General features: G+C 38.3%; 2 protein-coding genes across 6 annotated transcripts; both read left to right on the top strand.

The window, feature by feature from the left end:
- The first annotated feature begins 12,845 nt into the window (after positions 1–12,845).
- SEH1L (SEH1 like nucleoporin) lies at positions 12,846–26,296 on the top strand. 5 transcript variants are annotated; one of them, XM_080610301.1, is made up of 9 exons: positions 12,846–13,015; positions 15,030–15,080; positions 16,119–16,265; positions 17,638–17,849; positions 19,082–19,180; positions 20,194–20,334; positions 20,626–20,783; positions 21,335–21,485; positions 25,080–26,296. In XM_080610301.1, the coding sequence occupies exons 1-9, from the start codon at positions 12,905–12,907 to the stop codon at positions 25,267–25,269; spliced, it is 1,260 nt and encodes a 419-aa protein (XP_080466427.1). In that variant the 5' UTR covers positions 12,846–12,904; the 3' UTR covers positions 25,270–26,296. The 5 variants fall into 5 exon arrangements, with proteins under 5 accessions (XP_080466427.1, XP_080466428.1, XP_080466430.1 ...); XM_080610302.1 differs by having other exon boundaries at positions 23,496–25,220; XM_080610304.1 differs by having other exon boundaries at positions 23,429–25,220.
- A 3,014-nt stretch (positions 26,297–29,310) lies between these two features.
- CEP192 (centrosomal protein 192) lies at positions 29,311–93,926 on the top strand (the record flags this gene model as incomplete). The annotated part of the gene is made up of 43 exons (XM_080611058.1): positions 29,311–29,480; positions 30,826–30,948; positions 32,608–32,762; positions 34,223–34,269; positions 35,654–35,786; positions 36,748–36,902; positions 38,997–39,137; positions 39,415–39,751; positions 40,113–40,253; positions 42,617–42,681; positions 42,763–42,954; positions 44,008–44,131; positions 46,183–46,313; positions 46,808–47,828; positions 47,936–48,062; positions 49,474–49,648; positions 51,795–52,680; positions 53,959–54,107; positions 54,806–55,036; positions 56,555–56,680; positions 57,521–57,664; positions 57,971–58,034; positions 58,683–58,822; positions 58,944–59,036; positions 59,739–59,854; positions 61,651–61,827; positions 62,312–62,402; positions 63,167–63,343; positions 63,869–64,129; positions 64,342–64,460; positions 66,512–66,621; positions 69,006–69,147; positions 70,824–70,996; positions 71,365–71,488; positions 74,629–74,734; positions 76,157–76,361; positions 77,586–77,665; positions 78,395–78,490; positions 80,085–80,204; positions 86,241–86,359; positions 87,263–87,386; positions 90,030–90,088; positions 93,746–93,926. The coding sequence occupies 43 exons, from the start codon at positions 29,311–29,313 to the stop codon at positions 93,894–93,896; spliced, it is 7,620 nt and encodes a 2,539-aa protein (XP_080467184.1). The 3' UTR covers positions 93,897–93,926.
- Between the last annotated feature and the right edge of the window lie 17,491 nt (positions 93,927–111,417).

Raw genomic sequence — 111,417 nt, 5'->3', positions numbered from 1 at the left:
GGTGGTGAGCCTTCAACATATATTACAATAATTATTCCTGTCTTCCCTGTGCTAGCAGAGATAGATCTGTGCAAGATTTGTGCTACCTTTGCCTGATTTTAAGCTGACATTAATATATCTGATTTCATACAATTTCCCGTAGAAGCTCGTCCTATTGAGATAATCAGCAGCCCTGTAGAAGCCACATTCTCTGAGTCACTGTTTCAGTGGCAGGGTTCCACAGATGCGTGGGCTGGTTTTGTCTGCTGAGATGTCCTTTGATATGTTAGATAGAGCAAGGTGTTCACACTCGTGTCACTGTGCAAAGGCATTGAATCTTATAAGGACTGTAGAATACTAGATGAGAAATTGCACAGCAGCATTTACTTGGCAAGGCAGGACTGCAACCATCAACACACCTCTTTTTTTACCCTCCAAGTAAATCAGAAAGCAAGGAGGAAAATAGATTTTGCCTGTAGGTGGCAAAAAGCCATGAAGAAATGGAGTTTTTTTTCCAGGCAATTCCTAACAAAAATGTGCATGTGACATGTATCTCTTTTTTTTTTCTTTGATAATGTTTCTTATAAAATTGCATTTGAAACTAACCTACCACAGTAGGAGTCTTAACGAAAATCTGTTTTACATAACAAGTATGTTACAGTTTCTGAAAGTATGCTATGTTTTCTTTGGTCCAGACATTTAAAACCTCTAATTCCTACCCTTATGGCATATGAATTGCTGTAACTGCTAAACCAATTTGTTTGTATTCTCAAAGAAAAGAAAAACTTAGTGTAATGTACTGAAAGAAGGATCCATAACACAAATTTTCCAATTGGAATGCTGTCAAGGTCTCTAACATCTTATTTTAGCCAGTGGAACAGTTCCAGCAGCTCAAGCCATGACACTGCCACTTACTGGAATTAACAACGTGGGGAGAAAAGTGTCCTTGTACAGAATGTGTCCAGTATGGAAATGGGGGTATGAAATTATCTGGATCTTATGAATTTAGGTTTATGAAAAATTTATGAATTTTTTTTCCTAATGTCTCACTGCATGCAAAGAGACATCACTAGCCATCAAAAGAGATTCTTTTATTTTAAAAAACTTTACGGCACCACTTCACAAACAGCTTCAGTGGTAGACAGCAGCACCTTCTAAATACACTGGAAGCAATTTGTCACAAAGAAAATGCTTAAGGTTTGCTAGTACCCCATTGTCTTTGCCACCCTTTTATATCAGAAGTGTCTTGATTGCGTGTTACATCACTCAGAGTCTGATTCTTCTCAAGATTTAAGTATAAAATCAAAGATTTACTAACACAGATTTGCAGCAATGGAACAATGCTACAAAGAGATAAAGAAACAATGTATGTTATTAAGGTTGTATTGGTCAAGAAATAGCCTCCAGGATCACTTGCATCCCAGCTGGCTTCTAGCTCTCATTCATTTTGAAAGCTCCATTGTCCTGGGTTCAGCAGACATCTATTTACTTTAAATTGATTTTGTTTGTCCAAGATGGACAAACATGCCTCATACCTTGGAGAACTCATAGCAGCCTTCCAGTATCTGAATGGGGCCTATAAGGATGCTGGGGAGGGACTCTTCATCAGGGACTGTAGTGACAGGACAAGGGGTAAGGGGTTAAAACTTAAACAGGGGAAGTCTAGATTGGATATAAGGAAGAAATTCTTTACTGTGAGAGTGGTGAAGCACTAGAATGGGTTGCCCAGGGGAGCTGTGAATGCTCCATCCCTGGCAGTGTTCAAGGCCAGGTTGGACAGAGCCTTGGGTGGCATGGTTTAGTGTGAGGTGTCCCTGCCCATGGCTGGGGGGTTGGAACTAAATGTTCTTAAGGTCCTTTCCAACCCTAACTATTCTATGATTCTATGACTCTAAGATGGCTGTTTCCTTTGTACCAGCTCCCCCTTAAGAACTGATCAGGAAAGGTAGGATGCACAGCAAAAAACGAAGGTTTTTTTTCCTGTGTTCAAGCCAGTTCACCTTAGTTTTGCACTTTGTTTCTCTTGATTAAGAAAGAATATTTAGTTGAGTACGTTGGTTGGATTCTTGAAAGTGATTCTATGAGGAGGGGATTAGGATATATGACTGCCATAAGCCCATACCTGCATGGCCCCAAAAAACTGTGACATTAAGGTTTATATTGTAATCAGTACACTCCTGATTTCCCATTGCTTCCCAACACATTGGTAATACCTGATCCATACTAGGGTCAGAAATTATAAATGCACAATGTAACTTCTAGATTCAGAATATATTCAAGGAATAAATACACCAGCAACAATGGTGAAATGAGAAGCGGGATGTGTTATTTGTAACACCTTGCCACATGTACACTCTTGGTTCTAGTGGTTTTCTCTGGGAAACATCAGAAGTCTTGCAATGCCAGTATTTCTTAGTTTCATAAAGTGTGGTAAGGATAATTCTCAATTTCCAGAGTTTCAGCAAGACTGGAAAGCGGGATGAGTCACCTGAAGGAGGTAACTGCATTAGCCGTTACAGCTAAATCTGCCATCAAATAAGCATCAACCATATGCAGTGTTAATATAGAATTTAAACAGTTCTGTCACAACAAATGGAACAAATCCTGAATATTTTGGAAGGGAGGTTCCAATGAAATAATGCAATAATTACATTTTTAAATCATATATGCCTTTCAGGGTGACATTAAAACTTTCTCTTTCTTTTACCTCTCACTTTCCTGAGAGAGGATGTAGTTGGGAATGCTTTGTTCACACAGATCATTAATAGGTTCAGTAATGAACTAAATTAATGAAATCTGTGCTGCAAGTTATTCCCCCCTAGTTGCTCTAACTGGAAACTTACATGCACAGCATTTTATACTATTGTTTGGGAGTTGCATATATGTATACATTTAAATCTACTAAGTGTTAGCACTTGGTAGCTGTGATGGAAATTAAGCTAGCTGGATTACCAAATGCTGAAATATATTTTTCTCAATAATTTAAAGGTATTTCTGTAACAAGTAAGGCAGATACTTCTCATAATCATGCAGATGACTGCATGACTAACTCTTCAAAGTTTACCTCTTTTAACATTAGAATGTAGCATTATTGGGGAAAACCAGAAATAATATTTTTGTTTGGCTAATCTTTGTAACTCAGGAAACAGTGGATAAGTAAAATCCATGGACAGAACACTTCTGTTCAGCATTTCATGCTTGTGTTTATGTTCTGTGCATAATTCTTGTGTATACAAACATCATCTGTTCCCACTGTCCTCCGACAGAGCATGGCAATGCGTGGTGCATTCTCTTTGTAGTTCAGATGCCTCGAGGATGTACGCTCCGAAGTTACACTCAGCACCTGGGGACAGTACATCAGCCACTCACCAAAAATGCACAAATCTGGAGCAATTGTATTTCAGCTTGTTCAACAGGAGATAATTTTTCGTGACATGTTGGATAAGTTGTGTCAGTAGAAATTATGTCTGTGAGGCATTTTGTGTTGTTTCCTCCACCACATGGCATGTGAGTTGCCTTGGGCAGGAAGAAAGTGGTGGCAATTAGTGTCATTTATCTGACCTGTGCTGAAAGGAGTGCTCACTCTTCAGCAGCTGCAAAAAAATTGTAACAGAGCTGTGTGGGAATGTTCAAAGTGCTCTTAATCCTAAGGCAGGATGTGAACATACCTTAAAATACTCGAGTACTCTGGGCAATGTGTTCATATGGTGCATGCTGCCTTAGCTTTGGCCTGTGTTTGTTTTGACATGTGTCTATGGTTTTCAGTTTAATAATCTGTCATAGCACAAACATCTCTTATTCCTGTAAGGCTGACTAACCATCCTAATTAGTACAAGTCTGCAGAAAAGAGACTTAACAATATGCAGACTTGATCCTTGTTTTGCAACAGTGAAGTTTAGAAGTAATTCCATTGAAGATATGCTAACATAAACTATGACCATACAGTTTACACAAGAATAATTTAAAATTATGTAAATACTTCGCTGCATCTAATGATGTGTAATCTTTTCTCATAGTAATTCCAGTTAGAAATTTCTCCTTACTATGATGCTGATCTAACTGGACCTCTGGGTTGAGATGTGATGGATAAAGTGGTTAGTGACCAGTACAGAATCACAGTACAGTTTCTCTTTGAAGAGAGTGAGCCCATATAGCTAACTGTAAGGCAGCAATTTCGTTAGTGAGAATTTCATTGGTGGGGAGAAGCCTTAACTGAGCACAATGAAACATTTCAGGATTTCCAGTGAATAGGAAATCAGCTTTTGTAATCACTTGTCTTCTAGAAGAACATGTCCTTATTATCTGGACATGTCCACAAATTGTTCCTTAGTTAAATTAAATCCATCTTGTTATGTGACAGTGATCTAAAAGGTGTATACAACACATGGCATTTGTAAATAGGTGGTTCCAAACATAGTCTACCCATGTGTCGTGGAAATTTGAAATCTGAGAGAGAGACAGGGTCTATCCTACATCAGAAGAGATGAAAGTATCTTCAAACTGTTTGAAAACCTTGGTTATGCCCTTTCACATTACCCTATCAACAATACTCCTTCAAGTCGGAAGTACAGCCACTTGGCAAAGCTGGGATTACTGTTAGCCCTGGAGCATGTTACAAATCATGATTCCTTAAGTACTTACTTTTAGATACATGATAATGGCCCCAGGGGTGATTCTTTTGCTGGAAGTCAGATGCATAAGGCTGTTTTTAGGGTTGGCCCTGTGTTTTTTCAACTGCTGCCCTTGTAGATGCAGAAGTATGTTAATGTCCTTGTATAGCTGCTTACATTTTTTTTTCCCAAATGAGTAGTCTGTTGGGTTTCGGAAATATGTGGTTTTCCTAAAACATTAATTTCAAAAGCTCTTTAGTAGCCTATTATAGCTAAACAGCATTTTAATGAAGCATGTTTGTTACACTTACCGACAACAAAAGAATTGATCATGTAACAAGAGTAATGAGCAAGTCACTTCCACAGTTAATACTGCAATGATAACATCCTGGTGCTGTGATTTTTCAGACTTCATTGTACTACATCTGCTGCACTGTAAGTTCAGATTTCTACCAGACAAGCGTTTAGATATTATGCCCTAATGTAAGTATTTATTCTTCTCTTTCCAAATGAAACAGTCTTCTCAGCCTGTCTCCACAGTGGATCTCCTGTACTCCCTTTTCTTCACTTTCCACAGCTTCTATGGATTTTTGTGTACAGGCTCTGACTACTCCTGCTGTAAAACTCAGATTTTTCCTGTATGTGGAAAAGCCTTGAGTCAGCTCCAGTGACCAACCACTTAAATTTTTCCAATCTATTAAGCAGATCACATAGAATTATATACTCACTGAAAAAATGTGAGGAAGAAAAACTCCAAATAAAGGAAAAAACAGTCTAAAGATGTACCTGTGGTAAATGAAATGAAGTCACATTCAGTATGGATGGTATCTTGATGTGTATGTGGCATCAACAGCAACCTGTGAGAAAGCACACTGTGTTACGTGGCCCTGCACTGCTTTCTGTGCCCTGCCACAGCTGCACCTCTGCCTTCACTGCCTCCTCAGAGCAGGAGGATTGCCATCTGCAGAGTGTCTCCATCCCATGTGTGAGAGGCTGGAGACGAAAGGCTGTAAGATTTGCTCCTTCCCTCAGCAGCATCGCTCTCCCACCTTGTGAGCAGACTGGTAAAGGAAATGGGAGTTGGCTGATGTGAGGGGTCATTGCAAGATAGGCTCTAAAAGGCAGAAGGGTACTTGCTGAAGGAGATGAACATGTCAGAGGGTCCTCCAGCCAGAGAGGGACAGATGGGATAGTTCAGTGCTGAGCTGCAGCTTTTGCATGCAGCAGAGCAGGCTCCAGGCCTTAGGAAGGGTGAGTTGTATAGGGAGAAGTAGGGGGGTAAGGTCCTTCTTCAAGCACGGTTCACCAAACCCTGCCTGATCCCACTGTCCAAATGAGTAAATATTATTACGGTGTCTGGTGGTGCTGTGAAATCTTTTATTAAGGTAGTGAAGGATTTGTTTTATCACCCACTAGAAAAGGCATTACAGGCTTCCTTAGCTTGTAAACAAGCATAAATACCCAAATAACTGTTGTTCTGTAAGCAACAGCTTTAATATTCGATTTGATATTGGATCATAATTGTAGTCTGCAAAAATGGTTCAGCTATCAATTTTGTCAGCAATGTATATGCCACCTCCTACTTCTGCTGTTTCTTTCCCTGCATACCAAAACACACAGAGGAAAGCCACCACTGCTAAGTTTAGACTTTTCTGTCTGTTCTTACTGTGACAACTCTTTTTCCATTTTTACTCCTACAAGCTCTGTTTCTATTTCCCAACCTGAGTTCACCAGTTTAAAGATAGCTCAGATGTAGTCATACAATCTGAGATCAGCATTCAACTGTGATGAACCAAGTAGTATTCCTCTCCTAGCTGTCAATTATGTTGCTTGTCAATCTGTCATACCAATTTTCCCTTGCATTTCCTTGCACCTTCATATTACTGAGAATAGTTTTCCATCTCTAAGCTACTTACTTCTGCAACACCACTTCTGTTTCCCTTTAACTCATCTTTGATGTGTTGCCAAAGCCATAAATGATTATGGCTAGGTAGCTGTTTTGCTTGAATGGTGTTTCTTGGGCTAATCAGTTATTATTTTGCTTACTTTGTCTTCCTGTACTCTTTTCTAATATGATGTAGTAAAATGTAATTTCATGCATATTTCTAATAGTCCTTTTCTAGGGAAACAGTAAATTTTAATTTCAGTCTGGGACGTTCTATTGCTTTCCTACCAAAACAAATAATAACAGATTCTGAGTGGAAGTCTAATTGCAGCAGCAACAAAGCAGGGTGACATATAAAGGAAGATTTACTTTTCTGCTTTCTTTAAAGACCTGTAGGAGTTTTACTCTCAGTTGACTCATGTAAAGATTTGGGGACTTTAATTACCCTCATTTTTGCCCATGAAACCTAATTTTGCTACCAATTTCTTTCCATGATCTGCCAGTCATGCATGGAAAGTGATCCTCCTAATTTGACTTACCCTTCATAGCAATAACTGCTGGTATTTTCATATCTTTCACACACTATCATGATTATGAGTGCTTCCTCTGAAACATCCGCCTTTAGATTCCTAGTTTGTATGACACAGTATGTTACACATACAAGATCACTCTGCTGGCTGCACACCTAACGCTTTCAAATGCTTTCTCATCGTTAAGCTTCAGATTCTCAAAGCTGAGAAACCTATTTAATGACTGGCTTAACTAGATTTTTTTTCCTGAATCTAAGTGATCAATAATACCACTTTGTATTTCATCATGTATTTAATTTGTGCCTTCATCCAGGAATCTCAAAATAATAGATACCATTTTACTCCCTATGGATTATTATGAATTGTTAGGCAGCCAGTTTTTAAGTTAAGGAAAACATGCTACAAAAAAGTGTATGAATTTCACCAGGTTGGGCAGGGCTTCCCTGTCAACAATAATAACCTTAAATGGTTATGAGGAATGGAACCTTTAACTATGCTGTTTGTTATTAGCACAGTCACCCATGATTACCTCTAATGGATCAGCTTCTGGTGCAGACAGGACAGAAGCATATGACAGAGATACCCATGTAAAACAGGCTTCCTCAGCCTCTGTCCTATGCCAATAGAAACATCCTTACTGCATATAGTTCATGATTTTCTTTTGGGCAGGCTTTTGTCTCTCCTAAAATCTCCCTCTACAGGCAAGGGCATCTTTTACTTGAAGAAGGTAGTCAAAGGGAAAAAAGGAAAGAACTAAACTGTATTTTCTTTAAACCCAAGGCAGTGTCAGTTGTTTTCATATTGAATATCTCTACCCATGCTAGTTAGTTACACTATCTTCCAGCAGAAGTAAATTAACTTATGTGGGTTTATACAGTCAGTTTGAGAACAAAAGTGGCCTACTGTGTCAAAAATTAAAACCTAGTATTACTATAGATACTTCTCTTTCTTCTCCTGTTCTGGTTCAACTTAATTTAATCTAGACAGAATACCAAACCCAAACATTAGAAAATATATATCAAGATTGTAATAATTCTGGTCTAGACCTGGTCTAGCAAAAGTTGTCCCTGCCCATGGCAGGGGGTCGGAACTGGGTGATCTCTAAGGTCTTTTCCAACACAAACCATTCTGTGATTCTATGATTCTAAGATAATTCACTATGATCTTCCTCTGCATATGATCAAGCAAATAGTAAGAGTAAAACAGAACTGTCTTTTCCACCTCATGCACATCATCACCATGAATTGAATGTTTTTCTCTACTGTTCAGTAAGAGGAAATCACCAAGGTTAGCTAATATTTGAATCCTAATTCATGGCTCAATAACTGGAAACTGCAGATTTCCTGGGGTTTCCATGAGTTCTAATATGCTTCCCGTTACCTTGCTGCACAACATGGAATGTTCTGGTTACCGTCAGTAACAAAGAATGCTTACACCCACCACTGCTTGCATCATCCTGTTGTGCACCAGCCCTGCTGCCCTCTGCATGCTCTGGAAGCACAGCAGGGAGCTGCAGCGCTTTCCAGTGCCTATCTTTCTAGGTTTGTTACACCATTCAGAGAGGAATGTATTGCTAGGCAGTAATCTTGAATTCATTCTTAATTTGATCTAGATTAAGGTAAAAAGCAACCGAAGTACTTATCCATTAAGTTAAAAAAGGGAAACAGAATAACAGAGGTTTATATTGAACCCAAGAGAGGACTTAGAAGAAAAATATTTAAATTACGCATACTATTCACATTATTTCCATCTGATTTGCATACTACCCTAGATGTCAGGACCTCTCTGGTCCTATTCTTATGCTCTTGTTGCATCGTTGGGAAATCCCTCTTTTTGATGCAGCATGTTAGCTTTTATAGTCAGTTTCTTTAATAGCATTTGAAACCTTCCTGAAGAGGTCCAGTGAGATTTGATCTTATTCAACAGATGTTATTTACTTTTAATCCCAGAGATAATCTAGCTATTTGAAATAATTTAAATAAGCACAGTTTCATTTCTCAGAAGATATGCATGCCTCTCTGTCAGATCAGATGCTATCCCTTCTACTTGACTGAATATATAATGGATGCTTGCCTTAATAAAGGATGTATGGTGTCCTCTCATCCCTTTGCTAATTTTGATGTTTCACTATGAAGCATTTCCTCCATTGAACCTTAGTTCTGTGTCAGTCTTTCCACTAACAAAAACATCTGACACAAATGCCTACATGAGGCAAATGTTATTTAATATCATTTTATCTCATTCTTGGGTTTTGACTGAAATCCGATGCTGTGGTAAACTAACATTCTGGATGACAACCCCCCACATATTTCCTGGATCTTTTTAAGTAAGTGAAGAATTTGGACCCAGTTTCTAAATAAATCTAGCCTGACATGCCTGCATTGAGTCTAGAGACTGAGGAGAGTGGTAGATTGTATTTAAATGAACAAGTAATTGTATATGTGTATTTGTAGCTTACTGACCTTACCAAAATGTAAGAAAAAAAGTCCAGTCTTGATTTGAAGTGTATGATTTTTGTTTTCTCGTAAAAAAAAAACCCAACATTTTAGGTCAAAACAAAAAAGAAGGGTTTGTGCCGTATACAAATATTCATGTATTATTCAAATGAAACAGATTGATGCCAATTATTTGTGAATCTGACAATTTTGGTTTGCTCCAATTATGCTGATCTCACTGGCTGAAGAATTAAATGAAATTTATGCAGGTGAAAAATATGAATTCTCTATTTGTAACATAGTTGGTGTCTGGACAAAACCATTACAGTACTAAAAATTGCAAAAGAGTGGGTTTTTGACAGCTGAATCACTGACTGGAAACAATTCTTCTGGAAATATAAATATAATCAATGGTTTACTGTAAAAGACATTTCCCAAAAATAGCTAACAAAATGGACTATTCAGAGACACTGCCATGAACTAAAGAACTTAGAAAACAGCTCTAATTTTTTCATTAGGCACTGTCTCTCCAGCTACTTGAATGAAGCAATAACTGAAGTTTCAAAGTAGGAATGTCTGTAATCATGCTGAAAGAAACACGTAATCTCTTTCTAAGTACAGCCCTGGAACTATCAGGAACAATCATGTTTGCTTGCTTCTCCTATTGTATTACTAAAATTTTGCCTATTGTTTAGAAAATACTGAAATTTCATCCTCCAAAGGGTGATGGGGGGGTGGTGGTGATATATTGTAGTACATTGACCATGGCCCTACAGCCCCCAGTGAGGTTCTCTCTAAAAGGGGAATTGTGCAGTACCAGTTCATCATCAGAAACAAGAAAATGTTACCCCCTTCCTTTCATCAGCTCCTCATTTTTAAATACTTTACAAATTTCCTGTGTTACAAACTCCAAACCAAATTCTTTACTAATATAAATAGGTGAAACTTAGATCTCTTAATTTTCTTGACAACAACTTGCAAATTCCCCTCTTCAACTCCATGTCATATTTGCCATAAAGATTTCGCTCTCTAATACTATTTTTAAATTATCATTGGCCACCTTGGATAAGCACATAAAACCAGCTGGTAATTTTTCTCCTAAATCCTTCTGTATTTTCCATTCTCTGCAATTGAAAATATTTTTAGCATGCTCCGTGTATTTGGGTAGCAAAATGTTTTTCAACATGTTAACTTTTCCTTACCAAGTATCATTAAAATAATTAAATCCAGCATCTCAAACTCATAGTGTCCCTTCAAATCCACATTTGTTGTCATTTATCTCAATATAGTATCCTTAATTTATTGTCATTCCTCATCACATTTGGGTACCAGTGTATCTAATCTTAATATGAGGTCTATTGGCGAAACGTGCATTAGTGTGTTAAGTGCTTGTATATTAAGTCTGCTTGCAGGTTATGCAGAAAACAGTGATCTCTCTGGCATGTGATAGCACCAGTTCCAGCAGCTCTTAGGGGATGTAGTTTACAGTCTGTAAACGAATGCATCTCAAACCCAAACTGCCAGGTTTATTCCACAAGCAGGTAATGGTTTGTTTATTATCCCATGAAGTATTCAGACACGTCTGAGCAAATTCTTTGTACCACGTGGACAGAATTTGACTTCTTATTGCCATGACCAAATGTGGAAATATTAAATGAGTTGTGAGAATCAAAAGTCCTTCTGAAAATGGTAAAACTGCTAAAGGTGCAGGTATAAAAAAATGTTCTAAAAAAGGCCTGAATCAGGCTTGAATCAAGAGAATTTGAATATATCTGATTTCAGGAAACTTTACATTCAGTTATCTTCCTTAATCACTTAATGTACTGCATGCAAACTGGATCACGGCTATAAGGCAGTGAAGGTGTCCTAATCACCTGAGTGAGTACTCTTTTGGAACTAAATAAATGACAGTTAAATACAAGTGTGTTTGCTGTTTTTTGTTACCACCATCATAATTTCATTATCATTATTCATTATATCTCTTAAATCTGCTAACTGCATTATGACCATTTGGATTGTAGTGAATGAATTATTCAGTTTTTCTTTGTTAATATTTATCAGTTATCGCAATTAGCTTCAGAATAGTTGGTAAGTAGCATGGCTCACAGATGAAACATTCCCTAAAAACAAGACACTGGACCAGTCTTGTGCTCAGTGATACAATGAATGAATAGTAGCTAAAAACTATTAGCTCTGAGAGCTGCATGATCCGTTCTTTCAGCTGATACTTCAGGATATAAACTGGAACAATGTGCTTGCAAGGGATTCCCTGGAAGGGGGCAGATGAGTGGTGAAAGGATTCAGCTGCTTTGGTTAATTAATTTTGTATGTCCCTCTGAGGATACACAAGGCATAACTGGTCAATAGCTCCTACCCAGACCTGAGCCACTTGTGTTTTGTAAGTTCTGCTTCCTCTGCTTCACAGTCTGTGGTGCTATGCAATACCCATCTTGTCTCAGGGCTTCCAACCTGCCTTTGGATGCCTTCACTGTTTGCATCGTGTATCACAGGCTTCATCCTGCCCATAAAACTTTGCAAACACAGCCCTTGCACACCTCTCCTTGAGAAGTGCTTCTCATGTTCTTTTGCATCATGACATTCTGTGGGCTCACCTCCCAGTATTCATTAGTACAGTAAAGAAGTAAATGAAGTAAATCATCCACTGCCATGTTGAATGTTTTCTCTCTGCTTATTGATTTGCATTATTACAGCAAGCTCCAACATTGTAGGCGAGATAGTGAACAGAGACTTAACAGTACAGTTGCCCAGAGAAGGTGTGGCTGCCCCATCCCTGATAGGGTTCAGGCCAGGTTGGACACGGCTTTGAGCCACCTGCTCTAGTGGAAGGTGTCCCTGCCCATGGCAGGGGTTTGGAACTGGAAGAGCTTTAAGGCCCCTTCCAACCCAAAACCATTCTGTGATTCTGTGGTAGCTGCTAAGAGAGGGAGGTGCCGGTGGCCCTGGCAGGAGGGCGGCAGCAGCAGCACGGGTCAGGGGCAGCGGTGGGCACCCAGCGGACAGGGTTAAAGGTGGAGCCGGTGCCAACAGATCCTGTGGCTTGGCGCCACCTGCTGGACCGCCACCGCCGTCCCGCGGGGCTCAGCAGCGCACGGCAGGAGGCGCGGAGGTGGGCGGGGGCCCCGCCCCTCGCTGGGACCTGTGAGGGAGCCGGGCTGCGGACCCCTCCCGGGGCGGGCAGCGGGGGCACCGCCTCAGCCTCTCGGCGGCAGCGACCGCGGCAACGGCCGGGCGCGAGGCGCCGCCCCTCCCCTGCTCAGGGTGCGCGTGTGCGCGTGTGACCGAGCGCTCGCCCGGGGCTGAGAAGGAGCGCGCACGCGCGGGGCAGCGCGGCAGGCTGTGGCGGCTGCGCACGAGGCGGCGGTGGCAGTTGCCCCGCCCCCGCCTCGCCGCGTGAGCCGGTAGTGTACGCGCGCGCCTGGGCCGGCGGGTGCGTGCTGTGGTGAGATGTTCGTGGCGCGCAGCATTGCTGCGGATCACCGCGACCTCATCCACGATGTCTCCTTCGACTTCCACGGGCGGCGCATGGCCACTTGTTCCAGCGACCAGAGCGTCAAAGTGAGCGGCGGCCGCCGCCGTGCGCGGCCTACTGGGCTGCCGGGGGCGGGGAGCGCGGGGATGGGGCTGCTTGGCCTGGGCGCAGCCTTTCCCTCGCGGCAGGCGCGGGCCTGCGGGCGGGAGGGGCCCGTACCGCCCCGCTCTCCAGACCCGGGGGCAAAGGGCCGCGCTGTGCAGCCGCGTCCCGCCGTGTGCGCGGGCGGTCTCGCTGCGGTGTCATAGGGTGTCGGGGGGGCTGTGGGGCTGGGGCCACTCCGCCACAGTGCACGTTGTTTGTATGTGCGCGTATGGACAACAGCGTGTAAACATACACCTTCCGTTCCGACTCATTGCTACAAGGCGGGGAAACGCTCTTGAACTGTTGCGGCTGCAGCAGCGCGGCTTGTCTTGTCCATTCAGCTGAAAGTCTGTGTTTATTTAAGGGCACTAAGGGAAGAAGCTGCAGTTTCATAATAAAGCGCTAGTAAGCCTTCTGACCGTGCCCTGGCAAATTAGGGGGACTGTAAAATAGTAAATGAGAGGTCAGTTGCTTTTTCAAATTTTTTTGCACGTAGTGAAGAGATGGACAAACGCTCAGGAGTTACACAGTTAGATTTGATCAATGTAATTTGCAGAAAGCAGTCATGTTTTCTGTTAGAGTCGGTGAGTGGCTGAGAAAATCACTTTTACAGAGAAAGAGGAGAGATTCAGATTAGACATTAGGAAGAAATTCTTCACAGCATGAGGGTGGTGAGGCGCTGGCACAGGTTGCCCAGAGAAGCTGTGTCTGCCTCATCCCTGGCAGTGTTCAAGGCCAGGCTGGTGGGGCTTTGAGCAACCTGCTCTAGTGGAAAGTGTTCCTGCCTATGGCAGGGGGGTTGGAACTGGATGATCTTTAAGGTCCCTTCCAACCCAAACACGCAAAATTTGTCAAATGTGTATCAGCCTTAAAAAAAAGTTAGCAGCCCCTTCTTCCTGACCACATACTAAAAAGCAGACAACAAACCACCACCAACACAACAACTGTCCCCCAGAAAGTAAGTCAAAACCTTGGAAGTCTTTGGTCTGGGCTGTGTGAAACTTGTGGCCTAAAAAGAATGTTCTTAGAGGTGCCAAGAGGTAGGTAGAACACAAAAATTAAGCTCTTTAGCAATGTAAGGTTACTTCCCAACAGTATCCTTCATGAGACTGTGTTAAGAAGTTTTACTCTAACCAGAGTTTTACAACACGTGTAAGCGGCAGTGATATGTCTGGTGTAGGCCCCATGCTCACTAGGTGAGCCCTGCAGAAGAGCAGTCTGGGAGAAGTTATGAAGTTAGGCTGTAATGGCAACAACCAAGGTTGTACTTCAGAGCCAGACTGGCAGAAGTGAGGTCACTTTTGGTAATGTTATGTAGTGAGTGAGCAACACAAAGCAGTGAATGCTGGGCTTCCAGAGGTGCCTTTCATCTGGTTACAGTCATGATTGCTTTCACAACTTCTCAGAAAAAAAATCATGAAGATAAAAGATGTATGGGAAATCAAGAGAAAGGGAGGTTAACTTGCCTGTGTGTGCTTACAAGTCAAGGCAGAAGTATTAGAAACAGACACATGAGCTGTTCCCCAGAGTTTTCTTTTTGCTCTCCTGCTCTGCCTTTGGGATGTTTGCCTGGAGCCACATCAGGGTTTCTGTGACCAGGTCTCAGTATGTGCTGAGATGAGGACTGTTGGGCTCTAAAGAGAAACCAAGTAGTGTGCTCATGGAGCAGAGGGAAAGAAGCGTTGAGAATTGTCATAGTTTGTCTTCTGTGACTAATGTATTTAAAAAAGACAGACGACGTACAGGAGTGCATTTGGCAGGTGTGTGCCTCTTCTCCCTACCTGCAGTAGGGATATTTTCAGGGTTGAGTGCGCTTGTGTATGAGCCAGATAGAAATGTTCAGTGGTGTGTGTATATACGTACGTGTATGCGTGTGTATTTAATGGCTGTGTTTTGTGGTACTACTTAGTAAGCTTTATATGCAGATTGTATGATTGTATTTTGATTTCTCAATAGGTCTGGGACAAAAGTGAAAATGGGGATTGGCACTGCACGGCCAGCTGGAAGGTTTGTATTTATACAACTTACACAGTTATAACCATAATCTCTCCTTGTTTTTTAAAGAAACAGGCTTAGTTTTTGCTGACTTGGAGAGTATAAATATTTTTGTTGTAGATCTTGTATTTCTCATGATAAAATACTTTTTCTCTGCTTTTATAAAATATCCCTAATGCCTCTCACTTGAAGCAGAGGCTAGCACATGGTCTTATATTATTAGTACTTTGTTATGTTGGCAGATATCAGCAAACATAGGAGTAACTGGTGTTTAAGGAGCTGGAAAACAGTACTTTGGGTTTTAATTGCATATTTGCTTTTTGCGTATTGTAAGACTTAAAAAAAATTTAAAAAGGACAGAAAAAGAATAAAAAGGAAGAGGTCTGGCTATTGAATGTTACAACATCAGACCTTCCCCCCAAAAAACCCCCCAACTTTCTGGGAGCTGTGTCATATAGAGACTCTGCTTCATCAGGATAATTAGTGCATTCAGCTTCTGAACTGTCCTTAGCCTTGTATTTAATAGGATCACAATACAGTAATCCCTGTAAATGGAAATGCCAGTGAAGCATTTGAATTCCCCTTCTCTAAAAACAGGCATTAGGTTGGTGGTGTGAAAGAGGAGTTTCACGTAAATAAAGGAGGAGATTAGTGATGTTCTGTGTATGCTTTGGAGAAATGCAGGCAAGCTAGAAGTGAGCATGGTAAAGGCTGAAAATTGGAAAGCTGTACTACTTGTATCACGAGAGAATCTTAGTTTGGAACTTAAGAGTTCGAAGGAGTAATAAGTAATGCCTTGAAATACACTTGTAATAATCCCATTCTAACCATTAACTAATAGCAACAAAACTTGGCAGTGCTTGTAGGAATAAACAAATGCCACAGCTGCTGTGTTAGCTTTGAGCTTTATAAAAGAATGTGGGTATCAAAGGAATAGTCTTACTGCTTCCTAGGATTTACTTCCGCTTCTGCAGAAAGTCATAAAAATACACGATCACTTGCACTAATACACGAAGTGTTTCCCTGTAATGTTTTGGTGTTATCTTGCAGACACATAGTGGATCTGTGTGGCGTGTGACATGGGCCCATCCTGAATTTGGGCAGGTCCTGGCTTCCTGCTCTTTTGATAGAACAGCAGCTGTATGGGAAGAAATAGTGGGAGAGTCAAATGATAAACTCCGAGGCCAGAGTCACTGGGTGAGACTTTAACGCATTAATGACAGTTTCTGTATGTTCTCATATAAACAGATTTATTATGCCTCATTGATTTATTTGCTTATTGTAACAGCTGAAGCTTTACACTGTTTAAATTCCAGAATTAAACAGGAGAGTGAACATGAAAGTTGTTCTAAATACCAAGTTACTTTCTGTTCCTGAAACAGGGAAAGCACACAGCTCCTGTCTCTTTATGTAAAGCCTTGATGTTGCCAATATTTTGTTACTTTGTGGCAATATTCCAATAGAGAGTAACTATTTTTAAAGCATTTGGGGAAGACGGTTAAATGGCTGCATTAAAGCTAGTTAGTGACACTACTATTGGCCTTCCTTCATAAGATGTTCCCTGGTGAATAACATGCAGACATGAGTTTCCATCTACAGTAGCATTAAAACTGTGGGGTGTTTCTGCTGTGAGAAAAGCTCATTTGAAACTGTCTCACACTGTTGTTTTTCATCTTTCAAATGATAGGTCAGGCCTTGGGAGGAAATAGTTTGCTGGGAAGTGGATTTTCTGGGTAGCATTCCATCCAAGGAATTGTAGATCTGAACAGGTTATTTTGCAGCTATTCTTTGTGCATAATCTTGTATAACTCAGCACACTATTCCTGCCTCTGATGTTTTGGTTTAGGTTGCTAAAATATCTGCAGCTTTCTACCTTCTTCTAAAGTTTTCTAACATTAAAACACATAGTTGTGAAGTATTGGGTTGTCGGGACCTTTGGCACCCAGTGGGGTATGAAGGTTGACTACCATGTGTACAAAGCAGCTGTGATACATAGTTTTCAGCTCAAACTCATGTTTGCTTGGCAGGATAGGAGACAGCTGGAAAAACACATTTACAATTTTTTTCCTCTTCAACCTTGGCTAACCTTGCTGTCAACTATCTGCTGTATTCACCCATGCCCTTATCAGAAATACTTGTTTTGATGCTTCTGTTGGACAGTGCTTCATGGTAAACTTCAGCAGCACTGATGAAATCAGAAAGTGGCGTTCCTGCAGTTAATATAGTCACCAGTAAGAATGAACAGGACAGTTTCAAACTGCCTGTGGCCAATACTCTTAGATTGCTTTTTTTCTTTCCTGAAGAACATAATCTGAACAACTTTCTGGTACCAGAACTTTGACACCGTCACAAGTATACCTCTTGATGCTTGAAACTGCATCAGTGCAATGATGTCATATCTCCAGTTCATTGGTGTATAAAAATTGGGTTTTTTTGTTTAGTTCTTGATGGAAGAAATAAGTGATCCTATGAAATGGTGTTGTCAGACTTTCATTAGCCTTCCTTAGGGAATAAATATTTGATGGGAATTTCTAGCATTTCCTTCAAGACTGTCTGCCTTTCTTTGCAGGTAAAGAGGACCACTCTAGTAGACAGCAGGACATCTGTTACAGATGTGAAGTTTGCTCCCAAGCATATGGGTCTTATGTTAGCAACCTGTTCCGCAGATGGCGTTGTAAGGATTTATGAAGCTCCAGATGTGATGAATCTCAGTCAGTGGTCACTGCAGCATGAAATCTCATGTAAGCTAAGCTGCAGTTGTATTTCTTGGAATCCCTCAAGGTACGTCATTAAAACTGTAGGTTTTGCTTTGTGACTGTTTAAGTGGAAGATCCAAAGAGCTAGTCTTGAAATTTTGTAGAATTAATCATAAAACACGCATGGAGAGGACTGAGCTTACATTACTTGGATCTGAAAGAAAGCTGCTAATGTTTATTTTAATGAAGCAAGTTGGGCAGAGCCAGAGAAGTGTTACAAGAAATCCCCTGTGATCTGTGAGGAAATATTCCTAGCTTAATTATTTTTAGTAAGTAATAAGCTAGCATTCTTTATTTATCCTGCAAAACTTAAGTGGGATTTTCATAAGAGCAAGTGTTTATAATGGGACAATTCCTATCTCTTCCTTCCTTAATCAAAGCATTGCAATAGGTAATAATTTTGACAGCTCTAGTAAGGACATGCACCTTTGCCAGTGCGAGAGTACTAGGAACCACAAGAGTCTTGCTGGCACACATATAAAGCCTAAGAGTTGTTCTTTTAGTTCTATCCCCAGGGGCTCAATGATACACTTAATGTTCTTGAACAGGAAGGAATCACAGAGGAGTTTGGTTGGATAGTCCCCATCCAGAAGAACAGGAATATGCAAAAGTTCTCCTTTGATTTCCATCTTGCATTCTCCCCCAGCAGTAACAGGAAGGGAATAACCATTCAGGGCTGAACTGCTTTGGATTGTGTTTGTCCAAAGGCACTTAATGGCCTTCCCTGTAGACACAGTGGACGTGTCCTGCTGATCCAGTTATTCTTCTGTTCATTAATAGTCATCTGTGCTGAGGGTTCGGAGTACAGGGTATCACTTTCGTGCATGGGAGGGACCTAAAAGTTGGCTTAAAAACTAGAGCTCATCTGTATTTAGCTTTTATAATCTTCCAAAACTGTAATGAAATCCCACAAAATCAGTCATTAAAAGTAGTGCAGAGAATGCAGTCTCTGCCACGAAACTTGTGGCAAATACTTGGCTGCAGATGCATATATAAAATCAGTCCTACCCTGTGAGCATCGTTTTGAATTGCCAAATAATGTTCCTTAATGATTTTACCCTAGTGGGTATATAAAATGGAACTGAATAGCACCTACTCATGTTCCTTGTGATTCCCCTGTGTTGTGATTTATTTTTTTGTTGTTGTAACTGTTTTGTTTTCTTTATAGATAATATGTCTGAAATATAAGAAAACTGTCTTGGGGTACTTTCTGTGGAATCATTTGTAAATATAACATTATTTATTTTCACTTTTTAGCTCTCGAGCACACTCTCCAATGATAGCTGTAGGAAGTGATGACAACAGTCCAAATATATTGGCTAAGGTTCAAATTTATGAATATAACGAAAACACCAGGTATGCTAAATCTCAATGTATAACATTTGTGGAATCTTGAAGTAGTTTGTAATATATGGCCTTCTATTCTTGTCACTAGATGTGGAGTAGTAAATAATAGTACCTTGATTCTATCTCTGAGCCATTGGATGGGAAAGGAGAGGGAGACCTCAGAGTGGTAACTGGTGTTAACAGATGCTGATAATTTTGTCTTGTCTCAGTATTCTTTCCACCATTTTAAAGGGAGAGTTGTTTCTGCTTCTGCTAATTTATATGCTTAATTTTTCACAAGGAATTAATAGGACAAAGTTGACATTTGCATTGTGTTGCTCAAGGCCCTGTTTTGTTCAAGGCAACCTTAAAATGCATATTTATACTGACAGACTGTCTTGTGGATTTACTAATGTTCTGTCACAGTTCAGTTTGTGCAGTTAGGAATTCAGAACCAGGAAGGGTCAGGAAGTGTGTTCACAACCACTTTTGATTAAATGATGACAGAGAACGTGTGTTTCACTCAGGGTGATTGGTGTGGGAAAGGAGCCAAGGTGTTTTGTGGATTTGTGCCTGGCTTTAGACAATGTTCTGTGTGCATTAACAGTAAAAAAGAGTTCTTGTAATTTACCTGGTGGTAAATAAGAAAATGGAATACATGTTTACCCAACAGCGCAGGAGGCCAATAGTGGTCCGCTTACAAGCACAGAAAATACAGTAAGTTGAGATACAAATTCCCCTTAGATTTGTGAATGGAAGAATCTTTATTTCCCTTTTCCAGCTCTAGACAAAGAAGTTCTTTCTACTGGAATCCTTGTTTTGTTATATGATTTAGCATACTGTTTGTAGTTATTGTGTCTGATGTCTTCAATTTCTGAAGAAATCAGCTTGTAATTATTACTTAAATTTATTTTAAGAAAATGCTAGTTTTGCAAGTCTCGTCATGTATACTAAACCTTTTTTCCTTGTTTCACTCTGGTTTATATAATTTGCATTACTGGCAATTTTCATGGCATTAAAGGTTCATTTCTTATGCTGTACAGGAAATACGCCAAAGCAGAGGCTCTGATGACAGTCACAGATCCTGTACATGATATTGCCTTTGCTCCAAATCTTGGAAGATCCTTCCACATCTTAGCTGTGGCAACCAAAGATGTCCGAATTTTCACACTAAAACCTCTAAGGTGAGTTCAAAAGGAAGATGGTTTGGTATGATGTGGTGCATACTATATAGTCTTCTTTTAACAGTGTCTGTGAAGCAAAAGTAGTAATCTGTGCAGGACTGTGTTTTAGCAGCCTGATTTTTAAGATGACAAGATTGTGAGCAAGTCTATAATCCTGTCTGAATACCTCCTAACACTCCTAATTTAGTAACGATTATAATATAAATCCCCTTGAAAGATCTTTTTGCCATCATGTTCAAGCCCCCATCTTTGAACAGTTGTGTGCAGAACTGTCACTTTTCTCTTAAACAGGAAAGAACTGACTTCATCTGGAGGATTAACAAAATTTGAAATTCATATTGTGGCCCAGTTTGATAATCACAACTCCCAGGTGTGGCGAGTGAGCTGGAATATTACAGGCACAGTGCTTGCTTCCTCTGGTGACGATGGCTGTGTCAGGCTCTGGAAGGGTAAGATAACTACCTGAAATACATGAGCTTTATAGTATGCTGAATAGACTTGAAAAATTTTACTCCAAAATAATATTGTAGTAAAAGTTCATTTTAGATTTGTGAATGATAGCTTTTTATATTTCTAAATAACTTTATGTGCTGGAACATCTGCATGATTTAGGCTGCTGTGAATTGTTGTTATTGCACATATTGTTTCACCAGATTAGAGCTATGTAAAGTTGTAATTTCTAAAGTTACTGTATGTACTGCATTGTTATCTTTGCTTGCTGCCAAACCCAGAAAACCTACATTCAGTCATGGTGTTCAGTCAAACTGACTTTTTTCTGTTTAAATTTCCAAAAGCAACAACAAACAACAGTGGCAGTTTCCTCATCAGTTCTCTTTTGTTTCTCAGTATTTTAAAAAGGAAATTCATTCTTGCTACTGAACAAAACTGAGCTTGAAATCATGGGTAGGCAGAGAATGTCAGACAGCTGAAACATCATAGTTGTATCAAAAGCTGAGCTTCAGAAGAGAAACTAACGGTGTTTATATATCTGTATTTGCAGCTAATTACATGGACAACTGGAAGTGTACTGGTATACTGAAAGGTAACGGGAGTCCAGTGAATGGTAGTTCTCAGCAGGGAATTTTTAATGCCTCTCTAGGTTCTGCCAATACAAGTCTACAGAATTCATTAAATGGATCATCTGCCAGCAGGTAGGATCATTAGTAGGGAGACTGAATTTCCACAAGTAGTTTCTGAATCTTCCTAATTTCATTTAGCTTTCATGTTTGTTTTACAATAGTTTGTTTTTTTTTTTTTCAAGTGCAATGTCATTTATATGAATACTTCTACAAGCTTTGCTGGTTTTGCTCTGTGGTGGTGTCTGTTATGCCAGTGTTAAGAGGAAAATGAACAAAAGTATAAGCCATACTGAATCAAGGAGAAACTTCATCATACCACTGTGTGACTGCCCTGTTGGTTCTGATACATGTTTAAAAGTGAAGCAAAACCACCAGCAACAAATTCTGCTTTTCACTGGGATAATGTAGGCAGAAAGGAAGGAGGAAAACATGGTTCTTCATGTAGGGTTTCAACAATCATATGCTAGTGTTGGTGTACTTGCATTTTTGCAGGTGTAACATCATAAAATCATTGAATAGTTAGGGTGGGAAAGGACCTTAAGATCATCTAGTTCCAACTCCCCTGCCATGGGCCGTGACACCTCCCACTAAACCATGTCAGTTGATAAAAGTTTGGGTTTTTAGTGGTTTTTTTTTCTTCCTCATGGCATTCTTATTGCAGATTAATTTGCTTTCTCGTTTTTATTCTGTAATAATTGCTGTTTAGTAGGTAAATTGAACTGCCTCTTCTGAACACCATTTTAATTTGTTCACATCACAATCTAGAAATACACTGAGCCCCACATTTGTGTGGCGGAGTGTGTACATCAACTTTACAGGATGTGTCTTTATGTAAGGATTAGATCTGGCCAAATTCCATAGCAGCAGCTTCCAAGTCTTGTGGCCAACTTTATTTACTTATATTTTTTCCCAAAGCCTTGCAATAACCTGCATTACCATCCATATGCAGCTACTAATAGGGCTTTTACAGTTTAAATTGCTGACCTGTTAGGTACTATGACAGTTTGCTTTTGGAAAGTCTTTGCCCCGCCTCTTTCAGAAGTCAATCCTGAATGGCATTCTGGCTTCCAGATCCCTGGCTGCACTGAGCAGGGAGGGGCTTTCACATTTTTCCCACAAGATAAATGGGAGAGCAAGAGGTGGTAATGGGCTAAGTCTCTACCAAGAAGGGAGGCCAAAAAATGCTGAAATGCAGTCCTGTCTTGGCAATGTGTCATCCAAAGCTATGTAACTATTTCCTTGAGCTCCTATAGGGAGATACCGAGTATTTTACACCTCTTTAACAGAGGGTGTGGTTTCACTGTCTCCTTACTATGGTGCTGCCAGTAATGCTACCCTACCCTACCTACCCCACTGGCTGGTCTTCTCCTCTACCTGGAGTTGGTAGTAAGCCTTTGTGAAACTGAAACTTCCAGTATTATTTTAGACTTCTTCTATTGCTCTTTATTTTGAAAGTGTTTTTCTTTTTTTTTAATTTTGTTTTGCTTTGCTTTTTAATAGTTAGTTCTTGGCTCCAATTTGGAATTAATATTTTATTACAGAATTCAGTCTGTGGCTGCGGAATTTCAAAACATATGGTGTCTTGTCCTAGGATTGAGCCTTACTGTAAAAATTACAGTTATACATTTTCTTTTTCAATCGCTTTGGCTTGAATTGCGTAAGCACAGTTGCTAACTCGTGGTTTAGTGTGTTAACACCTGTAGTAAAGATTTCTGTGCTGACATTTGACTAAATTGATATGCTACACAGAATTTATTTTGTCTGTGAGTGTAAATACTATGTTTCAGTGTCTATAATTAAACATTTAAATGAGGTAAGGAAAAGCATAGGCAGAGCTGGAAAACTGTAGAAGTACAATCACCAAACTGGAGTTGTAATCAGAACAGTTTCATAACAAATGATGTAGACTGTTGGAAAACAGCTCAGAAGGGCTGTATTGTTATGTTGATGTAATTGTGTGTCTAGATTTATGATACAATTTCCATTCTCCATTTGTATTATGTCCTTTTTAACAGAAAGCAGAGCTGATACCAAGCTAACTGGAGTAACTTTGGTGTTTTGCTGCTTGTTGCATGCACACAGGAATGGAAACCGAACTCCTTTTTCCCCTCCCCAACGCCGTTTGACCTCTCCCAAGACACCAGCACCTGCTAACTACTAAATGCTATTCAGAAAGCCTTTTTAAAACATCTCGTGTACGTTTTTTGTACTAGGCTGTACAGTTTGATACTGTTGGAACTCCTGATAGAAAAATACATGGAGAGGCTTCTTGTTTGGAAAAAAACCCCACAACCACGCAACCCAAACCCAAAACTTCCATCTAAACTCTTTTTTTGAAGCTTGTCAAATTAAAAGGCTAGTTCATAACTAAAAAAATAGAATTTTTGTCCTTGATTGGGATGGGAGGAGGGAAGTAACTATTAAAGTAATTTTTGTTAAAATTGTTTTGAGAAATAATCTGTTTTGCATTTCATAGTGTTCAGCATTCGATTAAGATTCCTAAAATGACAAGTTTGTAACTGCTATGTAATATATGCAACTGTTAGTTTGAAAGGATTAAGAAAATTGTGTTTTGACAACTGTACAGATGGTAGCTTTTAATAGTTTGGTATTGCTTCATTTGTACATTAGTATGACTTCAAATAAATGTTTTGTAAGTACTGTCATACTTTCTTTATCCTAAGAAAAGTACTCTTTCTGATATGTATTTGTACATTCCTATGGTAGTAATTCCATGGAGTAACTGCAGTTCTCTAAACATAGCATCCTAAAAAATGCAAACACTTGAGCCATACAAAGACCAAAACCAAAATGCAGCTTTTTGTGAATTGCCCCATAATTTCATTAATCATACAGCTGTTCCTTTATGTAAGTCTGCAGAACTGTAAACAAGACAGAAAACATCTGTAGGTATGTGATGTAGTTATACTAAAATGCACAAGTATTACGGGTAAGTTCTAATAAAAACAGCAGAAAAATGACATGAAATGGTAGAATTCCAAGTCTTGCATTCACCAAGAATCTGAAATTTCCTCTGAGGATTTTGCAGAATATGTAAATACATGCAAAGACTGTATTTCACTGAAAGTAGTTATTCTCTGTAAATGTATATTATGAAATTTAAAGTATTGTAAAAATAACATTTTTACGTCTATCCGGAAGTGCTGTGAAGTTAAGCTGAATTAGATGCATATGCAGAAAATGTACCTGGACAATATTTAATGTATACTTTGTGTTGCAAATGAAGCGTTACTAAAAGCTCTGTTACGAAATCACAAGAATTATGGGAGAATGAAAGCCTGTTTATAGCTGTGCTACACCATTCTTTCAATTTCCAAAGCAATCTGTTCTGTATAAATGTATACTAGGGTTATTATTACAGATTTTTTTTCTATGAATTTCAGAGGGAAAAGACTGTATTATTTTCCTTTAAAGAACAGTTTCCAGATTTGTCTTGTTTTGAATTACAAGCCTTGATTTCTGCTATTATGTTCTATTGGTTTTGGCATGGATATATACTAAAGCCTTTTGGTTTGGTTTTATTTTTTCCAGCATGTGTTCTCCCCTTTGGTTCTCCTTGTATTTACTACCTTTCTCTTTTTCTTGTTTTGTTTTTGTTTGTTTTGTTTTTGTTTTGGTGTTTTGTTCCTTTCTTAATTGTTTCAGGTATTTCTTTCCCCCTCTGGATTCCCCACGGGCTGGATCGAGATGGTCCAGTCATGCCCAGCTCCTTCCTCCTCCTCCTCTGATAGAGCACTCTTGCGATGCTGACACTGCCAACCTCCAGTATCCTCACCCTCGCAGACGATGTGTATCTCGGCCTCTTAATCTATTACCTGAGAATGAAGGGGTTTAACATATTACTTTAAACTCTGAAGGGCCTTGTTCTGGTGTTTGTGAATGCTTCCATTTCTAGCTGCCTTCGTATGTCTTCTCATGTACAGAAGATTTAAAAAAACTTGGGGACTTTGTGCATGTTTTGCAAACCGAACTACAATGTTTGGACCATGTTAGTTATGTATCAAAGGAACATTTTGATCTGTACCCTTTGAACTATGGCAACACATACAAACAGTATTAGCCATGAGCTATTTACGGAGCAGTTGACTTCATGTGCCTGTCTTTTTTTTTTTTTCTTTTTTTTTTTTTGAATCAGCTCAGTATGGGTTGATGTTTTCTTTTTTTCCTTTTTGTATATTGCATCAACAAATGTGAAATGTATTCATAGATTCTCAAAATTAAACATGCCTTCATGCCTTCAAGAAATTGTTGAGGACTAAAGGATGATAACTGGATCACCTCGCAAAAGCAAAATTGTTCCTGTGTATACTGCAGCAAAATAATTTGGAGTGTTTGGTTACTTAAAAATTTTCCATCTTGCTGTGTAAATATTTAAATTTTATAATTGTGATTGATTAATAAAGTTATTCTAAAAGGTCTTTATTAGCATGCTTTTTCTTGCAATAGGTTTTTTTTGTTGTTGTTTTGTTTTCTTTTAACAGGCTTCTGATCAAGGAGATTTTTTGATTCAGGTGCTTGTTCTCATAGCTCTGCTGTCAGGAAGTCATCTGCCATTCTGTATATGCAGTTGCATATAACATTTTTTCGGCCACAGGGTGTGCTCTGAATTTTCTCATGAGTGTGTTGAAGATGTGCAGGTACTACAACACGAGTTGGATTTCAAATTATCTCATAATTCTTTTTTAGCGATTGAATAATTTACTTCGGACATTGTGAAGAAATAGTACTGACTTAAAAGATGCCTTTTTTTGATGTGTCAGCACAGGAGCTGTGAGTCAGTGTGATGGCATTGCCTAAAGGTTTGGCTGCCACAAGACAAATGGGAAGATGAAACTGGACAGCAATTACATGGTATGGCTGGGGAGTAGCATTACTGTGCAGGCTGAAATTGCTGAGCTTGTTCAGCAGATCGTAGCAGAAGGAGGCATAAAGGTGGGCTCTCTGTAGCAGAAATCCAAAGTATAATAATGTGTTTCAATGTGCTTCAACACAGATTGGAAGAGGTTGCCCAGAGAAGTTGTGGCTGCCCCATCCAAGGCCAGGTTTTGTCTTAAACCTTTAAAAGGTCATTTCTTCCCTTCAATACAGAAATTGATCTTCTTCTTACTGCACTCATCCAGTAAAAAAAAGGTGTTCCTTCATAAGCAACCACCAAGAAAAGCAAGGTGGCTGTGACTATATATGCTGCTGTTTCACAATGCTAAAAGTTTGGGCTGTGAGACACTACAGTGTCTGTTGGGTGTACCTCCGTTACTGCAGTGTAACAAAAAATAGGAAAATCTATTCAAAGACAAGTTTTTAAATATTCTTGATGTATATGTCAGATCAAAAAAGGGAAAGATTGGTGCTTGCCTTTCTTCCCTCTCCTTTAAATTTGCTTCTGTTACTCCTTTGGAGCCCAGAATAACACGTTATGATGATAATAAAAAGCTGCAAAAAGTTAGATTTACTGCATTTGTTTATAGTTAGTTCAGCATGGTCACATTATTTTCCTCTGTGCTGAACATGTATTATTATTATTAGGTATCCTGACAAGTTCCAGTCACACTTACTAATAATGGAAACATTCTGTTACAGTTCCAGTGAAAACAAGTCCCATTTCCAACAGACTGGCCAAGTAGCTTAACTTCAACGATTGAACTTAGGCTGGTTTTGTGGCTGATGCTTGCCATTCCCCTGCCTGCCATTTTTCAGTGATGTCTCTCCAAACTAGGACCTGTCACTCCATGCTCATCTCTGCTTCCTCAAACTCATACTTTCCTCTTGCTCCCATGACTCCAGATTGTGAACTGTACTTCTGTGTAGGATCTGGGCCCTCAAATGTAAACAGCAGAACCATTAGAAGGGAGGGAGACTGTAGAAGGGCTTAGAAAGGGATGATTACAGCAGGTACTTGCAGTACTTTAAATTCATCTAGCACTCCATAAGGCTGCTGTTCCTCTTCTGAAAGAAGATATGCATTATGCTGTATGTGTTAGGTGTTTGGAGCACATCTCAGCTTGAAATTCCAGGACTACAAGTTTTGGGTCTTGTAGTAGCCAGGAGGTGGCTTTTCTTTTTTGGTGGGTTTTTTTTTTAATATTTTTGTTTTGTTTTGTTTTTTTTGTTTTTAACATATTTGAACAAGTATGAAGTTCTGGTGGCATTGAATGTGTGACTTTTCACTTTCATTCGAGCTTTCTGCAATCTCCATACCAGGAATACAGCTGTAGAAGTGAACTGTAAAAACGTCCTGGAGTAACTGAATTTGATTTACGTCTTTTGAAGTCATCATACGCACATACGCGTATGTTTGGAAGGCATCTTCTCATACTCTAAACACCACATTTATGCTTCAAAACCGAAATAATTTTTTCCATGTACCGTATATAAATGTATATTGCTCAACCTCATCTAAGTGACTCGTATTGCAACAGTAGGGTAGAAAATAGTAATATAAACAGCACCATTCATATATATAATAAAAATCAGCTTTAGTCAGATTTAATTCTGCTTTACACGGCTACGCCCTGACCAGGGTCGGCCGGTTAGGCACCACCGGCAGCACACCTCAGCAGCCGCAGCTCCCTTGGAAGACCCTGAGTTACCGCCACAAGGATTCAAACCTCGCCGCTTTGTAAGCAAATACCTGAAATGACCGTTCCTTTCAGACAGCCCGCCCTGCCAGACGCTGCCACAACACTACCGGTATCCGCGGCAACCTCCCCGTCTCCCCTCAGCCTCTCGCCTAACGGACTGCCGGGGGGGGCGGTGCTGGGCGGAGCCGCGCGCCCGTCGCCCAATCAGCATCCCTCTCTCTCGTCTGTCCCGTTCCCTCTCCAACGGCCAATCGCCGCCTGTGGTTGGGCCTCGCCCATTGGCTGGGGGCGGGGAGGGCGGGAAGACAGGGGAGTGGGCGGGGCTCGCGCGCGCGGGCCCGGGAAAGTTTCGGAGAGGCGAGCGGCGGCGCTGCGCACGCGCCGAGCGCCAACGATTGGTCCGAGGCACGCGGGGGTGGGGGGGGGGAAGTCTGTGTGTGCTGTTGTTTCTGCCGCGAGCCAGGTGAGCGCGGGTGGTGGGGCCTGCCCGCCGCTGGGGGGCGCTGTGCGGGGCAGGGCAGGAGGAGAGGGCGGGAGCGGGACGGCGCTTGCGGGAAAGGGGGCGCGGCCGTTTGAAGTTGTGGCGGTTGGGCCGCGGTGCCGTTTTCTCAAGCGAGTAGCGGCGGGACGCGGGTAGGGGAACGGGGCGTGGCGGGAAAGGGGTCGTTGGCTTCGAGCCGCTCTTCTTCCCTGCTTGCGCGGCGGAGACTGTCGATGGTGGCACCCCCTCTCAGGTGGAGCTGTTGTGGCGCTTCGGGCCGCGGCGGGTGGTGATAGAGGTGGTCGTGGTGTCTGAAGGGACCGCTGAGGCGGGAGGAGGGGGCCCGGGCCTTCCGTGTTGAGATCTGTAGCGTTGCGCTGGCGCCTACCAAGTGGCGGCCGCAGGTGATCGCGTCACGGAGCGTGTAGTTGCCCGGGTGGTCCCTGCTGTGGAAATGGAGGAAGGGTGTCTCGGTCTGAGCAGCTTTACAACCTAAGTATAGATTGACACGTCTTGGAGCGTCGGTACTCTTAACTTGCAGGAGTACTGCTCCTTTTAGAAAGCCCAAGGAAGTCATAAAACTTTGCCCCCTAAACGGCTTGATAGGAGAGGATTGGAAGTGATTTTTAGGCGCGCTTGTGGATAAAGTGAGGTGATTGCCAAAGACCGTTGGCTGTGATGTATAACTAATGCAATTTTGACAGCACTGCTGTGGCTTGTGTAACTGTACAGTTGTTTTGTTGCTTCTTTCAGATGCTGCTGGACCAGGGCTGATCATGTTGCCGGGCAGAGTGCTATTTTAAGCAGCTTGTGCAGGATGATGGAAAACTTTAGAAATATTGCCGATGAGACATTTCCAAGCTTCTTGGGCCATTCACTGAATAGCAGTGCAAGTGTCATTCTTGAAAATGTTACTATTTCCTCAAACCCTGGCTTACCTGTTGCAGCTTCAACTGTTGCCAGGAGTAAAACAGGCTGTGACAACAGGTGAGACAATCAGTTAATACTGATTTGATAATATAAAAAACCCCAGTTGACTGGTTTGAAACATAAAGTTGCGGCTGCCTCATCCCTATCAGTGTTCAAGGCCAGGCTGGATGGGGCTTGGAGCAACCGGGTTTAGTGGAAGGTGTCCCTGCCTGTGGCAGGGGGTTGGAACTGGATGATCCCTAAGGTCTCTTCCAACCCAAACTGTTCTGTGATTTAACTCTGGAAAAGAAAAATTCTGTGGACAGATTATTTGGTAAATGATAAAACTATTTACTAATCAGTAGCATACTAATCAGCAAACACAGGATTGACTGTATTAGCAGTGAAGAATCTGCATTAAATTCATAACTCATAAAATACTTTTATTGACTTGCCCTTTAAAAGAGTAACTTAGGTTCTGGACTAATGAGATAATAATCAGGTTTCTTTTTACTGGTCTCTTCAGCTTAGTATATTCAAGTTTGAAGTTATGTAAAGAGTAATATATTTTTTACATATGTGCTCTCTTAACTCTATTAACTCTTCATTTAGCTTACCTGAATCTGACTGATTTTAGATGGGGTAATGTGAGAACTAGTGTTATGGATAGGAATTGAAGTTTAACACAATTTATAATGATTTGTTCAGCAAGGAGTAGAGCAAAGAGTAACAATTAGAAGCCTTTGCTCATTTAAGTGCTGTTCTATGACTTAACAAGAACTAAAATCAGACTTTTATACCTTGACTTTCCAGAAGTGTGTGTTCCAAATGGGATAGCATTAGCCACTAAAAATGATAATGTATTTCTCTAAAGAAAGAAGACTGGGCTGGGGAGGGGCTATTCATCAGGGACTGTAGTGACAGGACAAGGGGTAATGGGTTAAAACTTAAACAGGTGAAGTTTAGATTGGATATAAGGAAGAAATTCTTTACTGAGAGGGTGGTGAGGCACTGGAATGGGTTGCCCAGGGAGGTTGTGAATGCTCCATCCTTGGCGGTGTTCAAGGCCAGGCTGGATGAGGCCTTGGGTGACATGGTTTAGTGTGGGGTGTCCCTGCCCATGGGAGGGGGGTTGGAACTAGATGATCTTAAGGTCCTTTCCAACCCTAACTATTCTATGATTCTATGACTGAAGAGAGGATCCTTCTCCTTTTTACAGGAGACTGGAGAGGGTCATTCTGGATACCTATTTGTACCTGTAAATACAGATTGTCTAGAAAATGCTAAAATATCAAAATAATAGAACTTATAGGAGATGGGTGGCCATCGATATGTTTGTTTGTTTTTTCTCCGGTTCTTTGAAAACAGGAGCAGTGCATATTAAAGTGATTCTGTTGTGTATTTTTCCTCCCCACCTTTACAGGCTTTCTGATATCTCTGCATCCTATTTAGAAGGGAAACCATCACCTCCATTAGGAGCTCCTCACAGTAGTCAGTCAGATCCTGAGCCAGTGGGGAGATTTGCCCTCAGCTTTTGTGATGACATGTAAGTGAGATAGTTAAAATCTAATTCTGTTCTGAAATGCACATACTAGTATGTGATTTATATGTGCTATAAGCTAGTTATGGAATACTTCAAAATTTAATTGCCCCCTTCAGCAGCAGCTTCTGTTGGCCTTTTGATGCAGTAAGTGGAGAACTCAGCTGTGTATTAGCCTGTTAGCTTACAGTGTTTGTCAGCTTGGGCAGCTTTTTCTACTAAACCAGCTCCTCCATGACTTCTGAAGCGGGATAGTGGCACGCTGTGTGGAAGCACTACCCCTTAACCTTACATTGTGCTGCTGTTTAATTGACTAATTTGGCTTCATGTATATGACAGGAATGAATCTTTAGAAGTGATTTTTTATTTTTTTTTTTTTTAAACTATGATGATTTGTTTTTTTATCACACTAATTAAAAATTGACTACTTGAATCTGGCTTGTCTTTGCCTAGTTTACATTACATAATGTAGAATTAAGCTGATGGTTTTGGTTCATGTCATGTGTGTGAATAATAGTTTGCACTGATTTAAATCTGTTCCAGCTAAGTGTAATGTAGTTTGCATACAGAAAGGAGCATCAATTCCTATTAAATTTACCTTCCTTGTAGCTTTGGTGATTGCTATTTCTTAGCAAATAACTAATGTTAGTGAAATAGTTTAGAGAGCATTGCTAAATGGTGGAAGTGTTGGAAGCTGTTGTGTAGGTTATTCTAACCAAGGTCAAATTTGTTCTTGTTGTAGTAGAAAATGCAATGTGTGTTTTTCTCACTGATAAAATTGTACTGTAGGCAGTATGTTCCTGTAAAAACAAAGAAAGTGAGATTTTGGAGAAGGAGTCAATGTCTTGATTGTACTCAAGAAAAAAAAACCAAAACATGGAATAACTGCACTTTAGACTTTCAAATGTTAGCAGTGTTCAAGGTCAGGTTGGACAGAGCCTTGGGTGACATGGTTTAGTGTGACGTGTCCCTACCCATTGCAGGGGGGTTGGAACTAGATGATCTTAAGGTCCTTTCCAACCCAGACCATTCTGTGATCTAAAATATTAAATCAAAAGTGTGGTTTCCTCAGAATAGAAATTTTTACATCTTGCATGATAAGCTTATCTGCCTGTGTGGAAGTCCTATGAAACCAGAAGTGAAAAAACTTTCCCACAGAATTATAAAAGCTGTTATTTAACAGACCTATATGTAATTTCAGTAAATCATGTTCTTTATGATTTATTCCCTCAGTTAATGTTACAAAAGGTGTGCTGGTATTGTGGAATTATGAAAATCTTGTCCAGGGTCTGACTTGCTCTCAGATGGATTATGGAACTTGCCCAGAATAGACCCTTTTTTCCTTTACACTTTTCCCTCTTTTTGCAGAAATGAAAAAGAAAGGAAGAAACAGAAAAAGTAGAGAGGCATATGTCTCTAAATTTCCTCATTTGTTTCACACTTTATACTGTGAAAGTGAAGCCCTTGTAATCTTGATGTTTATTCCTTTATTGTAAAATGATAGGTAATATGTCTGTAGAATCTTTACTAATGGGAACAGCTGACTTCCTAGATACAAAGCCAATTAAATTGGAGAATTTATCAAGTCTTTATATCTAGAGATGCCGTATGCTAATGTTGATCCATGTATCTCGCTGAGTGACTTTGACATAATTCTATTTCTAGGGAAGTTGCTACACAAGTTAAAGAACTTCAGCCAACTTCTGCTAATTTGAAAAAGTCCGACTCAATACACAGAGGGCAAGATCAGAATGTCATTGAGCATTTGAATCACAGTCAAGGTACTTCACTTGAGGTGTTGCCACTTGAACAATCGAAAGGTATTAAAATTGGAGAAAAATTATGTCATTTGCTTTTTATGCTATAGGTGTCTTCTCTTGACCTGTTCACTATTTCATGGAATACTTTGAAAAAGAATCTCTTGGAGTTGAGCAAACTGAAAACAGAGAAAGCTTGTGGGTGACCTTGTGTTCCTAGATTTCTTCCCAAGCTTTGTACCTAAAGTACAAAGCTGGACAGGAAGCTGGTGAAAATAGTGTTTGCTATAAAATACTAGAATGCTAGTAGGAATCTGAATTAATTTCAGCAACTTTACTTGTGCAAAAAGTGCAAGTTGTTTTCTGCCCCTTTCAGCAGGCGTAAGTCTATGAGATTGTATTTTAACTGTGTCTTTTCTTGCCCTGTTCCAACCTGTAGTAGATTTTTAACTGCAGCTGTAGAAGCTGGAAACATATTTTCCTAGCGACATGATGCATGAAAAGGTAGTTTAGAATACTTGCTGTGAAAACTGTTTTTTGAAGTAGAGAGTATTGGAAGCAATATAATATTCTGTAACTTACTTTAAAAGTGTAGCTATTGATATTAAACTTGTTTGGGTTTTTTTGCTAATGCCAGTCCTGTGATTAAATACTGCATGTTTCTTAAAATTCAGTAAATATACTTAGTAAATACATACTTTTAGTCATTAACCTTTTCTAAGCTTAACCTGAATATTTGTGTAGGTTTTCATGAGATGAGTATATTAATAATTTAATAGGGAATGTGTTCAGTTAGAAAGTACTATGGCTTATAATATAAATGGGCCCCTATAAAATAAAGTGGTGTGTGGCTTCAGTCACTTGTTATGATAGTCTTGAAGAAGTGGTAGTAACTTTGGCAACAAAAATCATGATGCTCTGGAAAACAGTTTGCCCAGTTTTGATAGTGCCCGATTTTATTTAGTTAATTGGTTTTAACTTGTTGTTTATTCAATGTTTTGAGTTCGAGTTTTGAAATTGCTTTTTATTCCCATCTATTACTTAAAAATTATAAGCCTTTTTTGCTAAAATCTCTATGTGCATACTTGTTCACAATTGGCTTATGGGTGGTTATAACACAAAGATGAGTGGAAGCTGCTTACAAGTTATCCAAAAAAAAGAACTGGCCCAGTAAGTGAAATGCAGCAGTGGAACAGAACACTTGTTCCTACCTATGCTAGTTCAATCTGGAACCACTTCCTTTTTGGCACTGTGTTATAGAAATCCCTAAGCAGTTATTGTCTTTCATAATTTTTACAGTTCCAGTGCTGATGAAGCCCTGCCTTGTTAATTACTCCCAGATACTTTAGATCACTATTACATGTAAACTTTCGCATTATGCTAATGTGTATGTTTTTGGGCTATTTTTATGGTATATGCCAAGACCTTTTAAGATATTTGGTCTGCTGTTGTCTAGAATAGTTAGCATCTAGTAGTATAAGAACATAATAAAATACTGCTTACACCACATTCTTTTGTTTCAGATCTGTCAACTGGAATATGCTTCCTTCCAGACAATAAGAATAACAAGGTGAAAGCTTTTCTAAATACAGTGAAATTAAAGGTTTTGTAATGTTAGTCATGTAATCGACTTAAGTCTGTGAGAGGAGGAGGGAGTGAATTGAAGTGTGTTTACTGTCTTATGTCATGTATCCCTTAAATATGTAACAGTGCTGAATGTGTCATGCCTCCCTTTGCCTCATTTTGCAGATCACTCAACATAATTAGTACCATGGGAGTATGACTCCACCTAATCTTTCTCAGTTGTGAGAACTGTTGTTTGCTTCTAGCCTCTGTTGTCTTGTAATCCTTTATCAGGACCTTACATTTCATCCCCATTATAGTTTAGCCTAGTGAAAAGCCTTTTGGAATGCTTTTGGAAACTGAAGTAGACAGTATCAACCTGATTTGACTTGCCCCTGTACTTGTTAATTAGTTTGAGGTGTATTAGTTCAGGTGGCTTCAGTGTCCTCATCATTAAAAACTACGCTATTTGTAGTAGAAGAACACAGTCTTCCTTCTGCTCTGTGTATGGTGTGTGTGTTTATCCCACAGCTAGCAAATAGCTACAGGTATCAGCAGGTAGGGCTATACTTTGAATGTTTTTGTGTGCTGTGTGTAGAGAAGCTGACAATTACGGGCACAGATACAAGGCAGACAGGAATGGGAGATCTCATGGCGCTTATAGAAAATATGCCTCAAGCTGTAGCCAGATGCTGTCCAATATGTACTCCTTAATTTGTCAGCTGGTATTTGCTAAATTGATTTAGTTCTCTTCCATTTGATTTTTCTAGGGGCCACAGTGGTCAGTGAGTTGCAGTTGAATGCTCACAGGCTGTCATCTGAAAACCCTAATTCAAGTTCCTCTCAAATTCTTTACTTTCTGAACTTTGACATTTTTGATGTCTGTCAAAGATGAGGTGTTAATTACAAAGAATGTGAAACTAAATCCAAAGCAGATATTATGTTGTGCTGTTTTTAAAATCATTCAGGTATATAAAAGATACAGTATTTACAGTTAGCTCAATTCAGCTGAAACTCTACTTTTTAAGTAATTTAGTCTGCTCATTTGAAGAAGCAGTGTTTTAACAGCACAGGAAAGTATTGAGAGTTGTCTGTACTTTTAAGTTGGGATTGCAGCTTAATAAAGGGGGGAGCAATTTTTTCAAGAGTAAACTCTTTAATGCAATGGTTTAGTACTTTTTTTAGGTCTTTGAAGTTTGGTGTCATTGGGATGCTTTTTCCCTCTTTCTCCTTTATGATCCCTTTATTTCTTGCTGTTCCCATTCTGGAAGGTAGCAGGCAAAAGTCCATTGAAACTAGAATGTTTGCTGGGATGAGTTAATTGTTATTAACTGAATTTATACAGTAGCTAGTAACTCATAGAAACATTTCTGTATGGCTGCTTTTCACAGGTTGATCCATCTGAACCATCTGAAGAACTGGTAGAAGGTGGAATTTCAAGTGATCACCTTAGCAATAGCCTTTCCAGTTTCTTGGAAAATGAGAAACTCACCTCTTTTGGAAGCTCAGAAGAAGATTCCACTGGTAAGTGTGTTTATAGCTCTGGGTAGCTGAGTCTAGAGTTTTGGCTTAATGTTATTGCATACTGGAGAAGAAAGGTATTGTTTTACTGAAATATTTAATACAGGATTACGCTTGATCAGAAACTAGTATTAGGAATAGTAAAACTGTTCACTGGGAAACTAGCTGTTTTAATATTGTAATAGGAGTAGGTGAGCATGGGATTTGTCAGAGAAGATCACATTTGGAAGTTCAATCTAAAATAAACATCCATCCTGTTACTGTGAATCAAAAATACAGGTAAAAATGTGGGCGTTTGTTTAATAAAGTGGTAACCCTGGCTACAGTTTCAGTTTAGATTAATCTAAACTAATCTAGATTTCACTGTGGTGAAAAACATGTACATGCAGTTAGAATTAACTTTTACGTGAGCTTCAGTTCAGCTCTCTAGATGCCAAACATGCAGGTGACACCCAAGCTGAAAGTCTAGTTTATGCTCAGGGACAAAAGTGAGAGCTTGATTTTTGTGTACTAAACAAGAGTTTTGAAGTTTCTCTGCCCTTCCAGTGGCTGCTGCTGAAGGACAAACATTCTGCTCTTTATTAATGCACTTGACTTTGCACATAACCTGAGGGATGACAGGTTATGTCCTCAGATGCACCAAGAATGAGGAAGGCAGAGTGATAAATAGGTTTACTGCTCTCTTGAGATCAAGCAGCCCTGCATTCAAGTAGAGTTAATGGGAGTTAAAATGCTAGCATATAGTCGTCTTGTTTTGCTGTATATCACTAGTCATGGAGTAAGACAATTACATGCTTCTGTGACCTGATTATTTTTACCTGAAAACCATGATAATTCTACTCTGAGTGTGTGAGTGTGTTGTGAGACTCGGTGTATTAAACATCATGGAGTTGCTATGAAAGTATGTCAGGTGATATTAAATGTTTGTGAAAGGTGAACAGGATATTTTCTTCTCTTCCCACAGATGATGATATTGATGATGAAGAGTTCTTTGATAACCAACTAGAAGCCTACTTCGAGCAGCTGATGCAACCAGAAGTGGCAAGAGGAGACACTGGCATACAGAAACTGTCAGAATGCTGTACAGCGCTGAAGCTTTCTGAAAATGGCTTACTTCAAGTAGGTTTAAAGTAAAGTTCAAAGCTCAGCATGTGCAATGGCAATTGACAAACCCAAATATTGCCCAACAGGTAACATGTACAGCAAAGGATTATTTTTAATTTTGAAGTTAGCAAATACAGCTCTTAACCATAAACGGAGCTGTTTGAGTGGGCTTCTGACTTTTTCTGCTCGCTCTGCAAGGTTTTCCCTGGGGAGGGGGGGAAAAAAAAAAAAAAGGAAAGGAAAGAAGCTAGGGAGCTATTTTTGTGTTTTCCTCTTCCTTGTAGTGCAGAGCTAGCAGCTGATTCACTGCTTGTTACAGAAGGTCTTGCTGTTTATGAGATAAGGTGGAATTAGGCAAAGAGCTGGCTGTCCTAAGAGCATTAGTCAAAAATGTTTGCAGCAAAGCTGAAGTTTCCTATTATGGAGTCTTCTTTATTCAAAGGTTTCCCACCCCTGTCTAACCTTGCTCCTCACACTTCTCTTTGTCCTGTGCATAGCTTTCTTCCTTCTCCTGTTAAGCAGTTCTAGAGATCCATGTGCAGTCAATTCTGTTATTTGATCTTGCAAAGAGGGGAAAAAAATCCTAAACCCACAGAGAGGATTTCTGTCCCTTCTCTGGGATGATGGAGACTTGCCCTCAGAGAAATCCTGTAATTCACATAGCATTAGGAGTATTTCCTTAAGATGGACTTTTTCTGCTGGACTATGTAATACTTCATTTCTTGATCCTTATTATAAAAGTAAAAATTGCTTTTGGAGTTTTGGATTGTTCAAGTTTAGTGTACCTCTGAGGTGTTCTCTTGAATGCTTTAAAGTATAAGTGTTTCTTGCACACCTTGCTTTTCCTCTAAGCTTCCTCTAAGTAGTGTTTTTTAATGTGAGAGGTGGTAAAATGTAGATAAGCATTTGGGATCCTTTCAAGTCCATTAAGGGAAATTATATAATTGGTAACTAATCAGAAGTCTCTACGGCTACCATTGGTTTGTGATGGTATGATTTTATTTCTGGTTACCAGCTTCTGAGTGCAAAGAATTTTTGGTGAAAGATGAATCTCCACAAAAAAAGCTAATACCCATAAAATGCTTGCTTTATCGTGTCCTGTCCAGCCCTAGTAAGCTGGTCAGCTAAACTGAAACTAAGGCTGTCTTATTTGTAACTTGTAATATCCAGGAGATAGGTCTATTGTCTGTGTAGGAATTGCTTAATTTTAGTCTGATGGTTCTGTGACAAAACTAGTTTAACTTGTTGCTATTTGTTATTATTGGTATAGTTTTAACTGTAACTGATTCTGTTTCATTTTTTGTTTCTATAACTGTTAATGTTACATGCTGGCTCTTCTTTTCTGTCATACAACTAGTTTATACAATCCTTTTAATTACTGGTTTATTACCTTCAATAACAAGGTCCAAGGTTTTACTGAGCGTATAGCATCACAGAGACTCCTTTTTCCAAGAGAGTAAATAATTTGCTCAAATCATTTGTCAGTGTGTGAGCTTGACCAGAATGGGGAAGTGTGGTTGACTTATATGGTTAAATCAACTGTAGCTTTTGAAATTTCCAAAATTTCCCTACTGATATCAGAGTTTCCAAGCTGTGGGAAGTGATATGTTAACCCTGTAGAAGTAGTTTGATTGCTGATCTGTGGCTGTATGTGAAGAAATGGATAGGTGGTTGTTGAAGAGTGAGAATAACACAGTTCTGCTCTCTGATCTCAGGTCTTCTCTATTTGTGTAAGATGTTCCTGCTTCATGGCCATTTGTCTATGGCAGTGGGGTAGGTACAACAGGTTGCGTGTAGGATTTGGAGTTATCAGCCAGAAGAGGAGGAGGAGTAGCATGGTGCTCTTGTTAAAGGGAATGAAAGGATGTGATATGAGTAAGAAGAGATCTTCATCTTCTTGCTGTGTATGCTCTTGGAGGCAGATGCATGCATGGATTGGCATAGCCAGGAACTATTGTCCTTGGTGGTGCTAGCGGCTAGAGATGCCTCTGACAGTGGCACATGAGCAAACAAATAATGATAATCTCTTTACTAGAGATTTTTTTTAACATTGTAAAAAAAACTGTAGTGTCATTTTTTTCCATATATTTGTTCTTGTGTAACTTAAAGGAGAACTTTCAGGTTCCTCACACTTACCAGCCTGTGACAGGAGTAGACTCTGGAAATGCTAGTGATGAAGATTCACAAAATCAAAGGATAACTGGATGTCCTGTGCAAAGAGAAATGCTGCCCAGAGCAGTACAGCAACTGGTATGTGATGGAAATTGTCATTTTAATTTCTGTTTGTCACAGAGAGTAAGACTATAGAAGATGGCATTGTGTTTGAGAACTCATTAGAGGTTGAACTAATAACCCAACGTTTCTTAAAAAAAAAAAAAAGTAAAAATACCACTATGGTTTTATATATATTTTTTAGGTGTGTTTTTCAAACATAATTAATTTGGATTAATTTGTACCTACAACTGTTAGCACAAACAGTTAATAAACTGCACTTCTGACACTTTTCAAATTATCATTGTTTTCTAAGAATTCCGTGACTCCTGGACATGTGCTAGAATCCTGTGCTGCTGCTGAGCTGCAATTAGATTCACTTTATCTTCAGTGCAAGGACAGTCATAAAGCTGATGTCTCAGATGTTCTTCCAAAGCAAGAAATACAGTCCTCTCAGTGTCAGGCTGCTGCTTCTGATGCCGAAGTACTACACACATCAGGAGGATTTTTGGGGCACCACACCACTCCTGAAGTTCCTAGTGCAAAAGCATCTCAGATAAATGCAACTGAATGTGAAGTCAGTCTTCTTGATACTTACCTATCTCCAACTGCAGACAGCTGTGAGAACATAGGTTTAGCTACAGCAGACAAAGGTTGGTTGGTTTAGATATCTGTATGATTGTGACCAGACTCCATTGCATAGAAAAAGAAATAAAATCGTAAGTTAGGCATTTTGCTTTCGTTGTGCAAGATGGTAGTAAAAACCAATGCAGCATGAAAAATGCTGACTTGTTTTTATTTAAAAAATACTGACTGTTGTATATTGCACTTAACTGTTATTTATTTGATGATGAAACTAGTTTAAGTTTGTAGTTGCAGCAACTTTAGCTGTGTTGGTTTGGTTTTTTTTTAACTTGTTGCTGACTTCCAGCAAGTGAATGCCTTAAAAACTTAAAGACTTTGCATATTCCTTTTAATTTTAATTAACAGTGTGGCATTTGCTATATCTTTCAGATGATGTACCACACAGCATTGTCTATCAAAATGAAGAAGGCAAATGGGTGACTGATCTTGCATATTACACTTCATTTGATGAAGAACAAGATTTAAATCTGTCTGAAGATGATAAAGTAGATGAGGAGTTCATTACTGGATGTATGTAATCGTTTTCCTCTTTAGTTAGCTGTTGTTACCTGTAATAGCGTTAAGCAAACTATTTTTTCTTTTTTCATTTCTACAAATCAGTATTTGGTGTTGCAAAGCCTCCAGGCTTTAGATACAACAAAGTATTTGAAAGCTGATGTTGATAGTTGATAATGATATCATCATTATTAGAAGTTATAGCTTCTTTAAAAGTTTCCTACTCTTCCCATGTTCCTGTGTTTTGTTTTGTTTCAGAAAGCATTCTAGCATGTGTCACTGGTCCCTATTGTATGAGCAAAAGTAAATCCTGTAGTTGTCATTTCCACAATTTTTCCTTTGGTCTTTAATCATTGTTATCCTTTCAAGAAGAGAAAACAGCAGTCATATTCTGTCTTCCATGATGGTTACAAGACAGGAAATAACTGTAAACAAGAAATTACTACAAAATCAACTAGAATGTGCAAAACGCTGCTGAATTCACTAGCTGGTGATTTTTTGAGAAGCCCTTGGGAATGTTTTGATGCTGAAAAAATGGTACTGAAAAATGTCGGAGCTTATTAGAAGGCTTTAGGGGACACAGCTTTTAACAAATTCCAGGTCTTTTTGAACCTCTGTTTACTTAAAAGTTGTGCATTTTCCTTAAGCTATCTCAGACTGATCTTCATGAGTCTGTATGTTTGTCATAAAGGCTTGGATAATATGTGTGTAGGGCTGTAGACAAATCAATTCCTTACCAGCAAAATATCAGATTCAAGCAAAAGTATTTCTCTTAGACTCTTAATAGTTTCTGAAGCTTACATAGATATGAATGGGCTAATGTATTCTAAAGACATCCACAATCCACTCAAGGTTTTTCTTTCTTTCAAAGAGAATGCTGTATATGTTGCTGTGTAGAGTTGTTTATTTTGAATGAGTAATCAACCAGGGCTGATTGGTTGAAATGTCTTTCAACACTGTAGTGGTTTTCTGCTGGAACAAGCAAATGTGATCCAGTTTGGTAGAAACTTCCCTATCTGCCATGCCAGTAAAGCAGAGTTCCTCCATTATTTTTCAAAAGCCAGGATATTTCAGATGCTTTTCAGCATCTCAGGATTAACCCGAGGGTTGTTAAGTAATTAGAATATTTGACTGTTGTAAATTTTTTTAAGGCTTCTTGGCTTGTTCCACCATGATGGATTTTAAAAGCAATTCTGCTTTTGAGCTGTTTGACTTACCCCTTTATACGGTAGAAGACGTGCTTTCAGACTCAGTATGGTTAGCATTTTTCTGGCTGCTAGTTTGCCTGTCTGTCTGCAATGCTCAAGTGCGATGCTTGACAGCTGAGAGATTTTATTTGTAGGGACAGAAAGGAAATGTTACATCTGGTGCTTCTGAGTCTCGTTTATGACATATCTATCTCTGTCAGCAAACTGTGCGCACAGTGTATTCTTTTATAGAATAGTGCAGGATTGCTCACTTGACAGTTTGGTGCTTCAGGAAGTCTTCAGAGAGCTGTATGGCTTACACAGAAGTTTAAGTAAGAACTGATATTGACTTTAGAGTTCAACTGTATTTAGTTGATAGTGCTAGGTTTACTTTAGGAAATGCAGTTGGATTGCTCGTTAAAGTTGTATTCCACTTTGTGTCTTTCCTCAGAGTATGCATTGCTACTTCCTATACATAGTTTTATGGACAACAGCCATGTTATTGTCCATTCTTGACTTATTCCTCCATTTGTCCTATGCCCTCTGTGACTGGGGATGCTGTGTGTATAAGGCCACATATTTTGTGAGTTTTGGTGGGCTTAATGAGACATTAACATTGAAATAAGGTGGTAGAGCAGTATCTCTTATTTTAAAATGTTAATTGTTCTGTAAATGATAATTGTGAAAATAATACAAACACTTGAATTTAAAAGTAGTATTGATTTATTTGGCCTGTTAATTTGCACAAATATTTCATGAACTGGTACAAACCAGTCTGTTTCTTTTGCTGCAATTCACCATCTTGATTAAAATTTCAAAATCAAATGTATTTAAAGTTTCTTTGGAAGTAACCGTATGATGCTCAATTGTAGCTTCTATAGGTAGCATAATTTATGAAAAGTTGTAGTTTGGTTTGGAGTTAAGGCTGTGGGATACTTTCTTTATTTACCACTAAATTAGTAAACTAAATGATTTTGGCTCCTAAAGATCCAGAGAGTACTTTTTTAAGCCTAATTTAATATGAACATTTTTAATCATAACCAAATGGAATAACTCCTTCTGTGTCCTAAATGGTCTCAGACATAGAATTAGATATTGCAATATCTGTCCCTCAAAGTATAATGATGCAAAATAATAATGACAGCACATAACTTATGCCTTATTTTAATACATGTTCTCTTTGGCTTTAAGCTGAAGCAGCTGCTATGATTGCACAAGATCAAGAAGAATTTGAGAAAGCACACAAACTTGTGCAGGTAAGTTATGATTTCAGTGTAAACAGAGTAGTTCTCTAATTTATTTGTAAGTTACAACTTCTGAAATCTCTTTGTTTGCAGGGAGGAAAAGTAGACATTCTAAATGCATCTGAATTAGCAGATACTTCATGGAAATCAGCCAATAGCTATATTCTACTGAGAAACTCTGATCTTGATAAAGACGCCAGTTATTTACGGTTGTCTTTGGGGGAGTTCTTTGGTCAGAGATCTGAAGCTCTTGGTTGTCTTGGTGGAGGCAGTGATGTAAAACGGGTACGTATCTTGATATTAAGGCACAATGCAAGGACAAACAATGCAACAACTACAAAAACAACAACAAAGCACTACTTTGGTTTTGTTTTGGTTGTGTGTGTTGTTTTTTTTTTTTATAGATTGTAATTAATTCTTTCCGAGAAATACTTTTCTAAGTTCACTTGCAAGGGAAATTCTCCATGTGTGACACATCCGGGTTGGCTTTTCTTCCCCACTTGGAATTTCTGATGTAAAGGCTGGCTGGTGTTATCAATGAATCTTGATCTTTACCAATTGGTCAGGGTTAGAGAGAAAGTACGTCATATACAGGGTGCACACTGGAGGTCCAGGCAAATGATCCACATAATAGTTGAATGAAAAGCTGCTCAGACAGGGATATTTAAACAGTGAGGGTATCTTTGAATGACTATCAATAGTTGATGTGCTATTTAGACAAACACCCAACTTCAGTAAAAATATAATTATCTCAACTCTTAACTTACCAACATACTTCTGTATGCTTCTTGCATCTGTCTGATACCTGTCTCTTGTCTGCTGTTGGTAAACAGTATCTCATCCATGTTGTAGACCCACAAAAAAAGTGGGGAAATGTGTACAATGGGAGGAAGAAGGCAAATGTCCCTGCCCATGGAAGGGGGGGTGGAACTAGATGATCTTAAGGTCCTTTCCAACCCTGACTATTCTATGATTCTATGATTCAATGCATGTGTAATTCAGTCGTGTCCTGGTGAATTGGTAGAGTTGGCATGTTCTATCCTGGCACATTCAGAGGCTGAGTGGCAGAGCATGCCTCCAGGCAGACACAATGAGAGCATATCTACTTTCTTTTATCTAACTGATATAAATAAGTTAATGTATATATTGGAAGTATATGTATTTGGATTAGGCATTGGCAATGCTAAGAGGCACTTGTTATTTCTCAGTGGTATGATAGCCAAACTCCAACTGCTGAGGCACTGTGGCTAAAACTGCTTTGCAAGCCCAGTGAGCCTATTTATTAGTGATTAAATTTACTCATGTTGTATTCCTGGATTTTTTTTTTTTTTTCCATAGCCATCTTTTGGTTACTACATTACATCCCCGAAGAAAAGGCAGCCTGTTGCTTTGCTAAGGCAGTCTGATTCATCAGGAGATGACTTTGGCCAAGAGATTTCACAATTATCTGAGGTGTTTCAAGGTAACTGACGAACAGAACAGTCAGCCCTAGACTTTGGTCATAACAATAGTTAAGAATTACCTGTATATAGCTATGAAAGACTATAAAGACTAATCTGTGATAGAAAGACTCTAGTTTTCATTTGCCAAATATCTTTTTTTACTGTGAGTACCTCCCCCACCTCTTCCCCCTGAAAAACACAGGACCTAAACAAGTATCAAGTACTACCCTGAATTATCTTGGATATTTCAACATTTCTAGACACTGGATAACTACCAGTATGTCTTGTAATAATTTAAAGTCTGTTCGGAGTTGTTCTGTTGAAAAAGCTGTATTGATGTGGTACCAAAACCCAACCACCACCACCACCAAAAAAAAAAAAACCAACCCCAAAACCCAAACAAACCAACCACCCAGAAAATTGGTTTGTTTGTTTATATAGATATAGAGGGTATAGAGAAAGAAGAAAAACAATTCGGGTTGTTGAGCTGACAGTGTGTGCATAAGCATGGTTTACTTTTTATTCTGCCATCTTTAAAGAACAATAAAAAGTTACTCTATCATGATGTCTGCTTATTGTAAAGTAATGATTTAGAAGATTGCTCCAAAATTATATATGCAAAGATCACAACATGTAAATACATGTTTATATATATATATATATATATAAATACATGGTGTATATATATCCCTATCAACTTAGGATGTTATGTTTGGGTTATGTTTAGAAAGGGTGGGTGCATTTTAAAGCATCTCTACTGCTTTTGGTAGAACTGTGGCAATACCAATCTTTGTGAACTTGCTTGTACAGACAGTCCGGTGGCTTAATTAAGTTTTTGTGTTAGTGAAAAATACCCATCAGGCTTTCATAGAGCCCACTTTGAAACAGCTTTGCAGCTATAATCTTCCTAATGCTGAGACCTTGCAAGTACTATAAAGGATTTCTTAATTATTATTATTTAAATAAAATGTTAGTGTACTTAAATTCACTCTACAGCAACCTAGACTTTTGTCAAAGAATACCAGGAGTTCATTGAGTTCATGACCTCTGTTTGGTTAAATCATAGTTATAATTGTTTTTTTGAATAATAGAAAAATATCCTAATATGCTCTTCAGTATTTTGTGTAAATGCTAGAGAAGGTAGGTATTTGGGTCACATTGTGGCTAAAATATTAATAGTTACTGCCATCTGATTTTAAGTAGTACTGGCAATAATATTCTTTATCAGGAATACCAGTATAGAATTCCTGCTTACGGAGCAGTAGGTGGGGAGGTAGCTGAGAGGTCAGCAACTTGAGAAGGGTGTTACTTCAAATACAAAATACGTCCAAACCCCAAATATCTGCCATAAGAACAGAAGGGGGGGGGGGGGTGTGGGAAGAAAGAAAGGAAGAAACAAACCCAAACAACTTCTTCCCACTCTCCTAAACCAAATCCAAACTAAAAATATTTGTTGTTTCATACTTACTTCTTAGCCATCAGAGGATCTTTAAAAGTTGGTTTTAGTGTTCTAGGGAGTCTGGATGTTTTCTTTCAAGCAGGAACTCATTTGTCAAAATGGTAGCCTCTAGATCTCATATAAGTAATACCTCCTAGTTGGAGTTTGATCTCCTGATCAGGAAGATTATTTATGGTTTGCTGTTTGTCCTAAACATAATCCTTCAAAGTCTACAGTCCATTGCTATCTCAGTCAAACACTGTCTCTAGCATAAGGATATTGGCTTTACTCAGATTCAACTGTTGTAGTTAACTACTGGAGTTTGGTCTATGTTTATATTATGTTGTAAACAGCGTTTTATGAAAGTGTTTAGCTTATGCTAATTTGATAAACTGCCTGAAAATAAAATTTGAAGAGTGTGAGTATGGTATTCATAATGCTGTTAATTTTGTGACTTGAATGTAAACTTTGAGTACTGTACAGGAAACAGTTGATGCGTTTTGATTTGTGCCTTTACAGCAACTCTTTTTTTTCTATAAAAAAAAGAAAGGGAGTGTGTGTATCCCAAGAATGCTGATGTTTAGACAATTTCCTCACTGTAAATTAATTTCCTGTCTTTTTCTTTGTTCTTAGGTGACTTAGAAGCACAAACAAAAGAACATGAGAAGTCTACCAGCTGTGAGAGTGCATGCGATAGAATGGATACTGCAGCTGAAATATGTGAAAGTATCAATACAGAAGCTGCTACCAAAAACAGAGCAAAGGTATTTCTAGTATTTTTCTATTAAGTGCAACTATGAGCTTGAACAAAATCCTAATAACTTCAGTTGTTATTGTTTCTTTGAATGTAGATAAATTTGGACTTTCTTATCAGCTCACTGCTTTTTATATTGATCAGGTTCTCTGGGAAGATACTGTGTATTTGGTCACGGTAAATTGTCTACTGTTTGTTCTGATGGGATTTTACTACACTTTAGGATTTTAAAAGTTTTACAGGAACTAAGGCTTCTGAGCACTCAGTCTTTGATCTTTAAAAGAAACCAAATAAATTTGTGGTGTAGACTTAAAAAATCACAACAATGAGAAATATGCCTATTGCAGTGTTTCTTTTTAACAGGCAATTAAAAATGTGGCAACTAGAAATGTTACTACAGTACCATATACCAAATTGCAAAATAATTAAAATAAACAAAGTGCAGAAGACAAAACACTAAAAAATTATCTTAATTTGATGCTTAACTCATTTGGTTTGTTATAGGATGGAATTCAGAAAGACAAGTTTGAAGACAGCCAATCTAATCATTCTGACTCCGTTCTAAGTATTAGCACAATTGCATCTGCTATTGCTAATGCTTCCTCCAGTGCTGATCCTTCCCAGTTAGCTGCTATGATGATGGCACTCTCCAATAAAAGTAAAAGAACATGTTTCGTTACTGGAATTGTTAAAGAGAAAGTACCTCCTGCTAATCAGACATTATCCAGCGATGTGGACAATAGTGCATTTGATATGGAAAAGTACCTCAAAAAAACAGATGAAATTGGACATGAAAGTGAGTGTGAGAGTGTTGTAAAACATGAAGCATCTGATACGTTTTTACTGGGTAAAGATAAAAATAAGGATATTCTTTCAGAAGACTTCATAAATAATCATAGCAAGCAGCAAGAAATAGAGAAGCGATTTCTGGATTATTTTAATGAAGAAAATGATACTCAGAATTTCTCTAGTCTGTCTGGTGTTCCCAACCATGAAGATGTGATTGCAAATAGGGCTAAGTATTCAGACAAATCGTCAGATTTAGCAAACAGTAAACACTTACAGTCACTGAATATTGATCTTGGATCAGATAGGCTCAATACCCAAACCTCACCTACTGGAAATGAAGTACAGATATGTGGAATTCCTTCAGCAGCAGAAATGGAAGTGGCACAGAGAAGTCCACTTCCTTACCAGACCGACAATCTCAGTAGTAGATGTATCAGGGAAGACACAGAAACAGTAGATCAAGCAACAAATGCTGTTCCTGAGTCATGTAATGATTTGGAGGAGAGAAGTGCAGGAAATACTTTGTCACTCAGCAACTTAAAACATGCCAAGCCATCTAGAAAATATGTCTCGGTAAGTCCTACAAAAGCAATGCCTACACAGAGATTGAACAGCGATGAAAAGAAGCAAAATGCAAAAATAGAGAAGAGAAACAAACACGCCAGTATTGCTTGCAATGGGAATGCTAAACATGTAACTTTTGAGAAGCTATCCCCAACTTCTCAGAATAGTACTGGTAAGTAAACCTATGTAAATGTAACCAGATGTTAAGGCTTTTCTTGACAGTAGACTTGTTCCCTGTGCTTAAATAGACACCATTATTAAATTCTGTTTATTTACCAGAACATAAACCTGTTGTACCTGAATGTGACCTGCAGTCTCTGGAGGATGAGCAGTATACCTTCAGACCTTCTACTTCACCACTCATTCACTCTTCTCCTAGTGAGACTTCGGGAACAGGATTTTCAGGGTAAATTCCTTGGTCCAGGTTATGAGAATTATTAATGCTTCATAAGGATTTTTGAGGGATCAAGTTTTAGTTTGAATGTTGTCCTTGATCTCAGTTTATAGAAGATCTTTATTAGGCTAAGACTTCATTCTTCAGACTAAGCTTTGTGTTTGCTTCTATTATGTTTATGGGGAAGCAGTCTTAAGCAATTGTTAATTTTTTGTTTTCCTCACTGGCCTGATGAGGCACAGGTGCTGTATGTGTATGTATGTATGTAAGCACATTGATGCTTCTGCTCAAGATTATCCAGTATTGCAAGAATACAAAATACTCAGCCTCTTAGGTACATTGGATACTTAAACCTTTGTGATGATAGAGCTATAACATTCCATACTTATTAATTGTTGTTCTAGTGTAATTTATCTTTTACAAATAAAGCTATTTGGTTGGGGGTTATGCTGTTAATTGTAACAAAGCTTGACGGTGTATTAAGATGTGCTTTTTAAGGTTATAACTATTTCACTCTTATTTCTCTGCTTGTTGTGAGAGAGGATGGGTAGAAATATTTGTACTGCTTTTGACCACTTCATATTTTAAAATGGCCACTTGTGCCTAAGATCTAAGGCTTTCTTAGTGACAGAAAGGGCAGTATTACTTAAATGAGCTCCCATAACAATAAGTGTTGTATAAATGATAAGATTACAACTAAGTTGATTATGTAGTTGTAAACATATAAACATGACCAGTAACCAGTGACTATATACATTCTTCTAAGAAGAGGAGGCAATGATTTCTTTGCCTGAAGTTCACTGTTTGATATTTAGCTACAGTTAGTATTGTACATGCTCTTAGAATTATAGGCTGTCTGGCGTTTCTCAAAAGTTAAAATGTGCAGAAGTATGTGTATTTTTGCAAGCATATTATATAGGCATTAGGATTTCCAGTTAAAAATGGTCAGTGACTTTGTTTTTATGTCACTATTTCTTGTTTGACAAAGGGGTGAGAGATTCTGTGTTCTGAGGTATGTGAAATGAAGAGAATCTCAGCAGTAAATAGGAAATAATAATGTGTGGTGCCTGGGATATTGGATGATTTCATTTGACAATCTTCCATTCAGTTAGATATGACTATATTGATTCACTTTTTTAATAAGTTGTGTTGTTTCTGTGACCTCAGCATCTGAGTAGAGCTGTGGAATTCTGGTGCCTTGCCTTATGGATTTATGTCCAATGGAAATGAGATTGTGTACGTCAAAGCGAGAATTTGTAAAGGTTAATTGAGATCTGATGTCTTATTTGTACTGACTGTACTAAACAGAATGGCTGTGGAAGTTGACTTTTAGAATAGTTTAGCTAGTGTGTAGCACTGGTTTTCTTGGGGGTAGTGTTAGAGATACATTCTAATACTGACATACTTTGTATCTGTTTTTCAGGTCTGAAACTGACTTTATTAGCCAGTCATGTTATCAGGAATCTTCTTGCAAAGAAAGTGTACTACTACCTCAGTCGTTTTACTCAAGTCCTACCATGAGCAGATTAACCTATGTCTCTGCATCTGACAGTACCCTTAAGAACACAGCTATAATACATAATCCGGAGACATACTGGGTAAGAAAATCCTGAACTGTAGATACATACTAATTCCCCTACTTTAAAACAAACAAGACAACACCTCCCTCTAACCTCTGAACCAAACCTTAAGTGGTCAAAATAATTCAAAGTTAGAAAAGCTGTGAGGGTTCATAACAGTTCAGGGCATGCTGTGCACAGGGAGAAGGTATTCTGATTTTCCCCCTTTGTTATTTATTTTAGAAATGTAAATTCTGAAATAGATTGTGTTAAATGCACAAACTCTAACGAATATAAACATAGTAAAGCATTCAAAGAACTACTCACTTCTGAAGAAAGTTAGACTTGGTGTATTTTTGCCCTTTCATTTTTTCCTCTATTTCTTGATAAGGAGTAGTTTGCAGGATCTGTATCTGCTTTCATCACTCCTGAGGCTCAATTTCTGCTCAGCTTCAGCTATTAGGAGAATACTTCTGCTTTTTTTTTTTTGTCACGAGAAATGTTTATAAATGCGTGTTTTGGCTTTAACTTATTTTTTCAGGACTGAAGCTGTCATTTCCACCTCTGACAGTCATTCTGACAGATCTTACTGCTTTAGCAAAGAGTGAACTTTGAGAGCAGAACTTTTGTTCAGACTTGCAATATTATGCTGATTAAGATAATTGGCATTCTTTTATCTAAATCCATGGGCCCCTTGGACTCTGGAATCTTTCTATTATGCCTCCCCCCTTCCAAACTGTGTGGAAATGTGGATGGAACTTAAAAATAGAAATGCTATCTATTCTTCTTTTATTATTGTTTTTTAATTTGCACAGGGTGAGGCTTTTCAGGACTGGTGGTTAGTGAAAGCTTAGTGAAGCCTTCTCTTTTGTCTAAAGGAAGGACCAGTAGCAATGTTCCTTCATGCTGAAAGCATCAGGAAGAAGGAAGCATGTGTCTTGGCCTATAGCCCATTTTGTGCTAGGTCTGGTTGCACAAGGAATTATCTTTTTCATCCTGATGTTTCCAGTGGGAATCGCAGCCCAGCAGGAAGGAACCCAAGGGCCAATTTAAGTGGGTATTTTCTTGTAGTCTTTGCTGGTATGGCATCGGCTCTTGGGTCTGTTTCATGTTTGAAATGCATATGCTTCTAGGTTCCTGTCATATCATCAAATGGATTACTCTTGATGCAGTAATATAACTGTCTGCATACTAGTTTGCCCCTCTGTCTTGAAAAGATGTTACTGTTTGAGTAGTCTTTGTTCCCTAGGATAGTTCAACAAGGAGATCCTCAAGTACTTTGCCAAAGTTTTACATTTGTATTATGAGTACATTGGTAAGTCCCACTTAGAACACAACAGTATTAATTTATTCCTTTGGGTTAGTGATCTTTTATGCTGAGAGAGAGTCTGGGAGATCTTAATCTCCTTTCTACTTGTTAAGAGCCACTTTCATGTCCCTTGCCTGAAGCTTCTTATAGACAAGACTGTTTATATTGATGTTATGTTCAGATCTGAATACTTACTGTGGCACAATCTGTTTAACCAGTAGTGCCCTCTCCTTTTAACACTAGGGTCAGGTTGTCAAAGGTGCATGAGTTTCAATTTTTTTTGTTATTCCTTGTTTGGTTGATATGAGCTGGTGAGCCACCTCACCTCAAGCAGTGCCCTGAATGCCTGTTTTAAAGGATTGTAACTTGCAGCTTACTTTCCTAGGACAATCCAAACAGCTACTTTTATTGCTGAGGATATTACATGGTATGGATTGTCTTTGGTCAGCTGTCCTGACTGTGTCCTCTCCTTACCTCTTGCCACTGCCAGCCTACTCTCTGAAGTGACAGAGTGAGAAATGGAGAAGGCCTGGACATTGTGCAAGTACTACTCAGTGATAGCTAAACCACTGGTGTATTAGCAATTTTGTTTTGCTCACAAATCTAGAAATATAGCACCACAGGGCCTGCTATGAAGAAACTAAACTCCATCCCAGCCAGACCCAGCACACCTAGCTAGAATGTGACTTCAGAGAGCAAATGGGTTGAAGTTCCAGGTTTTCTTTTTCAATGTGAAGAGCCACAGATGTTACAAAAGCAAGACTTGGCAAACTTGATTAATTATATTTGATGGCAGTACAGATATTAAGGTCTGTAGTCTTTAATGTACCCTATTTGCTTTTCTAAACTCCTTAATACTGCATATTTTTTTACTAGGGTGAAAATGCTGGTGAACTGAGCACAACAATAATTCGAGCGAGCCCAACTCTTTCACAGGAACAGACAAATGGAAATCTAGACGACCATGTGTGTCAAAGAAATAGAAAAGAAGCACTGCTTAGCACTGACCAGAAATCAGAAGAAAATGAAATTGCAGGTCTTCAGAGAAAACTTGATGATGTACTGGGTCAAGAAGTGTCCAAAGAAGGTTTTCCCGAGAATAGAAAGCAGCTTCCATCTATTCCTTCAAATGTAGCAGCAAATCATAAAGAGCTAGACTATGTTAAATCAGCTTTAACAAGTAAATTCTGCATCTTTCAGCCACTTTCTGTTAATCTTGATGCACAAGAAGTGTGGCATGATCAAACAAGCAGAGCACAGAGACAAGGATTACCATCCTTGAATATGTTACCTATATGTCCTGGCACTTATATGCCACTCAGTCAAAACTCAGCTGGTGAACAACATGTTCCAATTTCAAGCTTTAAACCCTATGTCACTACTTCTGAGAGTCAATCTTCTGTTCCCACATTGCTTACAGGACATTCTCTTGCAGCAACTCCATTTGCTCAACACCACCTGGGAAATATACCATCTACTGGAAATACAGTTTTATCTCAGTTTCATGGCTGCAGCTCTGGAGGTTTTGGCCTTCCAGCAGGGCTTCCTTGTTCTGGTATCCCAGCAGGACATGTTGAGAATTCAGTTATGGTAGGAATTCCTTTAGGTTCGAATATTGGTCCTGGCTCTCTTGGCGCAGCTTCACTTTGTAATCCACACCCTACTTCCTGGAACAAGAATATCTTAAATCTAAACTCATGTACTGGACAACCTCTTGGAACTGGTAGAAATGAATGGGAGTTGACAAAGTCACCCGGTAAGTGTGTTTTTTAGGGTGTGTTTAAAATACAGCTGTAGGCAGGAATGGAGATAGTGATTATGCTAATATTATAGTAAAAAAATTCAGAATGACTACCAAGTGTAACCACAATTATCTTTTATGCAAACCTTGTTATTTTAAAAAAGGTATCACTAATTTTCCTTATTTAATGATGTTTAATTCAGGGTTTGTTCTTATAGTCCCTTTAACGGTCTTAAAAGCAAATTTTCATAATCTGAAAGAATTTCAGCATTCTTCAGCATTCAGTGGTTTTGTGTTCATTTAAAGGAACTCTTTTATAGGAAAAAGAGAGATCTTAGCTGTAGCTCATGCTAGGCGAGACAAGTCATGCTCTGGAAATTAAGTTGTATTTTATCTAGAAAGTAGATGGCATTTCAGTCTCCAGCATAACTTGTGGTTAAGTGATCAGTTAAGCCAAAATATAGGGGGAGAGTGGGGGGCTTAAGATGTTCTTTGGTTCTGAAGGGGAAAGATTAGCTGCCAAGTGCCTTCTGTGCTTTCTGGTATTTCTCTGTATTAGCTGTTAACCTAAGCAATGCAAATTAGTGTTTTGTTTTAAAGACTTCATTGAACCTATGATATCCTTTTTTTTTTTTTTTTTTTTTCTGGCTAATTCTTGCAGTCAAAATGTCAAATTTATCTGAAAGAATTATTTTGACTATTTCAGAAATATTAAAACCAGAAATTTAGTAAAATATTTGAAGCAGAATTTCTCTTTGGTGATAACTGTTGAAGACCACAGTTCAGCAAAAATCTACTGTAAAACTACTTGGTATTTTCTATAGCAAAAAATGCCTCAACACCTTTTTAGGTAACAGTTATACTCTGGTAAAAAAAGATTCTCCTCTTTGGTCAGTGTAAATGCGCCAAGGTTGTTATAATATTTATATTCACATTTCCCTGAGTTGGGCTAGTATTGATTAAATTGTGAACACTGAGAATTTTATATAAGGGGTGTGTGTATATATATATGTATGTATATACACTTTGTGGGTTAGTGTCTGCATGGGATGTGATATTTCTGTAAGTGTTTTTGTTCACAACAGTAGAACTCCAAGTAAGATGTAGTTTAGAAACGATTGAAATTCTGAGTATCAAGCTCATGGAAAACATTCTTATGAAAACTGTAGGAGTCAAAACATTGCCTTGCCATAATGAAGCATTACTTAAATGAGTTTATAAACTTGACATGGTGGTGGCCTTGAGTGCTGATTTGCTTCTGGATACTTGGAACTAATAAAAGCATGTTTTCTTCCAAAGGCCATGTGAAAGTACCAGAAGAATTGAAGTTCCCTCATGCCTGTTGTGTGGGAATTGCATCACAGACAGTTCTTAGCATTTATAATCCAACTGAACGGTGGTTGCAGGTCAGCATTGGAATACTCAGTGTTTCAGTTAATGGGGAAAAGGTAAGAGATATTTTTTGACAAAGCTATAGGAATAATGCTATAATCTTACCTGGTTTCAGCTGGGATAGAGTTAATTTTTTTTGCTAGTAACTGGTACAGTGCTTTGTTTCGGCTTTAGTCTGAGAATAATGCTGATAACACATGGGTGTCACTTGCAGTCTGTCTCTCCTGCTAGAAGATTATCTACTAGTATGTTCACAACAGAAACTTAGAGAAATCTGCACTAGGATTTACTGGTGACCTTCATCCACTGACCTTCCCATTACTCCTCCACCATTCCTCTTCCTTCCATCTTTGTTGGCAGAAAGCACCAAGTAGAATTGGCTTTGTTAATTTAGTTAGTTTGTTTGATTATTTTGGTGCTGCTCTTTCTCAAAAATCAGTGGTTTATATATGAATTAATTTTCAACTATAATAAATACTATAATACCAGTGTTAATCTTTCACTATATGCTGGAAAGAAACCCCAGCTGACTTACCTTTCAGGCTGACTTATCTAAAGCTTTAACTTAAAAGAAAATGCCTACAGGTGAGTGAGATGGCAGTGGGACATGGATATGAAGGTGCAATAATTAATATTGAGCAAAAACATATATGAAATGTCTGTGCTGAGCAGTGGTGCCAGATAAATGTGGTATTTTGAAAGAAGCTATCCTCTGGCAAGAGATGTTGTAAATGACAGAGATTTTGTTTTTCAGATGGACCCTGTGAAATATCAATGTCTGGTTTTCAAGAACAAAACCATTGTAGGACCCCATTCTGCCAACGATGTGAAAATACTTTTCTTACCTTGTCATTCGGGGATCTTTCAGTGTATTCTCAATGTTTCATCTTGGCCAGTTTCTGCAGATGCAGAGACAATTGTTCAGGCAGAAGCTTTGGCAAGTAGGGTAGTTCTGACAGCAGTCGCCGAAAATCCTCATTTAGAAGTGAGTGTCTGCTTAGTGTGGGGGTTTGTGTGTGTTTATTTGGTTTTTTTTGTGTTGGTTTTTGTTGTGCTTTTATTTATTAATTTTATGAATATTCAGTGACACTGGAAAAGAATAGGAGTGCAAGGTTGTTCCATAAAGCATCCTGGAATTTCGGTGTGGGAGGGACTGTAGGAGAATGTTTATGAGAAGCTTATAACTATCTGGGAAGTTTTAGTTGTGGAAAAGCATCTAGCTGGAAATGAAAGATTCTGTCTGAAAAGAATAAATTACTTTTCCATTATTAAAAGAATAGATGAGATCTTAAACATCTAATGCTTTCCAAGTTTCTGCTATGTTGGATGCCATTGGGCATTAAAATGTAACAGTCCCCATTTATTTCCAAATTTAAGTATTTCTTTATTCTTTACATCAAGTTGCCTTTGTCTTGGCTTGTTATTATTGGCCACTTATGATCCTAGAGAATATTTTCTTAGTTTGGACTAACTGGAAATTAAAAGTAAGTGGATGTATAAAATGTTTTGCCTTGCATCTTATGAAGGACAACTAGGTGGGAGACAGTGTGACATAAAGAATTAAACCAGGCTTTATGTAGTCCTAAATTCAAGAGTATTGACAGGCAGAAATGGGTTTGATGGTACTTTTTGAGGTGCTTGAAGAAATTACACGATAGTCTGTGGTGTCACTGATGAAAGCAAAATTTTCAGTCATTAACCTCAGCTAACTTATTGTAATTTTTTTTTTCTTGGAATTTTATACTTGAATGACTTTCTACTTTAAAGTAGTCTGTTAACTTGCTTTGGGCTAAGTAGATGCTGTAAAGTAATGATATTCTAGTTGAATGCACATGAATGGATGCAATTTTTAATGCTTCTTCCATAAATTTTAATTTAATTTTAATGCCTTTTTCATATGTATTTTGGCAAAATCCATCATTCTTCATGTTCTTCGTGAGGTAGTTCATTCAAGCTTGCTTCATATTTAAATTAAATTAAACCTCTAAAGCTGTATCTCTGCATGTTTTAGCATATTCCTGAGATTAGAAAAAGCACCAAATAAAAGCTGCATTTTGCTGCACATCATGACACTCAAGTGTTCTTATGCTAGCAAAAATTAACTACTGCTTAGTTAAAATGTTATTGTAGCAAGTTAAAAATGAAGAAAATAACTAAAACTAACATTTCATGTTTGCTATCAAGAATCATAGTTTACACTTATTTCTGTTTTAAATTAGCAAAAATAATTTGATTGTGTACTCGATTTTAGTGGATAAATATTGCACTAAGACTGGCTTAATTGATTGAGGCAAAATATGTGGGAGATGGCAGATTGCATTCAACACCTTTTGATATCAAAGTAAACATGATTCTGAGATTCCGTCTACCCCTGGTAGAAGGTGTGTATTGTATGTTGGCACAACATTAAGAGGATGGAATCCTTACTTTCCTGGTGCTTTTGTATAGTAGTGTGTTTTGGAGGTTTTCCTTCCTTATAAGTTCTACTTTGCCTTAAAACCAGGTGGAAACAGGAAAAAAAGATTATCTGGATTTTGGTGACTTGAGTTCTGGCAGTTGGAAGGCTCTTCCACTAAAACTTATCAACAAAACCCATGCTTTTGTGCCAATTAGGCTCATTATTAATGCCGTAAGTACATAATCTTCCTGTACGTGAAAGTTAACTTCTTGTGATGCTAAGTTTTAGTACCAGAACGCTTTGTTATACATCATTAAGAAATACGGTCTGGACACTAGTTGTAAGATTCCTAAGAAATCTTTGATTAGTCAGGAAATTAATTGTTTTGTAGGGTGGTAATCTGATTCTGCTATATATTGGAACCATCAACAGTGTTTCTGGGTAGGTGTGGTGATTTGGGGGAGTTTGTTTTGGGGTTTATTTTGGCTTTTTTTTCTTTTACAGCTTGGCCATGGACTGCTGCTTTTGTGTTGCTTGATTTGATAAGACAGGGCAGTAGATAGCACAAGGATCGTGTTGCCTAAACCTTCCCTCTGAGAAGTTGGAGGTGTAGTTTGCTGTTCAAGTAGAACAGCTAGCTGTTCAAACAAGCAGCCAAACTTGCTTCCTATCAAGTTTAACATATCCTCTCTTCTGCAGGAGCAAGAGCAGGAGTCTTAACTCTGTTTTGTCTCCCACTAGACAGTAATAGCCTGTATTATAGGCTACAGTATGTTCTTCTCTGCTTTTCTGTGGTAGTGCAGATTTCAGGTGTTTGGCTAGGCTGGCTATTGTTTCGTGCTTTGGGAAGAGCTGGTCTGGTTTCCTTATGTGGGGGGACAAAGAAAAGACTGGCCTTATGTTAAGATGTATCAGGTTGTCTTGGTGACTAGTGAGAGTTGGTCTTGAATAGATTGTTTTTTCCAAACTACTTGGTTTGTTCAAAATTTGCCTTGCGTTTCTTGGCTTTGTCAGCATTATTGTTAGAGACAAGAAGAGGTTTAATGTTCTAATACTTTGTTTCTTTGACAGAATGCAGTAGCTTGGCGTTGCTTCACATTTTCCAAGGAACCAATTAAACTTTTGAATGAAAAATCACTCCAAATGGATACAGTTTCTCAGATAGCAGCTCCATCAGTTGTAAATCATGTGATACATGCAAGCTATGATGGGCAAGTGAGTATTGTGTAATTGGCTGGTTCTTCCTGTTACTTGCTCTCTGAAGTGATGGTTCTGAATATCTGAGTTCACAGTAATGACTTTTGTGGAGTCCGCTCATTTGAGCAGTATAGGTTTGTTGCTATATAGGTTTGGGTTTGTTTTTTGGTTTTGGTGTTGGGGTGGTTTGTTGTTGTTGGTTTTTTTTCTGGTTTTTTTTTTTTTTTGTTGTTATTTTTGTTTTTTTTTTTGTTATTTTTTTTACTCCTTCTCTTCAGTAATTTTCTCTCTCCCATAAGATGAGTCAACCAATTTCTTTTTCAGGATCCTGAAGCTTTAACAGTTTGGGTTCTGTTCCATGCACCTAAGAAACAAATTTCTTGTTCAGGTATAGCAATTTGATTTTCTTTTCAACTGAAACAAATATGAATTTTAATGTATGCATGTGTTAGAATTGCAGCAACAGGCTGCAGACTTGAAATTAAACAGTCCATCTTTGGTTTGTGTGTCCTAATATTTTGGGTATTGCATTCAGTTTTAGTAACTGACAGAGGCAGAATGATTATGTCTTAATCTCTTAGGCGTTAACAGGGGTATTTGTACTTCAGTGTCAAACTGTACAAAATGGTTATCTATTGCAGGATGTGTGGAATTTGCTTTACTACTTTTGCTGAGGGAGTTAAATCACCACTTAAGAAAATGTGTTGGTTGACAAATAAATAAGAAATTTGATGAAACCTTGACGTTTTCTGGCTTGCTAAATAGTAAATAGTGCATATATCAACTAGTTTGGCTAGATTTTGTTTTATTTCTTTATGGACAGCTTCAGCCACATTTGACAGAAAGATTAAGCTCTTAAATAAGATCTTGTGAGACTTTATTTAATAGTAAAAAAAAGCTAATTGCCAGGGTAATGGGAGAGGTGCTGTTAATATGTTAAGATTGGACTGTAGCTGAAGTGAGACACGCAGCCATAGAAATGGCCTCTGCTGCTAGCAGACTTGCTTGCTTTTGTTACTCATGGAATTCTTCCTAGATTCCTTGGGTCCAGCAGATGAGTTCTTGGCAAGAGTTGATGTGGAAGTGGATAGTCCAGGACCTAGCAGTGTGATTAAAAGTATTCCTCTTCGAGCAAGAGCTGGAATAGCAAGGATACATGCTCCAAAGGACTTACAGGTTTGCATGTGTTAACAATGCATGTTTCAATAATGGTTTGCCTTTCCTAGTCCACTTCTTTTGTAAGGTTTGGTTTTATTATATATGTACATATACATGCACATTTCTTTACTTTTTCCAGACAATACGCCTGTCTACTAGTGTGGGTTCAACAGCCAAACAGCAGTTGCCATTGAAGAATGCTGGAAACATTGATGTATATTTGAAAGTTAAGGTAGATTGGCTTTCTTTTGAAATCTGAGTTTTGTGCCATTACTGTTGTATTGAAACTAGCACTCAGCCTTGGGATCCTAGCTCAACTGTATGGTTTGACAAAGGGTTACAAATTTACATAAAGAAAATGAAAAATAGCCAAGAGATTATCTCACATTATTGGAAAAAGCATATGGGAGTTTTGTTGCTCAGCTTCAGTTACATTTGTTTTAACAACATACTTTTATGATTTTTAACAAGTAGGATTTTAACAAGTGTATGTCAAATATGTAAAAGTAGTGAATCCTGTGCTGCACAGGAGATACTCATTACTTAGTTGTGTAAAACCCATTTAGATTACTAAATACTGGTTACTAAGCGATACCAGTAACGGTTGGTACCACTGTTGAGAGATGAGATGTTACTTCGCTAGTGGTGTACCATTGCCGTGTTGTACTTGACTGTTAAATTCTTTAAATCTCCTCGTGGCCCCTTCAATGTTGTATACACAGTTGCTGTTGGAGGTATTTGTATCTGAGTGTCCAACTTTAGAAGAGTTTTACTACTGCAAGGCTTCGGGAAACTTCTGAAGGTGCCAGGTAGATTTGAATTGTCTGACTGCATGTAAAACAGATACACATCCAAATGGCACTGCATGTTGTAGAAATGTTTACTCCCTTAAAATAAGTAACCAACCCTCTCTTTTCTCCTTGCCCACTTCCAGACATCAGATCAGGACAGCTGCTTTGCTGTTGAACCTCGAGATCTTTTCCTTCTTCCTGGAGAAGAACGAGAAGTGACTGTCTGCTTTGTTCCAAAAAATGTAACGACTACAGAAAGGTAACATAAGTGATTTTATGCTGCCTGTGTTAAACAGAGCTACTTTTGACCTTAATGTCATGAACAAATTGAAAGTTTTCAGTTCTGTTCTTGAGAGTTCTCATTCATTACAAAGTGGTTTTCTGCGAGGGTTCACCTGTTCCATGGGTTACCTCCCTCTTTTGCTGTACACAGTTTAATGAGTAGCTAATATTTCCCACCACAGATCAACAGATGTCATGAGACTAAATAAATGGGGTAAGACCCTGAAGCTCTTCATGTGGTACTTGTTTCTAAAGTACATCAAAACTTATCTTCAGCAGCTCCTTCAGTTGCTTCCCTCTTATTCACTCCACTGAGACAAGGGAAATGTTACTTCCATTTTGCATGTGAAAAAGCTCAAGCACAGATCAGAGTCAAGAGTATTCATTAATTTTGGCTGCTGTAATCAAATGAAAGTTCAACTTTAAATCCTGTGCAACAAAAATGTACATATTCCTTTTGCAGATTAAGCATATTTTTGCACATTAGCACCTGTCAAACTTCATTCTGCGAAATAGACTCAATGCTTTCAAGTGACCATTCTGGTGTCATGTAGGAGTTTTTTTGGCAATGGCAGGGGTCTGACTCATTTCACCAGAGCAGCTTTTCCTCTTTTGTTACGTGTTTTCCTGTTTCTGCTATAGTAGAGCAAGAATGGACAAAGAAATCTGTCCAAAATATATTCAGCTTCATTATCTAGTTTAGCTAGGCCTACCTAGTGCGTGAAATTAAACATCTGTGCTAATGACATTATGAACCTAATGAGTAGGCATGCAAAGCAATTAATCTTTGCTTTTTCTATGACCTTTTGCATAACTGCTTTGCTTTTCCTGAGTTTTTACAGGCTCAGGGTACTCAGTAGGTTTGGTAATCTTTGGTAAGTAGGTAGGTAATCTTTGCAGTCCACTTAAAAGTCCTGCCAAAAGACTAATAAGCTTAGTTGCACCAGCTACTAAGAAGGAGAAAAATGATTGCGACTGCTGAACCCAGGACACTAAAGCAGGAACAAGAGTTCATGTTCTGTACAGATAGGATGCAGGACTCTGTCAGTAGGCACCATAGGAATTTAGTGACAGATAGAGTGAAGACTCCTGAGTTTCATTCCTGGCTTTAAGTTAGCCTGTAGCACAGCATTAGCCTATTCTTTAAAACCTTGATTTCTTTCCTGCCGTATACTTTTTTTTCTCTCTTATTTCTGTTTCTGTTGTTTGTTTTTTTCGGTTTGTTTTTCTTCCCTCTTATTTCAATTTTCAAATTTCAATGCAGTTTTGCTGGTATTTCAAAATGCATCTCTTTAATATACACAGAGACTCTCCAAAATCATTCTGTCAAAATAGTCAGCAGTTAGGATGGGCAAAAAAAAAAATTGCCTAGCTGTAGTCTCTGAAAAACTTTTTGAACCGTTTCCAGATGAAATGCTTGAGAAGATTGTTTGTGGCATGCATATTTACAGCCCAAAGGATTTAGATTTTGCTATGTCCAGTGGTGTTCAAGGCCAGGTTGGGTGGGGATTTGAGGAACCTGGTCTAGTGGAAGGTGTCCCTGCCAATGGCAGGGCGGTTGGAATTGGATGATCTTTTAAGATTCCTTCCAACCCAAACAGTTCTACTATTCTATGCCTAAAGCTGGCCTTTGTCATTAAGTCAAAAAAAAGTATTCGTATTTTCTTGTTAAGAAGGTAGGTTAAAAAGGCCTATGTATATTTTTTTCTCCAGTTATATTATGTTTTCATCAGATAATCTCATTCTGTGGTTTAAATTTGTTTATTTTTAAAGTTCTTTGAAAATCCTTGTGCTGCCATCTGGACCTCAGTATGAAGTGGAGCTAAAAGGTGAGGTGGTGTCTGTGGAAAACAGACCTGTGTCAACAGCTGCTGGCTACCCAGACATCCCACCCATTCTATCCAACAAGCAGTTCATTGCCTGGGGAGGAGTGACAGTTGGAGCATCAGTGTAAGTATAAGTTGGGGGGTGTTTATATAGAATACCATGTTAAGTATTTTATATTGCAGTTTATGGAACTTCCTATTCATGTTGATAATGCACAGGTAATAAACTAAGCTGTTTAATGACTGAAGTGAGAGAAGCAGTACCTCACAATTATTTTTTTGTGTGCAAGGAATCTTTGGAAACAAACTATGATTTTGTTTGAGCTTTTTGTATTCTTCAGGACTCTATCATTGATGCTGTAAGATTAGTGTGTTATGTAAGTAGAAATATAGTGGGAAGTATTTTCCAAGTAAGTTGATGGAAAACTTCTATTGGCTCTTTTGACAGCTATCTCTAGCTAATATACTCTGTTGTTCCAAAAGGTGATTTTATTTTTTTCATTAAATGACTTTAAAATGACTGTGCCATTTCGGGACATTTCCATGAATAAATAGATGAAGTTAATTCTCATTTGCTGCAAAATAGAACTAAACTTCATATTTTTCAGGCAGCAGAAGTTAACTCTAAGAAATGACTCTCCATCTGTGACTCAGCATTTAAGATTGTTGATAAGAGGCCAGGATCAAGACTGTTTTCAGGTAACTCTCATGAAAATTTGTCTTTAGTATTTATGACAATTATCAGTATATGTTTATAATAAAAGTTTCTTTGTCCTGAAGTGTTGTTCCTTTATAAATGTCAGTGACTAGCAGGCTGTGTGATATGTGCCCTGAGACTGCCAGGATGAACGTGGTAGGAGAGCTTAAGCTACACTGGCAACCTTGGAAACAGGTGAAATGCTGTAGCGCCACAGCACCACAGATACTTGGAGTTATCTGTCAGTGGCCCTTCTTGCAGGAGGAGTTTTAGATCTTGCTGCAGAGGACTCTGTGCACATGAGGGAGGGAGGAAATTAAAACTGGAATTAGCCTTTGGGAATTATCATAACTAGAGTTGGCAGTTTGATTGTTTTGTTTTGTTTCTTTTTCTTTTTTACATAGTCCACAAACATTTACATCCCATTTTCCCCTCAGATGTTCAGATTTGGTATCTAATTCTCTCTCAATGTTAAGATTTTTAATGTAGTGTTGGTTAAGTTCAGCTGTACCTTATTGTGGTTGAAAGCAAAAAACTCTGTTGTCTAAACTGAAAGGCATCATATGCTTATTGTGGGAATATAAAGTCTTTTGAACTTGGTCTTCTTTATTGCATATTAAGCATTGCAACTTCAAATATATACCACTGTCAACTGAGTTAATCCAGATTTCGAATAAGTTTATTTTGGGTTGCAAGTGATGTACCTGTTACTCGTTGTGTGGTTTTGCTGTGTAGTCACTCACTTCTGATGTCTTTGTTTTTATAGCTGCAAAGTATATTTGGATCAGAAAAACGCTTGACTAGTAATTGGGAACTCAAAATCCGTCCCAGAGAAGATACTAACATATACTTGATATTTGCACCTACTCGAATAACTTGCTTCTTTGCAAAGCTGGAAATCAAACAGCTGGGAATTCGATCACAGCCAGGGATTAAGTTTACTGTAAGAGTTCCAACCTAACTTCTTATAGTTTTAAACATACATTTTTCATAATTATTTAAAATCTAGGACAGATTCTATCAAAACCCTGAAACTTTCCAAGATACACACTGTATCTCTATACTTGTTACAGTTTGTGCAGCCACTGAATTGTATAGTTTGAACATTAGTCTCAATTTTGCATGTAATTTTTCTCCTTGTGAAGGAAGAAAAATTTTATATGGTATCTTAGTAGTAGCCTAAGAATTTCAACTTTACAGCTGTCAGTAAGTCTGAACTTGTCCTGTTAAATTATGGATAGGTCTTTAATTTTCAGTAGAACTTAAAGTTTAAATAAATTTAGACTTTTTTGTTTCTTGCAAATTCTTTTTGGTTCAGATTTTAAGCATCTTCATTTGTCTTTTTATAGCTCTTCGTGTAGTTTACCATAGTTGGTACAGAAGTTTTAGTAAGAAGCTTACTTTCCTTTGAAGTACTCTGGGTTTTTTTGTGGTTTTCATTTTTTTTTATTTTTCTCCCACACCGCAGATACCATTATCTGGATATGGAGGAACAAGCAATATAACTTTGGAAAATGTTAAAAAACTATCAGGTAGTTACATGGTAACACTGGATGGATTGTTGCCTGCAGGATTAAGGAAAGCTTCCTTCTGCGTAAGAAATACAGGTTCTCGGGCTGCCTATGTTAAAGCATTGTGCTTTGCAAGCCTACAGACAAAAACAGTTATGGATCCTCAGGTAATGATGGTATCTCCAGAGAAGTTTGTGCTGAGAGAAGGAACACATGAAGTAAGTATAATACCCAATTCTGAGCAAGTTTTATTAATTCAAATTGAAAGAAATATTATCATTGGGAATGTGTCTGACTAGCTCTTTATTGAAGTCCTACTTGTGCTAAATCTTCTTTCACTTGGATTGCTGTAATTTCTTGACTCATATTCCAAATGTTAGTACTAACAATAAGATTTTTTTTTTCTTATGTTGTCTATTCATTTTATCAGGTGATTACTATAACATGGAATCCAATGCAAGAGGAAAATAACTTCCATAAAACAAATTCTTTGGTATCAACAGTATGCTTTTTTTGTGGAGATGAAATTTCTAGGCAGCAGTATCGTAGGTAAGTTGTATTTAGCTATTGTAACAGGTAGATGTTTAATAAAGAGATAAAACTAGAGGTGTGTGCTACCACGAGTATGGTGTTAACATGCTTCCAAAAATAGCAAGAGCAAACCCAAAGACAGTGATGATATGGAGAGATCTAGTAAGTCTTGCATCTGGTAGGTTATTTGTTGTTGGTTTAGTTTGTTTATTTGCAGTTTTGTTTACATACTGTAGCTAGTTAAGGATTTTATTTTATTTTCGTGTTCTTGAATTTGAGTGTGTTGGGTTTTGAGGAAGATTTTTGCTTTTTTGAATTGAAAGAGAGTTGTGTTCTATTTTGGTATTAGTGGCCAATGTGTTCATAGCTTTTCTTTTTAAAGAAAAGGCTCATGAAAGGAGTAGTACCGAAATTCAGTAGTATTACTTTTCGAGCGGGATTTGCATCTTGGTTTGATGAAGACAATGTTTGAGTAGATGTGTATGTGAGAAATAACATCCACATATGCTCATAGCACACCAAAGAAATTTGTAGATGTCTTACCAAGCTTAAATAGAGGCTGTGTTTCTCTGTATTTCAGTTTGCATAGCTCAGGTGCACAAAACAAGGCATACTCTGCTTTTAATGACATAAGTGGCACTTTTTGACTTGAGCTGTGTATGGTGTATAGCGATAATGCAGAAAGTTAACAACAGGCAGAGCATTAAAGTGCTAATGATCATCATTCAGTGCAAAATTTTAGAATGGCAATATTTCACTACTGCTTTTAAATGTGGTTGCCGGAAACTTCATGAAAAGACATTGCATTTATCATTATCCAAATAAAGTATTAAGTATAGTTGAATTTTACTGTAAGACTTTGAATAAAAAGCTTATGGAACAGCTACGTTTGTGACTTTTTTCATGGAAATTGGCATATTTTAGATATTTTAGAAGATGATTGTTACTGTTTTTTGTATGAACTCTTGGCTAAGGCAATGCTTGCTATCATTGAATATTTCTCAAAGGGCAGAAGGGCTTAGGAAAAGCTTTGATTTACTGAACAACAGAAAACCTATTAAGGAGCTTGATGTACCTATATAGGTAGTGTTGGAAATTTTTATTCAGACTCTGGACACTGTGTGTGAGTGAAATTACTTGTTGCTGATTTTATTAGTCAGCAGGCATGGCATTTGGTTCTTGAACATGGGGGTCTAGTTTGTTGCTTCTTGGTGGGAACTTCTCTAAAGCCTCTCTTGATAATTTGAAACAGATGCTTATTTCTTGAAATGGCTGAGTACTGTAAGCCAGTCAAACCCATTCTGTAATTGTGTACTAGAATGAGAACATGATTTGGGACTTAAGGGCAGGAATGTAAAATGAGTAACCTACCTAGCTTGCCAACTTGTGGCTCAAGTTCTTTACTCCAAAAATATACAGTGTCAGTAGCCTGGTAAGTAGCTTAGACCTGAAAGTAGTGCTGAGGTATCCTTTCCACCTCCACAGCTGTCTGAGTCCAACCTTGTCTGAGTGCCAGGTTTCCTTTTACTGACCTGTAGCTTCCCTTTTTTCCCAGACAATTTATATCCCTATTCCTCCCAGTGTTTTCTGTCCTGGCAGTCATGCTCCTTGGTTTTATGTTCCTGCTGTTGACTGGCACATGCTGCCACTCTGCTGTTGACTAGTCAAATTTTCCTCTCAGAAGACTTCCAGTCATGACCAAAATAGCATTCTCCTGCTTCCTGTAGTGACTGAAAAATCACTCAGATGCCTGAGGTGCTTGTCAGAAATCTAGGTAGGTGTGACTGACAGCAGAGAACAAGTGTCTTGTAAAGACAAGTGTATAGTAGCTATTATTCCAGTGCTTGCCTTCACTGTGCAGCAATAGAGCAGGTATTTCTTTAATCATTTTAAGATTATGGAAAGATTTCTGTTTTAAACAAATGCTCACAGGTTTGAGCTTAGTGTATTCAAGAAATAACAAAGTTAAGATTATGCTGGATTCTTATGAATCTTATCAATCTTTTCAAATTGTATTTTCCATTACTTTGTGTAATTTAATGACTCTTCTGTATTTATTTCTTTAACAGAGCTATACTGTATAAACCTGAGGTAGAAAAACACATAATCCCAGAAAAGAGCTTATTGAGAAACATTGTATTTGATGAAGAATTTCAAGGGGAGCAGCTTGTGACAGAAGGTAAGCCTATTACTTGTTAAAAGAGAAATGTGATACTTGAAAAAGGTGCTTTTAGGCTTGAATCGTGGTTATTTTTCCACTGTTTTTTGGTTTTGTTTTGTTTTTTAATAAATATAGAAGCAAAATTCTTCATTTGGATAGACGTATTGGGTTTAAATGGCAAGGTTTTTGTAGAGTGGGCTACAGTAGTGGCTTCTGGGAAGCTGCTAGAAGCTTCCACCGTGTCCAATAGAGCCAATGCCAGCTGGCTCCAAGATGGACCCACTGCTGGCCAAGGCTGAGCCCATCAGTGATGGTGGTAGCGCTGCTGGGATAACAGGTTGGAGGGGAAAAAGGGGGTGTGTGGAACTGTGCAACAGCAATAGCAGCCAGAGAAAGGAGTGAGAATATGTGAGAGGAACAACTCTGCAGCAACTAAGGACAGTCAGAACTTGGCTGACATCAAAATATGTATTTCCCTTCCCAAATTAATGTCATAATTTTTTTGTACTTTTGCTTGTGTTAGTATGGAATTTATTAAAATAGAATGCAGAATATTGTAAAGGTGTCCTTAAAAAAAAAAAACCTTAAAAAAACCAACCAGCCAACCAAAGTCCCAAAACATCAAAAAACTAACTAAGCCTGATTCTTTCCCTAAAAATTTTATGTTTCAAAGGGATAACCTAGTGAAGATACTTGGGTTCTGGAGTACGCTCTGAAGTTGTTAAGCCAGTGTTAGAGCTTAGACATCCCTGATTATCTCCTATTGCCCTATTATCAGAGTTTTGCTAATGATAGCTTTCTTTTTCTTTCTGTAGAAAACAAGGCTTGTGTCATGCATCTTAATATTTTTCTCTCTCTATTTGAGAGCGTACTTTCCTGAACTTGTGAAATGCAGTTGATTGTTCCCTGTTTGGTCACAATTTTTTATTTACTCAATCTTATTTATGTTGGACATAAAAGATCCTTGTCCTCTTATGTACTACTTTCTGTATTTGATCAATAAATTTGACTGACTGTTCTTAGCAGACAGATTTGTGCAACACCACAAATAACGCTTTCAAGGAGGAGTGCTGGAAGAGTAGCTCTTAGAAAAGTAAACTAGGTTATTCTTACTCATTTTAACAATGATACAAACTTCAAGCCCTTCTTTACCTTCTTGTCACCCAGTGATATCCAGCGTGAATAGTACAATCTTATTTTACACAAAATTAGTGTTCACCAACTTCTCAGTGCTAATATTCGCATACTTTTGTTACATGTCCTTGTAAGTTGGATACTTTGCAAAAACTACTAGTAGTGCCTAGCGTTAAGAAATCTGATTTTTTTTTTTTCCCATTTGTGCAAGATGCTATTTTTTAGGTGAAAAGTAAATTGTTTTTTCAACATATAAAAGCTTTTTTAATTTTTTTTTTTCTTTATAAGTGAAAGGCTGTTAGAGAGGTGATGTTAAGAAAAGTTCAAAGAATAGAATGTCTTGGTTATAATTGGCTCCATAGACTGTTTTGGTCTCCGTTCCTCATTGCCTTAATCCACAGAGGTATTTGAAAATTCCTGGCGGTGTTCAAGGCTAGGTTGGACAGAGCCTTGGGTGGCATGGTTTAGTGCGAGGTGTCCCTGCCCATGGTGGGGGGACTGCAACTTGATGATCTTAAGGTCTTTTCCAACCCTAACTATTCTATGATTCTATGAACCTATTAAGAAATTACATACTGAAGTTAGTGTTTGAAATAACATGGTGTCAGTTTTTCACCAATCTATATACAAATACCAAGAATTGTCCCTGGTATCTGCTATGCAGCAGAGGAAATAATGGTTGGATAAAATGTATCCTGTGTGAGAAATGTTCATTGTCTTCGTTCTGTCTATTCAACATAAAATAGCTCAAAGCAGAGGAGAAAACTTTGATTTTATTATTAAATATTTTGATGAATCATTTCAGTATTTTTAAGTCATTGTCTTACATTCCTCACCTTTTGGATATTTACGGGTACAATGAATTAAATAAGTGTTTGGTTGAGTATACTGAGTAATTGAAAAATAACTTATCTCAGGTTGAATTTCCTTCTCTGAAACCTTAGGAATTTATTAGTCTTATTTATCAGGGTAAAAGAACAGTAAAACTTAACTTGAATTTGGCATGGAATCAAATTAGTATATACTTATTTGTATAAAGGTGGAAAATATCTATCTTATAATTAAAAAGTATAATTGGTGTGTATTTAGATGTAAAACATAAATCTCATGTTAATGTTGATTTGTGCCTGATACCTGAACTTGCAGTAAGTAATTTTTGAACAGTGTAGGGTATCTTAGTCAAGAGATTATTAACTAGGTTTATATCCTTCATCTCTGTTGTGTAATTTCTGAGTATTATAGAATTGCTGTATTACTCTTATTTTTAGTATGTGATATCCCACGGGGGACAAATGATATCCATCTTTTCTATGCGAATATGCAAAGGGTTATCCTTTCTGTGGTTGGATGTGCCACTTTTCATCAGGATGAATTTCAGCAGTCTTCTGGGCATCATTTGGAGTCATACAGGTAATGTAGCTATAAGGCTAACTGCCTAATAACACCTAACTGAAGTGCATCTCCTTTCATTGAAGACTTTGATATCTGTGAAAATAGCCTTGCTTTACAAAATAATGGATCTGATGAATACCTAATTGGCTCTTCTCACTCTTATTCTGTATATAGTCTGTTTAAGCTGTTGTGATAACTTTCAAACTGTTCCCTCAACTGACACCATTAACTTTATCTACAACTTCCTATTCTTCATCTGAATAAACCTGTTTGGCTTTTTTGGTTTTGTTTTTTTTTTTTTTTTTCCATGTGCTCTTCCAAAGTGTATTTGTTGTTGTGGTCCTAATAGGACTATAACCATTTCATTCCTTGTCATGAATTCTTGATGTCTGGGATGGAAATAGAGATACACTGTAAAGGCTTAGTGACCTTTCCCTTGTCCAGCCTTTCCGTGTAGCTTCTACTATACACATCAAAAAAATTGCCAGTGCTGAGGCTACCCCACCCCTGTTGTTCTCTTGGATAAAGCAGTCCATAATTGGGAGGATTTCTTTGGAGGACTGGCAGAGACCTGGTCTTTAAAATGGACCTGTCACTTAGGCGGATTGCTGTAGCATTTGGAGCCTGAAAAGGGAAAGAGATGTCCAGATCCTTTACAAGTCCTACTTACTAAGATAACATGGCACAAAACCAAAATAAATATGAGTTAACCTTAACACTTTAAGGAATACATTTGCATAGGTTGTTTCTTAAGTTTTAATGTTTTAAACATTAAAACTTCTCAAGATCCTGTTACCAGGTGAAGAAAGACTAGATCAGACTAGATAGAATCCTATCTAGCTGTTATTCTAAATAACAGCTTCCTAGCTTTCATATATGAGCTTATCTGCCATGTATTTTGCAAGCAAAGGTGTGAAATGCTAGGTCATGAAGGGACTGGGTTATTGATCTTTCAAGGAGAGACTTAAGAACTGGGTTTGTTTAGTGTTAAGCAAAGAAGGCTTGAGCAGGGAGAGAATCTTATCTATGTGTATAAATACTTGACGGGGAAGTAAAGAAGAGGAAGATGGAGTCTTCCCAGTAGTGTTCAGTGACAGGACAAGAGGCAATGGACACAAACTCAAACATTAGAAAAAAATCCATGTGCTTTTTGTGAATATGTTGGGTTTTTTTGTGGGTGGGCTTTTTATCTTTTCTGGTGAGGATTATCAGACACTGGAACAGATTGCCTGGAGAGGTTGCAAAGTCTTCATCTGTGGAGAAGTTAGGAACTGGACTAGATAATATACTGAGTAACCTGCTGTAGATGACCCTGCTTTGAACGGGGTTGGATTAGGTGATCTCCAGAGGTCCCTCCTAACCTCCAGCTTTCTGTGACGTATGACTTTCATTGCCTTATTTCTCTCTCCAGTACTTTCTTAATCTGAATAAAATATATATATATAAAGATGACTGCTTATTTTAGTATTTGCCAATCAAAACAGTACCTTCCACTTCTAAACATTCTGTGAAAAAAATTATGATATAGCTGCTGAATTAATTTCTTAATAATGAAGAATTGAATTAAATTGAAAGCCTATGTAAAGAAGATTGTATTTCATTATTAAATCTTAAGAAATACTAAGAGTAGGCTGTTATAATTACTCATGAGTTACTTTTATTAGTACTTTTGCTTAATGCAATCTTATTTTCAGATTTGAGAACTCTGACAGGCATATCAATACAACTTTGGATGTTCTTCCTGTTAAAGGACCTCAGGGTCCTCCATTGCCTATAACAACTGATGATCTGGTTCAGAGTCAATCAGACACTCAGCAGGCTTGGATTGTCAAACCAGAGTACTTAACTTTGACATCTCCTTCTATTGGTAAGTTGGGTTGTTTTTTTTTTGAAGTTAATAAAATAACCACTTAAGTATTAAAATAACTGAACTGCTTACCATATGTTTAATTATTCTCATTTGTAAATGTGGCTTGGCCAATAATCTTGCTGCAGTAGCTTTACATCTAAATAGTAAACTTGGCTTGAATACAGTTTTTTGCTAAATTGTTAGAGGTAGTGTGCTCTGTGTGTGTGTATACATGTAATATGCACTGCATACCTATGAAGATTTTAAAGCATTGTGAAAGTAAAAATGAGACAGGAAATGCTTTATCTTAATTGGATCTTTGAATCTCAGACACTTCTGTGACTTTTTGCATTTGTTAGCATTTTATACCTTCTTCTATACTACAGGTGGAACAGCAGATACTGGACATGTTCAAATTGTCAACAATTCTAATAGGATGTTGGCATTTGAGCTTTCATGGCCAGCTCACTGCCTTACTATAACCCCACAACATGGAGTTGTCGAACCAGAGTAAGTTTCTTTTCATAGATTCCTTTACATGTGAAAGCGTGTTGAGGTTTTTGAGGAATTTCTTTTTAGTTTAGGAATTCTGTTACTTTAGGAATTTTGGTTATGTTTAGGAATTTATTTTAGTTTGTTTAGACTATACCCTGGAACAATTTTCATCAGCTGATGTGCAAATCTAGCTTCTATATATTAGGACTCTATCCATTTATAGCCTGCATAGAGGGAATGTTCTTCTGTCACATAGTTACCTGGAGGACAGGAATTTTTTGAGCCTGGAATTACTATTATTATTGCATAATTTTCCAGGAGCTGGATGGTTAACAAAGCAGAAGCTTTAAAAATCTCCTTTCACAATGGTTATTAATTTAAAAATTACCTCTGTGTTTAAAAACAGAAAGGACTTCTCCCCCTCCCCTGGCAACAAACAAACCAACCCCAAAATAACAGTTCTTACAGACTGCTGCTCTTCTGGGGACTTAGTGTTTTCTTTTGCAAATGCACTGATATTCATCAGAACTTGTTTGTGAGGGTGTTCTTGTATTCTAACAAAACTGTGTTATGCCACTAGGTCTTTGGCTTCTCAATATCTGTAGATAAGAAAAGGATGACAGGCCAGTGTCAGGTCACCTGTGTCATAATTAGCAGGATTTCAGAACAGTAGCCATAATATCACTACAGAGACTTCCCATGGGCATTTGTGAATTCTTTCACAATAAAACGGTTGGAAGTTCTGGCCACCTCTCACTTCTGAATTTATGGGATTTTTTTTAAGGTCAGTTCAGAAGGGCTTTTAAGACCCTGTTACTATTCTTGTCTTCCCCAAAAAAGTCTTATGTTCCACAAAAAAATAGGTTTTGCTTTCTGAGTTTTGTTTAAGTAGTTTCTTTAACTTTGTAGATGTTTGCCCAAACAAATACTTTCTTTTCAGTCTTGTATCGCCATGCAAGATGTGATACATTTAAACACTTAAATGTAGATCTAAATTCTGGAATTTACTGCTGGGGAACTTTCATCACGAGTGAGAACAAAATAAGAGGGTTTTCTGGAAGGGCTGTGGTATTTGCTACTCTTTGCAGATACAATCAGTACAAAGGACAATGGTTTCAAAAAGAGATAACAATGAACAACTTTCCAGTAGCTGTGAAAGTAAGATCATCTTGAGTATCTCAAACACTAGTCTCAGGACTGTCAGTGGAAAAATGTCTTAAAATCAGGGAATTGAAGGCCTTCTGCAAGAGTTTTTTTTTGCACTGCCTAGTTTTAATATGTGATCCCTTCACTGGAAAAAATTGAGCTGAAACCTTACACATTGAGTCCAAGTAAGTAGTCTTGATCAAGAACAGAAGCCTGCAGGTGGGAAACAGACCCATGGGAACAGCTGACTTAAGCACAGCAAGTTATGCTTGCCCAGTTTTCTGCTTGTCATGACCACCTCCCGAAAGTGCCCAGAGCAGTCATCCTGCGAGGACAGAAGCCAGCCAGACTTCAGTGGCTGGAGCTGGCAGAATTCTTGAACTGATTTAGGTCAGGAAAGGAGAAGTTCTGATTTCTTGGGAATGGTGAAAGAAGGTCCTAATATCAGGGACTGCCATGCTATAGCAAGCAGACCACCCCCTGTTTCACCTGGACTAAACCACTTAAGTTCTGTGGGATAAGCAGGCATCTCATCTCTGAAGGCAGTCTTTGACCTGCCTGAATGTGGAATAATAAAGTCCCAAGTCCTACTGAATTTAGCAGCATTCTAAGAGATTTTCTTGTGGAGGTGAACTGAGACTATCCTCTGGCCTGTTGCTGTGCCTCAGTGTTGGGAGTATTGGCAAGTGCTGTGAAAGGAATTGCACTTTTGGAGTAGGGACGGTTGGGATCTCCAAAAGTTGCAAGAGTCACCTTTTGAAACTGCTTCTTCCCTAGGCTCTGCTCCTTTCTATGGCAATGAAAGCACTGGGAGGTAGTGTCTTTAGGTTGAATATGACTCTTTCAAGAGACACATGCTTTGTGACCCCATGCAGGTTGATTTGCATTGGAAGTTTGCACTAAATGTCAAAGACATGCTGGTGGGAATGGGACAATGGAATGCTTTGTGACAACAGTGTGTGTACTTAGTAAATGATTTTCTTATGAGCACAGCTTGTACATGAGAAAGGAGAACCATGACTGAAAAGATTCTGAAAACTGCTGAGACTCAAAAAACCCCACAATTCTTTAAGGAAATACCAGTATCTTGATTTAATATTTTAAGGCCATTAACATCTGTTGGTTTGTACAGATGGTCATACTGTGACAATGATTATGAAACCAACTTTCTTAGGGGACTGATCTGGCTACTATACTAAATTTTTCAAATGCAAAGTGCTGTGCTAATGACATTTTACATTTATTCTTCAGGTGTAGCTTGAGTGCTTTTGCCAACATAACAACCAATGACCTTTACTTCAGTGATTTTTGTGTTAACTTTTTAAATGCTTCAGGGCTTTCTTTCTCCCCTCCTTTATTTAAATGTCTCTAGTATAGAATATGGAACATTATAAATCAGAGTGTATATTCTCAGCAGTCAAGTTACTGTGTGATGCCATAACTGCTTCAAGTGAATTTTGACTTTTCAGTGTCCCCTAAATAACTGTAGAAAGCAGTGGTAACATTGAAAGGCTTTTCTTTTTTTGAAGATCAGCTCTGCATGGGAGGAAGGAAAGCAAGCTGCTTCCCTGCAACTAGAAAGTTTAAAACATTCTTGAAATGCAATTTATTCAGTATACTTTGTTTGAACAGTACAGTTCCCTTCTTGACTAGTATTGAAGCTTATTTCTCTGAAACATGTAGTTATGTCTGCTTTACGCGGTCTGACTGGCTGTCAGTGTTAACAATAGGCAAGTTTTACTCTTTCCCTGTGACCCCTTATACAGCCATCAATGACAAGTTTATCAAGTGTGTTGCTGTTAAGTTTCTGAGTACTAAAGCTCGATAATACATTAGCTATTTGAATACCTGAAATTTAACTATCTCTAGATCATCTTCACTTACCTGCTATGTTACAAGTGCATTCTTTTTGAGGGAAGGGGACTAGTGATATCTGTTGTAGATACTCATTCTAATATGAAGATTGTGCAAATATTTTATTTTAATTTTACTTTATTTTTATTTATTAGGAGCAGTACACTAATTCTGGTGAGTCCTAACCCATCACTTGCCACAAAGCCTGCATTAATTCCTTGGAGTGGCCTAATCTATATCCATTGTGATAATGGACAAAAGGTTCGTGGCTTACTCGAGAGTTGAGATTGAAACTTTTTATTTTACTTTGCTGGATAAGGTCTAGTAACATTGCTGAAATCTTTTAGGTATGAGACAGCAGTTTTGTCAACTTTCATTGTTCTCTCTAATTTGTAAAGTTCTCTTAAAGAAATAAACTATAGTTGAGAGGCTGTTGTGCAAATTGAGATTCTCAGTTAATTTCATCTCTGAAGAAATAATATGATGTGAATGCTTACTCATTTGCCAACAAAATTGCATCTGTGCACCCACCACTGCCTTATGCATTATTTTTTAAAATGCTAAATATTTATATGTATGAATATATAAAAGTAGTCTATGTAATATTTTAAATAAAAGAAATTAAATGAGGTTGTGGGACAAGTCACCATAGCTCCTTTTGAGCTGCCTTAAGCTAAACTTAATCTGCTGGCTGACAAGTCTGTGATAAAGAATGTCTAGACCAGGTTTTTGCTTTTCATGCATTTTAATTTAAGACTTTTCTCTGATTAAGTTAAGGCATATAAATTAAACATATGAAGCCAACAGTTTCTTCTTTCATCAGTGTAAAAGCAGAAAGACTCCTTGCTAATCTCCCCCCAAAAAGAAATAGATACTTGGTTTTTTATTTTTATAGCCAGTATGTATTTTGGGTTAATTGTAACTGCATAGAGAGGGAAATAAGACACTGAAAGGATAAAAAGGCATATCTACTTTCCTTCTTAATGGAGGAAGATGAGGTATGAAATGAAATTGGAAACTGCCTTAAAAAGACCCCAAACAAATAGGGAAGTTGTTGAAGAGAGTGAATTGAGAAGGAAATGAAGACAATGCACATATTTAACTATGTAATGTTCTACAATATGAGAAAAGGATTTGAGAGGAAACCTACTACGACAAAAGTAGAGAATGTAGCGAACTCAATCCAGTTGTAAGAGATCTGGTAGTTCATAATGCTTTTGCCATTTCTTTGCTACCTATCTAATTGAGCAAAAAGTATGCCAAGGTTTTACTAGCATTAACTGAAGTTTTTAGAAGTGCTAATTATGTAGCAAAAGCAAACACAAAGCTCCTTCTGTTAGAGGCAGCCCCGTTCCCATTCTCTGCAAGCAGAGAATATTGTAAGAATTTTCAATTAAATTTAACTAGTTTCAGTTATTATTCCTATTGAAATAAAATGTCTAGATAGCAAACTTTCAGTAAATTTTCCAATTCTCTTAAATTAAGCTTGTCCTGAAATCTTTAAGCTTTGTGAACTGAAGTTAGTCTCATACATTAAATGACCAGGTCTTCTCCTTTGTTGGAATGTAAAGCTAAGCAACATTGAGCTCTTACAGCTCAAGAAAATAGAGCTAAATTGTTTGACTTGTCAATATATCCATGTTCACTACTTAAATATTTCTTTCTCTCCAAATTCTGCAAAAGTTTATTAAAGTGCAGATTCGAGAGGCAGTTGGACAGTATGCGCCTGGAGCAGATTTTCTATCTAGAAGATGCGATATGTTTAACCCACAGTCTGAAAATCCTACTGTTCATGTGGCAAAGGCTCTCACTGTGCTCCCTCTAACGAAAATGGAACTAAAGAACAGAACCGTTGTGTTTCCTAAAACAAGACCTGGCCAAAGCTCAGGTAATACTGCTTGCTTAGTAAATGATGCAACATCTGTAGTATCTTGTGGTCAGTTTACTCTATTGTATGTTTTGGGACATTGAATAGCTTGGTTGACCAGTTGACCAATTTCTTTATTCTGTCTCTAGTTTGAAATGTTATTCCTTGTGATGGAACTCTTTTCAGAAGTCTTTTTATTTATTTTTTTTTTATTATTATTATTTTTTATTTTATATTTTTATTATTTTATATTTTTTATTTTTACTTTTTCTTTCTTTTCTTCCCCACCCCTTTTTATTTTTTTCTTCTCCTCATTCAGTATAGTCACACTTTTTCCCACAGATAGGTTTTGTGTACAACAGGTAAGTTGCCAGTTTTTAATCAGCTATGGTGAATGTAACCATACTGTGCCTGGGCGAAAAGGGCACTGTGAGGTTACTACACTTTGGTCAAGCTCTTTTGGGTCAATACACTTTTGCAGTAACCCATTCTCATCTGTGTATGTGTCCCTAAGATATGAGATAAATCTGTGTATAGCAGAGAAATAAATGTTCTTCCTTAAGATGATAGGAATGTCAGCTATGAGTCTGGCTATCCTTGTCTTGTACTTAATGATTGAGGAGGACACTGTTGATAATGGAGTCTTAAATCCTCAGTCTGTACTTGTAATTCCAGTAATGCTTAAAATTCTCCAAATTACTGTATGAAACTGTCATTCTGTTACCTAGATACCGGATTTTTTGGTACTGCTTAGTTTTCTAGGTAATAAGGGGTTTTTTATGATTCACTGATGCTACATTTTTATTCAACAGACTTTAGAACTTTCAAGGCTTAATTTATCAATTATATCTGGGTTTCTTTCATACACTTAAGAAAGAGGAGCATAATATAACATTCCTTTTTCTATTGTTATAAATGTGCTGTATAATATATGTGCAGCTAAACTTCCTGAAGTGCTACTCTAGACTGAGATGATCTTACAAATCTCCTGTTGATCCTTGGCAAAATGCACATTTCAGGTGTGAAATGTGCCTATTGATACTGTTGAAGTTGGGATTTTCCGATAATTTCTTTCGTATAAGCTGTCAAGAATTTTATATCAGTGTGCTTTGAGTCTGCTCTTGGAGTTGGCTTCATCAGAACTGTTTCCTTCTTGTCTTGAAACATAGTTTCTGTTTAAATTCTTTCCACTAAAGATACCTGAATCAAGACATTTAATATACTAATCTGATACTTCTCTTCTAGAGAGTTACTTGGAAATGGAGAATAAAGGGGATGAAACTGTGAAGTGGTTTTTGTCATCTTTTGCCCCACCCTATGTTAAAGTAAGTGAATGCTTGCATTGGTAGTTTTATGCATATCGCTTGGGTGGTTTTCCATGTTTTCATGCTGCTCTCTTTTTCTCCTTCCACCCTCTCAAGAAAGTTTCCTTCTCCTCATCCACTATCATCATCCAGATTGCAGTATGTAATCAAGTATACATAGAAGAGGGGTATTCCTTTTGGCTCCAGAATGCTAAACTTGCCTTGTTTCGAGACTTGTGCTGCTGTTATGCTGTACATGTTATCCGTGTAGGTAATTTAAGTTAGGTCAAGGATATTTGAATTACACTGCTGTTGCTTCTGCAATTCTCGTGGATTTACCATTGATATTTGTAAATGCTTCGCTCTTTTTTTTGATAGTCTGAAATGCGGTGATGGTCATGTTGATTTTATCCTAGAATTATCGTGGTCTGTTGTCAAGAAATGATGAATAATGGTTATGTAGCAGTCTTAACTGTAGCCCAGAAGGTGACTATGCCATGTTCCAGCCAGTGCACCACCTTATAGCTACTGATGTCCAATTTAGGCGACTGCATAGATGTTGTAGCATTTTTAGTCATTATTCATTTGTCTTTAGGAAGTCAGTATTTATTCACTTGAAAGCAGCTTGATTGGGAGTATTTTCTTCAGTTCTGTGCAATGGTGGTGGGTGTATTGTGTGGTTCGGGTTTTTTTTTGTGTTGTGTTTTGTTTTCTTTCCCATCTGAATCTGACTCATAATTTTATTTGCAGGATGTGGATGGAACTGGTTGTGTTTATAGAGTTACTTACTCCGCTTTCAGATGTTCCCGTGTTTCTGGTACCCTTGAAGCTCACGGAGAAGAGAAGGTACAATGACACACTAATATGCATGAAATATTTATATCTCAGTTGTAAAAATAGGATTTCATGTGACAAGCTCTCTGAAATAACAGTTGAAATTGCAAGCTGGTTGTATTTTATCAAATTATGATAAAATGGCCTTCCACAGTTGGGTTCTGGGGAGTATCAGGTAGTCACTATCTACTTACCACAGCTGTTATAATGTCAGCTGAGTAGATTCTGTAGATTTATATAATCTGTAATTTGACTTCAGTGTGCTGTTTTGGTTTCTTTTTTTATTTTGTTCTTTTATTTATTCTTTTTTTAAGAGAAATTATTCTATACCAGAAAATTGTTTCTAAATGTTTTATAAGAATCAACTAGAAAATCACAAATAATGCTCTCCTAAGAAGGAGAAAAAGTGACTGCTGCTGCTGAACCCAGGACATGGGTTCTTATGAAACCGGTGTGAGAACTGGTTTCCCTTCCTTTGAAGCAGTCTTGTCATACTTGTTTAAGAACAGTTATCTGTTCCTCAAGTTGATCTCATTTGACTGACGATTTTATCTCCTGGCCAGTAGAGGGTTTCATAACCACAATTATCAAGCACATCCAAGGACATACTGAGTGGGTTTCTATGGGGCTTTTTTGTCCCTCATCTTCTCCCTTAATGCTACTTCACTGCTGTTCATATTCATGAACACCTATCTTTTAATCATTATGGTTTATTGACATTCCTTAACTGCATTATTTCTAGGATTCTATGATACAATTTTTAATCTATTTGCACGATAAAATAAAAACTTTCTCCTGTCCAGTTTCATAATTATTTCATAACATTGAAAATCATTATTTGAATTTAAACAGTTGTCTTTGCCTTAGTAATCCTAGTTCAGGCTTATTTGGATAACATTTACATTATTGGCATGTCAGGCTGTTGGCTGGAGCAGATAAGGTACGGTGCTTTCATGATTTGCTGGTTTTTGCAGTGGGTATGATGATTGGCTAATTAGATATATCTGTATCGATCTATTCTAATCTGCTGCTCCCCTTCTCTTTCTTCCCCCAACCTCAACTCTGAACACAACTCCTGAGTTTACCTGGTACACCACTATACAGAGACAGGCTTTTGTTACACAGGTGACCTCCAAGGATAATCAAATGCATAGCCTGCAAGTTGGTTTAAATTTCAGGCCTTTTAGTATTTGTAGCACAGTGTGCTTACTGACTTGGAGCTGAAGGAGTGCAATTGTTCACAGCTTAGCCGAGAGATGAGAGTATTGCTGTCTTTCAGCTAATGTATTTCCCCTCCTTGTCTCCTTCTACCCCAGTTTGTTAATGGAAATAATTGTGCAAGCATTTGCTGACTTTGCTTAAAGCAGATTAGCTGCACTCAAGTTTTGTTCGAAATTGCTTGCACAATGTATTTCATCAAAACTTTTTCTCTTGTGAGCAAAGGAGAATGAGCTGCATTGTTTTGTGCAAGATTACCTGTGTGAGGAATGTATGATCTATAGCATGTAAACTTTGTGCTGACTTGACTGTAACTTTGTATAGGTAAGATTTTGAGGATGTGTAGATTATTTTAATAAGCTTCTGCCAATTTTTTCTCTTGTTGTAGGTTGTTGTCACCTTTTTGCCTCGAGATATAGGGGATTACTCCCAGTTCTGGGACCTTGAGTGTCACCCAGTTGAAAAACCTGGTTGGAAACACAAATTAAGATTTCAGCTTTCTGGAGCAGTAAGTATATAAATGCTATAAATGTTGGCCTGAAAACAAATTTTTGGTAACATTTTCATTTTACTATGCAGTAAGTACTCTTTATCATGTGTGCTGGTGTATTCTGAAAAAAAACCCAAACCCAGACTGTGCTGATATTTTTGTTGGACTAAACTGTACTGTTTGCTTATGCTACAAAAATACCTTTTTCACCTTGCTTATGTGATACTGAATTATCTTTTTCCTTTTAAGATACAAAATTTTATTTTGCTCTAAGAAACTAGGGACAAACTTGCTTTCTGAGGGAACTGGTTTTGTAGATGCAGATTTGTTTGTATCAGACCCTAAGTGGAATGGTTTTATTTTTGTAAATAACCTAACAAAGTAATTGACCATTGCTGTAATTTGTAGCTTAATGCAATATTGGATTTTTCAAATATCCGTATTGGAGATACGGGTGTGTCTCTGGTAGAATCTGTTCAAGTATTTTATGGGAGTAACAATTCCCATCCAGGTGGGAGTGATTTTGAGAATTCTGTATAGGAGCGATTGAACTTCAGCTCATCTTTGCTCATCCATTGTTCCTCAGCTCTAACTTTATGGTGAGGCTCGGAAGGAGGAGGTGATTGGGATTTAGAACTGATTTTCTGTGTGCTCTCTCCTTACCTTGCTTTTAATCCTTGTCTCTGTACAGGAGGAGTCTACATAGGACAGAGAATCTATTACTATTAAGAAGAATGAATTCTAATGATTGTTTAAATGACCTTATTATAGAATCATAGAATCAACTGTGTTGAAAAAAGACCTTTAAGATAATCAAATCCAACAGTTACCCCAGGACTTGCAAGTCCATCACTAAGCCGTGTCACTAAGGGCCTCATCTATGCATGTTTTCAACACTTCCAGGGATGTCGTGGTTTAAGCCCAGGCTGTAAATTAGAACCACGCAGTCTACTTCCCCCTCCACCTTTCTTCCCCCCAGTCCTGGAGGGACGGGGAGGAGAATCGGAAGAATGTAACTCCCACAGGTTGAGATAAGAACAGTTTAGTAACTAAGGTATAACACAAATCACTACTGCTACCACCAATAATAATAATGATAAAGGAAATAACAAGGAAGAGGATACAACCGCTCACCGACCGGTACCTCACCCCCACCCCGCAGTGATCTAGCCCTTCCGGGTATGGTTGGTTATACATCGTGGGCATGACGTGCTATGGTATGGAATACCTCTTTGGCTAGTTTGGGTCAGGTGTCCTGTCCCTGCTTCCTCCCAGCTTCTCCTCCTCCCTGGCAGAGCCTGAGACTCACAAAGTCCTTGGTCAGGGTAAACATTCTGACCAGCAACTGAAAACATCGGCTTTATCAGTATTATTCCCAGGCCGAAAATCAAAAACACAGTGCTGCAACAGCTACTAAGAAGGAGAAAAAATGACAGCTACTGCTGAACCCAGGACAAGGGATGATGATTCCACCACTTCCCCAGGAATCTTGTTCCAATGCCTGATCACCCTTTCATTGAAGAAATTTTTCCTAATATTTAATCTAAAACTCTGCTGATGCAGCTTGAGGCATTTTCCTCTAGTGCTATCACCTGTTACTTGGGAGAAGAGACCAATGCCCACCTCTCTCCATCCTCCTCCTTTCCGGTAGTTATAGAAAGCAATAAGGTTCTCACTTGAGCCTCTTTTTCTCCAGACTAAACAACCCCAGTTCCCTCAGCTCTTCCTCTTAAGACTTGTGCTTTAGACCTTTCACCAGCTTTGATGTAGACTGGTAACGAGTGGTGTCCCTCAGGGATCGGTGTTGGGACCGGTCTTGTTCAACATCTTTGTTGGTGACATGGACAGTGGGATTGAGTGCGCCCTCAGCAAGTTTGCCGATGACACCAAGCTGTGTGGTTCGGTTGATACGCTGGAGGGAAGGGATGCCATCCAGAGGGACCTTGACACACTTGTGAGGTGGGCTGATGCCAACCTTATGAAGTTTAACCATGCCAAGTGCAAGGTCCTACACCTGGGTCGGAGCAATCCCAGGCACAGCTACAGGTTGGGCAAAGAAGAGATTCAGAGCAGCCCTGTGGAGAAGGACTTGGTGGTGCTGGTCGATGAAAAAATGAACATGAGCCAGCTTCAGTGTGCGCTCGCAGCCCAGAAAGCCAACTGTATCCTGGGCTGCATCAAAAGGAGCATGACCAGCAGGTCCAAGGAGGTGATCCTGCCCCTCTACTCTGCTCTCGTGAGACCTCACTTGGAGTATTGTGTGCAGTTCTGGTGTCCTCAACATAAAAAGGACATGGAACTGTTGGAACAAGTCCAGAGGAGGGCCACGAGGATGATCAGGGGACTGGAGCACCTCCCGTATGGAGACAGGCTGAGAAAGTTGGGGCTGTTCAGCCTGGAGAAGAGAAGGCTGTGTGGAGACCTCATAGCAGCCTTCCAGTATCTGAAGGGGGCCTACAAGGGTGCTGGGGAGGGACTCTTCATCAGGGACTGTAGTGACAGGACAAGGGGTAATGGGTTCAAACTTAAACAGGTGAAGTTTAGATTGGATATAAGGAAGAAATTCTTTACTGAGAGGGTGGTGAGGCACTGGAATGGGTTGCCCAGGGATGTTGTGAATGCTCCATCCCTGGCGGTGTTCAAGGCCAGGTTGGATGAGGCCTTGGGTGACATGGTTTAGTGTGAGGTGCCCCTGCCCATGGCAGGGGGTTGGAACTAGATGATCTTAAGGTCCTTTCCAACCCTAACTATTCTATGATTCTATGTCCTGCTCTGGACCTATGCCAGCAGCTTAATTCCAGCTCTGTGAAGAGCTTTCTACATTCAGTATTGTGTGATTGCTATATATGCTTTTCTGTCCTCTCCAGAAAGCTTGACTTGATTTTCTGAGAAGCCCAGATAGAGATCTGGGACCTTTCTTTAGAGTACCAAGCCTGTTTCAGTAGTGAGAACCTGACTTATCCTTTTTGCTGGGTTACCTTACCTTTTCATAGAAATCATAGAATAGTTAGGGTTGGAAAGGACCTTAAGATCATCTAGTTCCAACCCCCCTGCCATGGGCAGGGACACCTCACACTAAACCATGCCTCCCAAGGCCTCATCCAACCTGGCCTTGAACACCACCAGGGATGGAGCCTTCACAACCTCCCTGGGCAACCCATTCCAGTGCCTCACCACCCTCTCAGTAAAGAATTCCTTCCTTATATCCAATAGGGTCCTTGTTCTTCCCAGTACTTAATTGTGTTGAAAAGAGGACTTGCTAAAAATGTGGGGTTTTTTAGTAGCTTCTAATTTTGCCATGAAGAATGAGACCTGTATAATGTTTGGTTTGGGAGGATATTTTTATTCAGCTTTCATCTTATTCTTTGAACATAATTTTCCTTAAAATGAGGAAAGTGTCTTTGTCATTTGTCTGTTTAAAGCTAGTTGAAATTGAGAGAAGATTAATTCTTTATCAGAAATCTAGAGTTTTGAATATTTTTCTTCTTAAAACATGACTAACTGGCAGAGTTGTGTAAATCTTTGAGCAGCACAACTTGATATTAATGTTTTTGAATTAATCAGATTTGTTCCTCTTGATTTTTTTTTTTTTTTCCCCCCGAAGCTGTTACAATTAGATCTTTTCAGCATCTCTTTGTGCATATGGGAAAAATTTTGTATAAAGTACTTGCAACGTGCCATTATCACTTTGAAGAAGAGTTTAAAGGGAAGTACTTCCTTTCTGAACTAAGTAAGGAACTGCAAAGCTGCTTGTAAGAGGGGACAACACAGAACTTAAGTTGTTGGGGTTTTTAATTCAGATCCACTTCTGGTCAAGAAGACTTGTCAGTTCCAATCTATTATATCCTACAGATCTAACTGCAGCTTTGAAAAGGACTTGGATTCTGGTGGATTTGCTGAGGCAGAAGGCTATGGCTCTGGTTAATGTGACTTTTGATAGAATGAAGTGGGAAAACTGACTGTCGTTCAGAGTAACTGAGTGGTATTTATTTAAAGCACCACTTCAGAAGAAATGAAAAATTTGGAATAACTCCAGAAAGATCTAAAAGAACAAGGAGATGTTAGGAAAATCAGTGGCACTTGCTACTTTTGTTATTCCCTGAAAAGCTCACTAACTGTTACTTTGATTATGCCCTTCATGCATTTGCAGTTCCCACCACTGGAAACAGTAGTCAGGAGCTCAGAAGATAATGTGTCCAAAGGTGATCCCAAAGATAACTAAAGGAGGGATTCTACATACACATGCTTTGTAACCTCAACCTCTCAATACTGGCCATTCAAACTTAGTTTTCTCTTTTCCTGTGAAACAATTTCTAAGATCATTGAGCTAAGAATGAGTATTGCCACTGTGCGCTGAAGTCTTGGGTTGATATTTCAGTGTAATCGTTGGCACTGGAGTTCAGATTGCTCTATTAGCACGTAGAGAGTTGAGCACTTCATAAAGTTTGAAGATACTACAAATGTTAAGTGCATATCATTTTCTAATGTTCATGGTTTATGCAGTTTAGCTGTTCAACTATGTAACTTCTTAAAGTAGTATTTTGCAGCAAACTGAGCTGAATTTCTTAATACTTAAAACAAAACATATTGGTGTCTAAGAGTCCTGGTTCTATTCTTTTTATCAGCAGTACAGAGCTTCATCTTCTTTGAGTATGCCAGAAGTGAGAGGAGGATAAATTTCTAAACTCTATGAGCAAAGTAGTTCCAATTTTAAAGCTAAACAGATCTGTATACTCCTGAGGTGGCTTTGGAACAAGAGCTCTCAGTTACAACCATTTGGACAGTGTTAACATACTACTTTCATTTGAAATGGGAAAAGTCAGTATGGGCTATGGTAAAGCACGTAGTACTTCAGGATGCCCTTATAAAGACTGGGAGACTTCTGATGATTTTTCCATCTCTTTCTTCTCATGCTGTAAACTTGCCTTATTGATAAATTAGAATTTGAATTATAACACTGAGGCATGATACCCATCATTTTTACTACATAGGAAATCAAAAGCTCTTGAAATGAGACACATGTTCAAATCCTTTCTTGTCTTTATCTACTGGGTTCTGCTGTGGATCATTGGTTATTTGCAACGGAAAATTTTCTGTAAATTTAAGGTTTGGGTTTTTTTTTTTTTTGGCTGCTGCTGTTTCTGACAAACTGATTGATTAGCAGCTCTTTCACTAAGAGAAATTAATGTCTAAAAGACAAGTTTGTCATAGCAGCTGTATTGAAGAAGAATATTTTTTTTAATCTTCCCTGCGGAAGGGAATCAGCTGCTTGTCTAAAAATGTCAGCACCGTTTCAAAAATTGAGATAATGTTGTACAACCATAAGTGTAGGAGCTTCTTTTGGTTCTTTAGCTTTGTTCAAGGTGTTGTGGCTCAAGTGGCTCCAAGCAGTACCTGGCTAGAGTTGTTACAGAATGCAGAATATGAAACTGGCTCTTTGGCAAAGTATTCCTTTAGGGTGATCTGGCCTCATTGTGCTAGAGTACAGAGAATGGGCATCCTGATGATGGTAAATATTTTGGCCTAATTTCAGAATATAACAATTACTATATAATGCATTACCAGATTCTGTCTCTCTGGAGAGACCTTTCTTTTAGAAGGATGTATTGTTCATAATACAAAATCATTGCAAAGCTTTTTTGCTGTTGTGAGAATTCAAATGATAATGATGACTTAGGCCTTCCTTCTCTATGAGCAGCTGTTTAGCTGACTTTGTTCTTGAGGCATATGGGCAGAATACCTGCAGAGAAATGTTTTTTTGGTTTGGCTTTTGGTGAAATCTTTATTGCTAGCAGCCTTCTCAAAATTCCACCTGTGCTGCTGGTTTGTTGTGAGCTGGCTTGTAACAAAATATTCATAAGACATGGAAACCTGTTAAAGTATTCCTCCTGAGTCACTGCTTCTGTTTCAGTGATCCAGACTCTACTCTTTCTGGAAGATTATACTTAAAATAAATTAAAGTCTTGGATTGGGTAAGGGAAATGACTTAAATGTTTGAATACTTAAATACTTTTTGAATGCAAAGTTTAAAGTCTTCTCTATTTTTGCCAATAGGGTAGTAGAAAAGAAAACGAAACTTTAATTGTGAAAGATTCTGCAAGTGCCTTCACAAAAACTGAGCTTTCAGTCACACCAGAAAAGGTTTACTCTGAAGCACCTACAATTAAAGTAGGGTATGTATGAATAAAACTTGAAATGAGAGTCTGCAGCTGGGTAAAAGGGGAAGGGAGGAGTAGGAATCCAACCCCACAAAAAAAACTTTTTTGCTATTAGGACATGGGATGTGATGGAACAGGCTGCACAGAGAGGCTGTGTGGTCTTCTGTCCTTGAAGGTTTTTGGGATCTGACTGGATAAAGCCCTGACCAGCCTGGTCTGACCCTCGTTGGTACAAGAGGATGGAATAGAGACCTTCTGAGTCTCTTTTGAACTGAATTATCCTATGATTCCATGTTAAAGAGTAAACAGCTGCAAAGAAACTAGACTTGCCAAGCCTCTTAATGGCTTTGTATTGTTCAGCCTCCCATGCTTTTTCTTTTCAGCTGGGTTTCTAAGATGCCAAACCTTGATTTGCTGTTGCAAATGAACTGGTATTAGCAGTCGAATCTTGAGTGCATTTTTTGTGTAATCCCCTTTTGGAGAGAATTTACAGGTCCATAGACCTGTAAATTCACTTCTGAGAAGACCACTGTAACTGTATGTCTTAACCTTACTGTTCTTCAGTCTTAAGTTAATTTCTGTTTCTTTTCCTATGGGATGCTATGAACATAGCAGGGAAGTAAAATGTTTTGGTTAAATATAGCATCTCTGAGAAGAGTTTAATTTCTAGGAAAGCATATGGGGGAAGAGTTCAGATTATGAACATGTGTGTAATGAACATGTGAACATGCCACAGTGATGCTTTCATTATTTCTGACTAAAATGTAACTTGTGAGAGAGAGTTGATGCCTTCAGGATCTTTCAGTGTTTCCTGATTGAGTCTCAAAAAATACACCTGTTGTCTTGAAATATACAACCAATATATTCAGACCATGTAAGTAGGAAATGTTAATATCTTAAACCTCTTTTTCAAATCAGACAAAATGAGATCGTTCGAAGGGTGTATGCACCAGAAGACCTGTATATTTTTCCTCTAACTAGAGTTGGGGAATCACGCACGATAAAGGTCAACTTGCGGAATAATACCTTTACAACACATGTGGTAAGTTTGACAGACTTTATTTTAAACAGATTTTCATAAGACCTTGCAACACCTGCAACTGTTCACCTGCACTGTTTTTGTTTACTCTTGACAGATTCCAGCAGTACAAGTCTTAGTTTGTTAGTGTCAAAAGTTATTATTGTATTTGCAGAATTTTGCTCTCCTGTAATTTTCCCCTTTTCTTTTGGCCGACTGAATCACTAAGTGTATTTGTAATATATTTCCAATTGAAAAAAAGAATAGATTATAGTTTCCTTAGATATGTTATCCTGATTTATTTAATTTTTTAACTTAAAATATTGAGATGTGAATTTTTATTACCATATATAAATGAGTGCATGCTTCAATTTTAAACCCTGGGTCTGTGTAGAATCATAGAATAGTTAGGGTTAGAAAGGACCTTAAGATCATCTAGTTCCAACCCCCTGCCATGGGCAGGGACACCTCACACTAAACCATGCCACCCAAGGCTCTGTCCAAACTGGCCTTGAACACTGCCAGGGATGGAGCAGTCACAGCTTCCTTGGGCAACCCATTCCAGTGCCTTACCACCCTCTCAGTAAAGAATTTCTTCCTTATATCCAATCTAAACTTCCCCTGTTTAAGTTTGAACCCATTACCCCTTGTCCTGTCACTACAGTCCCTGATGAAGAGTCCCTCCCCAGCATCCTTGTAGGCCCCCTTCAGATACTGGAAGGCTGCTATGAGGTCTCCACACAGCCTTCTCTTCTCCAGGCTGAACAGCCCCAATTTTCTCAGCCTGTCTTCATACAGGAGGTGCTCCAGTCCCCTGATCATCCTCGTGGCCCTCCTCTGGACTTGTTCCAACAGTTCCATGTCCTTTTTATGTTGAGGACACCAGAACTGCACACAATACTCCAAGTGAGGTCTCACGAGAGCAGAGTAGAGGGGCAGGATCACCTCCTTTGACCTGCTGGTCATGCTCCTTTTGATGCAGCCCAGGATATGGTTGGCTTTCTGGGCTGCGAGCACAGGCTGCTGGCTCATGTTCATTTTCTCATCGACCAGCACCACCAAGTCCTTCTCCACAGGGCTGCTCTGAATCTCTTCTCTGCCCAACCTGTAGCTGTGCCTGGGATTGCTCCAACCCAGGTGTAGGACCTTGCACTTGGCATGGTTAAACTTCATCAGGTTGGGATCAGCCCACCTCACAAGCGTGTCAAGGTCCCTCTGGATGGCATCCCTTCCCTCCGGCGTATCAACCGAACCGCACAGCTTGGTGTCATTGGCAAACTTGCTGAGGGCGCACTCAATCCCACTGTCCATGTCATCGACAAAGATGTTGAACAAGACCGGTCCCAACACCGATCCCTGAGGGACACCACTAATTACTGGTCTCCAGCCGGACATCGAGCCATTGATCACAACTCTTTGCGTGCGGCCATCCAGCCAGTTCTTTATCCACCGAGTGGTCCACCCATCAAATTGATGTCTCTCCAATTTAGAGACAAGGATGTCATGTGAGACAGTATCGAATGCTTTGCACAAGTCCAGCTAGATGACGTCAACTGCTCTGCCCTTGTTGATCAGTTTCATAGCCCCATCATAGAGGGCCACCAAATTGGTCAGGCAGGATTTCCCTTTAGTGAAGCCATGCTGGCTGTCACCAACCACCTCCTTGTTTTTCATGTGTCTTAGCATGCCTTCCAGGAGAATCTGCTCGAAGATTTTGCTAGGCCCAGAGGTGAGACTGGCTGGTCTGTAATTTCCCAGGTCATCCATTTTCCCCTTCTTGAAAATGGGGGTTATATTTCCCTTTTTCCAGTCTTTGGGAACTTCACCTGACTGCCATGTTTTTTCAAATATGATGGACAGTAGCATAACAACTTCATTCGCCAGCTCCTTCAGGACCCGCGGATGGATTTCATCAGGTTCCATGGACTTGTGCACATTCAGGTTCTTAAAGTGGTCTCAGACCAGATCCTCTCCTACAGTGGGCCTAGGGTCTTCATTCTGCCAGTCCCTGTGTCTGCCTTCCAGGACTTGGGTGGTCAGAGCATTTGCCAGTGAAGACTGAGGCAAAGAAGTCATTAAGAACCTCAGCCTTCTCCAAACCCAAGGTAGCCAGTTCTCCCGATATCTTCCGAAGGGGGCCCACATTGTCTCTAGTCTGTCTTTTATTTGCAGTGTACCTATAGAATCCCTTCCTGTTATCTTTCACATCCCTAGCCAAGTTTAATTCTAACTGGGCCTTAGCTTTCCTAACCTCATCCCTAGCTTCCTGGACAACATCCCTGTATCCTTCCCAGGCCGCCTGTCCCTGCTTCCACCTTTTATAAGCCTCTTTTTTACCTTTCCCTCTAAGTTACCTCAGCAGCTCCTTATCCATCCAAGGAGGCTTCCTGGCCCTCCTGCTGTACTTCCTTCTAGTTGGAACACAATATTTCTGAGCTTGTAGCAGGTGATCCTTGAATATCGACCAACAGTCTTGGGGCACCCTACCCTCTAGGGCTATATCCCACGGGACCTAACTAAGCAGGTTCCTGAAGAGACTGAAGTCTGCTCTCTAAACCAGTGTAAAGCTGTATTTGTAAGTAACCTGATTTATTTTAAGCCTGTCATAAATTGAATATGTTAGGCTTAGATATAGTGCTCTTTTAAGCATTTTGTATTAAATTGCAGCTGAAATTCGTAAGTCCCAGAGAGCCTTTCTACATCAAGCACTCAGAATACTCTCTAAGGTGAGTAATGCATATGCTAACATTCTCTCCTAACAAAAAATTAAACAAGAAATTCAGTAAGACAAATATCTTCTCTGTATGTACAGTTCTGAAATGTAGATCTAAGTACCTAACATTCTGGCTGTCTAGTTAAAGATTTTTTTTTTTTTTTTAGTTAAAGGATTTTTTTTTTCTTTTTTTTTCTTTTTTTTTTTATTCTTCCCTTTTTGCTAAGCTGTGCTCTGTAATCTTGGTTAGAAGCAGAATGAGCCCACACAGTTATTTCTGCATCTGCCAATTTCTTCCCTGCAAATTGTTTCTAACAGTGCTGCTGCTTTTAATGCTAAGCCTAATGCTTCATTTAACCATTTGGCATGCTGTGCGCAATCAAGTCATTCCTTCCATTTATACTTTCTGCACAACAGACCAAGCAAATTGCCTTCATCATGCCTCTAATTTGACAAACCTGCAGAGCTGCATCAAAGATTCTTAGCAAATACAAGGTTTGAGTGGCCAGTGGAATTGCCTGGTCACACCAAGTATTTCAGCACGTTACCTACATAAAAGGAATTTTCAAGTTGGTGATAACAGTCCCTCAAAATAAATCCAGTCATCTTTGGAGTTCATTACAACAAGTATTTGACAGTCTATTAGTCGTCTCTTCAAGAAGTATAGCATCTCACATGCTTCTCTGTAACAGTGGTATTGTCAGGAGGACAGAAATGCAACCATTTCATTAGAAGTCATATATATATAGCATACATTCTTAGAGTTTAAAAAGATCTCCATTTTAAAGACAGGGAAGCAACGGGTATATAGAACAGAAATTATGAACAAAATCATAAATGGAACTAGATACTCTGGCTCCTATTCTAGTTTCGTATCTGCCAACAATACTTAGCATTTATGATAAAGACAACTCTATGGTGGTGGTAGCCACAGGTATTCAAGGTATTCTTAAGGCTACTTTCCGGTACAAAGTGTTATCAACCACTTAGACATGGGTTCCAGTGTTTTTATTGAACTGGCATCTTTATACTAAATATGTCATATCGGATGGCACAGAAGGGCTTTTTATGGAGGCAGTGACCGAGGTTAAATTTATTAGAATAAACATGACTAGCTAGACCTGTCTGAGGCTGTACCGCTGCAGACAAAGGGCAGGATAACTTGGCTGCCCTGAAAAAGAAGATGAGTAACTTCACTGGAAAACACTTAGATATATAAAAAAAATTCTTGAGGAATGCTGCAAAAGCTATTTGTTAGATTTTCTGTGAGAGATGGAAAAACTCGTATTGCTTTTATTGAAAGTAGACTTTAATAAGTTTAAATTTCAGTCTGCCATTTTAAAGGCTATCAGCTGAATATACTGCACCTTCTAATAGCATTCTACAACCTTTCTTTTAGTAGCTTTGGCAGTTTTTTCTTCCGTTGTAAATATTGGCCTTTCATGGCTTTTTAAAAATTCATTCATCTGAAGTCAGCTTACCTCTCTGAAGCAGCTATCCCATTTAAGAGCATAAAGCACAGAATAATTACTTGATTTGAATAGATGCTTTTAAAAAAGTGTTAAAAGAACTTCTCTTTAATGGCTTTTATTTGAGAACAGCATCAAGGAGGATGTCAACAGAGTCTTTGTTAACTGCTTCCTTCTGAACTAGGTTAACTGGACATCTTACAAATAAGAGTGTAAAAATGAAGTACCACCTACCTTTTAGGGCCAAAAAAGTGTCATGGGCTGTTGCATACTCTTCATTTTGAGGACCAAATTTGAAAGCAATTCTGTGTAATCCAGTTTTAAATCTGGATAATGGAATTTCAAGTTTGTATGTAATACCAAAAGTCCGACCTTCAGAAGTTGATGTAGTGGCTTACTCATTCTTGTTTAATTGGTTATGTCATTACAAGCATGCATACGTAGCACAACTGGTTCCTTTACTGCAGTTTACTCAGTTGAAAATAGTAACAGGCTTTATCCAAATACAATATCTAGCACCCAAAACTGTAAGGGGAAACATTAGGAAACAGCTGACTTTTTAAAACCTTTGGCTAAGTTCTGTTTCTGAAAGGACTGCCAGGTTATGACTGTCTAAAAACAGTTTGAAAAATAAGCTGTTTCTTTTGAATTTCCTTCAGAAGCCATCTGAAATTAGTTGATTACAGGGTAGTATATATTTCATTACTATATATTTCTTAAACTAAAAGGTAAAACTGTTTTATGCTTGACTGTTTTTGTCATCAGTACCCACCATTCTGTGTGTCAGGAGTCACTATTCATTGACAATAGATCTGGTTACTGTGGCTTAGATGCTGCTTACTCATACTGTTCCTTTTAAACTTGCCTGTTGTTGCCACTGTGTTTAGAGCCCTGCAGTATTAGTATGTCTATGAAGTAAGCTTCAGGCATACCTGACTTCTCGGAAAATGCCACTTGAAACTGATGCAACAACCTGTGAAGGCCATATAGTATTCATAGAGTAATTGAGTTGCAGGCATAGTGAAAAGTTTGAAGTAAAACTTTTTGTTAAGAGAAGACAGTTAGTTGCAGGGAATTCTGCTTGTCCTAACACTATTCGTCCTGAGTAGCTTCTGGCTATTGGACTTAAGAAAAAGCCTCCAGAAATGCTTAATTTCTGAGAACATTTGTTCTATACATTAACCCAAAGAGCTGTAGTAGCTGGAGTCAGAACTTTCCCATTTTGACTTATGTAGGGCCAATATTATGATTTCCAAATGTAGAAGGGTAAGAGCACAGACTGAATATCATAGGTTGGATTATTGTAGAGGAAAGGAATATGAAAAGGTAGGAACAAAGTAAGGAAAATAAGCACACTCCAGAGAATGCTGGATAATACTAAATACAGTTAAGGGGAGAATACTGAAGCTACAATAAAAGAAAGCAAAGCTGTCTTTTCTTTCCTTGTGTTATTAAGTAATGGTGTTAATTTTTCATTATTCTAATATGTGCCTGTTACTGTTTACTGTCTGTTAGTGCTGGATATTTCTGTTGGATGTCATGGAATCCAATAGGCCACCACTTGGCATTTACAGCTTGTTGCTTGTATAGCTTTATATCTTTAAAACATTTGCTTTAGGCTCTTGACAATTAAGACAGACACCCATTACATTTGATATGTTTTTATGCAATCTGAACAGAAGAGGAATTATATAAGCTAAGGTGTAATGTAAAATCTTTACAACACTGTTTGAGGATGGGTATATTGACTTGGCAATGATTCTGCAAAATATTTCTTAATGTGGATGCAATTAGAAATAACTGAAATTATTTTACTAGCTTCAAATTGGTGGAATTTCAAAATGAATTGGAAATTTTGATGTACTTGTCACATGACTTCTGAAGGGAAGTAATGTAGTAACTTTGTTCTAAATATAGTTTATTCACTGTTTATATTATTGAAAAGAAGCAGACCAAACTTGCGTAGGTAAACTAAAGCAATAAAGTATTGCAGTACTTTCTATAATCAGGAGGAACGAATGACCTTTACAGTCAAAGTCCCTCAGAAGGATAAGGGATAAGATTATAAAAATAAACTTGATGATCCAGTGCACATTCAATGTACTATTTTGGTGAAAATCAAAGCTAGACAAGAATATCTCTATTGAGTAGGATTTACTTGTTTATTAACAGAGAATATGCACATAAATACCTTTTTACAGATCCCATCATTACATCAATGTGCCAGTCCAGTTCAAGCCAAAGGCAGAAGGAAAGTTTGAAGGTGTCTTCGTTGTGTCAACGGCCAAATATGGCTCACTTAATATTCGGCTATGTGGTAAAGCTATTGCAAAAAGTAGAACAGTTTTCTAACTTTATAATAATTTAGGACAGTTTATGTCATTTAAAATATTCAAAGATTTGCTACTACATTTCCATATTAATGTCCTACTTGTTTTGCCCTGTGATGCTGCTTTGATGGAACATCTTTTGTAAGATAAATTACGGTGCTTGTTTTCATAGTAAAAACACTGAGAAATAACTTTGTATGTTTTAAGGTTATCATGTTCTAATTTATGTTTCCGCACTTTTGTTGAAAAGGGAAGTTTTCTATTTTTGCATTTATTAGGAGTAGCTGGATACTGATCTATTTTATTTTAAGCATTGTAAATACAGAAATAAAATCTATCTGTTAACAGTTGATTCTACCTAATTTCTGTCTTTGGTTAGAGAATTCCTTGCTGTAGGTATGGGATCAAGCTGCCTACCCTTAGGCAATGCTAATTTGCTGGGGGAGCTTTTGGGGAGCAGGAGAAGGGATTGCAGTACAGAAGCTGATTTGTTAATAACATGTGTCTGTCTGATAAATCTGGGACCAGATCGAAGATCTGACAGTAAGCCCCTAACTTCTCACACAGTTCAGTGGGAGCCATGAGCATTGTTTTAACTCTAACAATGTGAAAACAGTGTAAATTAAACATGAGCAATACTGTGTTCAGCCCTCCAGAACGATTTGTCTAACCCAGTATTCTGTCTCTAGGTGTGGTGAAAAGATGTTGCTTTGAAAGACGACATAAGCTTGGCTGCTGCCTTTGGTTCACTTCTCTTGTATTTTATCAGCATCTGCAGTCATTTGATGAGGGATGGGAGGTAGATTCCCACCTATCCCTTTTTTTTGCATGTATGAACGTGTTTTTGAATGTATCTGTTCACCTTTCTGAACCCTTTTACACCTTGTTTGCACAACTTCATGTGGAAAGCTCTGGAAGTTCACTGTCTGCTCTTTTAACGAAAGGTTTTGGGGGTTCTTTTTGGTGTGCTGAACTTGCTTCTTTCTAATTTTGGTAAGTACTAAGCAGATCCCATATTGCAGGATTCAATGAGCAACAGTTCCACAATCAGCTTACCCACTGTTACCATGTCCTTTGTACGCCTTGGTTCAGCCTGCTATTTTATTTCTGTAGCATGGAGCTGTATGTCTGAAGTTGCCTTAAGCTAGCAATGTACGTTTTGACAGCATAGTTCTGTCATAGCATATGTACATTATTCCTTTCTTCAGGTTGGTAGAACCATGAGTGAAATTCCTTTTTTCTTCAGGCTGGTAGAACTGTGACTGCAATTCTTCTAATGTGAAATTGTTTAACTGCATTTTCAAACAATTGACATTTGAAGAAAATGGGAGGAAAACCCTCAAGTACCCAGTGCATTGCCTGTGATTCATGACACCAATATTATGTTGAAGTATACTAAAGGTGCTCTTTCTTCATAAAACCTTGTTTCTCAGCAGTCTGGAAACCAGGAAGGGAAGATTTACTGAAACAAATTAACTTAGACATCAGAAGACTTGCCACCTGCAGTTTAGTCTCACACGCTCAACTTGCTGGTAGTCTTTTCTGAACCAGTTTACCTTTCATTTCAAGAACGTTGCTTTCTCTGTAGAAATTGTCCTTAGATGACTGTCTGTTAATAAGGAACCTGGATCACTGAGGAGGAACGATCACTATGTTAATAAGAGCTGTGTGATTTTGTGCATTTTGCTATCCACTGGGATGGTTTTAGTAGTTGTTTCCACAAGGTTACATGACAGTCCCTCCTGTGGTGAGAATCTTCATAACACCGGTTTCCATAGATATAAAAAAACCTCTTGGAACACATCCCAAATTTTTGTCAAAGGGTGATTTTGATTTTCAGTTTATTCCAGATTACTTGCTTCTAAATTTAGAATTAAACCTTCATGACTTAGATGCCGGACCACCCTCTGTTCCTTCTCTATTAATAAAACAAGCCTCTTCAAAAAGATTCCTTGTTTCTGTCTGTGCCTGAGGAGTTGAAACAGCTGTCAGTATTGTCACACAGAATTTCCCGCTAAGTAGTGATCTTTGTAAAAGTGTGCCTTTGAATTGCAATAAGGAACCCCAACTTTGGATAATTGTTTATTTGGTCTAAATTCAGAATTGTCTTTGTGTGGTGTTGCTGTGGTAGCCCTGCTGTCTGGGACTCTGTTCACACTTCTGTTACGGGCTTTTTTCTTGAATTCCTGAGATGAGAACAACTGAAGGAATGGTTCTGCATTCTTCCCTGTGTTACTGCCTGGATTGGACATAAGGGAGGAAAGGGTCACAGAATGTGCTGCTGTGGATACTCTCTGCTGAGCTGTGCTTGTGTGTGTGCATAAATGTGTAAATATATTTATGGGTGAAAGACATTTTGAAGAATGATTATAAGCAAATGACCTGCCCTCCTTATCCTGTTTTGTAGGTGATGCTAAATATTCTGGCATCTCTTTACAACTCATTTTGCTTGATTAATTTCTAATAACAATGACTTCCTTTGCAGTGGGGAAAGGAAGTTGCAGGCTGGTAACTCCATGACAAGACCCTGTGCTGGAGAACATCCCTAGAGCACTTGTGCCAGCAGTTGTTTTGGCTGTTTGAATTATATTGCTATACTTGTATTCATAAGACAAATCAAAATGATTCCAAGTGATATAAGAAGGATAGGTAATCTTCAAATATTTTAGCTGTTCTACTCCGGCGGCTCTTGTTTCATGAATGTTTAACAGAAGTTTCGATTAGTACTACATGATATGTAATTAACCTATCTGCTGAAGAATAAATTGTGCATGATTTTCCTCCCCCACCCTCCCAGTTTAAGTACTCCATACTATTTTGGTTTGGTTACAACAGCCATTGGACATACTGGCAATAATTATCATCTCTAGACATGGACCTTGTCATATAGAAGTAAAGCAAATTAGGGAAAGGAACATATGCTCTAGTCTGTGCAATGTAAACTCAAAGACAGATTTATGTGTGTGTTTGGTTTTTTTTCAGTTTTTATTTGGCTCTTTTTGGTGAGGAAGAGAGGAGTACTTCAGTGGAAGCCCAAGTCTGATAGCTGATACACCAGTTGTAGATGAAGTTTTTCCCCGGTAATGAAAGTGCAAAAGCTGGAGCTCAGGCAATGTATTTTTACTTGCTAAGTGAAAACATCAGTGGGACTTTAAAAGTCTCAAGGAAGTCAAACTGCTTCCATTCCTAGTCCATAAAATGAGATTGCTTCCTTTCCCCTTTCCCCGTAGTTGCTTTCATCTATGTGGTAAACTTTTTTAGTCAAGAAAATTTGGCTTTGGGTTGTCCAGCACTTACTTTGAAGGAGGCTGATCTCTGTCTCTATCCTTTTAGGGATACAGAAAACCAGAATAACTCTAACCTGTTCTCTAAGACTGCAGATTTTATTAGGAATTTAAACAATTTTCGATGCTTTAGATAAAAGAATCACAATTAGCTTTGGGTATAATTCTTCTCTCATTTTGGTCATTGTCAGTTTTGAAACTTTTTTTCAGCTTTCTCCTGTTGTTGGATGCAATTCTTTGTCTCAGACTGGGAAGACTGGCTCAAATATCCCAAGCAGGCAAACTCCAAAACCCCCAAACAACACCCAAACTATGTCTCTTTAATTATAGTAATCTTACTTGTCGGTTTTAAGATTAGAAAGAAAATTCAGAAATAAATGATTTTAAAATATTCATCAAGTGTCTAACACTGAGAATGTCTTTGTATCTGCTCAACCTAATTGGGATATTAGTAATCATAATTATTCAACAGCTTTGTAAAGTTTTCACATCATTGACTACAAATGGAGTTATAATACATTCCGTACACGTGCTTCAGTCTGTTTTGGAGATTGTTGCCCTGGCATCTGAAACTAATTAGTGTTCAGAAAACCTAGTAAAGGTGCATATCAAGGCCTGGCTGTCTGCAAAATTATTTTGGTTGTGTGAAAGCTTAGAATGGTAAAGAAAATTTTGTGAGGATTTTTTGGTATATAAAGTGAGTTATTGAGGGTAGCGGTGCCTTTTTGAAGTAGAGTATTGGGCATTTCTGTGGTTGGAAGGCCTGTTAGGTGAAATGCTGGTATATTCTTGCTCCTATGATTTGCAGAGGAGTTGGGGGGCTACGGTACTATCAGAGTTGACTACAAGGTTAGTAGGAAGTGTATTTTATGTATGTGAAGTTTGTTAGCTTTCTGTATTGTAGCATCTTTGGAAATGAGAAAAGGCATTATGCGAACAAAAGTCCTTGGAAGCTAATGACACGGTGGGTGTTTGACATAAGATCAGTTGTCCCTGGGACTGTAATTGAATATCCTGACTTTTATTTACAGCTCTCTTTTTCTAACTTTTTTCCTTTCCAATCTAGATAATAGAAGTTCATACCTTACTGCTTTCATTGTATAGCATAGATGAAGAGCATGCCTGTCTTAAAATCAGTAGAACAGATGTGAAATACTTGTGTGAAGAATCCACCTGCTTGCAGTGATGCCTCATATTCAGTAAGATATTTTTAAGTGTCAATGTTTGCATTATACTAATTTTCTCACCAAGTTTACCAGTTAAGTAAAATATTGATTCTAGCTTCCCATTTGAAAATATGAGTTGATTTTAACAGTAGAAGAGATATTTCTCAAAGTGCTTATTAACTTGAATGTTTTTCTTTATGGTATACATTCTTTACAGTGGATGTTTTTCTTTACAGTACTGCATTAGTTCACTGATACATCATGTAACATAGAATCTGCATTACAGATTCTTAGGTAGTGATAACTATAGCATAAACAAGTATCGCAAGCTGAACACAATGGATTAAAAAGAGGGTTTTCATTAAATGATTATTAATTTTCTTAAACTGCTCCTTAAACCTTTTCAAACTTAATGTAATGTGCTGAATCCATAGTAACAACATGAACACCTCACAGCATAAGAAAGTTAAGATTGAAAGCTGAATCGTTCATTTTCTATAACATACTATTTGATCACAAAGTTTTCCTAAGCATATCCTTCAAACTTGTGTGTTTTATTTTTGTTTTATGAATGTCTGAGGAATACCTTACATGAACAGTTTTTCGATATAAAATCAGATAGATATAAAGCACTTGGATTAATTTTCTGTATATATTACCTGATCCTTTCTGAAAACTGGATGCTTGAGTTGGCACATTTTGCCTCTAGATATTCCAATTTGAATATGTAAGATTTCTGCCCCTTCTCTCTGATTCTGGGAATGCATAATTTCCAAAGCTGCTCAAGAGCTCAGAAAGATGCAACTAAATTGTTTGGTCTGAATATTCAGTATATTTAGAGAAATCTGTTTCATCCCTATTCCCAAAATTCTCATCCTTTTTTAATGGTGGGGGGGGGGGGGAAGAAAGTCATGACAAGATGAAGCTTTTTATGTAAACCTGAAATAAAAAACCTGTAATTTTTAAAGCATAAGATGCTTTGTAAAGCACTTTAATATTTTTCCTGATTAGTGTATTCATTACTACTACTGTAGCTAATTACTAGTGATACTACTTCACGTCTATGACTCAAAAGACTGAATTCTGAAATAGTTTGTGCTTGATTCCAGTGGCAGCTCTTTGTCTGGGAATGAGATTTTCAGGTATAGCGTTCCTCACAGGCTCTCATCTATTGCCACCTGCCTAAATCTGACAGTTGAGCACCAGCTGGGAGTTATGACCCGGAGAAGCATAAAAGGGCTGGAGAGAGACAAAATGATCCATCAAGTCCTGCTTGTAAGTCAGGTCTCCAAACATGCATTTTCTACCCTATAAATTCAAAATTAAAATACTAATGGGTGTTCTTTTGTATTCATCCAACAATTGGTTCATTAGGTAGGTATGTACAAAGAGGCTCTGCTTGTCAATGCTGTTTGGCTCTAAAAGGAGGAAAAATCGGTAGGGGTTAGGCTAGTCGTGAAATGCCCCCACCCCTTTTTTACCTTCCTTCCATGTTTGTTCTATGAGGCTGGCGGTAGGTAATACTCATCCTGCATAGAGCTGGTTTTCATTGTGAGTATTCTGTCACTAGTCACAGCTGTCAGGTATGTCAGTCATGTAGTATTGTGGTGGTGTCAGAGACATAATCAGAGAGATTAGGTGGACACAAAGAGTTCTGAATGAGGTGGTAATTGCGTTCAGGGGGAAAAGAGAGTTAAAGAAAGAAACTTTCCTTTCTCACAAGATCCATTAAAGAGGTGACAGCTAATATATTAAAGCTGGAACAAGATAATTGTGGTAAGAATCTTTGTGTGTTCTCCCTAAAATGCAATGTGCTCACAATAAATATTCAAATGCTTATTTTGTGTTGTGAATACCAGATAACCATTTACAGTGAAATGCAACCTCTTTCAAAAAGTTCAAATTCATTGCCAAGAATGTTCTAGGAACAGTTATAAAACTCAAAAGGAATATTGGTGCTATACTGAATCACAAAAATGCCATCTTATGAAAGCTTCTTTACAGGGATTTTCTTCAAATTGGTCTAAATGATGGAAAAGAAATACTGAGATGCCAGCCATGGGCCTTGCTCTTCCAGACTTTCCTCTTTTTGAGTAGTACTTTGAATAGTACCTCTCCCCCTCCTTTCTTTTTTTTTTTTTTTCCCTTTTTTTTTTTTTTTTTTTTTTTTTTTTTTTTAAACAGTGAAACTACTTGAGTATCTGTTTACATTACACTTGTGCCGTATTAATGCCCTGCTTCAGAATTGCTATTTACCTGTAGGATTAGGGAAGGAATTTCCCTTCCTTGGCTTCTGAAAGGTTTGTATGTTTTTTTGTTTGTTTTCATTTGTAGTGGTAGCGTTATTTTCTCCTCATTTCCCTCCCTCGCTTCCTCTGAAGCACTGAAGGTTGCTACAGACACACAAGGTTAATGGAGTATGTTGGTGGGGTTTTTTTGTCGATGAAGTCTTTTAAGCACCTGGTCGGTGTATCTTGCTTCCCGTCACTAGATTTGAGGTCCCGTTCTCTGTCCACTCAAGTCCAAATAGGCAAGGATAGACATCTGAGTTTCCTCTTCATAGTTTGAACCTTTTCCTTTGTACCTCTGGGACCTCTTTAAAATCTCAGCTATTGCAAGGACTTAGGAAACTGTTATTTCTACTTCCTCCTGCTCCTGTGCTAGGACTCACATATTACAGATTTTGGTCATTTAATGTGGGCTAGTGGATCTCTAGCCAAATAGGGTGTTATGTAAATAGATCAACAGCTTTTCGAGCATTATATATTAACAGAAGAGATGAAATAGAGACCTTCCTGAGATAGGAATTAATGCTATGGCTTGTTGCGATTATGGAAAAATAAGCTGCTCTGACCAACCCCATGTTGGGATCTTTATGATCCCAGTGAACAAGCTACACTGATTCCCTGGCATTGCACAGCTGCTGACATATTGGATGGTTAACCTGAAATCAACAGCATTATTCTTCACTATCAATGAGTATGAAATTTATAAGTAATGAGTATAAAAGCTAAAAGCAACTACTAGTGGCAAAATCAGTCTCACAACAAATTTAGATAAAACATTGTTCATTCATTGTGCCGCTTGCCATCAGAAAGAAAACATCAAAACTTTTTGGTATCTTGCTAGAATTTCAGTGTTGACTGAAGTAAAAATCCAGCCTGGCAATCTTTCCTACAGAATTCTGTCAGGCTTCAATGACAACTCCATATGTACAAGAAATACCATATTAGACCCTATTGTGATGAATTCATGTCTCCCTTAGCATTCAGAAAAATGCTTTTCCATTTTCTTTCGCAGCAACTAGTTCTAGTAAACCTTAACAATATAGAATGAGAAATTGGTGATAGCAAGATAATGGTGTTAGAAAATGTTATTTGACTGATTCTTCCTATAAATGAAAGTAGTTTCACATTTCTCATGGTATTTATGGATGGCAGTGGTGGTTTTCCAAGCCTTCTTCTCTTGCTGGCTATTCTGATTGATACTGAAGTGAAAGGTTGAGAAGGGTCACCTCCAAAGACAGGGAAAGATTTGATACATTTCCATTGTCACAATCCTGCAAGTGATTTTAGGATAGTTGAGCCACCATGTGTTGGTATAATGGGCTGATCAGTTTGATTCTTTTGATACAAGTAAATCACTTTGATGGAGGTTAATTTAGGCTATGTTTACAGAGGTTACTCTGATCCCTTTTTCAGGCTTCAGAGTTTCAGAGAAACAATCTGCAAAAACCTTTAGAGAATGGTAACCCTATTTACAGAATAATATTTTTTCTTTCAAGCTGGAATCCTACAGAATAAGTCTTACATTTTCATGATAATCCTTTATGAGTTTTAAATCTATTTTTTTTAAGTTGGCAATTTCAAATGGTTCCTGGTGAGTAGAGCCCTGGTGAGCTTCAAAACCACACACAGTTTCAATGAAGCTGTGTGAACCTGCTTCAGAATTTCTGCAAGTTTTCCAAGCTTTTATGCTCTCGTATGGTTTACAGACAAAAACCTACAGGGGTCCCATTTAAAGCCTCCAAGCAGCTAAAAGATAGAGGGAAAAAATGGCTTTTAAAAAACCTGAAGTACCCTCTTATGAGTGCATTAAAAGCAATTTTGTTTGCTTTCCACTTTCAAAATGCTTCAAGCCGCCAAAGATGCGATGTTAGAAAATGACTCATGAGTACTAGAGAGAAACAGTCTTTGAAAGTTTGTTCATAGTGAAGGATGATAGCTAGACAAGTGGGGTTTCTGTATTCAGAAAGAAGTATCTTGTGTCCCCATATTGCATGTTTTTTCTACTTTTGCAATAATCTGTTCACATGTTCTTCACCTTTATCTGACAGGTTTTCAGCAATTGTGTGAAAATCAGCTCAGAACTTCTGTTTGTTTGTTCCTGTGGATGCTATCAGCATTTGGAGACCAGGGCCTCCATGGAGAGGGAAGGGAATGCCAAAGCAACGCAGGCTCGTAGTTTAACTCACTGGCATGTGTAAGATCCAAAGAGGAGGAAAAATTTTCTTCCTTTCAGGTAAATTGGGGTGTGTCACCCTATTGATACTGAGCATATATTGTGTAGAGTTTAGGAGCTTTTAGTATTGGGTTGTGGTTGGGTTTTTTTGTTTGATTAGTTTTGGTTTTGGGTGTGTTTTTATTATTTTTATTGGAGTGTTTGGTATACAGGTGGTTTCCTGATTAATTTTCTCTATGGGAATCACTGGGTGTAAAGACAAAGTATTCAAATATCCTCTTCACTTTGATATTGATACGGCTCTCGGATCTTTCTCTTCCAGTGTAAATAAAGATAACAGTATGGAGTAGACTTTCCAAAATTCAAGAGTATTTGGACCTTGTGTTCTGTTCTAAGCCTCTCTTGAGCAAACATGCTTCCCTTTCTAAATTATTTTGCTGAGTGTTATGGCTGGAAGATTCATATAACAGAATCTTGAGGTGACCTGACAAGACAAATTTAGTGAAATATTAAAGTTTGTTTTCTAAAGGTTTAAACAGATGTGTACCTATAACAATCTCTCCTACAACCATGCATTTTGAAGGTTTATTTTGTGTATTTTGTGATTTCTTCTATGGAATAAAGAGGTATTGTGCATTAGGATCAGAGGGGCATTTTGCATAGTTCAGTGGTATCTCAGTAGCAAGTAGAAATTTTACAGATGTAGATTATATAAGTATATATAGAATCATAGAATCAGCTAGGTTGGGAAAGACCTTTAAGATCATCAAGTCCAAGTGATAAATTTGTTTTCAATGAGTATAATTATATAATATAGTTAAAAATATATTTTTGGTTTTTATAGTTGATTGTACTGGCACTTCAAAAAAGTCTTCTAAATGTAGCATATTTGATATGAAAAGCCATGGAGGAATTGGACTAACAGCATTAACTTTTAATGGGTTTAGTTTTAAATTTTTAAACTTCACACAAGCCCCTTAGCTTTCTCTCTACAGATTCAAAAAGAAGAAAAGAAAATTTTGATGCACTTAGTTTTTGACAATAGCTGAAAACTGAATAAATATTGCAAGAATTAAGGAACTGAAAGAATTAAATGAAAAGACAGAAGTGGTAGTACAAAGTATTTAAGCTCTATTGTCCTTGTGACAAAACAGAATGCAAGATGTGTGTGAACAGGATGTGAACATAACCTAAGATCATGAGATAAAGATTCTTACCTGGTTTTAGTCGTGAAAATACGACCAAGAGCTTAGAAGCTGTCTCTGGAAAGAATGCTGATGTACAGGCTACCAACCTATTGTGTAGCTGAACAGTAGTTTAAAAGGTTTGGTATTTTTAGAAATCAAGTAAATTAAATCATGGGATGATTTCAAAGCATTTGCATACCTAGAACAACAATTGGTGCTTACTTTTGCCATTTAGTTGCATAAACCATTTAATGTAGGCAAGTTACGTACTTCTCCAAAACTCCTTTGCTGCCCCTTCATAGTATACCTTTTCCTGGGTTCAAACAATCCATGTTAGGCAGCTGGTGGGTATTAAGAAGTAATTTCAAAGTCTCTTCCATATGCCACATACTTCTTGCACAATTTCTTTAGTTTCTCTGTACCTTTCTTTCTTGTGGCTACCTCTGGAGTCCTTAGAGGAACTACTGTCATAGCTCTAGGCATCTCTGTTTGGCTTATAGGAAGTGATCTGTTAGGATTTTCAGTACTGCTGTAAACAAGAAAGATGTTTGAGAGTTTTTAACGAAACCCCACCAAACTCCAAAGCAAATGAACAAAAAATCTCCTCAAAAGATCTGAGACTGGTTCACAGAACTGCTATAATAATAATACAGAATTACTCAACAGAATAATAATCACTAGCGTCACCAGAAATGAAACCAACTATGCTGCCACAGTATAGCGGTTACCCTCTTGGGAAGGTTCTAGGTAAGGTACTTCTGCTCTGCTTCAGTAAGGAAGTTATCATGGATCTTGTCTTATGGCATGGAGGTTCTCAATCCAGTCTTTTGTAGAAAGATGTATTTTATTTTGTGTAATTCCAAAAGCATATAAGTAGAGTGAAATAGAAATTCGTGTACTGAAAATGAAGCTTGCATTTGGAATATTAAAAATTGTTTGAAACAGTTTGGTGCAATAGAGAATGAGTCAAACAGGTGAAAATTTTAACTTGCTGAAAATAAAAAAGTTGTTAGGGCTATTTAAACAAAGGTTTTGGGAAGAGGCTTTGGATACTTCAACACTTGGCTGTGGAAAGAGAGTGTTGTTTGTGGATTAAGTAGGAGATAACAGCTTTAGCAACACAGATGAGTGATTTACTAATATCATTTTTCTTGATTCTAGCAATGTATAGAAAATAAGCTGCCTTTTAGAAGACAATTGTAGTTTAATGAAGTCATGGGCAGAAGTTACTGTCTGGATCTTGTTATGCTTGGAGAAGAGATAACTGCCCTTAGCTGCTTGTCACCATCTTTTCAGCTTGTGATTATCAACTCGTATCTGTTTGTTGTGTGTTGTCATTTTCTAACTTGTCTGTCAAATCAGTTAGGTTAGAAAGACGTTTTCTTTTTTTTTTTTTTTTTTTTTTTTTTTAAGTTAACTTAGTTCACTTTGAAGGCAACAGATTGTGGAACATTTGTAACAAGAGCCCCTCCAGCAGATAATCTCTAGCAGAAGGGTGATGACAGGCGGCTGGAGGTTGTAACCTCTTCTGAGCTGGAGGAGTTTTGTAGAACACACTAGTTATTCCAAAACTTGAGTGGAAGCAATATATCTGCTGCAGGGGCAGGGGTCTTGGGGATGCCACTCACCTTGGAAAGCTGCTTTTGGCATTTCCACAGCCAGGAGCCACCCCTGCTGCTGGTCTGCTCCCTTCTATAGGCATGTGACTTAAAGCAGTGTCAGTATGTAGCCTTTTTGGGTCAGAAGGACATTCTGGAGTGGGGAGCAGGCCAGCTTGGAACAGTGATGGCAAGAATGAGGATGCCTTTGTCAGCCTGACTGAAGACCAGCCCACACAGAGCTACCATTTTTTCTGAAATTTGTGAGATTGGGTTGAAACCAAGATGCTCCCATCCCTGAACTGCAAGAGCAGAGGCTGTGTGATCTGTTAATGCCTTGGAGGGCACTGCAGTTCTTAAACATGCTTCCTCAGTAATCCAATTTATACATGATGAAGTGATAACATGAAGCTTGTCCTAAGATGTTTTTTTGTTAATTTGGTGATGTGGGAGTTGCCTGACAATTGCCTTGGGGAACAGTGGGCTTCCTATTTATAATTTTGTTGAGTAAAGCCCACACTGCTTTCTTAGGCAGATTCTTGTCGTGTGAAAGACTCTTGTATCAGAGGGTCCAGGCATGAAGAGGTGTGCCTCTGCACCACCAATACTTGCTGGCCAGAGGTTGGTCCCTTTTTGACCTGGACAAAATAAAATACTCTTTTGCCATGTGTACACATGAAAGGAAATATTTAAGAAAAAAGTTTGCTATCACTTGGCAGGGTCTGTGAAAAAGGTGGTATCCTGCTTCTTAAACAGGGGGTGGGAAGCAGCCTGTGGTGAGATTAGCTATTTATGAGCAGCAGTTTTCAACAGATCTATAGGCAGTACAGAAGTAAGTCACATGCCCCACCTAAAACAACAAAGGCAATGCAGGCTGTGTGCTAAAGCATTTGTTCTTCAAGATGCTCAAGTTGATGACTTATTAGTATGTATAATATATATTATTATTAATATAATATTAATATATTATTATTCCTCTGCAGAGGAAGAGCTCCACTGTACTTAGCCCAGATAACGTGTGCATCTCAGGATATGAAACATCATAAATGTTAACATCTAAAGGAGGCAAATTTTGATTCCCCCTTGCCAAGAATTTGCCCTACTTGATTATCCAGGGATAGGATGAAGTCTATTTTCTATGGTAATAAAGGCTTAAGATCTAGCAGGTCAGACTAGTATATGGTCTCTCAAATGGATCTTCCTGTTTGAAGATGAAGATACATTTGTACTCAGTCCCAAAGTCCAAGAAGTCAATCCAGGAAAAGCAGATAAACAGCTGTGCCTGTAGAGTCAGGTGTGTCAGACAGAATCCCTGAAACAAAAAAAGGCAAAGCTAGGCTTTTAAATGAAATGCAAGTGGAAGTGGTGGCGGTAGAAGGGTAGGAGTGCAATCCTAGGGCTACAAGAGTGTGAACTGGAGGAAAGGTGAGAAGTCTGTTCACCTGTTTTGGTATAGTGTTGATGTGTACCACTACATCCAGCTGAAAAAAGTAGAAGGACCTGTGGTGGAAATAGTGTTTTACTTGGTCTTGCCTTCTGTAGTGATGAGGGTATGGGCCTGATCTTGTCAATCCACATTCCTCGGTCTCTGGCTTTAAACACCAACAACAGTGTAGAATCTTAAGGACTTTAGGCTTCTTAGTGGGACTTACAGAACACGTTTATCCCTTAACGCAACATCCTTGCACCCGCAACATTCCTGCTATTCCAGCATGAAGCTTCTGTAGATTGTCAGTCTGGATAAATTGAAACTCTCAAAGCACTGAAGGGTAACACGTTTCCATTGTAGCTAGGCCTTGTGATGTTTGTTTTATAAATGACGTGAGTACTCATTATACTCATAGTTCAAGAGTAAGTTGCTGAAACAATCTACTTACTGGGATGCATTGAAAGACAGGATTTTTCTTTCATACAACTGTTGTATCTGATCATCTCTTATGCACTTTGTCTAGAACTGTGGAAGGAAGAGTGACTTGGAAGAAAGTCACTAGCTCAGAAACTGTATTAAGAATGGTAATATCTGTTACAACAGATCAATATAAATTGTATGGCCACAATGGTTTGGTTTTTTTTCTTTAAAAAAACCCCAAACAACAGAAACCTATAATAATATCATATTTTTTCTGAAATTTGCTTTGTTGGGACTTACAAATCTAAACAATTTTTATGAAAAACCTGCAACTGACCAAAAAGCTGCATGTAGTATGTCTGTTGCAGAACTTCAAGACCATGCAGCAGAAAATGCCATCGCTAGTCATTAAAATAAACAGGTGTTCTTGAAGGTGCAACTCAATGTTCCCGGCTTAAAGACATCTTTAATCCCTTTCTGAGATGGAATTTTTCAAGGCAACTGATCGTAAAAGGCTTATTATGAGGCTGAGACATTGTTGGGGCTGGATACCCTTTGAATGGCATTTTGATGTCAGCATAGCCCCGTGCTGATTTTGCTTGCTTTGTTACTTGTAGGGAATAGCTAAATGACACATATTCTTCTTCCTGTTGATGAGGTAAATTGTAAACAACCCTCTAGACTCTCAGATTCACCTTCTGGGTGATCTGTCTCAGCTGTGGCAATGCAAAGTTTCTTTCACGCAATTAATGGGACAATTATATCAGAATGATGAGATCATGCCTTTTGCTGAAAAGAATAGAGATCTTTCATGAACAAAGAGAGCTTTATTTAAATCTGTGCAAATAAAGCACCATTTTACTCACTGAAAGTGGGTGACTGCTACAATTTGGGTAGGCACAGCATGGCACTGAAGGTGAACTCACTCTGTAGAGTAGTAGGTACAGCTTTGTGGTGGCTGTCTTGGAACAAAATGAGCAACGGTGATTTGGGTTTTCTTTCCTGCTTGCACCAACCAGTAGTGTGCAGGCAGTTCTAATATTGCCTAATAAAACCTAAAACAGTTGAAAGTAACTTCATTTGTTTGCTAAATATATGTAGAAACCATGTAGAAACCCTATCTTGGTCTTTTCCAGTGTATCAAGACTTTTCATGTAGGTAGATGTCATGCATGGAAATCAAACTATGGTGGTGGGCAGCTCAGTAATCTGGGGGAACTACTGAGACTTACAAACTGATGCTGAGTTATGAGCCATATAGGAATATGAAAATTATTTCTGCTCTTGATTCTTTAGGCTTATGTGTTTGTTTGAGAGAAAACCCAATGACATTGCTAAAAGAAATAAATGAGTCTCTGATATTTTTAGGATTCTTTCTTTAAGCTGCAGACCATATTTTTTTATTTAAAAAAGTCATTTGGTAAATGCTAATTTTAGTCTGACTTTTGACACTGTTCTAAAATGACATCTGGATTTCATATAAAATCATATGTCTGGTACAAAGCTGAGGCTGCCCACTGACACATAAATTCCTATGCACATGTAATTCTCTTTAAAACCAGACAAATCACAGCTATACTGACTCCAGAGCAATTTTTTGGTTTATTTCTGGTAGCAGATGTGATTCTGGTGTTCTTGGGGCTTCTTTAGACAAACTCAGCACCTAGGCTGTACCTGGATTGTTGCAATTTAACTACCAAGTAGAGTCTATACCAGTTAATAGGATTTGTGAATGGGGAGAAGCCTTCCTGATACTGCTGCATCCTTCAGTGTATTAGGTGAGTGGTGTGTGAAACCAGAGAGGCCCAGTAGGTGAGAGGGTCGCTTGGATGTTCTTCCAGCAGCAGCAGCAGCTGTGCAGCCCCTGGCTGGATGCCCTGTGCAACTGCTCAAAGGGCCCAGGCACTGGTGTTCTCTGCCAAGATTTCCATGCTGCTGTTGGGCTGTGGTGCCAGAAATGGGGTTGAACAGAACAATATCTTCTTTGCTCTGCGGCCTTCCCCTCAGCAGAAGGGCAGTAATGGGAGGGAGAAAGGGCTTGAAGATAATATTGTGTCTGCTTCCCCCGAGAGGCTCTAAAGTGTGTGCATGGCCTCACTGTATGCAGTGTAATTCAGGTTCTGATGTTGCTATTCTCTCATGCTTTCAGGGTAACAAATGGAGTACAGAAAAGAAAGACACAAATAGCACTGTAAAAACAAAGATTAAGCAAAAATATGTGCTAAAAAGATAGTTCTGATACCTGTGAGCAGGAGCAGGCTTTGCTGTTTTGCAGTTGTCAAGCTTTGAAGCAATACCGTTTGGGATAGTTATGTGCTAAAAAGCTGTGACTGGCACAGCTATTTTAGCAGGTATTTATTTGCCCATGTATGCACACTGGTGAAAAGTCTCAAGTTTGAGGAACAAAGAGATTATTTCACACATTTGTCATCTTGCCAGAAAGACATAGCTTGAAGAAGTGAAATTTTCTGGAAACGATGCAACTCAGATTGGCATAAGATACAGGTGTGGCTGTGTTTTATAGAAATGTTGCCAGACCATCTGACATAATATGAGTGCATGTATAGTGAGAGTACACATACATGAATAACCTGCTTATTCTCTAACTACTTATTTTAAGTAAATTACTCCAAGTCAGATGTTTTGCATTAACTGCCTGCATGCAAATTGTTATTGTCAGGTCAATATGAGCTAATATGAGGCATTTATTTTCTTGGTTAAAGACCAACTTCTTTCGTTGCTGGGTGTCGTGGTTTAAACCCAGGCCGTAAATTAGAACCACGCAGTCTACTTCCCTCCCCCACCCTTTCTTCCCCCCGCTCCCGGAGGGATGGGAAGGAGAATCGAAAGAATGCAACTCCCATGGGTTAAGAACAGTTTAATAACTAAGGTATAACACAAATCACTACTGCTACCACCAATAATAATGATAAAGGAAATAACAAGGGAAGAGAATACAACACCTCACCAATTGGTACCTCGACCCCACCCCGCAGTGTTCTAGCCCTTCCAGGTACGCTCAGTTATACACCGTGGTCATGACGTGCTATGGTATGGAATACCTCTTTGGCTAGTTTGGGTCAGATGTCCCGTCTCTGCTTCCTCCCGGCTTCCCTTCCTCCCTGGCAGAGCATGAGACTCACAAAGTCCTTGGTCAGGGTAAACATTCTGACCAGCAACTGAAAACATCGGCTTTATCAGCTCTGTTCCCAGGCCAAAAATCAAAAACACAGCACTGCACCAGCTACTAAGAAGGAGAAAAAATGACAGCTACTGCTGAACCCAGGACACTGGGGCAGAGTGTACATTTTATAAACAATAATGACAGATTAACTGTTTTGTAGTAAGTTTGACATCCTTGCTTAACTTGTGACAATTTGTTCATGAATTCCTACTGTTAAGAGTCTGGCATAGTGAATAGGATACTGAACAAGAGCAAGATGTTAATGTGCACAAGTGAGGCAGAGCTTCTACCAAGGGGAAGTTCTTTCCATGTGTATTCCTGATTCATCCTTTGGGCATGGTTTTATGCCATGAAGGGAAAACTACTGTAGGAATGGTAACATGTAATAATAGAAAAAGAACAAGGTAAAGGTTAATGCCACAGTGGGAATTGACTTTTATTTCTTCAAAAAATCACATTGTATCAGAAGAACTTACAAAGTTGCAATAATCTGCAACAGGAGTTTTTCACTGTTAGGATTGCAATCCATTCTTTCACTTAATGTTTAAAAAACACCAAAGCTTTAGTATATGGTGTCAGTACCTATTGTGTAAATAGTTTCCTAACCTAGGAAAACTTTCCACTTTTACTTGTGAAAGTCTGTTTTATACAGTGTATAATGCATGGCACTTCTAATCAGTTGCAGAAGACTATCTTTGAACATAGTAGTACTTTCTAATTTCTTATGTTGGAGAAAGCCATACAGTTTTATTTTTCTTTCATCTCATTACATTAAACTTCTAAATCAAGGTATAGTTTTCACATCTTGGTACTGT

Source organism: Psittacula echo (genome assembly GCF_963264785.1).
Source record: "Psittacula echo genome assembly, chromosome: 2".
Lineage (NCBI taxonomy): Eukaryota > Metazoa > Chordata > Aves > Psittaciformes > Psittacidae > Psittacula > Psittacula echo.
Note: the sequence above shows the minus strand (reverse complement) of the source record. Positions and strands in the feature narration are given on the sequence as shown.

What these genes read in the sequence shown, in the direction of transcription:
- SEH1L (XM_080610301.1), top strand. Translation starts at nt 12,905, where the DNA reads ATGTTCGTGGCGCGCAGCATTGCTGCGGATCACCGCGACCTCATCCAC. An exon ending in ACTGCACGGCCAGCTGGAAG is followed by an intron (nt 15,081 to 16,118) that starts GTTTGTATTTAT and finishes GTTATCTTGCAG; the next exon opens with ACACATAGTGGATCTGTGTG. An exon ending in TCCGAGGCCAGAGTCACTGG is followed by an intron (nt 16,266 to 17,637) that starts GTGAGACTTTAA and finishes CTTTCTTTGCAG; the next exon opens with GTAAAGAGGACCACTCTAGT.